The following is a 142045-nucleotide window of genomic DNA, read 5'->3' on the forward strand; positions in this document are numbered from 1 at the left end:
CATTTACAGATTCTTAATATTAATACAAAATATTTTCAACAAATAAAATAGGATATATTAGTAAACAGCTTATATAAAAAAAAACTACACAGCAATGTATACAGTAATTAAAATTAGCCCCACCTGTACCTAGTTATGAGAAAATGAATTATTAATTATTCAAGATATCAATCCAATGAGATAAAATACATTATTACTTTCACTAGTAGCTACGTATTGCTACAATGTACACTACAACACTTACCTAAGGAAATGATATGAGGACTTCTTCAACCACTGGCCGGCTCCTTGTGTTGAGAAAAAAAGATGGATGATCAGCAGCACTCTCTACTGGCCACTGCACAAATAAATACTGTGTTAGAAGACCATGTGTGATTTCACTGAAAGATGATATTGGATCACAAAACAATCTTCAAAATTCTGTCAATTTTGCCACAATCCCAGACATTCTGAGCAATGGTATCCTAATAGTTTGTGTCAAATCACACGGTGTATGTGTGTGCAAAGGCAGGGTCTGATTTGCATGAGTAAACCACTGTTTTGCTGATAACATTACAGGCTAGTTCGGCATAACTGTCTTTATATCCCTGTGTCTGTCCCTCTGTTTATTTCCATCGGTGTGTGTAACAAGCTTGAACTTCCCATCATTTTAAAACTAAAATGTTGCTTGACAACATAAAAAGGCAGCAGCAGCCTCACCGTCATCATTGGCGTCACACACACACACACACACCTACAAGACATATGAACGGCGGTATTGTTTGTGCTACAGTTCCAGGAATACATTGATTTGCATTGGTATCGGTGTTTATGATCAGCTGCTCCGTTCCTTTTCCCATGCAAAGAACATTAGGTTAGGCAAAGTAGAGCAGGTCATCATTCAACTCGGTGTGCGAGGACACAACAGAAGCACAGGTAAGAAAATCAATAATTTAAGCATTATAATGTAAATATATATTATAGATTCCTAGCTCATGTACAGAATGATACATGTGTCAGTGCTTTGATCATTTCTACACCTCATTTGTTCACGTCAAATCGATAGTCTAATTTTACTTATAACTTATTCCTTTTTGGTAACAGAGAATGGTAGTGACTGAGATATCCCTCTTTCTTTTGCTTATGGATCTCCTCATAGGTAGGTCACCACGTTGACTTTTGCCGTTTACATACTTTATATATATATATATATATATATATATATATATATATATATATATATATATATATATATATTCCTATTATCTAGGAACATGTACAGTATGACTGTCTAGGTTGTCTCATCTATATCATATTTATTTTGCATATAAATTATTTTCTTTATTTCAGCTGGCGTTTGCTCCACCAGTGTCCCTTACGAGTGTCTGAAATGTAACGCTAAAGCAGAATCTGCGGTGGCAGGTAAAAAAAAGAAACATACATATAGTTGCATAAGAAAAATATTCCTAACAATTTTCTTTCCATCTCTTGTGTTCCCTACAGATAATTTTACCCTCTGCGCAAACATTACAGCACCAAATTGCAGCAGTGGTAAGTGCCATCTTTCTTTACATTTGTTTACTTGAACATTTACATTTATGGGACATTAGAGTAATTAATGATGAGGTGTGGTCATAGGGTGTGCTAGTACAATGTGCATTTTTGTTTTCTAAAAAGGAACTTTATGAATAGCTTGGATGTTGCATTCATGCTCTGCTCTCAATTGAAAGTGGACTCATTATATTCATTCCTTTCCATTTTTTACTTTTTTCTCTCTAGTACCTCCAGCTATTCTATCAAACTGCACAACAGGTATCCTGTAGCAGCTATGTCTATGGCAGTGCACTTAAACTCATAAAGTGACAACTATCTGATGACCTTTTAAAAATAAAATACATGTCTTGAGTAAAAAATATTATATTTACTCTGCCTATCAGACTTTCAGGTTTCTGTCAACAGCACAGGATCTACAGACGCTGGTGAAAACTTCACTCTAAGCTGTGTCCATGACCTTCCTGTTAAAAACCTGACCTTTTGGTGGGAAAAGGATGGGGAGGAATTCCAAGGGGACCAACCACATGGAAGCCAGCTGTTTTTCGAAAGCGCGTCAGTGAGTGATGCAGGCCTGTACACCTGCCATGTGAATAGCTCATGTGGCGGGTTTGACTCTCTGTCACACAAAGTCACTGTTCAGGGTAAGTAGACATCCCCCTGCTTATTTCACATAGCCACTAATTGCTTTTGCCTTTGTAATGTAATATGTGCATTTGAACTCATTTACCTTAGTGCATTTTACAATTAATTAATTTAAATTAATAGAGCACAAACATTTAATGACTTTTAAAATATGAATAATGATGTCTTCATAGCCTGTGTCTAAACTGTGTCTGTGTTTTTGCCTTTTTGACTGTGTGTCCTCATCCAGACAACTCTGAGGTGCTCCTGATCATCTGTGGTGTTGCCGCTTTAGTCCTGGTTGTGGTCATGGGGCTGGCTATGAAGTTCAAGCTGCAAAGAGACAACAGTAAGTTGTTTGTGGTATTATAGGTGACACAACAAAATATAAACAGTACATAATGGGGAAATATTTAATATATATTTCCGATGCTTAAATATGTAATAGTTCAGTCTTTTCATGCAAAGTTTTCTTGCAAAGAGCCATGTGAGAAGATTGATTACACTCATATCTGTCTTTAAAAAAATAAGGCTTCAGCCAGTTAGCTTCGGTTAGCAGAAAGATTGGAAATGCAATCAGCTTGCCAGGCTTCTTCCAGAGTTTACGGAAATCCCTCCATCAGAGCTCACTAACTAAAATGTTATATCTGATTAAAATGACAAGTTGCAGTTCACAGGGAATGTTATTGTGCCACACTGTTTCTTGATGAGTTAGCGAGGGAGTGATATTGGATACAGCCATCGACAAAATGGCAAATTGTTGGTTTTACTCTTTTGTTTATGTACGGGTTAAACAAACAAGTTGTGACATGTTTATGAGTGAGCTTAAGAGATGTTTGGAGTTGGAACCTGTCATCTTCAGAGCCTGGCTAGCTGTTTCCAGTCTGGTCTGGTCTACGCAGACCTGCTGCTTACACCAGCTACATATTCATCATCACACAGACATGAGAGTGGTTTCAATCTTCTCATCTAGCGTTCTAGAATAGAACTAGACACATTTTCCAAATTGACAAACTACTCCTTTAATTGTTGCACCCCCATCGCTCTTTCTCTCTCTGCAGAAAAACACAAAGAGAGAAGGGAGCAGAGGACACAAGCCGGACAGAGTGGCGGTCCAGCTCCTTTTACACCAAGATCGTCCTAAATAAGAAAATAAGAACCTATCTATGTCTATCAATTTTTTAAAAATGAATACGTATATTCTTTGCTTATTTGCTGTTGTAGTACTGCTATAAAAATAAAACCTCTTTAATCTCCAGCTTTAAAGGTTGAGTGTCTCAGTGTGTGTGTGTTCAGTGTGTGTGGGTTTGGTGTGTGTGTGTGTGTGTGTTGTGTGTGTCATCAAGTGAGGTTACCAGCTTATTTATAGACATTTCCAGGACCTGGGTGGATCGCCGTTCAAAACAGCAATCATGTTTAACCACGCCCACTGACCATAAAGCCTGTTCAGTTGTGGAAAAGAGCCTAGAAATGTTTTAATCCAGACACAGGACAGGCACGCTCAAACTAATCCCGCTCAATGCTCCACGCAATAAGAACGCACATTACAGACAAGCCACACAGAGTTGCTTTATAGCGACTGAATGTAATGGATATAAGGGATGATAATGCCATCCAGTCATTTCCAAGAGAGGGATATGAGAGTTGACCTTTGAGCACACAATATAATTAAGTCCCTTGTTCTGTAACATTATATAATCCTTAGAAATGTATGTGTTAATCTCTTTTTTATATTGTCAGCATCATGCTGCCCTAAGTGTCTTTGATTTTCTGCGGTAAAATAATCCCACACCCATTAGCCATATGTCAAAATGTCTAAACTTTTTTTCTGTCTTCTCCTCATAACATCCATGTGTGTGAGTGTGCCAGAAAGGACTGTTTATTCCGTTTCCTCCCATAGCAGGTGGCTAAAGGATAATCCAGGTAAAGCCACCGCAAAGTGGAGATGGAGGGTGGATGGGCTGGCCTTTACATGGATGACTAGAGCTAATTCTGGCCTCCTAATCCCCCAGTTCCATCCACCCTTCCCCCCCTCTTCCTGCTTGCTAACTCCACTGCGACAGTGAGGAGCAATTGATTACCAGGTAGACATTACTATTGCGTACACACATATAGCCACCCAAGTTTACGGTAGAGGAAAAGGGGGGAAAAACAGAAATCTGCTGGGACCATTTTTCTGCTAATAGCTAAACTTGGATGGCTGACACACCTGTGTGAGCTTCACTGGATAATGTAGCTACAGCCCTCCAGCCAAGCAACAGGAAACAAGCCACCATGGGAGAAGCTCCAAAGGTAAGTGACCTTATAATCTGGAGGAATTTCCATATTAGCTTTATACAAATAACTATTTGGATGTGGTTATGACTAAGTGTATCACATTAACTCCGTTTAGATGAAGCAGCTCTGCTATCATGGTTGGTTCATGTAGTTTGCTTGGCTGGTCAAATAGTGTTGATTATACATCTGAATTGCACCTCTAATGCCCTTTGATGCATACGTACCATTGTAGTAATGTTCACCTTGAATCAAATACTGTAAGCTATATTTTGTCTCTTTTGTTGGCAGTGTGGTGGTCTGTGGTTGTGAAACCTTGCCTCAGACTCAGACTAATCACATTAAACAGTGTGCCCTATGTGAATGCTCTATTCAACATTGGTGCTTTTGGGATTTTGGGGGGGTTTTAAATGAAGTAACAGATTAATTGTGACTGAATTGGGAGGGGGAAGCTATTCAGTAGCTCCAAAGGAAGAGGGCTGGGGCTAGGTGGGCACCCATGTTCGCTCAACAGTGCTGTAGGCCAATGTAGGGGCAGCTTTGACCTCAAATCGGATGTCTGAAAAACCGTCTTTGGGACATCCATGATAATACCCGGAGAACAATTGGAAGACAGTGTATAAAAAAACGAAAATAAAGATGTTCAATATTGTTGTGGTTTTCCAAGAATAATCCAAAAAAATATGGATTAAACTTCCATATGTTCAATTTCCGCAGTGTAGAAGTGTATTCTACAAAAACTAAAGGATGTTGTGAATGTCGCAGATAGTTTACGGTCTGCTGTCCCCCCACCACACCCCGCCACCCTCCCTACACGCAGGGCTTACTCTCTGTCATTGAGAAACTGAAGGGATCTACTGAGCGAGAGGTCAGGATAGTGCTACTGGGGTTGGACAATGCCGGCAAGACCACCCTGCTCAAGAGCCTCGCCTCTGAGGATGTCAACATGATCACACCCACACAGGTGAGAGGGGGGATGGATATGTTAAAACTCTCTCACACACAAACACTCTATCATACACTAAGACAAAGTCACTTCATTGTGTATAAAACAGCATAATCAATGGAGAAATGTCTTTGTGTCCTGCAGTTTAATGAAATCATCATACCTTGAACAGCACTTTATATCATTACCCGATGTTTGTCGTTTTGTCTTTTTTTAGATAATATGGGTGTATCTGCTAAAAATATCCCATCAATAGTGTATTAGCCAACAAGTCACCACTCCTTACAGACCAGTGTAGTTTGTCTGCTGTCAAGGAATCCTCTCTTCCGAGTAATGAGATTCAGCTGACCTTTGTTTTTCTGACACGTTGTCAAAAGAAAATATAGCTCCTGCGATGTACACACGATTCGATTGCCAATTAGTCAAACAAATTAGATTTGAGCATGTCCGATCATCCCGGTATAGCACAGTTAAATAACCTGTCAGCGGGAGATCAACAGTGGCCTCACATGACCTCCCTGGTTCGTGTGCTCTGAACACATTTTCTCAGAAGATCTTACACGCTGTTCCTAAGGTCTTTTTTTTATCAGCCTCTTTAGATGTGATTACACTAACCTCGAAATATGATTATACGCATAATAACATCCTCTATATTACTCTCACGAGACAAGACCTAGAGCAGATTGTACTGCCAGGTCAGGCTCATCAGACACCGGGTGGAGTGGATGCAGTCTGGTTCACCACGGCAATAGTCACCACAGAGCTAAATTAGGCCTGACAAACACACACACACACACACGCTGCACTTGATCCTTCCAGTCTTATCTTCAGATTTTCTCCTCAGCTGGCCCTTTGGGATAAAGTTGTTACACAACGTCGCCGCATCAGAAACCAAAAGGAGCTTGGTCATGAAAAACATTAGGGAATTAACACAGTGACTGTTTCCTTATAAAGACACATGATCGCACACATAACAAGTTCACATTACAGAATTTAATTCACACGCTGGTGCATCGGAACATTGTGGCTTAATGAATGGCCATATAACCATTTCCGTGGCTTTCCAGGTGCTGTGTTACTGGGAACTGTGTATACTTAATGAAGTCGGTGGTGTGCAGTGCAGTGACTCAAGCCTTGTGTTTCACTACAGGGTTTCAACATAAAGAGTGTCGCCTCACATGGCATGAAACTCAATGTCTGGGACATTGGAGGACAAAGGAAGATCAGGCCATTCTGGAAAAAGTACCTGGAAAACACGGACCTGTTGGTGAGTGACATAACTTCAATACAAACCAAATTAAACAAGTTTTCCCTCTGGTTGATGTTGGCTTTATTCTCTATATGGAACCCCATTGGCGTTTGCAAGGTGGTTCCACACAGGTCGTTAGTGGGAATACACCACAAAAAGGAGATGAAAACGACATAAGAGTGTTATCAAATGTATGAATTGTCATACACTCACAAGGAGTTGTTAATATGTTGACACTCTGGATATCACGCCACACATACATGTATTCACAAATTACTGACAGTCACTGACACTTTTGTTTACACTAGGACAGGAAAATGTCACGGCAAAAAGGAAACTGTGAATATTCTTTTTTTGTTGCTTTCAGAAAAATGTAATTCTTACATATTTGTCCTTTCAGATCTACGTTATTGACAGTTCAGACAAGAAGCGGTTTGAGGAGACAGGACTGGTGAGCTCTGTGTACATTTCTCAATTTTGGCACGCAAATACACTTCAACAAGATCTAACAATACCCTACATTTAAGTCAATTAACGTACATATTTGTTATGTGTTTGTGTGTGTGCAGGAGCTGTCCGAGCTGATTGAGGAGGAGAATCTAGCGGGCGTTCCAGTGCTCATCTTTGCCAATAAGCAGGATCTGGCCACGTCCTCACCGGCCAGTGAGATCGCTGAGGGACTCAACCTGCACACGTACCGGGACCGGGAGTGGCAGATTCAGGCCTGCTCCGCTGTGTCCGGGGAGGGAGTTCAGGTCAGACCCACAGTCCCAAGTTCTACTCATTGATTTCTTCCACAGATGGAACCTAATGAACCATATACAAGTGCTCCCTGCCCCCCCAGCTGTACAATATTGTACTTTAAGAAAATCAATCTCTTTTAATAATAGAGACTGAAGACCTCTTTGACATTGCTTAGTTTGATGGTTTTGACGGGTGTATGAAACTGATTTAGGCCGTTTTATTCTCATTTCCCCGGCAGGATGGCATGAACTGGATTTGCAACAACATTTTGAAAAAGAAGAAGAAGAAGGATTGAACCAGCGTCCAAAAGCAACAGTGACAGTGAGTCACATGAGGGATTATAAGAGATAATTCATACTATTTAACATCAATACAACTCACTGCTCCCCTCGCCGATTTAAAGGATAATTGTGAAATTGTTTCTACAATTTGTGACATTTTTATGAAAATTTTGCAAATTTAGCTTATTTTAGAGAAAGATTTTAGGCACTCATTAATCACTGTTCTTTCCTGAAAAATGTATGTTTTTTGTTGTGTTCCCTCTTATCCCAATGGTCCTTGTCTGGTTTATCGGTGTGCTTTCTGAGAGTGTGTAGCCATGTAAAATTGTCACATAGACACCAGTTCAGAATGATTGTAACGTATGTGTTTTGAGGGTTTTTAATAAAATAGTTAGTCATTTCTGCCATTTTGCCTTTATTTGCTTTCAAATCGCACCAAATAACAACTGTCAGTGATTGACAGGGAACATGTGAATGTGTCTGTAAATGCCAACGCTTCTATGAGTGACGGGAGTAACCATAACACGGGGATCCACTCCTGCTCAGCTGTCGTCTTACTTTATTTCTGATGACAAGCACTTGCACTGTACAGAGAGAGAGAGAGAGAAACTAATTGAAAAGCGAGAGAAGAGAGCATTATATACATGCTTGGCAAGAGCAAGATATCAAATCTTCAAGGCAGAGTAGAGCAAACAGTGCGGGAAATTACACGCAGAGAGGCTGACTAATTTTGCAGCGGGGAGACTTTTCTTGTCTCACAACGGTTATTTTCCATGTTTATTGTGGGACAATCTCGCAACGCTGTGTACGCCTGTTAGAGCACTGTCAGGATCCCTTTTCACAGTTGCCCATATGACACGTCTAATGTCCAGCTGTGAACGCTGTGTGATCTCCCAGCAGAAATACAAATAGACTATTCTGTAGGAATAAAATCTTTCTTTGCCTTCTGTTCTGAGATCCATAAAAAAGATTGTACGGGCCCCTCAGATTTCCTCGGTCTTTACCTACATATGGTCCATCTCTTTGGACGTGACAAAGGTCAGAAACCCCCCTGCAGGCTTGAAGGCCCACACGGCCCTGTGGTCCGTTCTTCACATACTTGTCCTTCAGACCGACCTTGGCACATGTTACCTTCTCTATTCGGCCATTTTGGCTCTACTCGCAGTTTGGATTTAATTGATATGTTGTATCTATTCTCTCGGGCTGTAATTAAGCATCTGAAAGTCCTTCAAAATCACATCAGCTGGCAGGCTTTGCTATGTATCCTCTTCTACATGAAATTATGCTAATGGATATTTTTTTATTTTCTTTTGTTTGGTATTTATGAGGGGGTTTGAAAAAAAGCCCTTCGGTGCACTTGCTGCAAGTCTGTGACAAAATGAATGAATATTGAGTCATCTCCATGGGAACAAAAATTTGGTGCACGTCCTAAAATATAGAAATATCTTTTAGGCATCGACTCCTGTTGAGAGAGCCCAGCAGGGGGTGCGGAACCAATTACAGCTTGTAATAAAGGATGGTTTTGGCTGTATGAAAGAGAGCAGACAGCACAGGAGATGTGCTCCTGGTGGCAAGATGAGTTTTGCCTTTTTTCCTTTTGCAGTGTGTCGCCAAATGCTGCTTCTTTGACCAACAGGTGGCAGCATTAGAGAGCCTGTCATCCTAGCTCTGATGAGGAGACTTTGGGTTTGCTCTTTACAAAAAGGCCTATCTGACTTGACACATACTGATTCCACTAATTGCTATTCCATAGCTCATGTTTGATTGAGTATATACCTTTTTTTATTTAGAAGAATGCTACTAAATCATAAGCTACAGGCGATTTGGGTGTAAATATTATAGCTTTATTAGTATGTCATCAGTCAACACCTCCAAACATCCCCATATGCAGTCCTCAAAACACATTCTTCATATTAAATTGATATGATGTCACTTCCAGTGTCCAATCAGTAAGTGTTGCCACGGCAACCTCCCAGTTTCACAACATTCACCAGCCACTTCTCTTCATCAGTCCTCCCTCTCTTGGCCTCTATATCTTTCATTTTTACAAAGCCTTGCTCATCAAAAGACAAGCCCTGCTCTGACGAACAACGCATTTCAGGTGAGAGGAAAATGACACGGTCTGGGTTTGGTTTTCTGTGCGGAAGATGAACAACCTGTTGCTTTCAAATATATGGAAGTGATGTCGCTAAAATTATAATGTTGCCTTTTTGTAATACGGCTTATGATTGCATAAAAATGCATTGCGTTAAGAATGTAAAAATAATACAAAGTCATTATTTATTAATGTGCTTATCTATAGTTTTATACATATTGATTGGCCATACATAAAAACCTTTAACTCCAATTGAATTAATGATTAATGATTGAATTGAAATATTACTTCTGCATCAGCTCATTAAAGGTACAGTCAGCAAATCTGGAGAATGATTGTAAATCAGTGAATGCTCTTGATCGACTACCCGTTGGTACTGTGTTTGCGCTGAAAAGAAATCCTGTGTTAACAGCCTAAACTGGTATGTAAACAAAGGGCATGTAAACAAAAGGGGCCCACTGTAGCTAGCAACATGCCCGTTTACAGAGCTTAGGTTATTCAGACTGGATTTATCTGTTCCGCGTACACACAGTACGGACAGGTAAGCGGATTGTATTCACTTTTGACAACAAGCATTATTCAGAATCGCTGACTCCACCTTTAATCTGACATTTCTCGGTGCATGTGGGAAACCAAACTTAAAAACATGTATTTTCTCCTTTTAAGCTGTAACAAAAGACGTCTGAGTGCCCGTGTCCTTCCATCATGCCGGAGCTCATCCACCTGCCCTCCTTGAAGCCCCAGTTATCCACAGTGTTTGGCTTCACAGCTCCACCGACAGCCTCCAGCCTCCTAACCACCACCACCACCACACTGCTGCCGCTGGTGGACGTGCACACCATCTTGATTGTGGTCATCTTCTGCCTTGTCTGCTTCCTGCTCTTGATCGCCTTCTTCTCCGCCTTCTGCTTCCACTGCTCCATCAGTTCATCACCCCCTAAAGGCCCCCACAAAGCCAGCGGATGCAGCCTGGACCGCGAGGACACCACCTACAAGCTTAGCTTCTCTGATAATCAGTCAGTGGGCAACATTGTCTGACTGTGAATAATGGATATTTGTGTCTATCAATGTATTTATGTTAAGAGTACACGATTCTTGTTTTAGTGGCAAGTATGAATGTGTCTCAGCACTGTTAGGCGGGTAGTAGGCTGAATTACACCTTACTTAAAGATGTAGTCAGCCATTCTGGAGAACGCTTGTTGTCGAAATCAGTCAATCTTTTACCTTTCCATACTGTATGTGCGCTGAAAGAAAACTGGTGTTAATACACAACCTAGGATCTGTAACGGTTATGTAAGTAAAGCGGCTCAGACCCTTCCAACATAGCTAGCATCAATGCTATTGATATAAGCTATCCTCAATATCTTATACTTTCCTCTTTTAATAAATCGCCGTCAGCTTCACATTATGGTAAAGTGTTGTTTTTTCCCATGTTTATTGAAAAATAGACAAGCCCAATAAATAGGCCTACAGTTATGTTGAAAGCCACATAAGCACACATAGACACCATGAAAAATGTATCCATAGACATGGAGAATTGTGTGCAATAAAAGTGTAAAACAAATGTGAGTCTGAATCTGAAAATGCCTTTCAGTGACAAGACACGCAGTAACAAACTGATCCAAGCTCAGCTCGGCATGGTGTCATCTCACTTTATTTTCACTGGGCTGACAGGTGTTTACATTGTGCCGTGGCTGTGTGTTTGACGAGACTGATATAGAACAATGAATTCAGGCGTGTAAGAAGAACAAGGGAGGAGGGATGGGGACGGAGATGAAACAAGACTACACAATCTCTACAAGTTGCAGCAGAACAGACAGAATAGGAAAATACACAACTCGTGTCCAGCTGAGCCACGTGGCAGTGAACACTGTTTGGAATTGAAACGTAATGGGCTCACAGAAGAGTCTAAGTGGCGTTTGCTGATGTGAGGTATTGTTTAGAGAGTGGACGTGTTTGCTCAGAGGGATGGTAGAGCTTTGAGGCAGCTGTTCAAACTGATATAAATGGTCAAGTTAATATCTGTATTGTCGGAGAGAGGTTTTATCAAGCAAGGCCACTAGAAAATTTGCGCAATACAGATTAGTCCGCATACAAACAACACGCCATAAGAGATTGTCATGGCATCGCCACAAGATTTTTAAAAAACTGCACTCCTATCTGGCCTAATATCCAGTGCTTTGAGTGAGTTCTACAACACTATATAAAACTGTACTATAAAACTAATACTATAAAACACTATATAAACACTATTAACTGGCTATAGCAGCAGCATGGGTTCACGACACAGAGCACATGGCACTCTTGGAGGCGGAGTCACAGGAGCCAGTAGGGGATTCCATGATGGAGTCCCTGACGTCCGACTCCGGTGAGACCAGATCCAGGTGAGCGTGATGGAGGCCGCTCTGCAAAAACTCCTTATGGTGGGACTGTGGGGGGAAAGGCAGAATTAAAGCCCCTGTAGACTATGTAGGCCTATTGGGGAGTTGGTCTTTATAAATCCAAATTGAAGATAATATCATTCATGTCTGATAAACATTACAGAAATTCAATATAGATGAGGCGGGCTATGATCTGGATCTAATGACACAGTAAGTATTTTGAACTAACTAAAACTAAGTTTTTTAATATTTATGAACATTTATTTTCAATCAGATTTTTGACATCATAGATTGAGTTTTGCTATTTTTGACCAGGTTTTCAGAGGCTTTAAAAATCTTTAATAACCCGGGAAAGGAAAGCTGGGATGAGAAGAAAATAAAATCATAGTAGCCATCAAATAAATCTCTGCACCAGATAGTGCTTCTCACCTTAAGACCCGACATCTCCTCCACCCGGTCAACCAGTGAATGGCCCGAAATTTCCATCTTGATTCGATGTGAGTGAATAGACTTTACGTCGTCGTCATCCTCCCCCGCTACCAGTGGGAAAACCTGGGGAGGGGCAAAGACAGAACCAGACTCAGGGAATCAGAGATAGTGGTGCCTATGTACGCCATTCAAGCGACTGTCTTTAAATAGTTTTTTTGGTTTTTACCAGTCCCTCCAGTTTGGCTGTGGTCTCTTGACCTGAGATGGTGGCCTTACTGATGGTCTGAATCTCAAACTGAGGACATGCTGCCTGAGCATTGCCGTCTTTGTCTCTTTTTCCTTTCAGCCAGTAGGTCTCGATTTCAACATTGCTCTTAAACATGGACAAAGAGAAGACCATAGTAAAAGAGAGATTTTAGGGATTAGATATAAAGGTAGCTGACAAATGCGCTCATAGGAACTATTTATGTTATGAAAGGGGGTAAAAAATAAGGACAGATGTCAGATTTTGTCGTGAAAGTTGCCTGATAAAAAATGAGTCACTACTGCGTTCTTGACGTTTCCACCTGTAATCAGCAGCACGTTATCACTGAGTGCACAGCCAAAAAGCCCCAGTAATACAGGCAGGCAAATCAACAAGCAAGCTGAAATGATCCACTCTGAATATTAAGTGCGTTCCCCCCCCCCCCCCCTTCCCCAGAGCCAAGGCATTGTGAGTTGCCATTATTTAATGTATTTTTCAGATTCAGAAACGCTTATCAAGTCTGATTGCTTCCATTAAGATACATTACAGCTTCAATGTTAAGTTGTTGGTAGGTTGAGTTGATGTGCAGATAAAGGCAGATTTTGCCTTCTGCTGTGTTGTATGTAATATGAATTGCAAGTTATAACAGTGGCTGAGGGAATGCGAGTAATGCGGAGCGTGCAGTTGCTTTGGTAACAGTTTTGATCCCTAACCTTGATGGTGATGGTGCCCCTTCTTTCGAAAATAAAGTTACTGCCTTTCAGGTGCTCGTAGGTGGCGCTGCTGAGCTGAATGTGCATCTCCTGCATGAGACAAAGAATAGGCAGGCAGTTAAAACATCAGTTCAGTTCTTTTATGTTTATACTTCTAAGCATCATGTCTCTTACACGTAAGTTGATATTGTCCTTTCAATTAATTTTGATATAAAGTTTTGCAGAATGTCTACATTAAGCATCAGACTATATGAGTATATTAGTATAGTATTTTTCCAACTCAATGGTGACATACACAGTGATTATACAAGACAATGCAATCTGTACATTTTCTTAATTACTCACACATGGGTTCAGCTATTTAACAGCTATATTGAAATTGATGGCTCAGAACCTGTCTGACTGAAGTTGAAACCCCAAATGACTATAGTCCCATCTGATATTTCTGTCTATTATTTGTAAGTGTTTTTTCAATGATGCCCACTTTGTTTGATCCTCTGTTTACCTCTGTGGATTGAATTACCTTTTATTTCCTTACATTTAACGACCTTTGAGGTGAGATTTCTTTAAGACGCCTCCAGGGGTTTTAATTAATCTTACCTGCAAAATGTATTTATGTCGCTCTGTTTTTATTGTGCACATAGGGGGGAGAAAAAGATTCCCCCTCTCACCTTTCCACTGCTCTCCATGGCGGATGCAGTGTGGACCGTGTCACCGTGCAGACCGTAACGTGGCATCTTATGTCCCACCACTCCCGCCACAACCATCCCAGAGTGGATGCCTGCAACCCCATCAAAAGGTGACTTAACAACAAAGCCATTAACACGCAAATAAATAGGTCCGACAAGCCATCAACCCACCGACGCGTATCTGTATGTTGTTCCCATTAGAGGGGTCTTTCAGGTGATCTATAGAGCGCACCATATCCAGGGCCATGTCACAGATGTTATGAGCGTGATACTTTGTCTTCTCTGGTGCCCCGGCTACCACCATGTAGGCATCTCCTATAGTCTCAACCTAGTAAATCAAAAACAAATACAAAAAAAAAAGACAGGCATGGCAGCTTCTACACGGCAGTACTGCTACAGGATAAAATTGATCAGACACAGTTCAAATGCACATAGACCTTGAAGACGCGGTGCTTCTCGCTGAGCGTGTCAAACAGCGTGTACATGGTGTTGAGCATGGACACAACCTGCAAGGGGGTGATGTGGCTGCAAATGCGAGTGAACCCCACCACGTCGCTGAAGAGGATGGTGACATCTGGGAACACCTGGGAGGACACAGATAAGGGAGTTGATGAGCAGGCAGGCAGATGGAGGCGACGGAGACAGGCATTCTTTGGTACATTTGTTGTGACAGTGTTGTTATGCACCGCTGGAAGCAACACTCAACCTGCATTTAAATGTAGCAAGCAGTCTCCAATAGTGGGACTACACATGTATGATTTATATGGATGTGTGCCTGTTTAGATTTGTTTACCCAGCCACCATCTACCAAAGGTGCAGTGTGTAAAGGGAATTGGCAATTTTCAGAACAGACTTGGATGAAATGGAATATAATAATCATAAGTAAGTTTAGTCTCTATAATCCGTTTTTTTTATTACCTTAGTGGTGGTTTTATATCTACATAGGAGCAGGGAGCCAAAGGAGGGCACCTTGTTTCTACAGTAGCAGAGAACGGATACAGCCTAACTTGTTTTTATATGGGTGTCCACCAGAAATACACTTGTTGGCGATGAAGAAGAACTTCTATAGAATAAGTAACTAAATACATGTTCACCTTGTCACCTGATATTGTGGGAAGACTTGAGGCAGTGGTGGATGATGCCATCTTTAGTAACTAGCTTTTTGTTCTTGAAGGCCACCGTAGCTTTTGTAAATTATATGAATGGCCTTAGACAGAGCGGGCCTGCTAGCTGTTTCCCAGTGTTTCCAGTCTTTGTGCTAAGCTAAACTTAGCAGCTCCTGTGCATGCAGCTTCATAGTTATCATATAGTAAGTGGCATCCATCTTCACATCTAACTCTCTGAATGAGTGTATTTCCGGATAATGTTTAACTGTTGCTTTTGGTAAAAAAAAAAAATTGTGTACATCAGTGTCTAATACAGAATGGTGCACCATATCTACAATCCTGACCTCACAGGTGTTCACAGCCGGCTCTCCTTTGCGCAGCCTCTTGGCCACCGGCTTGGGAATCATTCTGTACAGGAGGTCGTCTGTCTTCTTCATCTCGTAGTCCAACATCTTCATGCTCTCCTCCAGCTTACTGGACTTCTTCTGCTCCTGCACTCACAGTGGGGCATGAAATGAAATGAATAACCATGAGTTTTTTTTTTATAATCAGTGGCTTTTATCTCGGGTGTGTGGGAGGAAGGTGGCCTGTGGGGGGGTGGGGGAGGGGGGGTTGCTAGGCTGAAATAAGGGCACACATCACACATATCTAAAAATGCAAAGTGAACCTGTATGAGAGCTCTCTTCAGCTCCTCAGACTGCTGTGTGCCAGCCAGTACCAGGTCTCTGCTGGAGTCGTGCATGCTCAGGTCATTGATGTACAGGCCGGTCCTGAACATGGCACTCAGACTCTCCATCCTGGACACACACACATACAGACAAATTAAAACAAGGATAATATTAATGATACGTGCCACAACAACCACAGCATCCGTATCTACAATAATTGGGGTATTACAGACAGTGATTGCAAGAGACATGTTATTTTTTAGTTAATACAGCTAATGTAAGCAGTGTGGTGTGACATTTAGCAATTCGGTAGTTTTGTCAATACAGGCATAAGAGCATTTGCTCGCGAAACCAAATAGTTTGAGCATTGGAGAGGAGGAGGGAGATGTTTGGTTAATGTACTCTGTTGAAAACACTCTCCATTGCAAATGGGTTCCCATTAAGCTCACAAGAGCTGCACTGTCTGATTACGAGCTAATTAGCAGCTCATTTCACGCATGGTAAGTGCTGTTAGAATGGGCCCCTCATTTGATTCACTGCCCAGGCTTTTATTTCCAGCACCGTAATTCAGTTTATCCCTCTTGCTGTTTTATTTTTTTAGAATGTTTTACATTTCAACTGCAGCGTTTTAATAAAGATCTCGGCCCATTGGTGTGTATAGGGATGTGTGTGTGTGTGTGTGTGTGTGTGTGTGTGTGTGTGTGTGTGTGCGTGCGTGCGTGCGTGCGTGCGTGCGTGCGTGCGTGCGTCCATGCGTTTGTGTGTGTGTGTGTGTGTGCGCATGGGCCTTACACAGGGGTTCCCAGAAAGAGCATGGACTCCCACTCTGGCATGTATCTCATTTGGCCTTTCAGTTTTAGGCAGCGGCTGCCGTCACCCCAGCTCTCCATGGCATTAGCGCTGTTACCGTCTGAGAGAGGAGGAGGAGGTGAAATGTCAAAATACAAACATTTAGAGAGGGGCTTTTTTTGTTGTTTTTTGGTTCACTTTCAGCATCAGAAAGTAGTGTCAACAATATCATCCTAATGAAGTTAGCAGTTTAGCGTTTTTAAATAGATGGCTTGACCAATTGGGGAGAATTATTTTTGCTTTATTTTAATGTTTGGCTCAGCTAACTCAATGCTGGCAGAAGCTTCATATTGAATGTTAAGGAGAATGGTCCTGATCCCTGAGTACATTTTAAATCTATAATTCCGAATGAAAAATGTATCAAGGATTTTCTTTTTGTGTTAGTATTCTCTATCCATCTATCTATCTATCTATCTATCTATCTATCTATCTATCTATCTATCTATCTATCTATCTATCTATCTATCTATCTATCTATCTATCTATCTATCTATCTATCTATCTATCTATCTATCTATCTATCTATCTATCCATCCATCCATCCATCCATCCATCCATCCATCCATCCATCCATCCATCCATCCATCCATCCATCCATCCATCCATCCATCCATCCATCCATCCATCCATCCATCCATCCATCCATCCATCCATCCATCCATCCATCCATCCATCCATCCATCCATCCATCCATCCATCCATCTATCTATCTATCTATCTATTTATCTATCTATCCATCTAAATCCCCAAATGTCAAACCATTCCTATACAGTGAGATTACTTGTATTTTGAATGTGTATTTACATGTAAATAGGCTTTTTATGTTGTCACTGTCACACAGACTATAGCTCAGGTGTTGCTACGTGTCTTTTTTTAACTAACAGAAAGTTAACAAAAGTTGTGACCTTTGTAATCGTCTCCGATGATGGACTGGAAAGCCATGAGCTCCACATCTACATCAGCAGTGCGATTGGCGTTTTCATAGTCAGAATCTGTGGGAAAGAAAGGGTTTTCAACAATTTTCAAGATGATTTTTTCTGTGCAAGAACATACATTCTTTATTTATTTTTTTTATTAATGCAACCTAAATTGAGCATGGTATTCGCAACTGCAGTAAAATTGATCCGACCACAAGCCGGCGAGTCCAAACCCCACCAGACATACACCCACAAAATAAATGTTTACCTACGCGTCTCTCTCTCTATCTCTCTATCTCTCTCTTTCTTACTCTGTATTCGGTTGTGGAGGTTCCTCTCTCGCTTCACGGGCGTGACAGACATGATCTCAAACAGGTTGTTGGGGTGCGAAATGATCTGTGTGGAGAGGATTCATTCAATATTCTCTGCAATCATTATACAACCACATCTTAAATCCCATATTGCAAGATACATGTGTTGTTAGGTTTGACCCTGAATTGGCTGGAAGCATTACATTCAACTCTTTTGAGCAATGGTCTCACTCTCACCATGTTCCAGGTGAACTCCACAAGGGGGCGAGCCAGCAGAAAGGCATCATTGATCTTCTTCCCATCCAGGTCGGGGAAGACTGTGGACAGGCCTGAGCCAACATTATGCACCACCATGTCCTGAATAGGCCAACAATTGCAGTGACTGTGAATGCTTCTTCATTTGGTTAATGTACTGCCCCTGGTGGGTTTAGGAAATGTATAAACTCAACAAAGGGATTACCTGTCTGAACACGATGTTAAAGGGGAAGACTTCAAAGAAGAAGTCTGAAGTAATGGGTAGAATCTCCTGCTCCTCCTCGTCCTCCTTCATGATGTAGCGGTAGGCTGAGTTGTCAAAGTTCAGCCTGCACGCACAGACACACACACACACACACAGAGCAATACGTTTTCCAATTCAGTTTTAAGGCTTAGAATGAACTGTGGTGAAATAAGTACTCAACTACACTATATATATCGACTGCTGCATTCAGAAATGTATTGTCACTCAATTATTATTAGTACAAGTATTCACTCTTATATATACAGTAGCCTACCTTGTGACTCTCTCTCTCTCTCTATATATATATATATATATATATATATATATATATATATATATATATATATATATATATATATATATTTATTATTATTATTGTTGTTGTTGTTGTTGTTGTTATTGATGGAACTGACAAGTCAAGACAGTAATGTTTTTAATGTAGATAGATAGATACATGTATATTATTTATGTATTTATCCCCATAGGGACATCACTGTATCCACCAGCTCATACACATAAGCAGATCAGAAGTAGCATATTCTGAAGGCTACTCGAGTAAATGTACATTCAACCGGGAATTAAAAAGTTATTCGCGTGCGTGCGTGTGTGCGTGCGTGGGCATGTATACCTCATGGTGACATGGGAGTAGTCTCCGACCGACTGCTCAGAGAGCACCTCCACATGGATGTCGCAGTCATAAAACTGTTTGCCCATCTGTCTGAGCTGGCCCATGGCGTAGTGCAGATAACCTTTGCGCTTGCTCCTGAGGGTCACACAGAGAAGGAAGAAAAAAAAAGTCAATATCGGCCTGAAGGATTTCCTCACACAGCTGTCTGTCCATTTGCCCTGCTGCTCTTCTACTTTATTATATATCTGAGGCTTGATAGTTTATCAGTCTCCCCTCCTCCTGACCTGTAGTGGAGGGTGACCCCAGTGGCTGACTCCTCCTGGCAGAAGAAGGTGGGAGGCTGCACCTTGGGGTAGCTGAAGCGCAGGTACTCGTGGAGGTTATCCAGGCCATTGACAAAGTCACGTACATGGCGGCCAAGCACCTGGAGACAGAGGCAGAGGGTAAAAAGTCATGTCTGAGAAAGCTTTTTATTATAGTACTTTCAAAGGGACACGCTGATTTAAGGACAGAAAGGTCAGTTTATAGAGTTGTTATGGCTTGTGCTCGAGGACGAACAATGAAGACAAAAAAGTTAGGACCAAACAACTCTGGAGCTGGACCCACACAAGTTACTAATAAGGATATCCTGCCGTCTGCTGGTGTCATTCTGACCAGCATTGTTTTTGTTTATAAATGGTCTTTTGCGAGGCACACAACTTCATGAAAGTGCAATACTAAATTGCTGACACAATCCTTAAAAAGAAATCCAATAATTGTTGTTGTTGTTGTTGTTGTTGTTGTTGTTGTATTATGTCTTTTGTATGTGCATCTTTTTCTGTGTATTGTTAAAAAAAATTGTTTTGGAAAATTTGTATGAATAAAATATATATTAAAAAAAAAAATCCACCGTATTTTGCTTAAAGTCAGCATGATGATTATTTTATGATATTTGAGCAATGAGTGCAATGTGGTCAATTCTTAATTTGGAGTTACATAGTCATTCTTTACAATAAGGTACACAAAAAATAGTAGTTACTCTTCCAAAAAAGAGTAGTTACCCTTTTAAAAAGAGTAGTTACTCTGGTAACACTTTACAATATGGTACAAAAAAAAACAGTAGTTAAGGACTAAAAGAGGAAAACCTAAGATGTAGATTGCATAACCTTGCACCAGCACAATAATAGCATTAAGGATACAACTGTCGCTGGGTACTTCATCATTTTCTCACACATTTACCAGAAGATAACAAGAGTTATAACAGTTTCAAGTTTGTTTTTCTCACCTTGAGGATCCTATCATAGCCGTACTTCCCGACGAAACCCAGAAAGTAGACCCCCCAGGAGTTCATCAGCTCATTGTAGGGCGTGCCTGTCACTCCGCTGGCTGCCTTTGCAATGCGAGGAATCACACTCTCGCTATACACCTGCAGACACACACACACACACATCCATAATAATTATACAGACCTTATCATCAGTTCCAAAAAAGATAAGTTTTGACTTCACACAAGACAGAGTGACAAACGCTATAGGTGCAAACAGACAGCAAGCAAATACATTGGCATTTATTTTTTAGGAAACACAGGACCACTTTACCTGGTGGGTGACAAAGGAGTGTAATCTAACATCTGCTCTTTCTCGGACCAGCTTCCAAACGTCGTCTCCATACGATTCCTTAATGAAGTCGTGAAGGCTTTCACACAGCAGCCCGTACATTATGCCCCCCCCTGGACTGACGCTTAAACTAAATGTTACTGCTTTTTGACTCTCAACCCTACACCTGTGGAGTTTTTTTTTCTTTCCGTTGAACGTCCTCGGACTAGGCCAGCCAAATGGGGTTTCATCTGAAAGCCAACAGGGCTAAAGGTTTTAAAGGGTTGCGTTATCACACACAGGGCCCTTGAGTGTGAAGGAGGGCTCTATTGTTTCTTGTGTCAGCTGTCAGCGCCGGGTGGCTGTGGCCCCTCTCTCTATGTGACATAAACACACTGCACAGGGCCACCTCTCAAACGCAGATGACACCAGTCACAAGAAGTTGTCCCATTTCATTATCTTGTTATTGGCCCGTTTAAAGTGAGTGACTTTTTTTTTGATTCACTGAATTAACAAAAGACACTTGTGGATAAGCAATAGGAATACACTAGAAATCACAGATCGGTTTGAGTCAGTAGTGTGATGCATCCCCACACTCACAAAAATCGAAAGTCGACGGCAGGGAACTGTTAAATCGCCTATACGCTCCTTTGACCAGATATCAATCAAGGGAGCTAAGGCATAAGATGAGGTGCCCACTGAGCTAAAAGCAATACAAAATCAACAGCTTTTTAAAATCAAACTGACAATATGTTTGATAGTCACATATAGGGGTGGGGTGACATAAAGGTGTGTGTGTGTGTGCCTTGTATGATTTTGAATGTGTCTGTGCCTGCCTGTATGTTTTTAAGGTGGCTATGTTATGTATTTGTTATGACTGTTTAAATAAAAGCCCTTCTAGGGACTGTCATTGGAAAATTAGCATTAGCTATAAATGCTGTAAGCCTGTTCATTGGATATTTGTTGTTCAAGTGCCTATGAATAAACATGAAAACATGAAAATCTGTTTATTCAAATGAGGCTACTGACCTCCATTGCTGTCTTTTAATGAAGCAAAATAGCTTTTTCCACTAAACCCACATTCTTAAACTAACCCATATAAGGTGCAGCAACTGATCAGCCTCCATTGTGTGTCTGCAGATGACTTTGAGTGACTCAGGGTGACTCCACATTTCCTTTCAGAGCCTGGGAGGTTTCCCACTGGGGGGGACATTGTGGAGCAGGGCAGGAGCCAAATCAATATCCAATCTCAACAGGGATAAGGAAAATGTTTTTTTCTTCCCCCTCCCGGCCCCTGCTGAGCTCAATGTATCAATGTGTGTGTGGGCCACTCGGCTAAGACTTGAGTTCAAAACGAAAGCCGCCTTTTATCAAGTTAAAGGCCAGCATCACTTCTAGACAGACCCACAGATTGTGAGGTTTATAAGGAATTCACAACTGGAGTTTTTTTCTCAGCGGTTGGTAAGCCGGCGAATAAATGGGAAAGCGAGAAAGTATCTGAAAAAGGCACGTGGAATGCCCATAACTCACAGCACCGTGAGAGAAAAGAGAATGTCAAAGGTCTTACACCGTCAAAAGAGGGGAAGAGCAAAGCTGCTACACAGTTTAACCTTTGACACCGAAACTGCAAAACTTAATGGCAACTTCTGATCGCTGTGGCCTCGCCAATTTTAACGACCGCTCCTCCTGTAAAAACCGTCTGTCTCTGGGAAACACTGGTTGGGTTTGTTTGAAATAGACCATGTATAAATGGCTGAGCTGTTGCAAGGTGATTCATAGAAGTGAGAAGAAAAAGGAGGAGGCAAAATAGAAATGGTGCTTGTGTGTGTGTGTGTGTGTGTGTGTGTGTGTGTGTGTGTGTGTGTGTGTGTGTGTGTGTGTGTGTGTGTGTGTGTGTGTGTGTGTGTGTGTGTTTACAGTGGAGGGGTTGGATGCTTGGCCTCACTGACAGCTCAGTGTCCCTCTCTGGACAGCAGCTGTTATCATGCACACACACACACATACACATACACACAGAAGCACACACATACACACACACACAAACCCACACACGTACACACACACGTACACAGAGATAGGGTATCGGATTTTTATTATCAAAGAGGATCGCAGAGGTCAGGATGGGAATCTTTATACTTGCCCCTTTCCCTTAAACGCCCTTTATTACCCCCCTACCCCACACAAACCCTCCCCTCCCTTGCAAAACACCCCTTCCATCCATCCCCATGCACTCTCTTGTCCCTATGCTAAAATAGCCTAGTGAGGTAAGCTCCCGAGGCATCCCCCGGGATGAGTTTTATACAGGCCGTTCCTTCTCGCCCGAGGAGTGTCATAGCTGTGTGTGGAAGCATCTCATCTCCAGAGAGGAATAAAGCGCACAGCCCTCCAGACCAGCTCCCACGGCTGACACACAGACAGGCAGGTAAGGTAAACTGAGGTGAGGGGAGCGTAAAGGCCTTTCAAAATAAGGTTGTTAGGTGTGGTGTCCTATACAAGTGTATCCTTAAATGCATTTGTTCCAATGGTGCTGGAGGGAAATAATTCAAAATGTAAAGAAGCATTGTGGTTTTGTTGCAAAGGGATTTTTTCAAAACTTTTTTTTTTAATGAAATTAACAGTGTTAACATTTCTGTAAAAGCATTGCCTGTTAATTAGTCACGTCTAAATGCAGGTCTCCCTTCAGAAGCTTTTTGTCAATGTACAGGTGCTCTATTGGTGTTTTTGTCTTGCTCTCCAAGGCTGAATGATATCAAGAAAACATGCAATATGTGATAACATTGTTGAATATTACAATGAAGATATCACTTGCGATAAAAATACAAATGCTTAAATATACAGTCTTTACGTTTTTATGCTCTGACTTCACTGCCACAAAAGACCCCGGACAGTAAGAAGCCAATGCAGACAGTGAATAAAATAAAAAATATATATTATTGTTTATTTGTTCATTGATCCCTTAAGCAAAACATCTTCATGCCAACCTTTGTAACATTATCTGGTAGGCCTAATCTGATTGGCTAAAAATATTGGCATGCAGCGTAAATGCATGGCACATGGAATAGGCTACCATGTATTGCAGTTGAAGCTGTCTTTGAGATACATATACCTCAACTGTTGATCTCACGGTAAGGGTGCATTTTGTGCAGCGATATATGGTGCAGCCCTACTTTTGACACTAAATAACGTCATTAAAAAAACAGATTTGAAGTGGCAAAAAAGTAGTAGATGTATCATAAATCATGCTATAATTGATAAAGATCCTCCTAATGCTTCACGTCTGTACTTCATAGGAAGATGATGATGATGCAGTCCGGTCCGACTTACACGTCAAACCAGAGCATGCCGCATGCTAAGACTGTGTCCAGGGTGGCCAGTACAGGTAAGTCTGGATGGAGAGATTGTATTTTGTTGCAGTCTATGGCAGCCCATTGTAAGACAGAACTCTCATGCCTGTACATAATAATTTTCTGGAAGTAAACTAAGCTGTCTATTAGTTCACATTAACACTGGTCAGATATTACACACATAAGATTACAAACTGGTTTACATATTGCGTCAAAAACTTGGTTTGCATTAACGCCTGTATCCAAACTGCCATGTACTGTCTGATCATGGCTGGGGGATTTCATATGTAATTGAGTTAAACATCCTGGTGTGTTAGCCCACAGCCTGAAGAGGAAGCATGCCGTGTGGTACACCCAGATCCCACGAGTGCCAGTGTGCTGTTGATATTCTCCAAACATTTTAGCAAGGGACCAGTTGTCCCAGTTGTGCTGTTTGTTTTTGTTTTTTTCCACCTCTGTCAGCGAGCCAGTCTTTGAAACCAAGTCCCCCTAAACTCAGCAAAATGTGACTCCCACCACTGAATTCAACTCAGCCCGATCAAAGGCAGGCAGCTCCTCCAGGGGTGGCACATGCCCAGACCTCTCCTCCCAACATTCTTGATGTGTGAAAAAAGAAAAGAAAAACAGGGCCATCCGCTCATACACCAGTCTTTCATCCAGAGATCCTATTTATATGGTTACCCGTGCAACCCTGGACCACAACAAACATTACGCACCCCCTTGACATCATCTCAAGGCTATTTCAGACCCTCTGCTGTGCCATGATACAACAGGAGCAGAGGCCTTGGGCAGAAAAGCTGTGCGGATACCAACTTAGTGATGCTTTTTTATATCGGTGCCCTTCAGCTGTTGAAAGTCGACAGAAACAAGAAGATGAGAGGAGACAGGGATTTGCCAAAGGTCCTTATTAGTCTATCTTTCCACATGTAAAGTTATGCTATCATCACCATAGCACTAACAACTTCTATCAAATCAAATTCATTTATGTAGCCCAATATGATAATCAGCCATTTGGCTTAGTGGGCTTTACAATCTGTACAGCAGTACTACACCCTGTGTCCTTAGGTCTTTATTTCACTGGAGGATAGCATATTCAATTAGCATAAGATGAAATGTCTAAATGAAGTGCCCCCGTTTGTCTGCGATTTTGTCCCAGGGGGTCTGAACCTGGGGAAGAAGATCAGCGTTCCCAGGGACTTGATGATGGAGGAGCTCAACCTGACGTCTAACCGAGGCTCTCGCATGTTCCAGGAGAGGCTGAAGAGAGCAGAGAGGTTCACGCTGGAGAACATCAGCAATGGAGCCTACGATGCCAACAATGTAAGGACCAGAGTAACAGAGAGAGGACCCAACACAACACACACAGTGACACCTATCCACTGATCTCAATGCAACCTTCACACACAACATCACCTTATTGTGTTTATGACATCCGGCTAATGCTTAGTAACAGCTTGTTAGTGTGGCAAATTGATCATTTGAGTGCTATAATTAATTGCCAATTAAGTCTGAGTCGTCTCTGACCTTTCTCTGCACCTGTCCCACTGCTCTGGGGTACAGCAGCAGGCATTTCACATATTACCACAATAGTTTCATGTGTAAAATGGGGATGTTTTCACCTTGATAAATAGGGGACATGTTTATGTAAACTAGAAATACCAGTTGGCGGTTATATGCCTCCACGAGGCATACAATAGCTGATTGGTGAAAGTACAGAGGTGGTGGGCAATACTTAAAAGAAGGGGAAGCTCCTAAGAATAGAATATGGTAAAAGGCCCCTAAAATCTATTCAGTTTATCTTTGTGTAAGAGTTGAAGAAAAACCCTCAAAGCATTCATGATATATCAATGCAAAAGGTTGCAGTGACCTTGGCCTTAGACCTCCAAATTGCAAGTAATTCATCTTCTAATCAAAGTGTAAGTTTTAGTCAAATTAGACACAAATCGCTCAATGCATTCATGTGATAATGCGTTCAAAAAACAGCCCCGGGCGGACGAACGGACAACCAAACATAAAGTCTCAGGCTCAGAGCATACAGAGACATTAAAATACTCATACTCAATACGCTTCCTGTTAAAAGATTCAAACCCAGGCTGAATTAACACCGATGACAGATATTACATACTGTACATTTACATTTTTCATCTTCATCTTTGAATTTGTTTATATATTTTGACACTTCTAACTCTCAACTTTGAGCACATCCTCTAGAGTCTAGAGTATGCTATCCCCGCACGTCACTGCAAACTTTGTAACTATGCGTATTTGCCTAACACACGCATGAATATACAGACTCACCTGACTCTGTCTTACTCCCAGGTCCATATGGAAGCCAGTGCACCCATGCACATCCTGCCGGAGCCACAGGGGGGTCCAGAGAACCAGGCTTTCCCCGTCCCTGGTAAGCATAGCCTGGTGATGAGCCTTCAGAAGACTGTGGCTAAGAAGGGCAGTCCTGACATCCTGGCTCCAGGTAAATGGTAATAATACACGGTGGAGGAAGGATGGCCACAGAACTGCCACTTATCATATGGAGAGGTATTGGTTTGATTAAAGGTGGAGTGAGCAAGTCTGGAGAATGTTGATGTCAAAAAAACTCATGATCCACTACCTGTCCGTACTGTGTGCGCTGAAAAAGGTCTAGTGTTAATACGCTCCGTAAACTTGCATGTGGTGTACCCCTTTGTTTACATGCCCTTTGTTTACACACCAGTTTACAGAGCCTAGGCTGTGTATCAACACCAGATTTTTTTTCCAGCACACACAGTACGTAGGACTACAGATCGTGAGGAGACAATCCCCTATTTTGTACAAAACGTGATTTTGACAACAAGTGTTCTCCAGGATTTCTGACTGCACCTTTATCACCAGAGTTGGCAGTTTTCAGGAAGCATTTATGTGTAGCAGTCTTTGTGGATGGCCTGACAGAAGGCACTGCTTACAGTCTGACTGACAGTGAGCTAAGCTCTATTTCTAATTGAGGATTCACACTGAGATCTAATTACTCTAGCTCCTATTGTTGACAGAACTGACGGCACTGTATATTAAATAAGTTTGTGCTTGCTTTTTTAATGTAATGGGTTTCAACTGCTTTCAGAACCCAGTGAATATCCATTGTTCTCAACACAGGGGGGCTTATTCTGCTTCCTTTGAATTTAAATAACATAAACTGATCGAGTTTGGAAGCATAGAAATGACATACAGATCACATTGATCCCTGTTGAAATATGTATGAATTGCAGGGTGGAGGATTTTGACACACAGGTTTAAAAACAGGTAAAAAATGACTGACATACATGTATTGTTCTTGTCAGGATATGCTGGCCCTGTGAAGGAAATCCCGCATGAGAAGTTCAACGCAACAGTAATCCCCAAAGGCTGGTGTTCCCCATGGACGGAAGCTTTGCAGGGCAACCAGGACCTTCTTGACTTGCAGAATACCCAGCTGCCCCAGCTCCCACAAAGACTAGAGCCTGCCAACTACAGATGCTTCAACAGGTAAAACCAAAACAAAAACTGCCTTTACAGTGACTACTCAGTTCACCCAGAAAAACAATGAATTCTTTAAATGTCATTCATTTGCAAGAACAAGTTGAGATCCTTCTGCCCAACCCACCATCTTCAAATAGACCCAGAGATGACCCTACCACATCACAATCATCTCTTCCCTCGGCTGCACTCCATGTTTCCACAGTTTGAAAATGAATCCAGTTCTTTGGCTCGCACCTCCTTGAATTTATGGCTATTTTGAAGCCTGGCTCTTGAAAGCTGAGCCACTGGGTGGGTGGGGGTGCTGCAAGCTAATAATGCCCCCACAAGACATATTACGCACGCAAAGGAATCACCTTTCTCGTGGCACACAAGGAATTGCATCACACTAGCGAGAGTAAGAAGGTTAACCTTGGGCCATCAGGGAATATATGAAAGACAAACTCAGCCTTTACTCAATTAATGCTGTCAATCACTCGCTTCCTGCCAGCTGGTCTGGAACTGTAACTCCCCCTGGAGGGATCTCTTACACCCTTAAGATTACTTTAAAATGTGGATGCCCTAATTAAATATGAACCAATGGTCAGCGTAGCTACACGTGAAGAAATGATTTAGTTCAGAACAAACTTAGTTTGAGTTTCCTCCTGTTCACAGAACCAGTGTATATCAGAGATGACCTGACTCCCTCTGTCCATTGTGTACATACTACTTTATTTGTATTCTTTATGTAGGTTGTGAATTATCTGTAACCAATAACGGTAATGCTATGTTGATGTGAAGTTTGAAATCTTTAATGTGTCCAAGAAGGGGAAGAGCGATTGTGTAAGAGACTGAAATATTATTTTGTAGCTTAAATGACTTCACTTATCTGTACTAAGGTACTTTATTTCATGTGTCAATTTATTGCAACGATTGATGAGAACTGGGACCTATGTATGCATACCATACTTGGGTACATTCTATCATCTAAATGTTTCCTACCCTGCTCTATCTTTATAGGAAAGAGCCAGCCCACGTTCTACCAGGAACATGAAACACAATGCACTGAGCCAGCTTTATATAGACCCTCTTTCTTTTATTTTTTGTCTCTCAGATCAGCCAGGCCATTCGGTGGAGCAATGTCCAGCAAGAGGGTGGTCCCACTGATCAGCTACGAGGCAGTGGAGTCCCAGCCCCTGCCCAGTGCCGCTCCGACCAGAGTATGGACACGGCCCAACTTCAACAGAGCACCCAAGGGATGGGCAATGGATTTCTGCCCTGAATCTAATGAACTATGAAAACGGGTGCTGGCCAGCTAAAGACTTAAGCCACTGACCTATGGCTCGCTTCTCATCCCCTACTATGATGATACCCCTGTTAATCAGTGGGCGCTGCAGGAGGGAGAGAGAGAGAGAGAGAGAACACACTTGTGCATGATTTATTAAGTGGTTTGCTACTGCTGAGTAGTTTGACCAGCTTAGTGCAGCTGCAGTGTGCTGGAATCAGTTATTTACCACAGCAGTCCCGGATAATGGGCCAGGCTGAACGGGTGTGCATAGCCATTTTCACCCTTAACTATATCTGACTCCGCCCCCTTTCTTGTGTCTGATACTTTTAACACTGCTGCTTTACATCTTTATCCCTCCAGTGACCTCATTAGTTATCTATGCATTTACACACAACAGTTAAAACAGCACAATTATGAATGAAAAATATGCTCTTGATAAAATTGCATCATTTTTGTTTAATGACAAGTGAAAACAACATTTAAACAAAAGCCTTACAATAAACTAAGTCATTAAGCTGTGGAATATTAAGATTGTGTCAAATAAGAATAAACATAAGAAAAAAAGACAATGGAAATGAAAATTGCTTTAAAATGTTCCTCCGAAGGCTACTCCACTGGATACTTTGCACGATGTGACACATACAGGTTTAACTCACAGTATACATTTGTATATGTACAAATGGCTCCAACCATAGGAGCATGTATAAAAAAAAAACATATAAGCCCTCATTGGTCAGAATTCTCATGTTGGAAATGTGTAACTGTTTGAATTCCCTAATGCTCCCGTACTTTTTAAACTGCGAGTAGTGACAAAGTCATTCTGCAAGATCCTGGTTGTGGTCTCTTCAGACACAGTTGGCGCTCCCTCAGTTAATTCACTGCACTGCAGGTGGCCAAATAAATCAAATGTTATCTTGTAAGAAGGAACTGCGCTTCACTCAGAAGTAGTCTTCAGGTTTCCCGCCCACTGACGCCATCTGAGACCAAAAGCCCCTCACTGGGTTTGAGGCGAGGAAAAGAATGAGCATTACATCACTGCGGTTTTGTCACCATAGCATCTAATCGCCGTGACGTGAGCCGTGTGCGGCGTGGGCGCCCATGCGCTGAGGATCCTGGGAGGGGTAGTGGATATGACCTGGAGGTCTCATGCCCATGGGAGGGGGCATAGGGGGCATATGACCCATAGGATGGTGGAACATTGGAGGCCCAAAACCTGATGGAGCCGGTTACAAGACAGAGAATACAGCATTAGCAATATATTCTCACTGCGTTTCAATCATTTACACCCTTGTTATGATAATGAATAAAATAGTATAAAGTTATAAACAACGATTTTATATGTATGTATTTATATAAGCTGCCTCTCTGAAATGAAGGTTGTGATTTTACCTGGAGGAGGTGGGTTGATGCCTGGTGGCAGGGGCAGACCAATGTTCATGACAGCAGGAGAGGTGCCGGGGTCCAGGTTGAAGTAGTTTGCTGGAGCCTCCTCGTCTAAGGCTGGTGGTGGAGGAAGAGCTGCAGCACAAAGAGGAATACAATGAAACCATTACCGTGACAATACCCCAATCATTTTCTAGTATATGACCAAACACAGAAGAGAAAGTCAACAGCTAATGACACAATCTAGGCATTAACTACTATTATAAATTACACTGGCAAGACATCACTTTGCGCACACACACACACACACACACACACACACACACACACACACACACACACACACACACACACACACACACACACACACACACACACACACACACACACACACACACACACACACACACACACACACTCTCTGTTTGCAGACTCACCTCCAGGCAGACCAGGTACAGGATCAAGTCTGGTGCCCATCTCACTCACACCCTCTTTGATGCCCTCCTTCCCTCTTGCTGCCTGAGACCTAAAGAGACAAACAATATGAGTTATACATACTGATCACATCACTTACTTTGTTAATAAGCATTGAATGGTGCAGCAGCAGAATTGTCGTCGAGAAACTATTGAGTGTGTAATAACATTTTAAAAAGCACTGTCAGTAATTTACTTTCAACTGTGGCTGTGATGGTAGCATTACTTGAGGCTGTTCATTTCAAAACAGTTATGCTCTATAAACATGGCGTTTAATAGGAAAATCAAATCACCTCTATAAACCATCTAGCACGATTTTAGTCTGTATGGAAGATAAGAACTTTTTTTTAAATCAGCAGAGTGAGCTTATGTGGGTTGCACACGATGCACAACAATACATTAGCACGGATTCAGTGCCCGGGGGTGTAGTTGGTGGTGGACCGCCTTTATGTTTAACCTGATCAGATTTTTACCTTCCCCACTTAACAGTGAGCCTGCGTCCATTGATGATGAGTTTGTTGAAGGACTTCTCTGCAGCACTCTCGGCTGCCTGCCGCGTGGCAAACTGGATGAAAGCACACTGCTGCCTCTGGACTATGGTAATGGTGCGGATCTCACCAAACTGGTAGAAGTGACTCCTGCAATACAACAGATAAATGACCAACAGACCCAAAACATTGGAGGTAAACATTTTCGATTGTAACAAAAGACATTCTATTATATTAACAAAAGAGGTTAAAACCCGCTCTCCATAGTCATGGGAAGTTGTAAAAGAGCTCTCAATAAAAACAAAAACAAATCCTTACTTGAGATCCCCATCTGTGACGGTATCTCCCAACCCCCCTATGTAGAGGGTGCTGATGGACTTGTCCTCAGGGGGGTCCAGTCGAGGCATGGTTGAGGCCCGCTTCAGCAGCTTGTCAGCCACGGGGTCATTGATGCCGTAGTATCGGTCCTTGATGTTTTGGTCAGCCAGAGGATCATCAGGATCGGTGGGCTTCTCGTGCCTGTGTGAAAAGGAGAAGCAGAGTGAGAAAAAAAAAGCTTGCAGTACAACAAGTGTAACAAACAGGGAAATGACGGTCAAATGAGAATCAAGAAGAAATTATTTTGCATATGGTAGTAAATGCTCAAAAATATATACAAGCTAAGTTGGACCACTGTTTTTATGAAATGTCACTTCACCTGTATGGACACTCCTCCCCTCTCTTACACTCTCCCTTCACCCAGAAGGAGCAGATGTGCGGCCTGTTCCTCTTGTAATACGGCGTGGTCCGGGCCAGTTTCAGCAGCATGTCACTGGAGCTGGGTGCTTTCCCGAGCTGGCCCACCGGACGTGTGCCATCGGTATTGGCTATCTAAGAACACAAGACGTGCAAAATGACGTGAGGGAACAATAACATAAAATCTTAGAAAAAAAACTATCTTGGGCCTATTTCAGTGAAATGATATAGGGCAACCAAACATCTAAAGCGCTACTGATGTTTAAAATTCACATTCATTCTGTTTTAATTCATTGTGAAAACTAAGACAGGCTAAATCCTCGGGCTTGAAACTGGCATTGATAAAGAAAGATGGACAAGATATTTACAAGATAGTTTTTGCTATTTGAGAATATTACAGACAAACACATTTTTTCAGCATGGAAAAGCATTCCTACCTCTCTCTCCATGTTCTGTGTGTAGTACTCTTTGTTCACATCTGACTTGGGAACCTCATCTTTAACAGACAGCCCAGTGTCTCGGACCTGGATAGGCAATCCTGTAAAACAAAGTGCGTAAAGAGGGTTACTTAGCTATATGCTTCAGTGAACGATAACAAAGTTTTTTCTTTTTTTAACCCAAGGAGACTCACCATACTCCAGGTCCAGCAGACATGTCTGGCAAACATTCTTCATTTTACTGCAGGTCTGACAGACCTCTGTCTTCTTGAAACGCATTCGTGTTCCTGGACACCATCGGAACACCGTAAAGGGTCGAGCGCAGATCTGAAGAGCAAAGAATGAAACATTGGGTATAAATACTCCTACATGGAACATAATAGTTACAAGTTTAAGCTACACTGTGTTGTGTGTGCTGTATAGTCAAAAAATGACCCAAAAGTATTAATGCAAAACATACCTTGCATTCTTTCCCATGCTTCTCCTTTGTCTGTAAAATATGAACAAATGTAAATGCACATGCCTATTGGTAACCAACCCTACAAGAAAATAAAGTCAATTTCACTATGAAGACACAGTAATGCTCACTCACCATGCGGATGTAAGGGTTTTCTCCTAAACATGTCTGACACAGAATCGGAAAATCCTAAAAGACAAAAGGAAAACAGTTTACAATTTAGTTCAAAAACAAAGCAACATATCTGATATTCACCCAACAGTCCTCTTTGTGAAGCAGTAACTTGGCCTACGTCCCGTTTCACTTCCTGCTGTGGGCACCTTGGCAAAGTAGCATGCGTGACTACAGGGAGAGAAATGAGACTAGCTCACTCCTACTTCACCATCTGTTAAAGGATGCTGTTTCAATCCAAGTGCATGCTGCTGAATAGGACATCCTCTTAATCCACCCCACTTACAGCATCAGCCTAAATATAAGCAGCTCCTGTTGCTCAAACGTCAACTACATAGTCTAGGGGTTGCAAAATGTTTAATCTGGTGGCCTAATAAAACCATGGACATATAAAACCAACAATGGCCCCGATGTCATGACTCAAGGGAGGAAACCGATTTTCTGCTTTATATAGTAGTAGGACTATGGATGATTCAAAAATATGAGTCTGTGATAGTTTCACATTGCGATCATGGTAAATATAACGGCTTTAACCCGGCTCAAATGCAATTACCTACTTCTCCTGTGTTTCCAGGTTTTAACACTTACATTTAAAACATGTTAATACATTTGAGACTATGCTCAATGCAATGTTAAGCACTAATTTGCATCCATACTGCCAACATAGGTGTAAGGATGTCTACAAATATGTGAGTGCTAGAATTGGTTCGCAAAGTGAATGAGTACATTCACATTCAACATATTCCGTACATTCTTAGCTGGTTTTAAAGTTTGGTTGCAGCATGATCCATTCACATTTCTCCTAAAAAATGACCACTCAACGACCAACACATTTACATTGGACGCCTGCTAGGCTAACGTCACGATTACACATTTTTCCAGTTGTAAGGGTAAACATTGCCAAGGACCTAATCGAAAGCAGCAGAGACGACATTGGTTTGGTTCAGGATAAGCAAGTTACGAAAGAACCTCCTCAATGGCGTTAAATTCGTTGTTATATTGTTCCGGCTGCTGGTGCTAACCTGGATTAGCCTAGCTGGACAGCTAACTTCAACACAAAACATATCACGCTCAAATTATCCGAAATAGTTTGTTTTAAGTGATCTCGGATGTAATCACACATCCACCGTAGCTCAATAGCGCTAGGTAAGGATGAAATTGTGTAGTTTTATGACTTAACGTTAAATATGTAGCTAACGTTAGAAGGCAGATACGTGTTATGGTTGCCACGCTGCTACAAGCTAACGGGAGGCTAACTAGCCACAAAGCAAAGTCGCCTTGTTATTAGTGGTAACATGGCACATATTATCATCGTGTTAATGCCACGACTAAAACAACAGTTTATAGTTGTAAATAATATTTTAAAACTTAAAACGTACCGCATCTTCCCAGTTTTGTCTATTATAAGTGTTGGATCCCAGGGACATCGCCATTTTGCAACTCGCGAGCCAAACAGGCCAGACCACAATGCACCGCGCGATAGAGCTACGTCTCACCCTTAGGTGTCGCCCTTTCTCAACAAACTATTATAATAATCATTGTTATAGACATGTATTTGTTGTTGGTAGGGTTATTTGATAGCCTACATTTTATCGGATGTTTGCTTCATATATATTATATTTTTATTTGTAAAGTGTTTGTAAATTTTGTTTTGTTGTAAACACGTTGTTTGTTCCTATTTGGTTTTGTATGGTATTTTATTTTATTTTATTTTATTTTATTTTGTTTTGTTTTGTTTTGCTTTGTTTGTAGCCTATAAGGTAGGCTATATGCGGGTATAGGACCAGCATGCACCTGGGTGGTCTTATGTGGTGTTTATCAGATCCAGAGGCAGCACGAAGAATTATGTTTTTTCTGTTCTTTTGTTTCCTTGTTTGGTTAAGAAATAAATCATAGCCAGATAAACCAAATACAAAAGAATGTTTCAAAGAAACACCATAAATGGAAGCCTGTGTACAGCTGGTAGGTTTTAAACGCTTTATAAAATGTGGCACTGCATCAGCTGCATTTAAAGTTTGTTCCACACACACTAGTTGTGTCCGAGCTGAAAAAATCTATAAAAGCATGCTCCAACTTTTGTTTTTAAGCCTGGATCTATAGGGACATTTAAAAGCTTCGGTCTTCATGTCCGGAGGGATTTCAGAGCAGTATGGAGAAGTCAGATCATTTAAGAATAAGCAAATGTCAGAAGAAAATAGGCTAAACAAAGGGGAGGAAGCAAGATTATGAGTACTTTAAGTGATTGGCATCTGTGACTGAGGTGGAAAACTGTCTATGTTGAAGAATTACATTGTATACTCTTTGCACACATTGTGCTAACTGTACTCAATTTAAGCATTTCAATGTGATACTACTGTACATTTATACTGCACAATATTTCAAATATTTCGTTTGCTATACACTTATCTGGCAGTTATAGTCACTAAATAAAAATGATATAACACTGACATTGCAATAGTATAGTGCTGCACAAATGTACACTGCTTCAAGTTCATTCTGCTGATAACACCTCTGTACTTTACTTCAGTATTTTGAGGACTTGAGTAACTCATTTTTATATTCCGGTTGTAGGTCTGTTACTTTTAATTAACTAGAAGGGATGTTAGTGCTCATGCCACTGTGTGTGTGTGTGTGTGTGTGTGTGTGTGTGTGTGTGTGTGTGTGTGTGTGTGTGTGTGTGTGTGTGTGTGTGTGTGTGTGTGTGTGTGTGTGTGTGTGCGTGCGTGTGTGTGTGCATGTAAGTGAGACAGACAGATTGACACACAAATTGATTGGCTGCGTGTGTGAGAGCCTGTCTAAGCCAATTGTATAGTCTACTTACAGTTCATCCACCTGTTCCAATCCAGGTCAGGGTGTCGTTGTTGTGAGAAACTCCAATTAGCCGTGGGGCAATGGATGTTTGTGATTACGGATTGGGCATTAGGCCACTCATGTTTATTTAAGGCTAGAGTGAGGTTGCGGACTCCAAGCACAGGGATTAGATACACGGGTTTAAAAATCTGGCAACTGTTTCATGTTGTATCGGCCTGTATGCAGATCAGAAAGGCAGTCTGATGCACTATTAGACTTCTTCCAAAATGACAATTATATTTAGCCCCCTCTGTTGCTTTTGGGTGTATGACTCTGATTCAATTACATCATAAGTAGTTGCAGTGTGCTACTTTGCTCAATTAAGTTGCTGTACTTGTCAATTGACAATAAACTACATGGAAATGTGTCTTTTCGCACAAGTGATTACTTATCAACAACTGCTTTCCATATTCACATGAGAAAGTTCTTGTCAAAACTATTCTAGACTCCTCCGCCTGTTTCCTCTTTCTGCAGCCAGGTGCACAAGACTGTGTCTCGCCTCGCAGTGTTTAAGTGGGACACCAGAGTAAACCTTCTTTGTCTTCAGGATTCGTGTGACCCTATCTCCCCCTCTGTCATGTGAGGTGGATGAGACAGCCAAAGATCTTTTGAAGGAGGGCTTTGTGTTGGATTTAGCCTCTCCGTAATCAAAATCACCAACCGCATGAGTCACAAGGTCAAAGGACGTGTAGGCTATGTGCAGCCTATACTGCTATACCTCACGGCTGATGTGTTGGAACTCCATTCTCAGAGTATAGAGTCCATTTTTCTGTTGATCTTATATGATCGTATGTGGTATATTGTGAAATAAGTTCTCTTTTATACGTAACAATATGAATATTTCATTTATAGACCATTTGCTGTCCTGAAACTGTGTTTGACAAAAGACAGCTTTCAATTTTCCATGTTATTAAACATTGATGGCGTTTGTTGTCCATTGTTTGCAGCTATAAAAGTTTAGTTTCTGTGACTATAATAGCAGTGTGCTCCGAGGGCACTATGCCTGAGTAGCCTACCAGTGAGTTACATTACTTGTATAAATATTACATGCGTTTATTTTATTTATAAGAGATTTATCGACATTTGTTTGTTTGTTTTAACAAAGCCTCCTGTTTTGCTGTGCAGCTTGTTGTGTAATCTGAAAGGTGCAGTGACTAGGCCTAATCAAAATCATCCCGAATGACCAGAGCTCCTCATGTTATGAAAAACATGACTCATTAAAATAAAAAATTAAAACGTTCAGGTTAATCCCCCAGTAGCTCTGCACAATTAAATCCAAAGAATAGCAACACACACCGCACAACTTGAAGGCCCGTATAACCTCAATTCCAAAGATGTATAGTATAGCCTAGATAAGATAAGCCCCTGCAGGAATATGAACCTCACAGTGATTTTCTTGTGACTAGTTGTAGCCTAATAGAAGCCTTTATGCATGTATGTATCAGAGATAATGTGCTGTGCTGGCGCCTCCTGTCGACAGTTATGGGCCACTGCCGTCCGTGTGCACACAGAGCTGCAGAGAGAGAGAGAGAGAGCATTCTCAGATTTCCCGATTTCTCCCAGCCTGAGTCGAGTCCACTGTGCTGTGCTGTGTGTGCCGCTACCACATCAACGGCCGACAGCAAAACCAAGACGACGACGGCGGCGGTTACGACACGCGCTCACTGTGCCTGCTCCAACCGAACCCAAACCCCCAGCATTCATTCCAGCCGCCCGGCGTCGTCCAGAACCCACTAGAAACCCCCCAGACAAGGTGAGTACAACGACACAACACTAGTCTCGTCGCGGTGTTTTCCGCACGTTTTGACGGTGCCATATAGCTTACACACACACCGAGAGCCCCGCCGCTTACTCGCTCCCTCTCCCAGGCCAGGCTAGTGAACGCTGTCTGGCGCAGGCGGGATAATGAGGCCAGTTTTTCGGCCTCCTCATTCCTCCTTGGCTGGGAAAATAGGCTAAAGCTCCGGAGATACATGCTAGTGGTGGGGGGCTCCTCGGTGTAGCTTTCGGCTCGTGCGTGTGGCCGCCAGAGAGAGAGAGAAAAGAAGAGGCTAACGTTATTTTTTCGAAGCGGGTCAGGTCGAAGTTTGCACTCGGGATAGAGCTGTGTCCGGGCTGCTCTTCTCTTTCTGTGATTTAATATCCGAATTCCTTCATCCAGCTGGATACCGTAGACTAGAGCCTATTGCAGCCACCGGCACAAGTTGTTTTTGCAACTTTGTAGCAGCTGCTGCTATAGTGTGTGTGGACTTGAAGCGAATGCTTCAACAATTTGGCAACAATGCAGCAGTCTATACCCTCACAGTCTAACGTGTCTCGTAGCCTATGGGGAGGCCAAATGATTTTGAGAGCAAATTCTAATTTAAGGTCGATACAACTTGCATCCTAATCTTACATCACTGCAAATGACAGGGGCGGATAAAGGATGGGAATGCAACGACCGCTTTTAACGTGACACATTTGTCAAAATGAGTGTTTAGGGAACTTGGGTCATCTATATGTGGACTATGTGTGGTGATGGAAGGAATAATGTTCTGACAGAAGATGCATTAGGCTATTGTGCAGCTACCTTTAGGAATCATATGCAGGCTGATTATTACAACCATTGCCCCTCAAAACTACTTGGTTCTAACCTTTAACCCTTATCTGTGGGTGTGAGAAAACGAGAAGCATAATGCTGACTGTAAGCCATTTACTTCTGTAATTTGAGTTTTTTGAAGAGGATAGTTTGGGAGGCACCATTGCAAGATAAACATCTATAGCTTTAAGTGTTTGAATAGGTTGTTTACATGAGGTATTCAGTGGCACAATGCACTAGTGATGCATCCTCCCTATACAGACATGTCTTGTTATGCTGCTGTACCAGGCTTGCTTTGTTACCGTTTGTTGTGCGAGATGGGAGCAAAATGTCTGTGTCAACCCAGATAGCTTGCGTCTATTAAATACTATAAACACTTGACTCGGCTCTGTAGAAAAAAAAATTGAAAAAGGGGCAGTCCAGACCTGCCTGAAATCTGTTGCCTTGGGGTGTGTGCGCGTGCAAGCAAGACGGCGTGCACCTATGTCAGTAAGAGAAGATTACTAAAAGGAGAATGACTCACGCTCAGAAAGCATTTGGCAAAGTCGTAAGGACTTTCCCTGCATTTTCGCCTCGGCTGCAGAAGACATTCTTCTTTGCGACTGACTGTCTGGGGCTGTAAAATAAATAAAAAAAGCTGTCCCCCTGGCTTCATTTCTCGTGAGATTTGTTTGAGCGATGCTTCAAACTTTTGCTGTTCCCCAGGCCATGTGTTGTTTATCACATGTTTCCCCTTCATTTGTAAAAAAAATTAAATATAGAGGGTTTATCCCATTAGCAGATTAGATTTTTTTTTTAGTGTGGATGCTGTCATTTGTTTGTCAAATGTGTGCCGAGCTGAATCTTAAATTGCGTTCTGTTAATCTGCGCCAACTGTTTGTCTGGTTGTTCTAACCTGCCATCTGACTGCTCACACTGGGTGCCAAACATGCTGTGATCTAGCACTTAAGCTTGATGAAGGCTGCCACTATTGCCGCAGCCATTTGATCATATATCAGCATCTCTCCTCACTTAGATATGCCTGTGAAAACGCTGCAACCGGGTTACAATGCCTGTGTGCACATAGAGCTTCTGATTAAAATACTATGGGCACAACATTATGTGACACATCGCGTCACTAAAGCAGTGTTTAGCCGTTTATCAGAACGAGACATGATCACGGACCATTTTTCATTTTAGATTGAAGCCTTGGGCCTTGAGCTGGGAACACTTTAAAAAAAAGACCGTTGTTATCAATCAGAGCTTTGACTGCTTTATCGCCACTTTTCTTTCGCTCGGAGCAGGATGTGCATTTAATTGTACCGCAGTGACAATTCCATCGCCTTCAATGCCACACAAGGTAACTGCTGGGAACTGTGGTGCCCAATCAACATGCCAACTCTTGTATTTTTCCATGTCAGTGCCCCTTGTATCCACACTCAGTGAGTGGGGGGCAGACCCCTCTTTAGAGTGGGGCTGAAGCCAGGCATCTTTCCAAAGCTCAAGTCCCCCCCCCAGACCCTCTCTCTGCTGCTGTAAAAAGCTTTGCTTTGTGCCACAGTACTGCTCCCTATGGTTCTTATTCATACACTACTACTACAACACTACTGGCGCCGCTAGATACTGGAATCTACAATTGGAAGTGGATCCAAAATTGCCTGCTGTTTGAAGACAAACTCAGATGCTTTTTGCATTAAAGGTGGAGTCAGTGATTCAGGAGAATGTTTGTTGTCAAAATCAGTTTGTCATAATCAGTGAAAATCTACTCAGGATTCTCTACTTGTCCGTACTGTGTGCACTGAAAAAAAGATCCAGTGTTCATACTCAGCCTAGGCTGAGTAAACTGGCATATTTCTAGCTACGGTGGGCCCCCTTTGTTTACACACCTTTTGTTTACATACCACTAGGGCTTAGGCTGGATTCTTTTTTAGCGCACACACAGTACGGACAGGTGACAGATCGTGAGGAGATAATCACTGATTTTGAAAACAAGAATTCTCCAGAATAGCTGACTCCACCTATTTAAATATGCCAGAATGCAAGAGGCAGACTGTAGTAGCCTGTACATTAGTTTGTATTCCTTCTTTTTGTTTGCCTGGAATGTGGCTGTAGCATTTTTCTTCTTTTTTCCCCCTTTGGCTTATGTTGTGCCATGCTGTCGTGAGGGGTATTGGAGATCAGGAGCAGAGTAAATACATTTCAAACAGCACAGCAAAACCGAGCATTAGCAAATGATCCGATAGCATCTATAATCCGCGGGGAAACCTGGAGAGTGGTGGTTATTCTGAATAGTGCTAACCTCCCATCAGATATAGTTGGCAGGCCCCGGGGGTGTCCACATGTGTGACTGGCTGGCTGAGGCTAGCGGCGCGGCTGACTACAGTATGCAGGCAGATCAGATTACTGAACGATTAGCCATGGCCTCCTATCCCCCGGCCCAGGGAAATTATTTTCCACTGTCATAATTCCCTAGACTGAATTACGCAGGCCAGTGACTCAGAGATACTCAATACTACAGTTCTGCAGAGGACATTAACTACACACACACGGCCCAATACAACTGTTGCTCTCCGGAGAGGGGAGATAGGTTGACAGCGGGTTGTACCCTTCTTGCTCTGTCGGGAGGATAACATTGTTTTTCAGTTTTTTGACTTTTCTGGTCGGTGCTTTGGTGCTGCTGGCAAGCACGGAAGGAAGGAAGTCTGACCCAGCAGCATCCACTGGGTCAAAGGGGGAACGTTCACTGGGACGTTTACCCTTTTGCTTGGGATGTCACATTATAGGATTAAAGTCTTTCCTCCTACTACTATCAGCCTGATGCTATAAAGTCCTCTTGGCCAAGAACAACACTTATAAAAACTCCTTCATTCCCACTGCTATAAACATATAAAATAAAAGGCAATGACCCCCACATCAAACAAACAAACACTCTGCTGCCCACTTTGCAAACATAAATTCTCTAAAACATTTTTTATTAGGTATTCTATTCTTCTTTTTTTTTAGGAACACATGCTGTATGTGTATTGTTTGCATTGTAGGATGAGCCAAGTCTGAGACAATTTTCTGTCATGAACGACAACGTTTTCTGAATGTGAATGTGAAGGATGCAGCAGAGAGCAGGAAAAGCAGTCCCCAAGCTGTAGACTGTCCCTCACATGTCCTTCTATTGTGAGAGGCGCACGTCAAAAAATGTGTGCACCTGTCAGATGGGCAATGAGGCGGGGTAAATCAAGCAGGCCTCTAGTGGAATTCTGCTGAATGGAAAGAGACACAGATAGGGACAGACAGACAGACAGAGGGAGAAAGAAAAAAGTAGGAGAGGCTATATAGCAGCCGGTGGAGGTAGGACCATGTTTCCAAGGTGCTCAGCCCCCGAGGCAGGAATCCGATACATTCCAGAGGCTCCTGTATCCAGACGAATAATGGTGACTGGGGGTGTAGCGTTTCATCAGGTGACACCCGATTGGAGCGTTAAGTGCTGGGAAAAAGTTAAGCGCTATGTCATAAGGCTCAGAGGAGGTAGCCAGCTCCGGTTGCCTCCAGGGTTTTTTGGGGAAGCGCGCCAGAAGAGCCGGACAGGTTTTGTGAGATACATGGATTTATCCCGAGCAAAAGGTTACGGCAAATGTTTTTATAGCAACTCTCCTCCCTTATCACGCCACAGTTTAGACACAGACATTCAACATCATTTGAGGCTTTTACATGACACCCCCCCCCCCCCCCCCCCCCGAGCGAGAGAAAGTTACAATGAATGACACAGTGTGGGAAAATCTCAATTGTCTTTTTGGTATATGTTATACTCTGATTGTTTTTTTTTATTTGGCCCCTAGTGGCAGTTAAACTGAATAAGGCTTTGCGCTGAAACAACATCTGACAAATGATCACTCAAGTGAATAAATCCTGCTCGGCTACTCCTATTAGACAAGTTATGGCATGAAGAAGAAGCTGTTTTCTAGGTCCACGAGTTTTCTGCGTGAACTATGTGACACTGCTGTTTACGCGGGACCTTATAAATCAACCCGGGCTATATAGAGACACCTACAACGGTGCATAAGCATTTAGCAGCAACCCAATCTATTCTACTTGCTTAATTTTCCTTTTGTTAGAGCAAACATTTCAACCCAAGAAATGCGTACTCCGTCAGCAGCAGCCTCCTAAGCTGAAGGCTATTTATACCGCAGACACAGAAAAATGCCCTGTTTTATTTAGTGGTCAAAAAACAAGCTGTGTGGAGTGTTAATGGACTTCACCTCAGCCATCCCGTGCGGACCCTCGGGGTATGGTGCGTGCGCTGGCTGGCTGGCTCGGCGAAGGAGCTCTCGGCACTGGCCTGTTAATGAAGCCTTTTTACAGAGACGAGGAGATACAGTAATGGGAACGCACCACTTCACTGCGGGATATTCTAACCCCATCCTCATCATAAGTGCTATCAGTCATCGGATACCATTAGATCTTCTTCTTTCTTTCCTCTCTCCTTTGTCCATTTAGCCATTCCGAAGGCTCTTTTTCCAGATGTAGTAAGAGGAGCGTGTGCATATACGTGTGTGTTTTGTCCAATATCTTAATATTGAGAGACTTTGAGCATGGTGTATTGCGGTCAAGGTTTTGTACTACCACAGGTACAACAGGAAGTCTGTGATTAATGACTGCTCTGCCAGTGTATGTTTCCGTCAGTCCGTGTTTTAAGCCAAACACGGCTGGACCTATGGCTTGGTGCTAAAAGCTCACCGATGTGAGAGCATGGACAGACAGGTGGAGGGGGAGGTGTGTGTGTGTGTGTGGGGGGGGGGGGGTTACTCTGTTTACCCAGTTGTCTGGTGGCCTCATTTGGGTCTGGCTGCACCACTGATACCACACACACATACCGTCACCTTACTGTAGGGGTGACGTGTGTACTCACACACTCAAGCATGCCTCAAGCTGTTTACCATGTTGTCATGCATATAAGTTATGTATGGGTGGAAAGTGTAAACTGTTTAGTGTTAACATGCTTTTGCATCACAGTGATTAGAACTGGAAGGTTTCTGTTTAGTGAAATATTTAAACAGATATTTAATTACAAAAACAATTTAGAAAAACACTAATACGTTTTTGGGGTATTTGTTGCTTAAAATATATTTTACTAGCATGCCGAATACATAATGTGAAATATTCTAAATTGTTACTGTGCAGTGTTTATATAATTAATCATATCAATATACTGATCAAAAATATACTCTCAGCTGACAAATTGTCATGGAGGTTATAATGTTTTCTTGATGAAACACAGTGAAGTGTTGGTGCCGTTGTACAGCGCATGCACCGCTCAAATGGCATTAATGCATTGTATTCCATTCTACCAAGAAGTGATTTCAGCATTTACAGAAGCCTACGCTCATTTATATCAATGGGTTAGACAGAATACTAGATAATCACCTTTCCAGTAGCCTATTCAATATCACCAAAAACTGCGGCCTCTTAAATGACCATAAAGATAAAAATCTCTATCCCTCTAGAACGGCTATAGAGAAAAACCGAGCATTCTATCCTTCATGGCGATGGGCGTCATTTCCAAGCTGATGTGTTAGACGATAACTGACAACTGAGTGTGTATTCTGTGTCCTTATCTTCTTAACAATTGTAGCTGTCTTTGACTGTCCATTCCAAAGCTTAAACAAGAGATCACAGTTGTGACCCAAAGCTGTTAGGAAGACCATGTTTGGCACTGCTTACCACCTACAGTTTGTGTTCACAGCGTTCTTATGATAAGTAGGGATATTGTAGGAAAGTGAGGGGTGAACACAAGGGCTCTAAGAAAAGGTCAGCTTTGTATACTATATGATCAGGCCAAAAAAGTCTGGAAATTTTAATACCCGAGGGGGTTTATCTCATCTACGTCAGTGAATTAATAGCCATGCTGTATGTCTGATGTGCTTGGATGTAAAAGTGCTGGTGATCGGTTGTGTCGAGGCATCTAGGACAAACACGTTGGGTTACAATATGGGTTACACAGTATGCATCATGAGCCTTACATACTGAGGTGCACCTTTTCATTTTGCACTGAAAACTATTTGCACTGATTGATCGTATTGATTCAATTTTCTTCCTTTTTGCTGAAAACAGATTTCATAAAATTGCTATTTAAAAAAAGTATAGTCCAGGAGCTGGTATCGATTAAAAAGGTATTGATATCTAAAAATGTTAAAAAAAAAAAAAACCAACCCTAACCTTGATGATAAACTGTCAGCCGGGTTACCAGTACAACATAAAGGTGGGCAGGTCTGTGACTGAGCTCACTGTCTTCATGCTTGTGATCAGACCAGGCTGGAGCATCATGGCGTCTCATCAGGACAGCAGGACTGGGTAAACTTTAGCAGGGCATCTGTTGCCCAGTGCCTCCTGTCCTCTTCTCTTCTTCCCTCTCTCCCCTGCCTCCTTGCCCCTAATGCAGACCACAGCAGCCCCACACCAAGTCATCTGGTGTCCACTCTGCTCCCATCTGTGAGTGCATTTGGCCTTCGCTGCTAAACAACAAAGCACTGCGGCATGTGAACGGCATCCGCTTGCATCTAAACAGCTCAGCCCCGACTATCTAGCTTAATCTCTGCGTGGAAACTATGAGTGCTTTGCCCTGGTTATGGGTCATCTCCATTTCATTCCTTTAAATTGCCTGGAGGCCCTGAGAATCCACCGTAAACGGGCCGAGGCACAGCTGATGGCATACCTCTTCTCCATTTTGAATTGCTGAGGTGGAAAGAATTGTAGTGGTGCACACCCCGAGGTTTAGCTGCTGGCAGCTCCGAGTGTTACCCCTCCACTGATCCGAGGCGGTGCCCAGCCTGCTGTGTCTCATCCATCCTGGGTGGTAGGGAGGTGTGTATGTGTGTGTGTGTGTGTGTGTGCCTGTGCGTCTGTGTGTGTGTGTTTGTGTGTGTTCTCGTCTGTGCTGGACAGGTGTTGTCAAACCCGAGGTCAGTCCAGATGCAGCTGAGGCACCTAGACAGAAGGCTGGACGGCTGGAGGCTGCAAATGACAGCGGGATGAATGAGCTTTGTTTTGGCCAGTTATATTCAGAGGACACAGCTTTGAAGCGGGTCAGTTGTGGCGGTAAGGTGGTGTAACGGCTGGCTGCTCTCAGCAGGACTTCTTGCTGCAGCCTGCGAGCATTTGGCCCTACCAGAGAGACTCAGGGGGGGCTGTTTGGGTAGAAGTAGCAAGTCTAAAGGAGCCATAGTGGGGTGTGTGAGTCTGCAAACACAAACAGCACCCTAGCCCTTCTGTGAAGTGTTAAGTGGCCGGATATGTTTGGTGAATGGGACACAGGTGCCTAGGCCTGGGCTGTGTGTGCCTGACCAGAGGTCTGTGTTTGTTTTCTCTCTGTAACGGCCCCCAACTCTTGTGCTCCGGAGCTCACTGGCTCTCAATGGGCCAGCATGGACAGAGCCCCCCCCTTTCTGTTTTCCCCTCCCTTCTACTGTGGGACTGAGCAGTGGATGAACTTGAGTCAGGAATCTGGTAATGAAATGCAAGACATCCCACAACACAATGTTGAGGCTACACATTGAGCAGGCCTGCTGTTTTTTTAGATTCCTTTTTTCTCCCCCTTTATTCTTCTCTTTATCCCCCCGTTGCCTCTGATCTCTCCCCCAGCAAAGCAGGCGTTTGAAGTTGTCAAGACTCTGGCATTACTGTTGAGTCCTCAAAGTGCTTATGTGACAGGTAGAGAGGAGCTGGAGGGGAGTAATGTGACTCCCACATAGTCCAGAGCCTCCACAGCCTCCTTTCCCACTTCCCGCACACGGGCTTGGTCTCTGTGGTGACGTCACTCGTCTCCCTGAGCTCCCCTTTGTTGAGTAATGCCTTGTTTCCACTGAGCAGCACAGTTCGGTTTGATACGGTATGGTTTGGGACAGAATGTTAACTCTAGATCCTGCTTGCCTTTCCACTGAAGACAGTACCCTTACTTGGTATGTGCCGTATGGCGACATCTACATAAATATTGTGACACCATAGCAGCGAGACACATTGTAGCCCGCCAACATTTTCCTCAAAACCCGAGACTCTTCACTCTTGCCGAGATGATTATGGCGGTTTATCTCTCGCGCAAAATTGACTATTCTATCGTCCAATCAACAGACTGTAGTGTGTAGCTCCCCCTTTTTGGGACAGCTTGGTACCCCTACGAAAGGGTGAAAAAAAAAAAATAGGTACGGTACGGTTCGCTAATTTTGGTACCTTTCACAACTGTTGACTGTGGAAACGCAGATAAGCTTGCTGCACTGCACTGTACTGCTCAGTGGAAACGAGGCTTAACATCCCAAAGGTGTGGCACACATATACAAAAAGCGTCACCACAGCCCCACACACTGTTTCTCCCCAGGGAGTGCAGTAGGGTGAGGTAATGGGTAGTTAACCCCTCAGCCACCTCTATGTTTGGACGTCGCAACGTCCCACTCAGTAGCTGCTATCACCATTCTGATCTGATTGTTTGAGTAACCCTGTGGCCTCCACAGATGGCCAGGCCTCTTGAGCCGGTCTATGATAAACCATATAGTTAATATCTGTCCCACATAATGCTCTCCCTCCCCACCCCTATGCCTCCCTCAAACTCTGCCTCCCTCAAACTCTGCTCTCATTTCTCCACGCTGCCACCCTCTGTGCTATTGTCTGCGATGCCTTCTCTTGAGTGCCCCTACGTTTTTCTTTCTTTATTTCACTCATCTTTTTAAATTTGAGAATCCATTTCTTGTGTCCCCAGGCACAAATGGGGGGCGGCTAGAGTCGGTGTCGCAAATTAAATTTGCTCCCCTTGGACGTGTGCACGATGGAACAGTAGAAGAGGGTGAACTGGAGGAAAAAGCCCATTTTCCAATGCATTACCGTCTCTTTCCTCGGGGTCTATGGTGGAGTTACACTGACACCTCTATATAGCTTTCTTTCTCCCCCACTCCTTTAATTTCCTTTTTCTCGCTCTCACCACTTGTCACGCAGCCCTAACCTGAAGGTCTCTGTGCTCTTGCTACCACCACCACCGCTAACACAACCTGACCCACTTCATTAGTTTGGCTCTAGTGAATCATTAATTGAGGTTATCTAACTATTCCTGGAATGATCCTGCTTTGACTGTGTGTGTCAGAGCCTTTCTCTGTGTTGGTAACCGATCAAGCTGTACCATCGTTCTGCCTCCATTTGTATTCCATCATAACCATCTTCCATTGAAATTTAAAAAGAAAGCACCTTCATCCCTCAAGCTAGACTATATGTTTAATAGGTGTGCTGTGCACTGTAATATGTCATTGTGTCGGAGCACAATACGAGGACTAAGTGCACTGAATGCAAATTAATCTTGTGGGGATGGCAGCAGCTGAATAGAGTGTGGTTTTGGGTGGAAGGAGGGGAGCAAAGGGAGGGACAGAAGGAGGGCTAATAGTGGCGACAGAGAGGAAGAGAAAAGAGCATGTGAGGAGGAGGAGGAGGAGGGCTGTGTGGGATGTAGTCATCGCCAGGCCCATTCATCATGCAATGCCTGCTGGGATGCGCCGGGGTCAGTCCCGCACAACACAATTACAGCCTGTTCTGGTGTGTTGTGCTCGTCTCCGCTGTGTTCCGACTATGTTCCGTTGTCTTTTGTTACATTTCCTCTGTTCTAGCTCTCTTGTTTTCCTCTCCGCTCTGTAAGCTCTTGTTCAGTGGCAACGCAAACTATCACTAAAAGATCTGCTGCATCTCTCAGAGCAAAGCCTCTCAATTAACTGAGCATTTGTTGTGTTTTTGTACGTTTCTTTGAGTCTTCGGCGCTCCACTTTAATTAGTCGTCGTATTTTGTTCGCTCACGTGGTGTTGCCAGTTTATAGGGCCGTCGTACCATGAGTTTGCAAAGCTTCCTTTCATCCATGTCTGAATGGCAGCCCCTCGCCTGATTCATATGATTGACAGGGCCTGGTTAGCATGGGGGTGTGAGATGCTAGTGAGCAACTTGTTTACCCTGCCTGCCTGACAGTGCTCTTTGAGCCTACAGATGTTTCCAGAAAAGCTGTACATTCCAGCTCTGTGCTCTAATGTCAGTTGACAGCACACATCCAATCATAAGGATATCTCTGTCTTCCCGTCTCCGTCTGTGCTTCATATGGGGAAAAATAGATTTCCCTGCAAAGACATTTTTTTCAGTCAAGGCCCCGAATAAAAACATCAAGCTAGAAAGCAGCAGCATGGACATTCAGGCTTATTCAGATATTTTTGAGAACGTCATGATACATGGCAGGACTTTATGTTGCCAAGGTGACATATGTTTCTGTCACCTTGCTGATAAGGCTAAACGATACATGAGAGACGGCACAGATGCCAACTTTAGATGGATAGCTGTTCTGATTTGATTTTTGAGCGTCTTACATGCTATATATTTAGATTCAACTATTTGGTCTATTAAGGGAACCAACTTTATATAAGGTCTGCCATTCTCTTAAAGACTGAGTATTTTATTTTGAAAACTATACATAACACTTATCTCAATGTACACAAATAGAATGTTTTAACATTTGGGTGAAAAACAAGCGTTAAAGCATAAAAGGATCAGGAATGTACTTAGGGACTTATTACCCCAATCTTTAAACGAAGACGGCTAGTCTAAAAGCAAGACAAGCCTTCCACAAAAATGAGTGGCAGCTTATCACTGCCAGTCATTTCCGTGATGAAATGCGTTATCTCTTCTGACTGGTTGGCATCACAGTGTCTTTGTGCTGCATTGGCAAATATTGTAAAAGCCTACTTGTGTGCAGAGTGTTGCTAGCTTGCTCTCCTTGTAGGTTTATGTCTAAACTGCCCAAGTTTAACTTTCCATGTGTTGGCCATTTCATTACTAATCAACATTCTAGTGCAGACTAGTGAGGCTGAGGCAGTGAGCCTTTAAACGTCTAACGGACCAGTCATTTACATCTCTTTTTAAAGGATAAAACATAATAATATGCCTGCAATAGACATTTTATTTTCATTATGGGTTAATCTGATCATCATTTTCTAAATTAATCGAACATAAATTTGGTTTATGCAATGTTATGGTACAAAATGTCTGTCACATGATCACATCATGTTCCACAATCCCAAGTTCATGTCTTCAATGTTGTCCAATGTATTGTTCAAAATCTCTAAATGTTCAATTAACTATCATATGTGACAAAGAAAAGCAGGAAATATTCATACAAGAAGCCTATGTTGTAAAGGTTTTCTAGAAAAATGTCTAACAATATAGCAATTATTACAATAGTTGACCTTATTAACTAACTGTCTGTATAGCTTAATACAAAACACTCTATGTAGCCTAGTAAACTCAATCATACAAACACAATTACATCAGCATAATAATAGGTCTGTTTGAGTGGCTGTCTAGTTGTATGGACGTCTTAATTAATGAGTTATAGTAGGTTCAAGTTCTGTGCTATGATGGGGCTGTTTCTCTTTGGTTTACATTTACATGACAAATGATGCCTTTTTAATTAATGACATCATTAGGACCACTGGCCATATTTTGTAATATATCATGGTGATTATTGTGGAATATTATGCCACTAAAAGATTTGACGAATAACCAGCCAAAGAAATGAATAAAAAAAAATCTTGAAATTACAAATACTCCATGTTCTTTAAAAAATGTATTCTTGGCATAAACAGGCTGTTTATTAAACAGCATGTGGACCGTGGGGAATTGTGAATTTTTCTTGGGTTATATCAGAGCAATAATTGCCAGTAGTCGTTAAAACATTCCTCATGTAACAGAGCAGAAGACAAACGCACCCAAAGGTCCCAGAAGTTGACTTGCTGCTCACTGAGGAAGCATTGGGTGGTGGCTTGGCTGACGGTCGGGAACTAATAGGAAGCCCCAAAGACTGACTCAAGGAATGGGAAACCGTGGCCAGAAAATGCAACAGTCTGAAGTGCTGAGCATCTGGAAACCATTTGAAACAATGGATTGTCTTCAGCCTGTATGGATGCTTCTCTTTCCTGACTTTCTTGAGTTCCGGCCCCCAGGGACAACTGTGGAAGGAGTTGGTTGACATGGAGAGACTGTCTTAGCATACTTTGATTTGACACCTTAAAACTCCGAATTGAACCTTGTGTACTCAAAAACCTTTGGTGGATCGGCCGTAGTTTGAACAGGGTGAGGAAATTTTATTTTTTAAAGTATTTTACTAAGTATTTTATAGGCTCTTAACCTTAAATCTGACTGACTAAAAATAATATCCCCATTCCAGTCATGTCAGCTGCCAGTAGCGTTGCCCTAATGATATTGGATTTCTACCGAGTGATCTCATCTAATCACTTGCATACAGCATAAAGCCCTGACCCTGATCTGAAAGATACACATACTCTGAACTTTTTAAATTAAAAATATGTATTAGTAAAATTAAATGCAACAAAGAAGAGTTATTAACGCCTAAGTAATCCCTTTTATAAGCCCAAAAGTCGATTTTTATAATCAGTAGAGGTTTTCGGTGCTCGCTGCTCGGCTCTAATCAACAGATAAGCCTCCTGAAAACTACAGCAGTCTTTTCTATTAATTTGAATTGGGCTCTGAGGTCTTCTTTTTTATTTTTTTTACAACCTCTGCTTCCAAAAAATAAACCTGGCCATGCTGTTTTATGTAGGACACGTTTTAAAAACATCCCAAGGCAACATTCTGGGTTGCTAAGTACACCTGCTCAATGGTTCCCCAAAATGCAGACGCAGCATGGCCTGTCTGTCGTCAAGTTGTGTTTTTTTTTCTTCTTCTCTGTGCCCTAATGAAGCTGGGGAGATGTGACGACATGCCTCGCATTTCACTCTTCACCTAATTGTGTTGATGTGGAGGGCGATATTAGTGTTGTGGCGGTTAATCTTCCCGGTGAGAGGGAAATGGCGGAGTCATCAGGGGGATACGACACAGCTAATTAGACTTGTGTATGCTTCCATGTGTGAGGGGAGAAGTGGCAGGTGAAGTGGGAAGGAGAGAGACTTGAAGCAACACAAAAATAATGACTATAGTACCTTGATTGAATGGGCGCTGACAAACTGCAAAAACCTGTCTTCATTATATGGTATCTTCTTTGAACGTCTTTGCCGCCTCATAACGACAGCTTCCACGTTCTGACAAGGGACAACTTCCACGTTCATTACAGCCTGACATTTTTTTTATTTGCCCGCTACGCAAATCGCCAATCTCGTAGAGAGTCCGAATGACTTCAAAGTAATTTAAATTTGCACACGAAGCAAATGACCTACTGGTACAATAATGCTGTTTTGACTTCATCTGTACCCTCGAGGAAAAGCTGTTAGTTGGTGTTTGAGTGATTAGGGCCTGAAGCCACTGGTTCTCAATTAGACAGAAGACAAAGCTTCAACCCCTCGCTGCTGGAAAATAAGAAGTACTGAATTAGTGATAAAGGTTTTAAAGACAACACCATTAGCGGGGCTGTCGGGAGGAGGCGGACTCCTTTCTTTTTTCCTTGGCCTTTGCCTGAGTAGGTAACTTAGGAGTCTAAAGGAATACAATCAAAATGCTTTAGATTCCTTTTTCTTTCTCTCCCCTTGTACACCGATTGCTTCTCAAGTCTTTCTCGCTCTATCTTTGTGCTCTAACGTTGCCCAGTCATTTTAACCTCATCTCCGCCGTGCTGTCCTCATGTGACCTGGAAGTCATTTTCTTGTGAGGAGTGGTCAACTCGAGCCTCACTGGAGCTCCAAAAGCATTATGGGGTCCCATCGCTCAGGGGGTGGGCGGATCAAATAATATATTGAGATTATGTTTCGAGCTGTCACACTTCACTTGGCTTGAGAAGTACTCTGCCAGGAAACCATTTTGCCAAGTCATACTTTAAAGGTCCAGTGTGTAAAAGGGGTTGGAATAGTATTGTAGAAATGGAATATAATAATCACATGTATATTTTAATTAGTGTGTTATCGCTTGAAAATAAAAGTTTGTTTCTTTTATTACCTTAGAATGAGAGTTTTTTTTATCTACATAGGAGTGGGGTGCGCTGCAATGTTGCCCCGCCATGTTTCTATAGCAGCAAAGAGCGAACAAACGAATTGGCCTAACGCGTGTTTATATAGTGTGTCAGCCAGAAATTGGAAGACGAAGAAGAAGTACTATAGAAGAAATACCTAAATAAATATTCACCTCGTCACTTGATATTGTGGAAAGACTTGAGGCAGTGGTGGATAATGTCATCTTTAGTAAATAGCTTCTTGTTCTTGAAAGCCACCATATGTTCTGTACATTCTCTTTAACAGGAGGGGTACTACTGCCAATCACTGCTCATCCCCCATAGCACACACAACAGAGTCCCATATTGGTCAGGCCGACGCGGTGTCCCTTTTTTGCACCATTGCATGTCCCACCACCCGGCCGGCACCGCCTGTGTCCATTTTTGCCAGACGCGGAGCTCAGTGCTGTCACCTGAGGGATAAAGTGTATGGTGGAAACTTGTATCCTCTGAGGAATGTGGCGGGGCAGATGCATGGGGCTCCGTTGGTTCAGCTGTTGAGCCCTGTGCCGACGGTCTCTGTTATTGGAGGAGTTAAAGAGCCCGGGCGAGATATTTACTGTTTCACACTGAGCTTTTTAATGCCTCTTTTAAATCTGCATGTAGTCATGGTGGTCCATTTGCCGTGAGGGATTTTATTTAACTATGTATTAATTCATTTGCATCGCTTATTGGTAATATCCCATTTCAACCTTTGGGGTTTGTTGCATGGTCTCATCAACACAGCAAGATACAATATTCCTGAGCAGACCATCTAGACTTCTTTGTGAAACATTGGTCAGTGGTTTTGGGTTTTTTGTTGTGGATGTGGATGTGGTGGCTTGAGGTCAGCCCACTTGTGTTGCCGACAGCACGCGGACAGTTTTTTTTTTCTTACTGCCTTCGGCTCTACACTGTTTTCTGACCAAAAACGAATAAAAAAATCTAGGAACTTCCCTGATATTTCGGCTGCTTTTAAGGACAATTCTTCCCGTGCCCCTGTTCATTTCTGACCCTTTTATAGAAAAGCAAAAGGTTAAAGTTGTAGTAATGACTAGAAATGCTTGCCTTCACTTTTCTCACATTACAGCAAAGCCGGTATATAATGTCTCTAGCTGCTTGCCCTTGTCACAGAGGTCATTTAATCTCATCATGCGGTACGGTAGCAGAGGCTTAGTGCTTCTTCTCCAGTCAGAGCCAACATCTCCATGACCTGGGCCCGATGTTCACAACAACCTCTGCACCTTCCCTAACGTGTCTCCATTATAGGATGGCGAGCAAAGTGATTGGACATTACAAGTCCCTGCTGGCGTGACTGTGAGAGAGATCCATCTGTGTCAGCTGGGAAATGGACATCTCCACCTCTTTCTCTCTCTGTGTGTCAGAGCCATCGCTTTACCTTGCCGTCGCTTCACTTGATACGCCGATGACATCACCCTCTGCGTAATGGAATTCCACCCTTCCTCTTCTCGTCCCTCTCTGCTCTCATCAGCTGCTTTTTGCTCTAATTAGATGAGGGTGATTTCAATAAAGTTACTGTCGTCCTCACTCCATTAGTTATATTAACACTCAGATTCCTGCCCCAGGAGTCATCCATCTATCCTGCGCCTTTCACCGGGGAGGGTGGGTACCCAATCCTCTTCTTTTCATGGATCCATGTAACCTAGTTACTGGGGCCCGGCAGGGGAGGCCAATCAATTAATGAACAAAGGAGCCTGCTCACTGAGCAGCGGCGCGAGTCTGCAACTATAAACAGGGCCGCTCCCAAAACATGCTGGCTGTCAATTCAATGCTCATCTGATGGATGTTGTTTTGCTTTGGTGTTGTTTTTTTCTTTCTTCGAGATTACTATTTCAGATGAATCTAAGGCTGGTGGATTCTTTAGAGTGTGACGTGCTTGAACGATACCAGGCAATATTCAGGTGTTTCTTATTGAGACCAATACATGTATTGTGAGTTTTTACACTAAATGCTTCATCCTAGCGAGAAATAAGTTAAATGGACTGTTGCATTTTCCGTCGTTGTGTTGTGAGGTGGCTGGAAACATTTTAGGTAAAAGCTCTACCTTTCTCAAAAATACATGTTAGGAGCTTTGCTAAGAAATGATGCATGAGGTTAAATGTGCACTCTGCGGTTTCAGGGTAGGGGGATTTGTTTACATTTGCAGAGCCTGCAGTTGATCTACATATACATTTAAGGAACATCTAATTCTTAGTATTGAATAATTACATCATAAATAAGAATTAAATAGTTTTGAGGCACCTGGAACTAAACTAGACTAGAATATGTTTGTAAACAAAATTGTGGGCCCTGCTGCTGTAAACCACAATACTGAAACACTTTTCAGGTAGCTTTCTAACTTGTCCCAAGGATCTCATTTTCCTGTGAGGACAGTTTGTTCATTCAGTCATGAGAATGTACTTTAGGAAATGTTCACTTCTCTGACACACCCAAAGTTTCATAGTGCACCTCTTTTTAAACATCCACATTCAGTGATTCTTTCTGATCAATCTCCCGTGGCAACAGGCGGATTTGGACGGACAGCCCCTCCTCTTCTCGTCCACCTGTTCTCCCTCACCATCTTTCACCACTTTCTCATCCTCCCTCTTTTCATCCTATTAAATCCCCTCACCTTTTTTTCTTTTTTCCTTCTCCCCCACATCCCTCAGGTCCGCCCCCTTCATTCTATGCTATCTTTCTTCTCTCCAGCCTCCCGCTCTCTCTCTCTCTGTCATCCCCTCTTTCTTAATCCGGCTCTTGGTCCCCCCAGTGTTCCTCTCCCTGGAGTTTGCAGCTCTACTGTCTGTCTGCCCGTGTGTGAGATCAGGGAGCGGGCTGTTGTAACAAGCTGTTGAATAATGTAGGCACGGGGAGAGCTACAGGCCACAGTTTCAGTTAACCCTTTTTGATCTCTGATCACACGGCCGGGCGAGGCGGTCACATCATGAACGACAGCTCGACAGCAGGGCAAAGCGGCCCGAAGGCCTTCTTAGCTTCCGCCGTTCTCCAACTGCCACCTAAAGGCTAAGGTTCCCCCACCCCATCCGGTCTCATTGTCATGGCCTTTGTAAGCGGCGAATGTTCCGACCCTTTGTTATTCTATCATTGATGTATAATTAAAGGGTTAGAAAAGGCATTGGTGAATAATTGATATCTGGGCGAAGATGTCATGGCATCCTGAAGCATATCATACTCTGAGTTTGTTGCTCACAGTGCGGATTAAAGATTTACCAGGTTGCTTTCTTTCTTTCTGGTCATCTACTTCACTCTGCACTGATTTCTTGTGGCACCGTGCTCTCCTCCTCCTCCTCCTCCTCCGACTGACCGACCGAGGAGCTATTACCATTATTTCATTCAGCTTTATATTCCACCCTTTTGTGTACTGCTAACTGAGAAAAACACAAGGCCAGGGATTGTAGAATGGTCGTATTAAATCCCCTGCAGCAGTCAAGTTTGTGTGTGTGTGTGTGTGTGTGTGTGTGTGTGTGTGTGTGTGTGTGTGTGTGTGCGTGTGTGTTACCAGTTTGTATCAATTAACCGACCGAGTCACGCATTTCCAATCTTAAAAAAAGCGTAGCCAGCACACAGGGTCCCATTAACCCTTTGTAATCGATACAGATTCCCCTCTCCTTAAGTGCTTCTAGTTAGCTGTAGAGCCTTATATCCTGAGGCTAGGGTGTATTGATCTGCCCCACTGATTGGAAGTTCCCCTCCAGGAGGTGAAAGATAGCAGATTGGGGATGTTTTGGCAAGAGAGGGGAAGGAGAGTGGATCTTCTTGGGCAGATCAGCTTACTACTATACTTCCTTCAACCCCCCACCCCACACACCTGTTACAGCCAGCGGGTGGGACATCACGCCACAAATCTGTGTGTATCCCTGTGTGCAAAATGATTGTGTGTGTGTGTGTGTGTGTGTGTCTGAGAGAGTCCAAACTGCTGTTTCTGTGCTCAGGAGGGCAAATGACTGAGAGGCGTAACAAATTAGCAATGTGTTACACAGGGTTTATGGTGACGCGTCGTGTGCCTGAACCGCAATGACTCTGCCAGCTGCCGGCCTTTTATGGATGGGGCGGCAGGAGACGGGTTTTTAGATTTTAACTGTACATGTCTAAGGCACTACGTGACAGTCGCACAGGCTTTTCAGATTCGCTGTGTTAAGACCCACAGCCGAGCGAAATAAAACGCACACGGCGGCAACACTTAAAAGTAAACGCATGAGTAAACGCATATATGACAGGCTCAAAGTGTGAGACCACATTGACAATCTCTAATATTTTCTTGCTAACCTTGAAATAATCAGAAAGCTTGAGCACTAGGAAACATTTAGTAATACACTACATGTAAAGTAAAAAAAAGAAATGTGTGAGATTCTACATTTGTTCAATGTGTGCAATCAAATGTGTGGTTTTGACCAGTTGAAGTAATTTTTTTGTACAAAATAAACTTCTAAGGAGGGGCACAAGGCCAAATGCTGGGGTCCTATTCAGTGATAAATCAGAGTTAGTGATTCATGGCTGTAACCGAAGGGTGTTTGTGAGGAGACACAACTAGAGAGAGAGTAGAGAGAGAGAGAGAAACATGGTGGTTTTATATAAATATAGCATTATTTTCACTAGAGATGCAACGATTAATCGACGAATCGATTATTAATCGATTATTAAAATAATCGCCAACTATTTTGATAATCGATTAATCGTTTCAAGTAATTTTTTAATCAAAAATGTCCAAATTCTCTGATTTCAGCTTCCCAAATGTGAATATTTTCTGGTTTCTTTAATCCTATTATGACAGTAAACTTAAATATCTGTGTGTTTTGGACATAACAATACATTTGAGGACGTCAACATGGGCTTTGGAAAATTTATCAAAATTTTTCACCATTTTCTGACATTTTACGGACCAAAACACTAATCGATTCATCGAGAAAAGAATCGACAGATTAATCGATTATCAAAATAATCGTTAGTTTCAGCCCTAATTTTCACCGATGGTCTCATTTTCTGTTACAGGTGAATTATGATCATCAGAGAAAAAATTTGACTGTTTCATAAACATTTAAAAGTTTCTCATATTCTCCTTAAGTCTGTGGGTGTTTTGCTTACTCTGGAGTTGGATACACACAAAATACAAGTAACTCAACATTGGTCTGTGACTTTTGGACCCCAGCATACATATGCACAACTGTGTGTGTGCGTGTCTGTGTGTGTGTAAGAAGCATCACAGCGGCATATAATCCATATCTCTGACAGGCTTTCCTTGAACTGACAACGAAAAGCGGAGCTCTTTTCCCACATAAATACATACACACCTCTGTCTGTCTCCCTTTCTCCTTCCTGCACTCATTTTACTCATCCTGCCCTCCTTTAGAAAATAATGAAATATAGTTTGGATTTAAAAGGGTAGTGTTTCAGGATGTACACCATGCACGCAGCCCGGTGGACCCTTGACCCCTGTGCACAAGCAGCAGCTACCCCCTTCTGTAAACTGATATATATCTGTGTGTGTGTGTGTGTCCGTGCGCTCGCTCGCTCGCTGTCACGGTAGGATACACAGCAGCTGTAGAGGCGGCAGTGAAGAGGGGAAATGGGAAGCGCCAGCACAGTAGACAGAGCCCAGATAGACCTGTCAACTCCATGACACCCACACATGCCTCACCCTCCTCTGGTCCAGGGCTAGAGCAGAGGAAAGCAGCCAGGCCGGGGGGACAGGTGGAGTGAATGAGACAGACTCTCTACCAGCGGTTGAGTTAAGGCTAAAGCTGTGAGAGAGGGATAACAGTGAGCGCAGGCACAGTCTATTTTAAGGAATGAGGGGATAGCAGACCCAGCAGGTACAAAGCCTAACAAGTATCCACCATCCTTTTGACAACTGTTATAATTAAGCTTTTTTTTAAACACCAACTGCTGATTTAAGAAAAAAACTTTTCATGTCCAAGTGAAAAAAACCTAATTAAGATTTATCTCCAAATAAGCCCAGAGGTCAGTACAAATAGAAAAGACACATAGTGATTGCATAAGTATCTTTCCAGCTCAAGTTAATAATCAGCAGTAATTTAGGTCTTAGGTCTATCTGCGCTGATACAGACCTAACGACAAGTTGTACATGTTGCTCTGTCAAGTCCCAACAACTGCAAATTTAAATTCTTGCAAGTCATTTCTGGACTGGATCCTGGCTTTCCACTTCAGCACATTAACATTGTTATGTAAAAGCCATTTCCTGTGTAGCTTTTGGCCTTTGTTGGGGATTGATGTCGTGCCGAAACATAAATCGTCTCCCAAGTCACAGTTTTGTCTAGGGTTACAAGTTACTCTTTCTACATTTCTTTAACCATTGTACCGCCAGAATTCTACCAGGTTCTGCTTCCCAGAGGCATCTATCTCAAAAGCAAGCTCCTTCAACCAACACACTTCATGGTGGGGGTGATGAGTTTTTGTTGACTTGCATTAAGTAAGATGATGGCCAAAAAAGATCAGTTTTCTGTCTCTTAACACTTTTGCATCACACATTCTCTCACATGCCTTCTGGCAAACAGTAGCTGAGAAGTCATGTGAGTCATGTGTTTTTTCTCTTTAACAGTGTGCTAAAAACGAGTTCTTATGAGTGACCTTACTGTACTATAACAGATACTTCTGTATTTTCATTGTATGTTCCTCTTCTACTAGCTGCACCAGTTATGTGTCATCTACACATTAATTCACTCAATCATTAAGATTCTTTTTTATTTTGTGGTTTTTCTGACATTTCTATGAACATACCACATACAATTCTGATACACACTTACTTAGTGCCTGCCCAACATTAATCCTATCCTTCCCATTACTGAGTGTCTTTTGCTCATGTCACATACTCACTGTGGGCTCATCTACAAGTCTTCTCTAAGTAACAAGAACAACCAGGAATAGCTCAATCAATATATATATTTAGAGTGGCCCAACCACTGGGCCTGATTGCAGTCTGAAGTCTCGGATTGGATGCATTTTTTCCATGTGGCGATACATCGCAACACATGGCTGCCCAGTATTGCTTAGGACTGCAGAATCTTTATTTTTTATTTTTTATACAGCATTCTTATCCAGCCAATGGTTGGTATTTGGCTAATATTTGTTAAAAGGACATGTTGTATTCAAGATGTTGATGAAATTGTGCTTTTTTTTTGGCTTAACTTTGGAGCTTCATTAGTTAATGCCGCCAAGGGCTATTTTTGGGCATGCATGGACAGAATGAATGTCAGAAATGTGAGAATCCGACGAATATGACTGTTTAAAGCTTCTAGCCAGGGTAAGTGTTTTTGTTTTTACAAAACATGCTTTTTCAAACCTGCATAAGGCTTTTCTAGTGTTGGTGCTAGCTAGCAGGGTTAAACCATAGGCCTAAACCATTAAACTTGTCATGGTATAACATCTTTATTGAGCCATCTTATATATGTTGTAATAATGTCATTAAACGGCAGAGACACAGTCAGGCCATGTACTTTGGAAAACTGGCAAGTCTAGCAGAGATTGATTGTGGTTGTTATTAATAAAAACGTGACTAAGGCAGAAATTGAAATTGAGCTGAGCTGCAAAAATACAGGCATACTGTATTTGTAATAGGATTCATGACTGTGGCTAGCATCGGGAGTGTAATTAGATAGAGTTTTCGCACATTTAGTGGCTGAAATCAAATCTACACAGCGAGGGGGGGGGGGGGGGGGGGCACATGTCAAGTGTGCACTGTTTGTTTATGTAAGGTAGACAGTAGTATACAGCCCTCCTAGACAAATTTCCTCTTCCATCCATTTATCTGTAGTTCTCGATTGTGCTTTGAAAGCAAGCCGGTGATTAGGCGCGCGTTTTCATGCAGGAGGAAAAAATCCTATCCGTTTGATCTCGCAGGCAAAAATATGGGCAGCACAACAGAATCTCATCTCATCGTGTCAGCTATTCTTCCGCACTGTGTTATTCCCATGGGAACGCATTTTCTGCTGCGCGAATCACAGTCAGATCATGCAGGCCCCTTTTCTTATCTGGACTTGAAAGAGGGGAAGTAGGAAGAGGAAGGTGTAAAAAAAGAGGAGGGGGGGGGGTAGAGTGAGAGAAAGGGCTCCCCTGGGAATAATAACGCCTAAAATTCACTAGGCGGCCCCTGCTGGAATCTAGCTCATCATCATTTCATGAGCAGGTATTTTACTCCTCCCTTTTACACCAAACGGTTTACATCCTCCGCTCTGCAGTTTTTTCCCCCTCTTAGTCTCTCCCATATTGATTGAGTAGATTACACTGTTTATATTGTTTATGTGTGTGCCACAGCCCTTGTTACGGCATGCCCAGGGATTTTTACTGTTTTTCCCTTTTTATTCACCTTCCGTCATCGTGAGTTTGATAGCATCTCTCTGGTTCGCGTCAGGTCAGCACATCTTGTTATTGCTGTTCGGCTGCAGTTGTAGAAGTCTTTAATAACAACATGTTGTGCTTTAGTCAGGAGGTTCCTCCTCCTAGCTCCGGGATGACTTCTCTCTCGGCTGAATAGGCAGTTGATTTGATCGGCAGACCCTGCAGCATTATGAAACCACACCGACGAGTGCTGTTATCTCTACTTGGCCCTTCCTCTTAGAACCACTCCCCCCCCCCCCCCCCTTCAACTCCCACGCTCGCTTCCACACTCACATGAACACACAAACGTGCCTTATCCACGAGCAGTTTGACTTTCACCTCTGGTGTGATATCCATTGTCGGCATAAGGAGGGGAAGCCATTACGAACGGCCAGCTCCCAATGGAGACATTGTGAGGCCCGCCATGCTCCCATCGTCCTTCAGCGGCGTCCAGAGATGACAGTAGATAAACAATGGGAACAAACAGTCACTCCCACCAGCATTGATCCTACTCCCGCGCTCACCCCCGCCCCTTCCTCTAAGCAACAACGCCACATTGATTCCACCTACACTCAATTTATATGAAAGCCCTCCTGCCTCCACCTCCCCTTTTCTACCAGGACTGACAAAAATGATAAATGACCGACCCCGTCCTCCCTTCTGTGCCGCCGTGTTGGCTATCCAGGGCACTACAAGCCTATTTCGTCCCTGAGAAATCCAATAGAGTGTGTTCCCTCTTGGAAGTCTACATATTGTAGTGGGTAGTTTTTCCGCAAGGGTTATTCATTGTTTAATTTCCTTCCCACAATTTCCTCGCATGAACATGTCACTGATGCCATTTCCACCCTGCAGGACATCCATATGCATAATGTCAAAACCGTCAAAAAAAAGACCAATAAAGGAAATGATATGCATTTTAATGGCGCACGCCATAGGATTCTCATCTCCTGTGGTGGCTGCCGGCGGCGTCACTCAAAAGTGGAAATCATATGCAGAGCCTCCAAAGAAGAGTCAATTATTTCTCATTTTCAACGGCTTAATCAGTCATTTTTCTCATGTATCTGCCCACCATGTAATCCTTATTAGAATTAGAATTCACTTAATTTAGACATGACACCTCGGCAGTTTTACATCTTCAGTTCGACGGTTCATCTTAAAGGTGGATTGTTGTTGTCAATCACTTGTTTTTGTCTAAATCAGTGAATATCACAATCTGCTGCCTGTCCATACTGTGGGTGTCTGCTGGAAAAAAATCCCTGTGTTAAAACACAGCCAAGGCTCTGTAAATGGGTATGTAAACAAAAGCGACCCTGCGTAGCTCACAACATGCCTGTTTACAGATCCTAGGCTGTTTATGAACACTATTTTTTTTATAGCTACCCACAGTAGGGACAGTTAGTGTTAGATATTCACTGATTTTGACAAAGACAACAAACATTGTCCAGAATCGTTGACTCCACCTTTTAACTGCAGTACTTTTCAATACATCTGTATCTGTACTTTCTTAGCTGCTAATAGGTCTGCAGTTTACAAATGACGTCTTCTTCCATGGCCTCTTATTCCATGTGTTTTTTTATTTATTGTGCAGATCCAGTGTCCCCATGCTTGTAAAATGGGGCACAGCGTGTCTATAAATAGATATAGTGTGGTAGCGGCAGGGTGTATGTGTGTACTGTGTAAATATCACATATGTGTACGTACGGCGTACGCTGTACTTTTTATGTGTTGCGTGGATGGTGATCCAGGCTTTTGATGATGAACGTGTCGGTTCCACTCTCGCCACCTTACCCCGCCCACCCACCACCCCCAGGGGAGTGATATAGCGCCGAGGGAAAGTCTCCATTTCACATCTCAGCACCACGGTTTCATAATGACCCCTTTCCAGCTCTGTCTCCACAGCCCACCGCACAGTTTTCCCATGGCTCCCACCAGCTCATCCGCACTGCTTCTTCTCACACCGTAATCCATCTTAGCCCACTCTCACATCCCTCCTGCCAGAGATTCCAGATCTTAAAGAATACAGGAGGTTGGGGAACCTAGCGTAAGAAGGATGAAAAAGACTCTGAGAGTGCCATGTATATTTTATCCTCCTACCCTCTCTGTTTTAATTCACATTGGTTCTAATTATGGCCACATAATATGAATGTGTAATCACGCCATTGCGCCTGAGTCTTCTCAAGTTATCTTCACAAATGCTGATGCCTGTGTTGATGGAATCTGCTGTGATCCCTCTAATGGCAGTCTAAAGGGTGGACATCATGCTCTATCTGGGGGACTACACAGTACAGTGGTGGGTATAAAAATTCCCCCTATTATCTCCCATTGTCATTGAGCACACTTTAGCTGTCTTCCCATTCTCTTTATAATCGCTCTTATAGGAAAAAGATTGCGCTCCCTTGTGTGGACGAGCCTCTGTGTCTTTCCCATTACTGTGTCAACGAATAACGTCGCAATCATTTCAATTATGAGCACGGCGCTGAGGCCGAGGTCTTCGAGTAGGGCCTTGAGATGTAATTGGAGGGGCACGGGCAAATTGAGGAAAGGCATTTTTTTCTTTTTCTCTGGTGAAATTGCCTCAGTCTTGGGGACAGTAAATTGAGGTGCTGAAAAATGATGTGATAATTCAGCCGCACCGGCCTGAAAGTCACTTTGTGGAGAATTAGAAGGCAAAGCTACATTTCCCTTCCCCGCCCGAGTCCTCCGTCCTTCACGCGATGCCATGAAATGAATTGATGAGACAGAGGGAGAGGAGAGTGTCGATGTAAATGTGTGCAGCTCAAATGAAGCCTCCTGCTTGTGCATTCAAATTGGCTGAAGGGGTGGGAGGCTGGGAAGCTGAAGACGGGATTCAGCGCGGCTGCGGCGTTCCACGCTATTTCACGGCCTAAGCCTCTAATCGCGGCAGCCACAATGGGAAAACATGCAATTCAAATTTCAGATTGATTGATTCTGTATTGATGAATGCCAAGGCTGGCTTAAGGGAGAGAAAAGGAGAAAAAACCTGCCGCGTCTGTAACCTCTTTGAGCAGGCAAGTGCTTGCTCCTCTTCATGTGCATGTTTGTTGCTTTTTAGATGTGCTTCAAAAGAAATATGAAAATTCTTGCTTTTTTGAAGTTTAATCTCTCGCAAGAATGGGAAGGGAGGCTCAATGCAAATGCAGAAATTAGATTTTGCTTTGCTTTGCTTGCTGGTGGAGAATTCCAACGCAGTGGATTTGTAGCCGTCGACAGCGGTCACACATCTGTAAAACTGGAAGTGTGATGCCCCTGGATTTAGGTAAATCCCTACTATGAGTAACACATGCCCCATCATATAATAAAACTGGGAGTAAAGACACATAGCAGTTTGACCACTCAGTACAATGGTCAATCCTCCTCTAGTTTGCCACTCTATTGTGTCTCGTTAGGTAATCCTTACAAGGCATCTCGCACAGTAAGAGAGCTGGTTTAAGCACACATTTGGTACTGTTTGCAGTGTCGAGATTAACAGGATTACAGATTAGGGGATTACATTGCCCTTGTCATTCTTACCCGTTTAACCTTGACCCACGGCAGGCCCTGCTGCTGGTGTACAATCCAGACGGTCCGACTCAACTCGTTTGTTGTCTTTTTGTAAGGGCCTTGTAAGAGTGTTTGCACAAAAGCTCAGTAGCATTTGCTCGGGAATTAGTAAATAAAAACAAAAGCCTGCTTGCTTTGTAGTGAGTTAGATCACTTTTGGTTTGTAGATCTTTCTAATGAGTCTCTCGGGGTTTCGGTCGTCTCTACTGTGATCCAGACACTTTTTGTACATGGCACATCAATACACAGAAAGAAAGGAAAGAGCAAAACAGTGACAACAACAGTAGCCTTTTGATGAGATGAGCGTCGAATGGACTACTGCCCTCCCTTTTTACTTCCGCCTGCACTGTGTCCGTGCCTCGTAACTCTGGCGTTTCCATGGAGGACGTGCGGTTGCCAAGGGCCCTGCCGTTGATTGAAGACAGAGGGGTGATCCTTTCTTCCTGTCAGTCAGTCGGTGTGTTGAGGGGATGGATCCTGCTAGACGGCCGGGACACTGTTTGGTCCTGAGGGGCCCAGAGGTTCCTGCCCTACTTCCCTTTCTAAAAGTTTATTTGTCTAAAGGGATCACCTTCTGGTCGACAGTGTTAATGTACTGACTGCCCCACGAGCCCTCTGGACGCTCACTCTCATTCACACTTTAAAAGAAGCGCAGCAGCACAGTTGGGGGGGGGGGGGAGGGAGGGGGGGAAGAGCAAAGTGTGAGGCTGTACATATGGCCGACCCAAGCGCTGTTTATCCAGGGAGTTGTTACAGCTGAGGACCAGCCCCCCCACCCCCCCTCCCCTCCTGATCCTCAACGTCTCTCATTAATCTAGCAGTATGGTGGTCTGGCCTGCTTCCCATGATGCAGCGGGAGCAGGTTTGAGTGACCACCCACCCCGAGGAGAGAAAAACATTAGCGTGTGCTCTGGGGCATCACCTGCTTTTGTTTATGCCTCCAATTCATCCTGTCACCATCTTTCAGCTGCTATAAAACAACTCTGGGACTATCTGAATTGGTTGGTCTGCCTTAGGGGGGAGGGGGGGAGGGGGCGATTCTCTCACTCTGTTCTTCCAGTAATCAGTTTTTTTTTGGTTTAGTAGTTGATCATCTTGTCTTTTCTTTGCTTGTGTTTCCCTTTCCACTCAAGTTCAGCTCTCCCTTGTGCTATTCTTGTTCTTGCTCTCATCGGGCGGTCTGCTACAGAAGAGCCTTAGGGCCGCAGGAGTGAAATAAAATCAGGAGGAAGTTTTTTTTACATTAGGCATTCCGAGAATCAAGTTGAAATGTCAAGAATAAAAGTAAAATAAAATGTTGTGCATAATGTCAAAATGTGGAGAATAAACTCGACAGATAAGACTGCAGTCAAGTGGGAAAAATGTTGACAGATTCAACCTTCTCGGATCAAAAAGTGAAGTAAGCAAAAGCACAAAACACAAATGATGCCTCTTTGTTATCGCTATATGGCGGACAATGAGCTACCTCATCTTTACCAAAACCAGACATCCTCTAAGCTTGATTAATTGTTATCTATGTTCAGCGGGCTGTGAGACAGGAGCGCAAAGACAGTCATATAAGGGCAACACTGGAGCGTACAAATAGTCAATCTTATACAGTGCTGTGCAATTATAAGGTGGGCGTCCACTTTCTGTTAAGTGGTTAGGTGCTCCGAGGAACTTTCAGTTTTTGTTCATGCACCCCTTTGTACAAAAGCGGTAGTGTTTTTACCACACCAGCTGTTGTTCCGGGGTGAGCTTACCCATGACAAAGGCATTAATAAAAACTATATGAAAAGGCATTCTTTACACTGATGGTCTCGTTTGCTGTTACATGTAATGAGGAAAAATTTGACTGTTTCAGAAATATTTCAAAGTTCCTTTTAGCACCTTTTTAAAATGAGGTTGTACCCCATTGTCTGCCTTATGACGATAGCAAAGATGCATCGTTTGTGTTTCGAAAAGTTTTTATTTCGTTATGAATTTTAGTTTCCGGAAGTTCCAATCGGTTAACATCTTTCCAACTTCACTGCAGTCTTGAGCTATCGAGATTATTCTCGACATTTACAATTTATTCACACTATTGTTTTTCAACTTTATTCTTGACATTTCAAAAAAAATTCTTCCAAGTGCATAAGGAAAAATAAACTTCCTCTGCATTTTATTTTCTCTCTCTCTCTCTCCTGTGGCCCTTAGACTCTTCCGTGCTCTGCCACCTCCACTTAAGGAGACTTTATGGCCTAGTGTGCAATTACACAGCTCATATTCAGCACGAGCTCTTCCCATCACCGAGAATGAAAAGTTTGGCTATCGGATACGCATTAGTCTCCATCTAGCCCTCCCTCCCTCCTTATGCATGAGTAAAGACACTCTTTGGCACGCTGAAAACACTCCGGGTCCCTGCACACCTTTTTTTTTGGCTGCTCTTCACCGTACGGATATTGTCCGCTGGCTATACTCCTCATCAGCATCCGCTCAACCTGAAATATTCATGTTCTCCCTATTCTTTCCTCCTCTGCATTTTTTCCCCCCTCATCTGTTATTTTGTGAGGAAGGAGGTGGGGAGATGTTTGCGGTCGCGCCTTGGCTTCTTCTAAAGGTGTACATGGCCCAGTCAGTGAGTGGGTAGAGACACATTAGGTGAGATGGGCCTGCAGCGGAGACATTTGAGATGCATTAGCCATTTCGACCAGTGCTACATCCTCAGCTCCATTATAGTCTAATGTATTGTACTCTCTATTTAGCGCGCCTGGTCTCCTAGCTTGAGCTGCTTCACACCCTAGGCCTTGAGATTTTCTTCCATTTGTGTTTGCTGCTTCCCTACTCCCCCAGACATTCTTCTCTCTTTCTTTTTCTCTCTCTCTCTCTCAAATTCAAAATTCAAATTCAGAAAGCTTTATTTCCAAGACTATTGTAGTAAACAGTATTGCAAAAGCATTAAAGATAGCCTATTACAAATATATCAAATAATAACTACTGAGAACAATCAGAACCCCCCCCCCCCCCCCGCCCCCCATATCGCAGGATTAGGAAACAATATGTACATATAATATATATACAATAATGCATACAATATCTATCTCTATCTCTGTCTCTCTCTCTATGTATCTCTGTCTCTCTCTCTCTCTCTCTCTCACCCCCCCTCCCTCCTGCTTGTAGCTCTTTGTATGCGAGTCTGAAGGTCAGCGTTGGGAGGCGGTCATCACTGCTGTGAATTGGGCCAGAAAGCGTGTGTTTCCGTGCCCTCGCTCTGTTTGTGCCGTGCTGCCATTTAATCTGTTCTCATGCCGTGTCAATAGTGTCACTGGTGTCATGGCCACGGCTCATTGTATCTCTGCAGACCAAGACAGCCTATCTGCATTCTGATGAATCATTAATAGAAGATGGCTTTAAGATGACCTCTTTCACTGCAGGTGAATAGAGTATAATGTTTAACTTTTAGATATCAGCAAGTGACTTTTCCAGTTGATTACTAACAGTGAATCAATTGTTTTTGTGTTGCAATTTTTTCAGAAATATTTGAATAAATATGCTTACTAGGCCATATCTAAATAACTATGCATACATTTGCATCTTTAAAAAAACAAAAAATATAGATGTTGGATGAATATTTTTATTTAGTTTTATTAATAAAAGATTGTTGCAATATGCATTTTGCAAATGAATACCTAAATGTACATTTTGGACCTTTTATTTATACTAGTAATGAAATAATACACTTGTTACCATATGAATGCACAACTGGATAGAGGAAGTGTGTGATAATCCTGTGTAAGCTTGTTAAAACAATGTTTAAGAATTCCATTCTTAATCATTTTTGTTTCTCGTAATTAGGCTATTACTTCAACATCACAATAGGATTCTGCTGTAGCTTAACCCGTAAATCAATTATTGCTCCCCAACTCCCCTACGGCGTTTAGTAGTGTTATATAGCTGTGTTTTTATGAGCGTTCTGCTAAAAAAGGCAATAAGGCAATAAAGAAGCCTGCTACAAACATTGCCGAAATCACAATTTTAAATAATCAGCAGTAGCAGCCCTGCATTAACCTGAATAAGTCACTGAATTAGAATCATGGCGCAGAACGTCTAACCCTAATTTGGTGATGAGAAACCTGACTGTCGGAAGTTGGTGACCTGAAATAAGTGTTATGCACTTTGTCGTGTTAAAAGTTCTCTGGCCCGTCTTCTGTTCTGCTTTATCGTTCCCAGCAGCAGTCACTTCCTGTGGCTAATCATACTTTGATATGCTGTGGCACGGACCATGGCTTCCTCAGAAATGAACAAACAAGGTTCCTTTCTGGGGGGGGGGGGGGCAGGGGGGTGTCTTTTAAGCGACAAGGGCTGTTTGGATTTTGTCTGCACCGCTGCGATACATTCTCTGAACGCCCACTGTGTCTTTTGTTTTTTTCCACGGCCTCTCTTTACATTAGCCTGTGCCTCGTTGTGGAGAAGGAATTTGGACAAGACTCAGAGGGGGAAAAAAAAGAAGTATGATTTCTTCCGCTGCGCTTGCACAGAGATTTAAGGCACAGTGTTGAGTTTAGCTGGAAGGCTAGTGGCTGCAGAGAGCTTCCCACCAGAATGCTGACCTTGTTTAAAGGGACACACTACATACAGGCTTGAGCCCCCCTCCCAATGTAATACTGTGTGCATGATTTATAACTTCAATTATCAAATCATTATCTTCATGGAATTCTTAAACTGAGGTTTATCTCCTATCAGACCGTGAAAAATCAATAAAAAATAGATTGTAATGCTATCAAACTGATGATTGTAGCCCATAGAATCCATGGTGCTGAGCACTCATGTATTTTAATGTTACCCACCTTTTTTTAATTAAGCCTCTGGTTTATAGTACGACTGATAAACTCTTTGACGGCCTTATCAAATCCATTTTTATGTCTGATTTGTGTCTGATGAGTTTTGATGGGTTTGGTGGTCACTGTTTAATGTATTCTGTGTTGAGAGGGTTGTGACTCTCCTTTTAATGGCTATCTATCTAGGGTTTTATAAAGGGGTTGTGTGCGCACGTGCACCTGTGTAGCTCTACGACTTAATGGATGGAGCGTTTCCATGCAAAGCTATTGATGCCCCGTCTCATTTCTCCTCTAAATGGAGAAATGTTGTTTTCTTGCCTGACTAGCTCGCACTGCTCTCATGCAGCATCTTGTACTTTTCACACTTGGCCTGATGGAGATTGACTTAAGAAGCGGCGTCTTATGATAGGTGTGCAGACGGTATGTGGATGTATATTGAGTGTGATGAAGGGGGGGGGGGGGGTTGTCTGGCAGAGTTAAAGGATCCCACTGTTGCCAGGTCTGTCCATCACTGTCATCCACTCCTCTGCTCTTGGATCGCTTCCCCTCTCCTATCAGCTTGTTTTTCTTCCTCTCTCGTGCACACACTCCATTTTGGACCTGATACTGTTGAGGGAAATAGAAGGCGAGTGTCCCCGCGGGTGATGGCTTCACTTGTATGCAGTCACACACAGTCTAGCTGGACCGAATCTGGGAATTGGCTCGCCCCGAGGCTTCGATGTCACTCACATTCTGCGTATTGATTATGTGGAGGCTGTGTGAGCAAGTGTTTTTTTTGTGTGTTTGTGTGCGCTTATGTTTGTGCCCACAGTGGTTAGTTGTGTGTGTGTGTGTGTGTGTGTGTGTGTGTGTGTGTGTGTGTCTAATAGAGAGAGAGAGAGAGAGAGAGAGAGGGTGGTGGAGGGGAATTGGCAGCTCTTACTTTGTGTAGGTGAATGCAAGGACTACTTTGGAGAGAACTTTTGGAGCGTTGGCACTGGCAGCATACACACACCTCCCACACACAGCTAAGAAACCCACACAACAAAAGAATATGTCCTTTGTTCTATAGGAGCTGAGCTGCGCTCTAACATCATTTTCTTTCTGTCCCTGCTGTTGTTCTAGGGGATTGGAGAGTCCCTCCTGAGGGAATGGTGGCGCTGAGATGACCTGCGAGACCTTACCTTCCTCCAGAGATCATTCTCCAATCAAAAAAGCTGAGCCGAATCTAACGGGGACACGGTTGGTGGATTGGCATGACGGACAGGTGATGGAGTCCTCCATCATCTTTCTACAGCAGTGACTGGGCCCAGCTATCCAGCCAGCCAGCCAGCCAGCCAGCCAGCCAGCCCTCCCTCTGAGGCATTAAGTGTGTTACCGGCAGTCCAAGGCCCCCTATTTCTCTGCCATGGTGACATAAGCCGCACTGCAACATGAGGGAGAGCCAACGTGAAACCGTCTCATTTCTTTCTCCGGGAGCTGCCGCAGCTGCTACCACCTTGACGCCAGTTGTATTTAGCTCCGTGACAAAACTGACCTTGTTGTGTGAATAATCTGTCGCTCGCTGTTTTTATCTACCCACATCGGGAAAGAGAGAGAGACTGTGTCCCCAAGGCTTTGCTGGGCCGGTGGGGCGGGGCCTGAGACCATGCTGGGATGTGTGACGCGAGTCCGTCGGCTGGTCCGTCTCCTTCCCCTGCAGACCTCCCTCCTGCTGCTCTTCCTCTTCTGCACCGTCAGCGTCTTCATCTCCGCCTACTTCCTGTATGGAGTCAAGAGGGAGCTGGAGCCGTCGGGAGGGGGCGTGTCCGGCGCCGAGGGGGCGTCGGCCGACTCTGAGGACCGGGTCACTCCCTCCAGGCTGCTGCCTCTGCGGGGTGGGGTCTCCGGGGGCCCCGGGGTGGACCCAGGAGCAGCCAGGACTGACCCTGTGGTGTTGGTGTTTGTGGAGAGCCAGTACTCTCAGCTGGGCCAGGAGATAGTAGCCATCTTGGAGTCGGGCCGCTTCAAGTACCGGACGGAGATCTCTCCCGGCAAAGGGGACATGCCCACGCTGACGGACAAAGAGCGGGGGCGCTTCACCCTGGTGATTTACGAGAACATTCTCAAGTACGTTAACTTGGACGCCTGGAACCGAGAGCTGCTGGACAAATACTGCGTGGAATATGGAGTGGGCATCATTGGCTTCTTCAAGGTTAGGACAACACCACCACACACACACACACTCCCTCTCTCTCTGCATCCCTCCCTACCTCCCTCCCTCCCTCCCTCCCTCTCCCTCCTCTCACTCACACCTTCTGCCCTGTCCATCTGGCTCCTGCGTCTCTAAGGAGACGGGGAATCGCAGGGTTGGAAAGACCTGCTTGTTTCAGTATCACTCAGTCCCACACTGCACTGTTTTTAACTTGTGTTCTATTCTATCTATTTCTTGTTTTTTATTCATCCTGCAATCTGGCCTCTTAAAGTCTTGTTACACAGGCACTTGTTTCTCCTTTCTTGTTTTATCTGTGTTCAAGTCTCTCTCTCTCTCTCTCTCACTCCCCCTTCTCTCTCTCTCTCTCTCGCTCTCTCTCTCTCTCTGTGTAATCCCTAGCTGCTGAGCCTGTTTGCCCAAGGCCTGTTTTCAGGTCTTATGGTTTTAATCACCATCTCTGGGCCATGGAAGGAATATAGAAGTATGTGGAGGCATGTGTATGGTGGTGCAGTGACGTAGGTGAAGGTTAGAAGAAAGAACCTGGTGGGATTGACTTGTCCGTTGGGAGAGGCAGAAGTAGGGCGAGGGGGCGTGCATCCCAGTGACCTGGAAGAGCAACTCTGCTGCTGTTGACTTCAGATTATTACAGATATTTGCACCAGCATGTACATACGTTGGCCAACAAGTAACGAAAAACTACAGAAAGGTATTTTTGAGGCTAATAAAGGTGTAGTTAGCAATTCTGGAAAATACTTGTTTTCAAAATCCCATTTTGTCAAAATCTGTGAATATCTCCTCACAATCCACAACCAATCCAGTGTTAACAGCCTAGGCTCTGTAAACGGGCATGTTGTTGGCTATGGTGGGCCCCCTTTTGTCTACATACCCTTTGTTTACATACACGTTTACAGAGCCTTGGAGGTGTAAAAACAGGATTTTGATGGCAAGCGTTCCCCAGAATTGCTGACTCCAACATCAAGAAGCCGTCTAGTAATTAACTTACGCTATATCACAAATGGTCTTCAAATAAAATGTGCTTTCATAGTTAAAATATATAAATAATAAATTTATTAAAGGAATTTGGATTAAATAATTTGTCTCGTGTACAGAATTGACTAATTGTCTCCTTTTTTATGTTGCTGCTCAAACAACATACTTATCTTTTTTTTTATAAGCTTGGTACTTCATGACTTTTTCCTAAGTTGAAGAGAATTGCTTCTTAACATGGTTTGAAACTTATTACAGGTTTCAATTGTCTGCCACATAAAATAACTCATTGCTGTTGTGTGTGGGCTCTCGGGGACCTCAGCCGTAAACTGTGGTTTAATATTGATTGGCTATCTGTGATTGGTGTTGATGACACTAGCTCTACCCTCCCAATGCCCCGACTAAGTCCATTTGGATTTGTGTTATTGGGGGTTTTATAACATTGACGCCAGGCAGCGGTAACACCACTCTGTAGCATTACAGTCTATAGATTTATTTTTCTGTTTGGCCAGCAAAAAGGATCTATATTTTTCAATGCAAAGCCTATAAAATACTGTATACTTTTTAAATCCCTTATTTGGTGGATTGTCACACACGCGCACACACACACACACACACACACACACACACACGCACGCACTGGTGACATTTCAAGTAAATGCAGGAAGAAGAAGGGCTTTTGTATTTGTGGCATTCGAGATGAGAAAGAATCGGAGGAAGGACAAATTTAGGATGGGAAATTTAACTGCATCTTTTGAATGTTGGAGGACACAGCAGGTGGTGCCTCAAATGACGGCAATCTCGGAGCATAGCAGATTGAGCATAGCAGGTAGAAGCTGCCTAATGCCTTCACGTTTGAGTAGGCCTGACATTCCTTATTTCACACCCCATTGGAGAAATGGGGGGGGGGGTCAAATTATACCCAATACATGTCTGTCTTCATCAGTCTGTCGCGTGATGAATCCTGTGTGATTTCTTCCCCTCTTGTCTGTGTCCATCAGGCCAATGAAAACAGTCTGCTCAGCGCACAGCTCAAAGGCTTCCCCCTCTTCCTCCACTCCAACCTGGGTCTGAAGGACTGCACCGTCAACCCCAAGTCCCCGCTGCTCTTCATCACTCGCTCTGGACAGCCCCTGCCCGGTCCTCTCCCGGGGGACGACTGGACCGTCTTCCAGTCCAACCATTCCACGTATGAGCCTGTGTTACTGGCCAAGACCCAATCAGCTGACAGCGTGGCCTCCATAGGACAGAACGCCGCTCTGCTCCCCTCTGTGGTGCAGGACCTGGGGCTTCACGACGGCATCCAGAGGGTCCTGTTTGGTAACAACCTGGCCTTCTGGCTGCACAAGCTGGTGTTTGTGGACGCCGTGGCCTTTCTGACGGGCAAGAGGCTCTCCCTCAACCTGGAGCGCTACATCCTGGTGGACATAGACGACATCTTTGTGGGCAAGGAGGGCACGCGCATGAAGGTGCCCGACGTCAAGGTGAGTCCGTGTGCATGTGTTTCAAGGAGAATGAAAAAAGTTATTGGAATAGAAAGTGAGCCCACTCATGCATTCGTCAACCAGTGTTTTCAACAGCCCTTTGCCAAAAAAAAAATCCAAAGCTTGCCTCCCACATGGCATGTGCCATCTTTGTGCCAGTCATTCAGAAACCCCCATATTCCCGCTCCTCTTCTCCCCTTCTCAATGCGTTCGTCCCACTAGTCCGCTCAGAGCTTGACAGGCCCCACCGCTCCTAACTGTCACAGAAGCTCCACTGCGATGAATATTTCAGGGGCCCAGAGACGTACAGAGAATGTTGAAAAGCTCCTTGCCTCGCGTTTCGTCCCCTCAGAGCAGAACAGACCCCCCTCACATGTGGAGGCACACGGGATAAGAAAAGAAAAAAAGGATTATGGAAGAAACATCAAGGCCAACAGCGCAACAGCAAGCTTTTAGGAACAAATCACACACCCTGACAAGACGGTGAAATCTGAGAGAGAGAGAGTAGGGCGGGCGGGCGTGCGTGTGTGTGTGCGTGTGTGTGCTGGGAGTCTCATCCATCGTGCAGATCAAATGAAACAAACACCCGAATCAGAGGAGAGAGAAACTATCAAACAGAATGACGGAGAAGAGAGTGAGGCAACTGGGAGTGGATGTTGGATGTTTACCGAAAGAAACTTGGAGGATAAAATATGTATGTGGGCACGCTGCCTCATTAATGCGCTTGTGCACCAGCATAAACCATATAAATGCAATGTGTATTGACTCACTCTCCTTTTTTTCCGCCCACTGTTTCAGGCCCTGCTGGAGACACAAAAGGAGCTGCGCACCCAAGTGCCCAACTTCACTTTCAATCTGGGCTTCTCAGGGAAATTCTTTCATGCTGGTAAGATGCAGCCCGGCCAGCGAATCCTTTTGTGACTGTTAAAGGTGGAATCAGCAATTCTGGAGAACGCTTGTTGTCAAAATCACTTAGTGAATATCTCCTCACAATCCACTACCTGTACAAAACACAAACCTAGGCTCTGTAAACTGGTATGTAAACAACAGGGTCCCACCGTAGCTAGCAATATGGCCGCTTACAGAGCGTAGGCTGTGTATTAAGACATGATAATTTCTTTTCCAGAGCGCACACACTGTAAGGAGAGATAGCGGAACGCAAGGAGATATTCACTGATTTTGACAAAAAGCGATTTTGAAAAAAAAGCATTCTCCAGAATCGCTGACTCCACCTTTAACTCAAGCTGTAATAAGAACACTCGCTGAAAGTCATAACACTTCTAAGATTGTCAGGTTTCTATTGTCATTCATTAAACTTCTCCTTTTATGTCCTGACTTATATTCCTTCTGCTGTTCATCTCCCACATGCTTCACTCTAATATTTGAACTATTTTCTCCCCCCCCTGCCTCCCTGCCTTTTCATTTCCTCCCTTCCTTATCTCTGCCCTCCTTTCACCCCTGTCTCCTCTTTGTCTTTGTCCAATTTTATCTCCTCAATTTCCTCTTTCGCTCGGCGCCCATTTTATTTGTCCATCTCCTCCCCCCTCCCTCCCCTCTCCTCTATAATCTCATGTCCAGGGTCTGATGAGGAGGACCTGGGAGACGACCTGCTGCTCTCCTACGTCAAGGAGTTCTGGTGGTTCCCTCACATGTGGAGCCACATGCAGCCCCATCTCTTCCACAACCAGTCTGTGCTGGCCGAACAAATGTTGCTCAACAAGAAGTTTGCCATGGTGAGTCACACGGGGGGTTCACAGGTCAGATACAAGCCCTGGGTTAGCATTGTGATCAAGAGCTTTACTTCCTTGCCCCATCTTCTTTGTTCAAACAGCCAAGGTGTTGTTCAGTTGTAATCCTTTAAAAGATTTCAGCCCATGTTGATTTGGCGACACTTTGGTAACCCAGGAAACAGCAAGTGTGGGTTAATAACTTCAGCAAACACTCCTTAAACAGCTACTTTGTCGGGATTACAGAAGAAGACCAACTGGTGTGTCAGTTTATACAGTGCAGCTTAACAAACCTGTGTTGTTTTAATGAAGAAGTCAGCCTCAACTGATTTGCAACTGCAGTCTGAGACACTTTCCAAACAAGGACCTGCTTGAGTTTGTTAGCTCGCCTAAGATGTGTGCAGCCCGTCGCCTGCAGCTCCTCATCTAACAGCCCGCCGTGGCAATTAAAAATGACAGAAAATGACATATTTGACACATTTCTGATAAACAATCACTGTCGACGCCATTCCTGGTGACGGACATATTGAATCTCCTGTCGCTCATTCACAATGAGATCCAGCCTGCGTTTTCAACAGTTTTCACACTTTTAATGTGAACCAGCGGCCAGTAGGGATTTTCAGTTTGCCTCAGCAGCATCTTTAAAACGGCTCTGATTCAGGTGTAAAGAAGGCGAAAAGTAAACAGTGAGAAAACTGTGCTGGAATGCATTCATGCATCGTGTTTCCTCTAAATCCCTGAACGCCTGTGTAAGCAATCTGAATCCAGCGTGGAAATGGTTTCCTCCACCACCAATAACAAGTACTTCATGGAGAGATACTGGATTTACTGGATTTAAATACATCAAATGGTTACCAAAAAAATGCCAACCATAAATATTATCAAAGATTTCTACTTAAAGAGACGACGAGGAACGAAATGTTAATAAAACTGTCTAATTTTTCCTCTAATGATCATAAATGACCTGTAACAGCAAAAAACAACACTGTACACTGTTGCAACAATACTATTTTTATGTATTTGATATAAATGGCTTTGCTCGCATCTGTGTCCCCGCCAACTCAGACAAAACAGTTTATGACATATAACATTTATGATAATATTTGAACGGTACTACTAAATCAAAGTATACTTTGCCTCACTATCGTATAATACCATTATTAATCATACATAGTTACATATGATGCACCCTGCTGTCTCTCTCTCACTCGCTTCCTAAACAAATGCACGCACCGCTGGCATGTGTTAGCAAAGATCTTAAGGACAGCAGGCGCTGGCGTCGTAGAAACACTACCGCTTTTGTCCAAAGATTCCCTTAGAATCACAAACAGAAAAACAGAAGAGAGGATAATGTTAAAGCTTCAATATCTCACAAACCTGACAGGTGTTGATCAACCTTATCTTTTTACTTTGACACCTTTTCCTTCTCTCTTCTCCCCGTCTCCCAAGTCTCACACACATATTTTTTCAACCATTTTAGGAGCACGGGATCCCCACCAACATGGGCTATGCCGTGGCGCCGCACCACTCGGGCGTCTACCCTGTGCACATCCAGCTGTACGACGCCTGGAAGAAGGTGTGGGGCATCAAGGTGACCAGCACAGAGGAATACCCACACCTGAAGCCTGCACGCTTCCGCCGAGGCTTCATCCACAGCGGCATCAGCGTAAGGGCACTGCTCATGACGAGGCCTCGTTATTTTGATACCTCTGGCTGCTTGCTTTCCCTCTGCATGGTGTCTCAACATTCTACCATATCAGCCAATACTCCCTTTAAGGTGTCCTCTTTATCTTTTCTGCATCTACCTATGCTATCCTCAACTCATTAATTATCTCTCCGTCAACATCTCGTCCAGTTCTCTTCTCTATATTTCTTCTAATAGCCAGCGGTTACTCTCTCCATCCAGCCTCATCCTTCTCTCCTCTCTCCACCACCCACTTGTCTTATAGCCCTGTCCCCAAAGATGCTGAGTAAAACTTCATTTGCATTTAACCGTATATCAACGAGCCAACACCAGTCCTGAGAAAGCCAATGGTTTCATTAGACTGTGCTGGTCCGTAGTGTTGCTCTATACAGCGGGAGATGAAAACATAGTCCAATGAACCTGTCGTTGCGTGAGACACCTGTCTGCGCAGTAACGAAGACTGGCATCTCTGCCAACTGCCTAGCAAGTTGTCTGCACATAACCAATCGCTGAAATGTCAACACCTAGAATTCCGGCACTATATTCAGCTTCCCCGGCGCTTTATAATAAAGTCATGAGAGCAGAATTAAATTTGAAATAGATTACATTCAAAGGATTCAAAAGAAAGAAAATTGCATCTATTTCTTTGCCGCGGTTTGACCTTCAAGCGCTGATAGCAAACAGTGCCTGCCTCAGTCCGGTTGCCTTTGTAGTGTTGGCATTCAGGCGGCCTGTGTGGTCCTTGAGATAGTAGCGCTCTGAATGGACAGTATCCACTGCTTACTGATGATTGATATTCAGTTCCCCAGACACTCCAAAACTGTAAACGCATTTCCATGAATTTCCATATAGACTCGGGAGTGAATAAGAGGTTTGCTTTGGCTAGATGAGGCTGCATAATATGAACGTTACTGAAAGCAAACAATGCGTGGGGTAACTGCCTTGGAGTAGTGACGACTCTGTTCTCAGTGGAGGGCTGATGATGTGTGTGTATGTTTTTATTTATTTGTGTGGTGGATGCATTTCTTTCTTTCGTTCTTTTTGTATGTGTATGTTTGATATTTTTCTTTGTTGATTTTGCCCTTTCAGTCCAGGTGACTCTGCGTTTGTTTTCATCACAGGTGCTGCCCAGACAGACGTGTGGGCTTTTCACACACACCATCTTCTATAAAGACTACCCCGGCAGTCCCAATGAACTGGACAAGCTCATCAATGGAGGGGAGCTCTTCCAAACGGTCCTGCTCAACCCCGTGAGTCAAATACACATCCGCGCCGCACAGCGTTTTGTTCTTGGAACAATTTGAAAGCCATTCAGCCGGCGGCGCAAATGGAAATTTAAACGAGCGACCGGGACAATGGCGGTGACTCACGCGGCCATGTCTGCATCATGAATTCTCTCTTTAACCGCACTGCCGTGAAAGCTTCTTTTATTGGAGCCGAAATGCAAAATTGCTCGTATTTCATAAACATGTTTTGTTTTTGAGATGATACAAAAAGGTTATTATCTAGGTTAGCTTTTATTATTTCACCCTGCATAGTCCGCAGATCATTGTATTCCCTTCAATGACAAACCTTTTAAAAGCCAAAACTTTTTTTGTCCAAACTTTGAAATAAGCTACCCATGATCAAGCAATTTCATAAGTTTGGTCTCCCCATATATACATTTTTCATTCATATTCACTGAAGTTGTTTTAGTGGCTTATCAGGGACTCAGTTAATAGACAGGATTCACAATGTTTCAAGGTGTCCATACGAAGACTGCAACAGGTTTCGCTTGCTGCTATCAGTCCCTCTGTTCAAACAGGCCCCAAAGAGCTGTTTGTTTTAATACAGATTTGGTTGGTCTGATTTACAGTTGTGCTACCCTAATGCTGATCAGGCAACTCAAATTATATTGTCAAGCAGGGCTGCAGCTAACAATAATTTTTTTATTATTGATTCATCTGCTTATCATCTTCTTAAATAATCAATTCCTTGATATATCAGATTGTAGCGAGGAAAAATTCATTATAATTTCCTAGCGTTCAAATTGACATCCAATTACTGTAGAATGTCTGGAGAATGCTTGTTGACAAAATCACTCTTTGTCATAATCAGTGAGAATCTCTTCACGGTCCATTACCTGTCCATACTGTGTATGTGCAAAAAAAATAAAAAACGTGTTAATACGCAGCCTGGGCCGTGTAAAAGGGCATGCTGTTAGCTGCGGTAGGCCCCAGATATTTTTTGCATAGTACACACAGTATTGACAGTATGGATCATGAGAATGCTTGAGTTTTTTGTCGGTTGACCAATCAAGTAATCGACTAATTGTTTCAGCCCTAGCAAAATTCATCACACACACACACACACACAGAGACCATATTGAATTTACCTTCATCCTCTCTAATAAAATCTCGTTGTGCTTCCTTCCCATTAACAGATAAGTATCTTCATGACCCACCTGTCCAACTATGGTAACGACCGCCTTGGCCTGTACACCTTTAAGAGCCTGATGATGTTCGTCCAGACCTGGACCAACCTGAAGGTGCAGACGCTGCCACCTATTCAGCTGGCCCAGAAATACTTCAGCCTCTTCCCCTCTGAGAGGGACCCCCTCTGGCAGGTAAGAACATTAGGAAGATTTATTACATTTTCATTCAGTAGTAAATGTTGTGACGGCTCATATTCCAGTAATGGAATGCTGCAATAACCACACGGCATACTACTGTTAAAAAGACATTGTATCCTTTTTAAAATATGACCTTATGCAGTAATAGCTTGCATAGCTTTGGTATTGAGTAATTGTATGAGTAATGGGCAGAGAGCAATACTGTGTTACCCATCCCAACATATTTTATGAAATGCAACTGCTTTGTTCACTGTATTTCTCAACGAACATTTGGGTCAAGTGTTAACCTGCTTTTTTTCTGGTATTTAAAAAATGTATATATTTGGATTTTGTAGACTAAAAAAAGAAAGGAATTTTTTTCTCTCTTTTTTTTTGTGGCTACAGGATCCTTGTGAGGACAAAAGGCACAAGGACATCTGGTCCAAAGAGAAAACATGTGACCGCTTCCCCAAACTGCTTGTCATCGGGCCTCAGAAGACAGGTGAGAGGCAGCGCTTCAGCACCCCCTACAGGAGGGACTTAGGCATTATCAAATCACAAGTTTATCATTCAGATGAAAGCAGACGTGTCGCGTTCTAAGTGGTTTGAATGAGGTTTGCATTATTTATTTGAAAATCAGAGTCGGTAGAGTAAATGTTTTTTTTTGCCTTGAAGGTGATACCGTGTTGCCTTTTCCATTGTGTGTTACTCATCACTGGTCTCATAATGGGACATTAACCTCTTGCACCTTTTTATCCTCGTTTTATCTCTTTGGTCTTCGCTACACCACTGCCATTCTTTCTTTCCTCTCTCAGGGACGACAGCGCTCTACCTGTTTCTTGGCATGCACCCTGACATGACCAGTAACTACCCCAGCAAGGAGACCTTTGAGGAGATCCAGTTCTTCAATGGGCACAACTATCACAGAGGCATCGACTGGTAGGAGACCTTGTGGATATACTGTCTGTTGTAACATACCTGAATGTGCTGGTCACCAGTTGGTGACTAGACACTTTTTAGTTGCTATATATTTTCAAAAATATCACAAGCATTCATAACATGCATATTAACATAAAACAAATGGTTTACATTTCAAATGATGTCTGTTTTTCTCGTTCTAAATGTAGACATGCAGGTGAAATATTGTGCAAAAAACATTTAGAGTTGAGAGTACCAAGAAATAACTGTTAAAAACATGACAGATAATTCAACTTTCACACTGAATTCCCAAACCCAAAGATAGAAGAAAAGTGTTTGAGATTAATGCAAATGAAATAAATCATTAAAATGCAAATGATGCCAAGAACGCACACAACAGCAAAAAAATTACCAAACTAATTGGTTTAATTCCTAAGGGCAACACCGGTAGAACAAATGAACACCTATTTGGTTGGAAAATCACTATTTTGACTGTCATGTTATGTTTAATTGATTCGGGACCTGCATTAATGAGATGTGTCACACATCGCAGCATAACAGTCCCGACACAAAATTTACTTGGCAGGCTCAAAATAGATGTTAGACGCCTGCCCAAATATTAACATTGTACTGTGCTGCTAGATCTAGTGTGTGAGTTGACACACTGTTGCACATGGTCGATCACCCACACCGCTCACACAGAGACCGTCCTTATCTGCTGAGTGCAAACTAGAGCAGATCAGCTCCGGCTGTCTGTAACACTTTGTTTAACACTGTGTGTTAACACTGTGTGTTTGTGTTTGTCATGTGTTAGGTATATGGAGTACTTCCCCCTGCCCTCCAACACCAGTTCAGACTACTACTTTGAGAAGAGTGCCAACTACTTTGACTCTGAAGTGGCTGCTCAGAGGGCTGCAGCTCTCCTGCCCAAAGCCAAGATCATCACCATCCTCATCAACCCAGCGGACAGAGCGTACTCCTGGTACCAGGTCAGTCACAGGCATCCCTTAACCAGAGGAAATAACTCGTAATGTAACGTGTGTTGGAGGTGGAGTCAGCCATTCCGGAGAATAAATATCTGGAGATATTCACTGATTTTGACAACAATCGTCCCCAGAATCATTGACCCCACCTTTAACCCTTTAAAAACACCCACTGTTCTGTTAATCTCTGCACAGACTTCTCTTTAAATGACTCTCTCCTCACACCTCTGTCTGCCCACAGCACCAGAGAGCCCACGATGACCCAGTGGCGTTGAAATACTCCTTCCATGACGTCATCACTGCCGGCCACGACGCCCCGGTCAGACTACGGATCCTCCAGAACCGCTGTCTGGTGCCAGGCTGGTACGCTGTACACCTGGAGCGCTGGCTCAACCACTACCACTCCAGCCAGGTAACAAGGGGTGGAGCTTAGATCAGGCCCAACAAAAATCCAGCCCAAACCCTACCCAGGCCTGTACATGTTCTGTCTTGAGCCTGGTCCGGGCTGTCCCATTAACTGGATTTATTGACCAGAGTCCGATAATAATCCAACATTGGCTGTCACAATTAAAGTTTTAAACTACTACAATTCTGAGTCTTTTAATTGACAGACATCTGTTAAGATGAGATCTTAATGAGCTTAAAACTACAAGTCAGGAGGTGACGCGCTGTGTGCACAGTGTTGCAATTTAGTTTCATTTAAGTAACTTTTTTGTAGCCTCATGATCATCAGAGACTCAGCTTGCATTGCCTCATAGCTGAGTCTCAGCTACAGTGGGCATATCTGTCGTGGACTCCTACTCCAGGCTCATACTCTTTCCTACTTGTAGCAATCCCAAAAAAAAACAGTACTTTCTGGGACGCCAAGGTTGCTATCTGTATAGGCCTGTTATTTAATATTGCATAGTTTTGTGTGTTATTGCTCTTTTCTAAGCTGTCTTTGGTGGGTTGTATTGATGCACACAGTGGTGGGCAGCACGCAGCCAAGTTGGCTTAAGTCAGGATCCAAAAACTTTCCCCCATGTGTAAGTCATGCTTTATGGGTGGCCAGCAGGGGTTTTTTCCAGCAAGGTTTGGAGGCTTGTTTACTCTTTTGCACATTCCTTGCTGGCAGTGTTCAAATCTACCTGACCATAAGGGAACGGAACAGCCCTCGAGGGACACTCTCTCAGTAGAAAAACGAGCTCTTGTTCCCCCAAAATGACCAAAATCTGTCAACTGCACACGTATGCAATATACAGTAAGGTGTGGTCAGCATTCCTGTTACAAGAAAAAAATCTTAGTTGTAATAGCCTGTCAAATTTAAAGGTGCAGTGTGTAGAGTGTATTGGCATTTTTCAAAACAGACTTGGTAGAATTGGAATATGTTACTTCAAGTATACTTGAAATTAGAAGTTTTTTGTATTTCCTTATAATGAGCCTTCGATATCTACATAGGAGCAGCCATGTTTCTACAGTAGCACAGAATGGACAAACGTATTGGCCTTTATTTATTGTCGATGTCCTGGGGAAATGCACCTGTTGGAATAAAGAAGAAGTACAGAAGAAGTGCTACTGAATAAAAAACTTTAAAAAATCTTCACCTCGACACTTGATATTGTGGAAATACTTTTTATTAACAGATCATTTCATTCAGACCTGAGGTTTTTGCAGAAAATAGAAAGAGAATTTGTATTGTGAAGCAAGTTTGTCAAGTTATCATGTCAAGTTATCATGATTTATGATGAGAGGTAGTTTCACAGCCATTGAATACCAGGCTGTGTTGTTCATGTTGTGACATTTTGCACCGTTTGTGTGTCTTCTCCAGTTGTTAGTCTTGGATGGACAGATGCTGAAGACTGAGCCCGCTTCCATCATGGATAAAATCCAGAAGTATTTGAGCCTGGTCAACGTCATCAACTACCACAAGATCCTAGCGTGAGTATCGTCCCTCGCAATGTTATTTCTTCAACTGCGTGTGTATGCAACGATACCTGTTAAGGTCAGGTGTTTGCGAAAAGCGAGGACAAGATATTTTTAGTTTATTCTCTGTTTTGTTTCAAAGCTTTCCTTTCATAACTGTTTGAGATTTAGGGGCACCGACCATGAACCGAAACATTCACTGCTGTGTGTCTTTCTCTCCCTTTATTTCCTATCATCTCTCTACTGGCACAATTTAATAAAGGCATACAGTGTTTTCAGAAGTAGCTTGTAATTTGAAATGAAGTGAGGACTCTGTTTATAACATTCTACATCTACAATTTCCAGGTTTGACCCCAAGAAAGGCTTCTGGTGTCAGCTGCTGGAGGGGGGGAAGACCAAGTGCTTGGGAAAGAGTAAAGGGCGCCGGTACCCTGACATGACCCCTGAGGTATAATACATTCCCTTTTATAACCCATCTCTAAATAGTTAACCTCATACATTGTTCACTATTTTCCATCATATTGCATTAGACATCTTCTCATCTCACCTTCCTCTGTCTCTTTCAGTCTGTGGGCTTCCTCAGGGACTACTATAGGGATCACAACATTGAGCTGTCCAAGCTTCTCTACCGGATGGGTCAGCCTCTGCCCAGTTGGCTCCGAGAAGAGCTGGTCCACACCAGGTAGCATCACCGCAGGGGGAGATGAACAACGCTCCACACACACACACACACACACTGAATCACTACTCCACCCCCCTGCGCGGTGCTGAAAACCCCACATAGACTTTAATATATAGAGATATGAGGAACGGGATGCACGACTTAGAACTACGGGAGCGTGAATTGTTGATCTTCCCAATTGAACAGGACAACAGTGGATGGATGGTGGTAGCTCTTCCTTAGCTGCAAGATGCTAACCCGCCCCTGCAGGACAAAGCAGGAGCAAGGGAAACCCCCCTAGTGATGTGTCACTGTGTCCTGAAGAGGAAGGGAACGTCTCACAGATTGACAGCAGGGAGACCTTCAGTGTTTGATAATCACACATCCCTTGCTCTCCTTAATCCAACCTTCTCTTCTTCGCATGAACTTCATCTGGAAAACTAGAGCAAGGAAAGAAAAAAAAGTGACGAAAGCTTGAGCTTGTGATGTTTGGAGAAAGAGAGAGAGAGCGTGTTAGGCAGCGCGACATGACATTGACGAGGTGGACGACAGCCTGATTGACAGAGAGACATTGGACGCAGATGCCTTTGATATATAAGTGAAGAAGTGTTTGTATGAGAGGAGAATGGGACCTCTGGAGTCATGACTCAGGCTGCATGTTGTAGCCTTTACTTGATAGGCCTTGGTAGAATCTAGTTATCGTTATTTACAAGTGCCAGGACAGGAAAACAAATCTTCATTCAACTATTACCACATGGACTTTTTGAGTATTTTTTTATGTATTGTTTTTTTTTTGTTTTTAACAGTTCTATAATGCTCATGGCAATGCATTATTTTAGAATGTACCAAAACTAAAACGTAATTAGCTCAGTTTTTTCCCCCTCCCTCGTTATAGGCCAGATGTACAGTAGACTGGTATGTTAAACTGTTTCAGCTCCGCCTCCTCCTCCTCCGTAGTCAGTTCCATGACCATTTAAAAGAAATGTTTTTCGCTAAAGCAGGATCAGTAGGATAGATGTTTGAAAGCACAATATTTAAGGCACTCAAGTGATTCTGAACATTGCAGGTTACTGGAAAGCACACTAAACAAAATGGATCCTGCTACATAATCTGTGAAGTCAAGATCATAAGCTATAGCTACTGTATGTTTGGTGAAAAAAAACCTCTCTGCTCCGAGAGGTTCAGACAATGTACAGGACAAGATTGTGCATTTAAAATCTGTTTCCAGCATTTTTTTTTTTTTTATATTTTTTTTTATAATTTGTCAACTGTATATTTTGTCTTTTATATTTCATTTTAATTTCTAGATAAGCTTAAGTTTGGGAAGAAAAAGCTGTCTCTGGGAAAGAAAAATGAAAAAAACTAAAGCGTTTAAAGTTGCCAGGAAAACCAACAGTATGCCCAGTGAGACCATTATAGATGCTTGGTTGTCAGTTTGAGGTGTTACTAGATGTCAAGCATAGATAACAAAAAGCTGCTCTTATTGCAATAGTTTTGTACAATGTTCTGATGTAATAACAATGCACATGGTTGGTCCTTTTTAATTTCCTGACTTTTTAATGTACATAATGCGCAGCCCGCTCGGTAGACCTAAATTATTGAATGTGTTTGGGTTTACACTCTCCATCAGCCCCATTCCCATAGTGTGAAATGTTAGTGCTGTACTGAGGGGAACTGTTGGTCCATTTCATTGTGCGGAGGCGTGTTGCTAAGATTGTTTTTTCCCTCTCATGTCCTCTCACTGCCAACTGTTGTACACAGGTACTGAGTCTCTCCATATAAAAAGTATTACGTGATAACACATAACAGCAATGATGGTACTAATCTCCTGGACTGTATGATAAAGATTTGTAATTGTTGTCAATAATTTTTACAGTGTAACTAATATTGTCGGTGCTTTTTAATTTGCAAATAAAACACCACTGTATTTTTCAATAGCTGGATTTTTTTGTACTCGTTTATTATCAGAACAAACCTAACCTCTTGTGTCATGTCTTTTTGGTTTCACTTCATGGTAACCCGAATCTCTGTCAATATCGCGCAGAACACTAGCCTGGTGCTACCAGACCATCGTACTTCATTTCATTTGTACAGAAGGTCTGGCAGTGCTGTAATTGGCAAACGTTCACTCATGGAGGCGGGTGTCTGTTAAAGTTTAAAACTATTGGATCTGCCCAGTGCCACTCTGGATTAGCCAACCAATCGCATAACGTTTGGTCGTCACGTGTGTCATGAGCCGGCTTCTGGCAACTGAAACTGGAGCGCGACTTCGACGTCATCGTTCTCAGCCACTCGCTCTGTTCGCTGATTGGACCGGCTGTCGAATCTCCGGCAAAACTGGGAAATGGGCTGTATACCCAGACTGACTACTGAAGGGAAAATAAAATTTGGCCGGAAGTAGGCGGGCGGGCGGAGCCAGGCTAGCAGAACACAGGTGTTAAGCAACAAAATAAAGATATATATACATCTGTATATCTTTCATTTATTGTCTAACCGACCTGTGTGTTGTGAGAGCGATTCAGGTCATTTGCTTATCAAAACCATAAAGTGAAAGCAAAAGAAAAAAGCAATCCAAGTTTTCTAGAAATCTCTCCACAAGAGCAGGCACTATTTTCCTTCTTGCTTTAAAATGAATATAACATGTATATTTATCCTTCTGATGTTTAACATAGCACAAAGTAGATTTACATGTGGCTCGTGTTCTCTTCCTTTTTAAATTCATGTTTGGGGAAACACAAAGCAAACCCAAAGATGCCGCCCTCCTCTTTTGTTTCAGGAAGTTCACTGTGAACAACATATTTCAGATGGATTGAAGCATTTCAAAATAATAATAGCCTAAATAGAAGTTAACTCTACATACGTCCCAACATTTAAATATGTCTCATGTTTACTAACACATATTTTCAAATAAATGTAGGTTACATGTTTAAAGTAGACTATGAACATTGAGCTGCTTAAACATTGTTAGTATTAGAGGTTATAGGCCTAGTAGTAATGGGTGACTTGTCTTAAGTATTTTCACTATAAAGCACTTTGTAATTTTGCTGAAAGTGTAATAGCCTACTATAAAAAATAAAGCTTATATGTATTCACAAGTACAATATTTTTCAGTAAAGCTGAGTAGCATTATAAAATGGTAATATTATTAACGTACATACATTGTTAAAATTATTTGCAGTAGCAAGCGACATGATTAAGTCTTAAGTCGTTTCACTATAAATAACTTTGTAGTTTTGCAATAAGATAAGTACAATATAAATAAAGCTTATAAGCATTCACTGGTAGGCCTACAATATATTTCAGTAATATAGCCTAGCATTATAAATACCTATTAACCTTCATGCATTCGGTTGACCATGTTAAAATGAGCACTAACGGTACAAAATACTATTAAATTAAACCAGTTAAGGAGACATTCATGTCGTAAGTATAGTCCCACAATCATTCTTTCGCTATTGTCTGCCTCTATCAACAAGTGATGGTGGTAAGATCTGACCAATCACAGCTCGCTGCGCCACTCAGCCGTCCCAACGACGCTTTTTAACACAGGGACTTTCCAAAAACCCTTCACCTTTCTGAGGAACCTGCCGGGCTGTCCTTCCTCATTCTCAAGACCGTTTATTACACTTGACCAGTCGGACTCTCTTCAGTTTTGTTGCTTTGAAGAAGCTGAGACGAACCTCTGAGAAAGATGGAGAACGCTCAAGAGAATGCTCCCCTGGCCAGAGCAGGCAGTATGACCGGCAGCGAGGACGCTTTAATTCTCCCTGCAGCTCCAGCAGGGTGAGATGAAGTTATCACAAAAAACTTCGAACTAATGCTTCAACTTTTGTCGTTTACAAATAGGCTAAAGTTCTTGTTTATCTATGTAGGCAATAACTAAATTCAAATGAGCTACTAATCACTATATTGGATTATTCAATTTATTTCAATTTTACTTCGATCTTGTACCTATTTTACATACAGTAATATATTATAATCTCCCTTGTTTTTTTATAGCATAGCATTTGTTTTGGGTGTGTGGATATATTCTGTTATCATTAATGGAATGATAACAGATTTTGGTTAAAAGTATCGATCAACTTTTCAAATTAGCTTATGAAATAGTTTTATAAGTTATTTTAGTTGTTACTTTATGATGTGATTTTTTTTACTACATTATAAAGCATCTTTAGTGACCTCCAATCGGACATCAGACGTTTTACTTTGCACCGACAGAAAGCGTCTACCTAGCAACTGGTGACGCTGTCATAGTCCTATTGGTTCATAATTAACCACAAATGAAAACATTGGCCAATGATCTACTTTTCAACTTAAAAATACATATGATTATCATGTTACAATTTAACAATGTCTCTAATGTATGAAACGTGTATGCCTTTAAATTATGTTTAACGCTTCCTTATTTCACTGAAAAAATATTTTATTTATTTTTTATACAAGTAGCCTGATGAGATATGATTAGATTGTTGACATACAGCTCGTGGAAATACACGTTTGTCCAGTTTCTGGGTTGAAGTTTTACTTTAGTTGTGTGTCGGTCCTTACATGTGGAAAAGTCGTCTGCCTAGTAACAAGTGAGGCTCACTTTCGATTGGCTGATTATTAGCAGCAAGAGAAAGGGGCGTTTTTTAAGGACTTTCTGCAAATAAAATGATCATTTAAAGTGATTGATGAAGTTTGTTTTACTTTCATTTTAGAATAGAGACAAAAGCCAAATATGGTGCTTTTTTTGTACGTGTCGGACAGTCCAAACTCAGTATAGCAAACCGCAAGTGCTTTGAAAATGCTGGGTAAAGCGCTTTTGGAAATCCCCTGAGTCATTTTAATACACTGACATATTTTGTAAACTGTAACATACCAATTTTAGTGTCAAATCGTGTGTATCCTTTCTCCCCTACACTTGTTATTGTCACTCCCTTAAGACACCTGTATTTATATTTATATCTCTCTCTCCCAGGGGCTCCAACAGACGTGCCTTTAAGATCGCCGGCCTGACGACCCTGGCATGTCTGCTGCTGGCAAGCCAGGTCTTCACTGCCTACACTGTGTTCAACCAGAAGCAGCAGATCCACTCACTGCAGAGTAACACAGAGAAAATGAGTAAACAGCTGACCCGCTCCTCCATGGGTAAAAAAAAACAAAAAAAAAACAGAGAGGCATTCAAGTTCTAACTATTAGACAAGATGATCCCAAATAGAATGTTCTTTTAATTCAATGAATAACAGTCTTCATCAGACAGAAGGAGGAAGATGACAAGGAAGTGAAAGTTTGCTTTTGAGGAAGTTTTTCTAAAGCTGAATAGAGAAATGAAAGATTCACTGGTGATTCATGGGGCAAGGGAGGGTGGGGGGGTTTTAGCGTTATCCTTTTTTGTTGATCTTATCATCTCAAGCAGTGTCTAATGCAGGTACAATGATTCACTATCTAGCATTCAACACATCTGGTGGTGTAGGAGAGATGCTGTGATGAAAAGCCTGAGCTAGGTTTGATTGTGTGTCACCTGCATTTAGTTCAGTTTATTTTTATATTCATCTGGAGTTGTTTATCGAATGTATATTATTAATAATATTTTTTCATGCATATATAAATATTTTGGATTGGCTCTTCAAAGCTGTGGCTCCGATGAGGATGAGCCTGCCCATGAACAGCCTTCCTCTACTGATGGACGTCACATTGGATGGAGACGACAAGGCAACCAAGACACCCTTGACTGTAGGTTTACCCTTTGTAGCAACACATTATGTAATAACAACGCAGTATGTAATAATACGTCAAAAAGCTTTTCATTTTCACTTGTTTATGTTATAACACCTACATTAATATTCTTCCACTTTTTTCATTTAGACACTTTACTACATACTGCGTTGTTCCATGCCCTCCTACTGAAATTTCTACTACCTAGGTGGCAATATACACAATATTGTCCCGGTCCGGATAATGTAAAACAAATGATAACATTTCAACATGAATACAAACACACCCTGAATTATTTGACTCCTCTCTTCCCTCCCTTTCAGAAACTGCAGGACACTGTTGTAACTCTGGAGAAACAGGTGAAGGATCTCGTGCAGGTATGTTGCAGTCCTCTGTATCCTGCTGGTACTCACATTGCGCTCATGTTGAGTTGACACTGAACCATGGTCATTGTTTCTGAGCAGGAGTTCACTCTGCCCCAGTTCAACGAGACCTTCCTGGCCAACATGCACAGCATGAAGCAGCAGATCAATGAGAGCGAGTGGAAGGTAAAGCCATACACACATTCACATAGGAAATGATAAAAACACAAATTGAAATAGATCAAATGAATTGATCCTGTCAGTCTAGTTATGTTATGCCTTCATTCGTGTTTTCTTTATTTTGTTTTATTTTCCCTTCCTGCAGAGCTTTGAGTCCTGGATGCGTTACTGGTTGATCTTCCAGATGGCCCAGCAGAAGCCTGCACCCCCGACATCTGAGCCAGGTTACTGGGACTTTCTTCACTTTGATTAGGAGTCACCCCAAATAGTCTACTATACGACGATTCGATCTAAGAAGCTCGATTTGACTGCCACCATCACAGTCCAATATTTTTACAAAATTTGGTTACGAAACAAGAATAATTGTATTCCGGCTAAATGGGGGGCTCGGAGCTGAATGTCTCATTTTACATGCAATTGCTTATAATTGCAATAATTCAACCATAGGTAGGATTCAAGCAATCGGATTCCACTAGGGTAAGTCTTAGTCAAAACACCCGTACATTTGAGCATTTCCAGTCATCCAGCTCAAGGACCATGGCTGTAATTTCTTACTGTGGCAAAACTGATGTTGACGAGATGTGCTGACATCAGGAGTTTACAAGATGCAAACCAGTGGCTCGGTTCAGATTACATTTGCTATCATTTTCATGACACACATTGTATACCTGATATTGTTTTAGCTACTTGAGTTTTTCGGAGCAATAACAGGAGAAGATGAGAGCGCCTTTCTTATCTCAAGTGTTATTTAATACACTTCTCTTTGTGCAAACATCAAATAAAGATTGATCTTTGCCTTACAGTAAGAGTTTTACATTTTGAGAAATACGAGTTATACAAGTAGATCAATAAAATATTCTCATGTGTGTTGGATTTGACATTGGACACTTTGATTTAGTAACAAATTAATAAGAGAGCTTTCGAGGTACTGGTTTGTGGAAATTGTTACCTTTAGTCAGCTTCATCAATCATCTTATCTAATTCTCGACAAGAAAACTAATAAGCACACCCCAAACGGGCAGCGCTATTAGCTTGACGTTTGCTTAAGTCACTATCAATTAAAGGTGCACTATGCAATTTCAGGGGAGGGGGGTTTGTTTACATTTTCAGAGCCTAAAACTAGTTCACAGAACATAAATATTCTACATGCAATTCTTAGTATTGATTAATTCTATCATCATAAATAAAATTAAAAAATATTTTGAAACACCTGAAACCACACGCAAAACAGAATATGTTTGTATACAAAATTGTGGGCCCTTCGGCAACAGTGAAACAGTTACTTTTAAGGTAGCTTTATAACTTTAAACAGTGTTCTAGGGATCCAATTTTTCCTGTGAGGAAAGTTTGTTTATTCAAGTTACCTTAGAAAACATTTACTTGACACACCCAAAGTCACATAGTTCATCTTTAACACCAAACAGGCCTTTATTAACAACCCAATGTTCTCCTCTCTCTCTAACTCTCAGCCTCCTCGCTCAAGACCAAATGCCAGATGGACTCAGCCCCCGGTGCGGGCAAGCTCGGCTCCTACCTTCCCCAGTGTGACGAGCAGGGCCGCTACAAGCCCATGCAGTGCTGGCACGCCACAGGCTTCTGCTGGTGTGTGGATGAGAGCGGCAAGGCGATCGAGGGCACCTCCATGCGCGGCCACCCCCAATGTCAGGGAGGCAGAGGTAACATATTCAATGACTTTTGATTCAGTGCTGTATCTATAGCTTTTCTTTGGAGACTGTCATGAATGGTGAAAGTAACTGAGTCGCTGTCCATTTTAGCGCCCGCTCCTTACCGCAAGATGCTTGCTCCCAGGCTCATGCAGAGGACCATCAGCATCGATAGTGGTGAGTGTCTCAAATACATTTTTTAAATTTTATTATTAGATGTTTATTCACATTAATGTGTTGATTGCTACACATAATCACTTGTGTTTTTTTTTCTTTGTTTTTTTGCAGATTCAAAAGAGTCAAAATAAGCAAGTGCTGAGTGATCCTTTCCATCAAGCAATCTTCGCAGACCTGAGTATTTGCTTAATTGAAGCTGGATGATGTAACGATTTGAAATCCCTGATCAGTTATCCTTCCATGCGACCTTTTTGATTCTATCCATTTTGCTGGCTGCTTGAATTTCCAATCAATAAACAGGCCTGTTACAGTATATCACTTTCAATGTTTTACAATGTTTGCCTTTTACAACAGAGTAATTATGGGGTGTTCTCATTGACATTTTAACCTACAGTAGATATTGGTATTGACATAACCAAAGACTATTAAAGTCTGTGTGATAAATGTGTTTTTAAAGAATGATTTAAAAGGTCGGTTCAGCCAAATAAAACAACCGAGGTAGTTTAGGTTTTATTTGTCCAGGCTTTATAATATCATCTTGCTTCCACCCCAATACAGTGGAGGTGATTGGACGTTTGTTTATGTTGCATACAGCATTGAAATATTACATTTAAAAGACTCCAAAGACAGCAAAGACTATTTTCATAGAATATAGTTCCAATAACAAAAAACAGCTACATTTTTCAATGCTGTGAGCACCACGAACAAATGCCTACACTAAATAACACCGAAACTATCTGCACGGTTAGATATATAACAGGTTAGCGAGGAAATGGGATTGTTTGGTTGTCGTAATTTGGGTGAACTGACCCTTTAACGAGTGTGAGTAAATCACTTTTTCTATGAAGCTGTTAAGGAGACTAAATAAAGTTCTCCTTACAACACAGTTTGCATTACTATTCATATATTCAACCTCTGTCGTGTTCTAAGATCCAGTGATTGTTGACGCTATTGACAAACGCCTGAATAAACTTTCACCTGATAGGATGCAGTGTCACTTCTTTCTTCTTCTTCTGGAAGACTTTCACTTTTTTCTTTGAAGCATTCAAGACTTTCCCTTTAAACATGAAGCAGATCAGTACATTATCCCGTATTTCTTAATCTCCCATATACTGTATATGATTTCGCAGTCACCTATCTCACCCTCTTTCCCTATTTATGTTTTAAAAAAAGTCCTCTTTAGAGGAGGAGAGACAAACAAGCTTATCCAGTTTAAATGAAGCCATGCTTATCAAATGAAGTGAATGTGAATGTAGCACCGGCTGCCATACTCTGCAAAAAGGGCCAGTTTAAATGAACCATCCTCTCTCAGCTATATAGCCAAAGACCACCTCACTGAAAATGTTTAAGCAGCCGGAGTACACCATGACCTGCTTATAGAGTCAGTGGAGGAATGGAAATCTAGAGCACCTGGAGTTTACCCTGTGGGCGGCTTCACAATATGTATAAAATATGTATTTTTAAACAACTCCAACCCCAGCTTCGATAAAAAATTAAAGGGTAGTGTAGCTTTTGGTCCAGTCCATTCTAACCATACTGAATGGGCCAGGCAGGACATTAATAAAAGGTTGACTTCATTGTTCTACATTAATAGTTCTGTTTATTGACAAGTTAAGACTTTGAATTAAAGCTATAGTACTTAACTTCTGTTGCCCCCATGAGGAATTCTGAGTAATTACAACAGTACAGCTTGGCTCATCTACATGAGGTAAGCCTTAGGTGATTATGGATTTTATACCTCCTGCTGTACGTCAAGGTTTTTTCTTAGCAGTAGAATCAACAACTGAAACATTTCTAGGGCGCATGAAACAAAATTATTTCAAAATGATAAACGCTCATCAATAACCTCAGTCGTGTGACCTTTCTGACATGTCATGGTAATTGTACCCAGGACACCTAGACCAGGGAAAGTAGATTCTGGCTCATAAATGATTTAGCATGGTGTCATTTAAAACCAAGTGACCCAGTGGCTAAGGTAGGCTACACATATGCACGGGATGGCGACTACTGTGAACACAAACGCACCTGTAAGTAGCCTACCCTCTTTTCTAACACCTTTCTTGTGTTTTAAGCTTGGGAGACAAATATGATTTAGGGGAATTTAAACAGGCAGGTTTTATTGACCAATGTTCATGCTTCTCCAGTTGTGTGAGGGAGATGGAACTGTCAAAGTGGGAGTTGTACTCGATACAATCCCAGGTAAAGCAAGGAGAATTTTTTTTTTCAATCGATCAACATGCTATGCTGTAGCTGTGGATTTGTGTGAGAATTGTTTTGCTATGCACAGAAGGAATCGACTGCGCGGTTATCGGTGAAGGAGGCCATTGTGTGGACTACACACCGGGAAAGGATGAGGTAAAACAATCCCAGAAGCTCCTTCAATGAACACTCAGCAGCAATTTGCTTTCTCAAGATCCTCACCTGTTGTAATGTGTTTTACCATCAGGAGGCAAATTCCTTCTCCTTTGACCAAGTTGTGACTGTTGACAACATACAGGTACAAAAGAGCCTCTGGCATCTGTTTTAAACTGAATGTGCTCTGGTCTGTTTGAGCTATACTACTCCGCTAAGCCTATGAGGATTTTCATCACCAAATACTGGCGTGTTTGGGAACTGAAAGTCTGATAATTATCTCTGCAGAGTTTGCACCTTGAGCTCCTGCAGCCCCTAACTGAATCCATATCTTGTGGTTACAATGGAGCGCTGCTGATATGTGGAGCCTCCACCGAGAAGATAAGCTCTCTGATCGACCACGTTATTGTCAAACAGGTGGAGCTAATGCAACAAAACTATACACCTGGCATTGGGTGATAGGGTGTTTTTCTCACTATACTAATGTAAATCTTGTCTCTGTTTTAGGTCCTGGTAAATCTGTTTAGTCGTATGTCGTCACAAGTAAAAGAGGAGTTGTTCTTCACTGTGTCATCTCTTCAGGTCTGGTCTTCCGAATTAAAAGGTGGAGTCAGTCATTCTGGAAAACGCTTGTTGTCAAAATCACTTTTCGTCAAAATCAATGAATATCCATGCTGTGTTTTTTGCTGAAAAAAAGGCTGGTGTTAATACACTGCAAAGGCTATGTAAAATGGCATGTAAACAAAGGTTATGTGAACAAAGGGGGCTCACTGTGACTAGCAACATGCCCATTTACAGAGCCTAGGATGTCTATTAACACTGGATTTTTTGTTTTACACACAAGTAGCGGATCGTGAGGAGATATATTCCCTGATTTTGACAAATAGCGATTTTGACAGCAATCATTCTGCAGAATCACTGACTCCACCTTAGATAGCACACCAATACCTTTTATTTATTACACATAATATGGCACAGGATAACTAATGTTGTTCAACATCAGTTTTATCCAGATGGCAGTGCTGTAGATCTCCTGAGCCCCAACAGACAGACTCTAAAGCTTGTGACACACCCTGTCTTAGGAAGGTCAGTCCAGATGATAAGCAATGATATATATTTATAAAATACATTTGCAATAAACAACATTATGAATGGTGCAAGAGATGCAACACTTGCATCCACGTGTGCATTTCTGTGTAAGTTTGTCTTTTTTTCCTCAGTCTTGTAGGAGCTTTGTGTGAGGTGTGTGTGAGTTCGGCAGAAGAAGCCTACACCCTGTATGAAACATGCAAGGAGACACTGAAGGCCAATGCTGGCACCATTTCCAGAAGGTAGTTCGAATAAACCCATGTTGAGTAAACATAGGCCAAGTAATCTGTTAAGTGAATAACTTTGAATGGATTAATTACAGTAGAGCAGTGGATCACAATAGAGCTAAGTGTCTTACACGAGTGATTTGAGTGTTACGTATAGCTTTAGATGTATCTGTGTTGTTGTTGTTGTTGTTGTTACAGTGTCAACCAAGCTTTCCCTTCTTTTTAACTGCACTTCATGAATAAATGGACTTATTGTTAACTACATGTTGATGGTGTGTGCCTCCCCTCAGATGTAGTTCCCTTTTCTCATTGGCTGTCGAGTGGAAACCTCATCCAGAGGAGGCGGAGTCAGAGGTCTGCTGCAGCCGACTGCAGCTGTTCAGCCTGGCAGGAGGAGCCAGCAGCACTGACCTCAGAGGGTCAGTCACATTCTCATATACCGTCAGCTCAGCTATCTAAAAATGACATCCATGATCCTAATGGCTAGCTTAGCATGGATTAAAACACTATTCTCACCATTATCTGGATTTGAACCAATGTCATTTATTTAGCACTCAACAGTCATGTACTATGAGACCTATTCAGGACTTGTGAACACAGTCTTTGGAGTCCTCATACAAGGCATATAGAAGAGGTATTTATTGGAGTTCAGACTAAAATCTATATTTGTACTGTATGAACCGTAAAGAATGTTTATTTTCTGATTCACTAGCACAGAAATAGTATACTTTAAAGACATATGTAACACATACTGATACAATTAGTATGTGGTGTTAGGCAGTGGTAATAGTTGAATACTTCCCAGAGTCAATCCACTGGTGAAAGTTGTGGACCGAAGCCAATGTGAAGCCTCAGCAAGCGACAGCAAGTTCCTCCCTTTCCTCCTAAATGAGGCCTTAACAGGAAACAGCAGGACCGCCCTCATCTACTGCATCCAACCTCAAGGTATGAGTGATCCATCCATCTGGGCCCAGCACCACCTACTCAACTATAGTGCTTCTGGCAAAGACATGACTCTATTTCTCCTTTAGGTCTCCTGGATGACGAGACCCCCTCTGCTTTAGCTCTGGCCCAGAGAGCAAAAAGTTTGTTCACCAAGGCCACTGTTAATCGCTGGTGCCCAAGGGCAACCGAGCAACAGATCAGAGATACCATCACAGAGCTGAGAACCGTGATGATGTCACAGGGGGGAAATGAGGTTCACCACACCTACAGGCTAGCAGAGCTGATCCGCAACCTGCAGGTAATGCATTATTAGATAAGTATCACCGTCTTTACCTGTGCCAGGGCTAATTGAGTTCATAGCTGAAATAGACCTTCCTGCGATCTCGCCGGCAGATTGTGAAAAATCAGTCGTGGGAGAAGAGGAGGGAAGAGTCAAAGAAGATAAAAGGCGAAACACAGGTTTCTACCAGTTTACTTTTCCACACCCAAGCTTTGACAACAGTGAAAAAATTATGTGTGATCCCAACTAAATGAAATTGTAATGAAATTGTGTGTTTTTCTCCATGTTTTTTAGCAGAGTTGTCTGATGCCAAAAAGCGACTGGCCCAGCAGTGATTCCAGAGAGAGTACACACACAGTGAAATATTTACAACAGCAGCTGCAACATGAAATGGAGGAACATATTAGAGGTAATTTGTTATAATTATGAAAAATGTGTCAACTTTTAAATAAATAGGGACATCTGTGATAGTGTGTGTGTGTGTGTGTGTGTGTGTGTGTGTGTGTGTGTGTGTGTGTGTGTGTGTGTGTGTGTTTCTCATGTGCACAGAGGGTCAAGGGAATGTAGAGAAAGTACAGGAGAGAGTTTCGAGAATCCAGCAACTGAGGGAGGCTCTTAAAGAGGAGATACTGAAGAATGAGCCCGCTGCAGAGAAATCTGACCTCTGTCAACAGGTAACACGCTCTGTTTAAGTCCTGCCAATGTTAACACAAGACACTGCAGGTAAACAGAGTAAAAATGGTCACAATAGATATCATGAAATTATCACATATTATCCATAGAATCCAATGTTTGCATTGAACATATTTTGGCTACAGCCCTTTTTTCGTTTTTTACAAATCAAGAAATACTATGTAGAGGTCTTATTGTATTGAAAAATAATGACAATGGCAGTTAAAGGATATAGGAGACATATAAAGACACAAACAGACAAGGTTTAGTCAAATAGACACCTTAATGTAAAATTGTAACCTTTTATTTATACTAGTAGTATGAAATAATAGTTGTTCGGGAAGCAAAATACTGCTAAAAATCTCATAATTGACCAGTGCTAAAAAAAAACATTATTTTTTTTGCCTGCGGTGTCTCGCCTTAAATATAATATTGTACAGATCTAGATCTGATAGGAGAATGTGTTTACAGGGCTTTGTGAATCCCCAATTAGACATATAAACAATATATTTTTTCCTGTGCGAGTGCGGGCGAGCCACACTAACACATTTATTTTCGCCAATTTAATGCTCAGTCTCAGTGGGAATACAGCAAAGCACAAGAGCGGAGGAAGCAACTACATGAGGACCAAAAGAGATTAATTCAGGAGGAGGTGGAGAAGATGGAGAGAGACTTGGCACAGGAACAGCTACCGGTGAGATAATGAGATACACTGTTGTTTAACGTTATTCACTTTACGATCTATCTTAGCCCGGTATGCTGCTGAGTCAGTTTAAATTAAAGCAGAGGTGGATTTATGGTGGGCAGAAGGAAAAACCTCTGCACTTGCAAGTTAATTCTGTTATTTTCTTGCATTACATTGGTGGTATAGGGTGGGGGGTTTAATTTCATCCCTTCCCCTGGCAGACAGAGGGTCCCCAGAGAGAGCTGTTGGTGCTGGGCAGAGAGCGGCAGGTCCTGGTGCTACAGATGGAGGCTATGCGCTCTGAGGCCCAGCAGGCTGAGACAGACCTGAACCATCAATATGACACACACCAAAGAGAACTGCACTGTTTAAGGGAAGAGAGTCTGCAGGTAGGCTATACTGTAGGGCTTTGGTGGATCACTGAGAGAACAACCGATTCATATTTTATTATCACTTTTACGTATTCTCTTAGATGAGTTAGTGATTTAGGTGGCCTGCTGAAAGAAAATGGCTGTGTTTTGCTTGAGTAAAAAGCCAATCAATCAGAGTATAATTTTGGTCCGAGTTTCTAAGAACAATGCCATTTGTATTACATGTATTATTAGAATTAAGTACCATATGCCTTAACATATCAGCTCCCAAATTAAAGCTCCACGGGTCTCCTACATTTAAATTGATTAGGAGTAACCAGCAGGGGCAGCAGCTGCAAAAATAGTAATCCCTTTAGAATAAATAAATAAATCTTTCCCAAATAAACTATATACCAAAAATGTAAACAGTACTTAATGTAATAAAAAAAGGGACTGGATTTTGCATAATTACACTGCACATCAGGGACAACGATTCTACGTGAAAAAAGAATAAGTATTATTTAACAGATGCCTGATACAGAAGGGGGAATAAAATCATACAAAAAATGAAAGAAAACAATATACTTATTACATAAAAATGTGTTTTGTTTAGTGAAAGCTGCAGCGGGTTGATAAGGTGTTTACATGTTGAGTCAGGCCTCTGTTGTGCTGTGTTGTACTGTTCCCCAGGTGTTCAGAGTGTTCCGTCAGGTGAGTGAGGAGCAGAGGAAGATGTCAGAGGGCAGGTACAGAGGCGTGCTGCTGGAGGCTGTGCAGGACGCAGTCTACCTGTCTGCACGCAACCAAGAGCTGCAGGCTGACAACAAACAACTCTGCAAAGGTGAGTGTTGTTTAGGCCAGCTGTTTCATTTCAGATAAAAGCTTCCCGTAAACCTTAGTAACCTGTGAATCAATATAGCAGCAATGACCAAGAGCGAATTCTTCCTCCCACCAGCATTCAAATATTTTTTTTTTCTTTTACAGCACTAGGAGAGTTGAAGGACATGTTAGCTGTGCGCAGGGATCCTAAGGCTGAATAACAATGAACAAATGACTAAAAGATGTTTATGAATCAGTGTGCTTGATGTAAATCATGACAAATAAAACTTTTTATTTTTTTTTCTTCAATTTATTTTTTTTTTATTTACACACTGTATAACACTTTTTATTATATTATCTTTGACATTGTTCTTGGCAGAGAATGCAATATAAAACAAAATCACCAAGAAGACAATAGCAGCACTCCTCAGAAATGTAGAAGATATGATAATCTTGACCTGCATTATTGTTTGAATGTACTTGCAACAGTGAAACAGAATTCTAAATTAAAACAAAACAAAAATACGATTTAACTTGTCAAATTAGGCATGAGCTGACGTGACTGGTCACACATAATAGGGTAACAAATCTAAAACATGCGTTGGAAGGCAGATAGATAAAAAGGCAGAAATCGAAAATCACATTTGAAAATCAAAAACAAGGGACCAGAATTATATTTGGGGTTCAGGGGGGCCCTTGGTGCAGACTTAACTACCTGTAATAAAGATAAGCTGCCAGTCCAATCATAGCCACGGGCAGGAGGAAGAAAGGTGTGAGCTGTAGCCCTAAGACGGCCCAGGACAACAGAGCGTTAACCAGCATGGAACAGGAAATGACAAACAGTCTGGTGATGCCGCTGCCATGCTTGAGCACCACGGACATTAGCAGCCCGTTAGCCGCCTGCCCTGCTATAATGGCCCAAACTAGCCCTGAATATCCCTCCAGAAAGCTCTTTGTGCCCTCTACAAAGAAGGAAGAGAAGGAGGAGAGCATGTTGATGACCACTCCAAACACATAGAGGTAGAGATTCTGCAGGCTAAGGGGCAGCCTCTGGCTCTTCAACACCCTCTCAGTGTAAACCGCTGCGAGCCCTGAAACACAGCAGTACACCAGCACAAGGAAAAGCCCCCAAGCTGTTACATAGAGCCTGGAACCTTCTTTTTCTTCCTCAGCTCCTTCTTGGGCCTTCTCTGGGTCTCCTTCTAGATCCAGGCTGCTGTATGTGTGGCACACGCCCGCGCACATGAGGAGCCCCACAGCCAGCCACTGAGCTGGCCGCAGCCTCTTGCCCAGGCAGAAGGAGTACAGCAGGGCGGTGGAGGCTATCTTCAGGTTAGAGAGGACTTGGTAGGAGCTGGGGTCCATGTAAGCCTGCATGACCACCACCAGGTTGTTGTTGAAGGCGTACAGCAAGGCAGGGATTGCATAGGGCGCGACGAGGGCTAGAGGTGGGGGAGAACGTAAGGCGGATGTAGCCCCAGTTAGAACCAGAGTCGCCAGAGAGATGAAGAGTTTGGTTAACTCGATCATGACCACACACGATGAAGGGTTGAAAGGGACTTGACCAGCCACCTTGGTGAGAGTGATGAGCGGCGCATGAGAGCCGTAGATGAGGACCATGAGGCCAAAGAGGACTGCCCACTGAATCTTTTTAACCCACTGTTTCCTAATCTTGGCCGGGGAACCGTGACCCACATTAGGGATCACAATCATCCTGGATGTCAAATGAAACGTTTAATTTCTAACAAATGTGAATGCCAGCTGCAGTGCAACAAAAAATACTTTTTTGTGTTTTTTTTTAAATAAACAACTATAAATCTAGACCCTTTAAATATCAATTAATAAATACTAATCTCTGTATAGCTCTGTTTGTATGTATGAGATGGAAAATTCGATTCTAAAACCTGACCGGCTTAAATAACTGCTCCAGGCAGCAAAACTAAGAAAACCTATGAAATGTGATGGACCAAACATTAAAACCTTGTAGGCACAATGTTTCACATTTTGTGTTCACATTACATCGAACAGATATAAACGGAAATTAAACAGTGCAGTATTTAACCAAACCTGAACCAAAAAATTCAAATAAAAGCCAGTCTTTGACGTTGAGTCCCCAATGAAATTCCAGTTACATTATTATATCCATACTCCATTCACAACAGGAACCTTGAGGGCTGTTCCGCCAAGAGCCACTGACGAGCCAGCAGCTATGTCTTGATTTCTTCCCCTTGTGCCTGTTGTGTGAGGCAGGACTAGTGGTCACTCCGCACCAAATTACTTTGGTCCTTTTTTCAAGCTGTTCATGTAGTCTTTGACGGTCCTTTCGATGTTGGGCACTGGATAGTTCTGTGCGGCGTACAAGCCCGTGAGTGTTCCCAGCACCACTCCCAGGACGGCAGAGGAGCGCAGCTTGGCCACCACATAGCCGGCCAGGAAGCCCTTCAGGAACGGAGATCCCAATACTGAACTGCCCTAAGAAAACAAAATAGTGCCATGACTTTTTAGCACAGTTTGACAACGTATAGATGGGTAAATAAATGTGTTCCTACCGCTTAAGTCAAGTTAGATTTAAGACTTTTTTACTGCCACTTGAAAGGAAATTAAAGAGCAATTTTAGAATTATAACCAAAATGGTTAAGAAAAACAACATCATATTCATTCATGTGTTTTTTTCTGGTATGAGAGTTTTATTCACCATCAAAAATATACTTAAAGATAGATTTCTGCGACAAGAGACATGTTTTGTAACAGGAAAAACTGTCTGCCTTCTCTTTTCACATTGCCTCAGACACCTGCATCAGACTGTAAAACTGTATGATCAATAATTGTCTTTTTTTCTCCCTCATGTGCCTCTCAAAATATGCATATGAATATCTAAATTCTTGATTACTGATGGATCATACGAAACAGTTAGACTAAAAATGTATTAAGAAATACAGTTTGTGCAGGGTCTATGTGCATAGAGGCGTAAACGCCTTTTCACAACAGTTGATAACAACGGTGAAATTACTCTGCTCTTATGTCGTTGATCAGAGAAAGCTGGAACAACTTACCTGAGGGATTCCCACAGAAACCTCGCTCTCTATTCGCCTCTGGATTTCCTCCAGTTGATTTTTGAGCTGCGTCAAATCCTTCAACTCTTTCAGTGGATCCTAGAAATGAAAAGCAACGTGTTAGACATTACACCGGTAATTTGACGTTAGCTAAATATAGTTCAAGTTAATGTTAATGTAGGGACTAGGGATAGCCTAGGTTGCTTTAGGCTACAAATTGACCATACGATAGTTTCTGTCACGAATTTCGCACAAAGAGCTTTTCTCTCGCAATACAGCGATAGTGTCGTCGGAGTTTTGCTGCTTAGTTTACAGCAACATAACTTATCTAGACAGCTAATTTGATAATAAAGCGACCAAGGAGGCCTAACCTAATTTCACAGCCAGCTGCTGCTGAGAGGAAGCATTTTTTTTACTCAGTGGGCCCCACTCATTTAGCAGATACTGTCATCAGACGAAACGTGTGAAATTAATACATTAAAATCCAGAGCACACTAAACTCACTCACCTTGTCATCCGCCATCTTTGCTCGGTGAAGGCGATCAGTGCTCGACGCATAAGCCTGAGACAATTTTTCTTTCCCCCTTCAGCTCGATTTGTTTGGTCTGGATGTTATAGTTGTGTTTAGGTATGGTTTTATTAACCAAATTTTTAGTCTATGTCTAAATACGTGGTCCCGATAGTTAAATTTTGTTCTCGTTTATCTTCCCCTGCACAATGCACTACGTGAAGCCTACAAAAAGTCCCTTATCCTACTGATATGGCATATACTTTTTTTCTTAGAATCATATATTTATCTATTTAAATAAGGTGGGCAGTATTCAATGTGTATTTGTATAAGCTTTTTCTGAAAGATGCATACCTATTGATCTTCCTTGTAACGTTACACCACTTCTGTAGTCATTACCGACTTGACAGTGAACTGCGCCTGTCAGGTCGATTCATGTACCTATAAAGAAAGGGTCGATTGGGTCTGTGGCTGTGGACACACTCTGCACTCTGAAGGTCTATGGGACGCACGCGACGCTTTCACGTGTCAAAAACGTCTTCTCTGATTGACCCAAACGTGTTTATTCCGCAATTTGATTGGTTGGGAGACCATAGCAACAACCGCCATCTTTTTTTTACAGGCTGACAAGAAACGAAGCTAGTTTTACAGATATTATGCGTCTAAAATCCTTGGTTTCTCATGAAGTATAAACACATTACAGCATATTCTACCGTCGGCGCAATGCTGGAATGTTTCAGTGACCTGTGAAGGTTGTTCCGAGCAGTTTGTAGAGCCTCGAGCCGTCGTAGGTAAGGCTTCAATAAGAAGGCATTTCATTGGATAACTGGCTGGCTGTGCAGGCAGTATGAAGACACGCCATTAAACGTACTTTTAGAGCAGGGAAGGACCAATGTTTTTAACGTGTTAGTGCTTTAGTAGTCTCTCTTTAAGAGCCCTCTGCATGACAAGTTTTATTTTCACTATGACACTGTGGGTTTATTATCCCTGCATGAAGTATCAACCCGTTACACATTTTTCTACACTCTGTTTATTTTATTAGACAAAGTATATTTCATCAGCTGAGATAAAGCTAAGGTTACGAACTGACAGAGCTATAATAAACTTCAGTGCTTACGGAAAAGTGACGCTGCATAATAATCATCGTACTGTTAAGACACATCGTTTACAAATGAAGCTCTCAGAAGCACAGTATTGCAATATGCAACTCAATACACATGTAATGTTATCTCCCTTGTTTCAAAATTGTCTTAACTTCCCTGCTTTACGTTCTGCCTGTATGAAGGACCAACCAACTAATCTCATACTATTTTTGGCGCTAGATCTTTGGAAATCATGGAGAAAGTGGAGGTGATAGAGGTTATGAAAGTGACTGAGGAGGTGGAGAGTTGCTACAGCCAAATGGAGGTGACGACCCCAAAGAAGAGGAAGAGCAAAGCCCATGAAGACAGTGTGGAGAAACCAAAAAAGCCTAGGTAAAGTACATAGCCCAAATTACTTTTCCTTTGCAGAAAAGAAAATCCAACTTAATGTGTCCCCCACTTATACATACTTATCTACATATCTCTTTTAGGTCTGCCTACCTGCTATACTACTTTGATGTTCACCAGATTATGCAACAGGAAATCCCAAATCTGCCACAATCAGAGATCAACAAGCGCATCAGCGAGAGCTGGAGAAGGCTCAGTGTGGCTGAGAAAGCCTTCTATTTGGAGAAGGCCAAGTCCGAGAAGGAGGGCATAGACACAGTAAGATACAGAGATACTGCTTCATTGTTGTTATGTAAGCATTCCAGTGTATCTGAATATCTGTGGAGCCTTTTAGCTCAGAATAAAACATTTTCATGTCATGTGAATTATAACGTTTTGCCAGTATTGAAGAAAAATGTAGAGGTCATGATTGAAATTACTACGTTGATCTTGTAAATGATCAAAAAGTAGAGAACGATGTACAGAGAAGTCTGTGAAAACCAAAAAACAAAGTCAGAGTTTCTTTGACCTAACCGTGACTGTTTTCCTGTTTAATACATTCTAATAACTGCTGGGATAGTAATGTATATTCAGAAAAAACTAGTGTGTCAATAAACCCGGCCCGTAATAGTAAGTATAATAGTTTATGACAGTGCCAAGCCAATGTTGTTAAAAGGTTTGCCCATGATGGAGAGCTTGTTTTGAAATAGTCTGTTAAGTATATAAGGGCCCTTCTTTATACATATGCACATCAGAATATTCATGTTCTTATCTAGATTGATTTAATTTGTTATGACTATATTTGCCTCATGTCACTACTACTACAGATAAAGTCAGAATGAAGTGACCCATTAGTATGAAGAATCACAGCAGATATTCACTGGTGTTTAGTATCACGTCAAAATGATTATTTGGATAGTCATAAACAATTTCTCTCTATTGCGCTCTTCCCTCAGTCTCCCAGCCCCTCCAAAGAGCTGCCAGGCTTCCGCAAAATCCTCCCCAGAGCCAGTTACTTTGTCATGCCTAAAGGCTGCACTTCCAATACCCAGCCGGGAGACACTCAGCCGGAGGTGAGCGCAGAGTCTTTTGACTGTCCTATGGAGGGAGGCCTGTCTTCAGTGTCTCTGCCCCACGAGCCCCAGTATACAGCCCTGGGGTTGGCCAGTGAGGTGGAGCTGTCCGAGCAGCCCATCGTTGTTGAGGACATAGCAGAGGAAATGACAGTGGCTTCTCAACCACCCTCTTCCTTCACTGTCTCATCCAAACCTCTGGTCTGCACTGACGCCCATGTCTCGCACATCTCTGCTGCTGACCTCATGGCCAATGGGCTCACGCTGAAGGGAAACAAGGCTGGTGGTGGCTACAGTCGGGCGATGGTACAGCAGATACAGGGGGGAACTACACAGGTTGTTGCCGTCATACCCAACCAGGTGAGACTTTATTGTCCTTCTACCAGTCAGCAGAATGTAATTAATACATTTAAAGGTGCAGTGTGTAAAGGGACTAGGTAGAAATGGAATATAACATTCATAAGTATGTTTTAATTAGTGTATAATCGCTTAAGAAAAAAAGAAAACAAAGCTTTTTATATCTACAGAGGAACGAGGGCCGCCGCCATGTTGCCCTGCCATGTTTCTACAGTAGCACAGAATGGACTGATTTAACAGCCTTATACATTTTTATATTCAAAACAATAGGTGCGCCGGCAATGCAACTATTGAAAGACGAAGAAGAAGTACTATCAGCCTCATCACTCGATTTTTGGAAAGACTTGAGTCAGTGGTGGATGATGCCATCTTTAGTAACTACCTTCTTGTCCTTGATAGTCACCGTAGCTTCTGTACATTTTCGGAATCAGAGGGGTAGAGATGGAGCGTTGAAATCTAGAACATTCACCACTAGCTGATGCCAAAGTACACCCTTATTACACATGGCACATTTAAGGATGTATTGGGGCAAGTTACGTAAAAATAAATGTAGCTCACCATTTTAATAACAAAAAAAGCTATTATAGTGAAGTGATGTGTCCCTTGCTTCAGAATTTGCTGGAGCCCAAGTCTATGGCTGCCGTACGCCCTGTAGGCCCAGTGATGATGGTCTCTGTTGGAGCCAACATAGACCGAAGTGCCAAACCTTCATATATGATGGTAAGCACCCACATTATACACCCATCTCCATCTTAATACATCCCAATACTGAAACTGGGAAGTGTAGTGTCTGCACATGGCATCAGTACATCTGAAACATCATTCTTGAGATGGTTGGGGTGGTAAAAGCAGTTGAGAGACCAACTTTCATGTTTCTTTTTTTTTTCGCAGCCTGCAAAGACGTACACCAGGAGAGGTCGAGGGAGGTGTCTAAATCCTGGATGTGCATTTGTGTACGTCACCCGCCACAAGCCACCAACGTGCCCTGAATGTGGGAGCCACCTGGGCGGAAAATGGATACCTGCTGTAAGTGTCACTACACAGGAAGTGTAGTCTTATCTGAAGATCCCACCGCAGTACATTGATCCAGTGTCCAGTTTTGACATCCTGTTCAAACAGACTTACTTTTTTTTAGGCAAAGAAAGAAGCTGCGTCCAAGCAATCGCCACGGAACGCTGAAACCAAGCATAATGAAAGCGGCCAACCCACTCCTCCCACTTCTCTGGAGGGGAATGCTGATCTTAGTAAAACCAACACTACGGGGAGCAGAAAAGAAGGGCAGGTTCAACGGTCCCCTAGAAAGCAGCCTGTAGTTCATGTCGGAGAGCCACCAGAGGGCAGCACCACCAAGGAGCAGGACCAAACAAAGTGAGCTTCCATCAAGTTTTAACGCCACAGTGCATGACTGGTAGGCAGTCAGCTTCTATTAGAATATCAAGCACATTATGTTTGCCAAGTTGACCACAACTGCATGTGTGCTCTCATGGCTTACTTTACACCATTTACAGAATTGCGCTATAATACGCAATTTCTGTTTATTTGAAAGACCGGACTATGTAAATTTGTGGGATGAAAACCTTTTGTTAACATGAAAATATGGCCACAAAAGGATTATAATATGTGTGTTGTTATGGCAGTGTTTTTAATCTAATTCAAAATGTGTATTACTATGTACCTTGACGTACTTTCCCTCTGTCATTGAATAGACAGTTGAATGACAGCCTTAAAGTCACGGCAGTTCAAGTTCAAGACATAAGCAACGCCGCTGTCCAAAAAAGGCCTGTGAGACCCATCCTCCCCGCCTACTACAGCACAGGTGAGATAGGAAGTGTGCAGCACGCAGGCAATGTCTGCTGTCAGCGATAGAAATCACATATTGGCTTTCCTTTTTCTGTTACTAGGCCGCGCTTTGTTCCAGATCATAACTGTCCCGTCTGACAAAGGAAAATGTCAGAGTGCCAACGACAATAAATCATCCACTGGTACTGTACATCCTTTGATTTTTATTCATAATTCTACTTTATTTCATGTATTTGTTTAGTTTAGTGCAGTTAGAACACTGTTTATTGAATGTTCATCCAGTGCTTTTCACCACTTTTTTAACACTACTACATTTTCCCACTACTACTACTTTTGTTATACAGAGAGGAAGTGATATGTCTGCATAGGTGACTGTATTTTCTGAGGTTTCTGCTCTCATATGATGTGGTCTTTTTTCTTTAACCACAGTACCTCAAGAGAGTTTCACAGGTCTGAAACCCAGCACTTTGAAGCAGCTCGGGCAGGTTGTCCCCACGACCGCAATCAAACAGGTTAAACTCACACACACAAACTCCTAGCAGTGTTGCACTAAATCGAAATGTGAAAGATGCAGATTTGGTTCAATGTTTTTGCTTTCTGCAGGTCTTTCCACAGGACTCTTCTGTGTCAGTACATGGAAGCCAGCCTGCGTCTTCATTGGCCGATAAGAGAGTGAATATCTTGTCGGTCGTGCCTTTCAAACAACAAGCAGTTTCCAGCTTTGTGAGTAAACTGATAGTCTCTCTGAGATCTAGCCTGCTCTCAATTTGTATTATTTTTGTTAAATCACACTCAATGTTCTTTTTCAAAGAGATATCTGTCTGTGGATATACCTTCTGTATTCATTTGTGGACTTTTCTTTTAGGATTTGGGACTGTCTACAGCGCGGGGAAGGGGTCGGTGTAAGAATCCCTCTTGTGACTATATGTATAAAAACAGACACAAACCAGCAGTGTGCCCTAAGTGTGGCTTTGAGCTGCCCCAAAGGAACGCCAAGGGAGCAAAGGTGAGAGCTTGCGTCCTCTGGATTCTTCTCAGGCATACGATTAGCTTCCAGCTCAATCGCTTCCCCCTTAATGAGTCACAGCACAACCTGGGATCCCTATGCAGTTGCTTCTAAGCATTCATAAATCTGGCACTGATGATGATTCGTTTAACCTTGTAAAATGTATTTAGGAATGCAGCGCTGATTGGTAGCAACCTCCAAATGACTGTATCTCAATGTTGATTGATGAGGGAAACCTCAGTGTCCTTCGAGTATGAATAAAGGCTGATTTTGTTTTCCCTCTCTCAGTCTGGGACTCTGCTGGACCCGTACCAGGCTCTTACTCCTGCCCAGAAGGACCTCCAGAGGCAGAACACCCTTCAGTTACTGCATCGCTTTGTTCAGATCCCAGAGAGTGAGACAGAGCTGCAGGAGACACTGAGTCTCATCCAGGAGCTCAACAGCCTCCAGATAGTCCTGGTTCAACCAGGAGACCAGGAGCATGAGGACGGAGTGGAGACAGAGACACTGGTCCAGTCAGGCTGGCCTCAGTTCTATGAATCAGCGGCTACGCACTGTGGCCTGTGTAACTACCCTCTCTTCAAAGGAGGGCAAAGGTGAGAAGATGGGTTAGTTGGAAGGCCAGGTGGAGCACAAGTGGTTTATTTCTATTCTAGTTTTGGACCATAATTACTGGCATGTTGTTGATGTCGTGTGCCCTAATGTATGCTCTTGTGTGTGTTCTTGTACAGTGCCGGTACTGTTGCTGGACAAGAGGACTGCTGGCTCCTGACAGAGACACTGATCCAGACAGCCTCTCTCCAGCTCAAGGTGTGCCTCAACCTTCAGTGTCTGGCTCTGCACAGCTTCACTGACCTGCATTCAGGTAAAGGGCAACACTCACAACAACAACAACAACAACAACACATCCTGTGTTTCCCGAACGCTACTTAATCATGTTTACTTGGCTTCACCCTTGTCATATTACCATTACTAATCTTAGTCACATATTAATAGATTACTTCAATGTGATGCATCTTGCGGTCTCTCTTTCACTCGCATCCTAAACAAATGCACGCGCCGCCAGCATGCGCTAGCAAAGATCTCTAGGACAGCAGGCACTGGTTGGAAATACACTGCAACTTTTGTCCAAAGGGGCTGCTAGAATCAACATAAACTGAAAGTTCCTCATAGTAACTTTAAAATGTCTGGCTTATTCAGCTATTTATTTATTTATATTTATGTATAGTCATATACTGTAGTCTCCAGTGTTTTAGTGGACACTCTCAGTAGTTTAGTATAGGAAAGGGCTACGTAGATATTGGCAGCAGTGTTTCATACGGTTTTGTTTTGCCAGCGTCCTCTGTGAATTATTAAAAGTATTCCTTTTTTGACAGGTTTGTTCAACATCGGGAACAGACTGCTGGTTAGTATCGACCTGTTCCTGAAGATCAGGTCCAGTATCAAACTGGGACAAACCCCCTCTCAGGCAGCGAGGACCATACTAGACCACAACCCCAATCACCCTGGTGAGCACTGGCTTCAACTCTACACACACACATTCTGAAACTTTGCTGGCTTCAATTTGCCCAACATCTTTGTCTCCTTCTTTGTCATTAGTTCAGACTCTGAGTCCAGAGGAGTTTTCTCAGATTCAGGAGCTTCTCCTGAGCGGCTACTGGGCCTTTGAATGTCTGACCGTGCGCGATTACAACGATATGATCTGCGGCATTTGCGGCGTCGCTCCAAAACTGGAGATTGCACAGCGATACCCAAACAACGTACTGGAGCTTAAGAATGTGCAGGTAAAAGATCAATGGTGATACAGTATGGAAGCCCAAAATAGTCATCTTGACCACATACTTAGACCACAAACATCTGTTTAGCAGGGAAGGTGTTAGGTGTATGTTGGCCTATATGCTCCATACTGTGGTGACCAAAACATTTGGTTCTCTCCACAGTTCACCTGGCCTGAGTTTTCCGTCTCAGACGAGGTGCACGTGGATGACTTCTGGCTGACCATGGAAAGTGAGGCCATAGAGCAAGCGGCTTTCCCCACAGACATCCCTATCACACGGGTGGACGCTTCCATAATCGCCCCCTTCATCCCTGCACTGATGAGGAGTAACACTGTCATCAACACAGAGAAAGACAAGGTCCTGTCACAGACACAGCAGCCCTCAGGTACAGTCAGTACTGTTGATTAGTGAATGACGTATGTGCCAGAAAATGTAATGATCCTACCCATGATATGATGTCCTTTACACAGATGTGATAAAAAACATTCCAGATGATAACATGCTCCGTTTGGTTATGGGTACGTCTAGCAAGGATACAGTCCCCTACAAAAGTATTGGAACGGTGAGGCCAATTCCTAAATTTTTGCTGTAGACTGAAAACATTTGGGTTTGACACCAAAATATGAATAAGAGACAATAGATCAACATTTCAGCTTTCATTTCCATGTATTTACATCTGGATCGTATAGACAACACATAAGATAGCATTATTTTTAAAGGAACACCACATTTTTAGGTGAGCAAAAGTATTGGAACAGATAGACATAAAATAAATTAAAGTGAATAAAACTTAATATTTTGTTGCAAATTCTTCTCTTGTATAACTGCATCAAGCGTGTGACCCATTGACATCACAAAACTTTTGCATTCTTCTTTTGTGATGCTTTTCCAGGCTTTCACCGCAGCCTTTTTCAGTTGCTGTTTGTTTAGGGGGGTTACTCCTCTTTAGCAGGTAAAATGCATGCTCTATAGGGTTTAACTCTGGAGATAGACTTGGCCAGTCTAAAACCTTCCATTTCTTGACCCTGATTAACTCCTTTGTTGTTTTTACAGTGTGTTCTGGGTCATTATCTTGCTGCACGATGAAGGATCTTCCAATCAGTTTGGTTGCATATTTATTTAAATTGGCAGACAAAATGTTTGTGTAAACTTCTGAGTTCACTTTGCTGTTGCCATCATGTGTTACATCATCAATGAAGATAATGAGCCCGTCCCAGAAGAAGCCATGCAAGCCCAAGCCATGACATTGCCTCCACCGTGTTTCATAGATGAGCTTGTATGTTTGGGATCATGAGCAGATCCTTTCTTTCTCCAAACTTTAGCCTTTCCATCACTTTGGTAAAGGTTCATCTTGACAGCAACACAGTAACACATGATGGCAACAGCAAAATGAACTCAGAAGTCTACAGGAACATTTTGTCTGCCAATTTAAAGAAAGATGCAACCAAACTGATTGGAAGATCCTCCATCATGCAGCAATGTAATGACCCAAAAAAACTGCAAAAACAACAAAGGAGTTCATCAGGGGCAAGAAATGGAAGGTTTTAGACTGGCCAAGTCAATCTCCAGACTTAAACGCTATAGAGCATGCATTTTACCTGCTAAAGAGGAGACTGAAGAGAGTAACCCTCCTAAACAAACAGCAACTGAATGAGGCTGCGTTGAAAGCCTGGAAAAGCATCACAAAAGAAGAATGCAAAAGTTTTGTGATGTCAATGGGTCACAGGCTTCATGCAGTTATTGCAAGCAAAGGATTTGTGACAAAATATTACGTCTTATTCATTTTAATTTATTTAAAGTCTATCGGTTCCAATACTTTTGCTTGCCTAAAAATGTGGTGTTCCTTTAAAAATAATGCTATATTATGTGTTGTGTATCAGATCCAGATGTAAATACATGGAAATGAAAGCTGAAATGTTGATCTATTGTCTCATATTCATATTGTGGTGTCAAACCCAAATGTTTCCAGTCTACAGCAAAAATAAAGGAATTGGCCTCACCGTTCCAATACTTTTGTAGGGGACTGTATATGGTATATAATACATGTTTTTAAGTATGTGGATTTTCATCATCTGTTTAAGGCGATCCATCCGTTTTGGTGCGTCTCATTCATGATGGTCAGCTGAGACTCGACAAGATTGAAGATCACAGCGAGGAAGAGCTGAGGACAATACTGGAGCGCTGCGGGGCCACCATCAACCCAGGCTCCACCAAGGTGTGTGTGTGTGTGTGTGTGTGTGTGTGTGTGTGTGTGTGTGTGTGTGTGTGTGTGTGTGTGTGTGTGTGTGTGTGTGTGTGTGTGTGTGTGTGTGTGTGTGTGTGTGTGTGTGTGTGTGTGTGTGTGTGTGTGTGTGTGTGTGTGTGTGTGTGTGTGTGTGTGTGTGTGTGTGTGTGTGTTTTTTACGCAGAGAGACACAAACTTCACCATTTGCTTGTTCCCACATGTTTTTTTTTCTGTTCTATGTTAATAACTGGACATAGAGGTGTCATGGAAAATACAAGCTAGCCTGAGTGTTACTGTTTGAGTATGCAGTAATCATGGGATAACTCCTTGGTATGGGGGAGAGTGAATCTTCTGCACCCTGGGACTGGTATGACTTTAGTGTCTTGTTCAAGGGTATTTCAGCTAGTTTAAGATTTGTTTGCTATAATGGCAGTATGAATTGAGTTGAAAGGTTGTTTCTTTATTCACCACAATTAAGTACATGTTTGTCCTCTTTCTGGTGTGCTTGTATCTGTGTGGAAGTGTGCTGGAATCAAAGCCTCCTTCTCCATCTCCCTCTGTGCTTAGAATGAGCTGCTGGCCTCCCTGATCTCCTTGTACACACTTGTCCATAGTGGCCTCTCCACAGCCCCTCAGCCCCCTCCACACCTCACCGCTGGCAAGCTGTCCATGGTCTGCCCCCACAAGGTAGAAAAAGAAGCCCTCTCATTCTTTTAATTTAACGCCTAGTCACATATTAAAAACATCCTCACACAAAATGTAGCGCTTGAAAAAATCCAAATCCGAAATGTGTTCATAGTAGAGGTGGGCATAGATTAATTTTTTTAATCTAGATTAATCTAGATTAATTTTGGAATTAATCTAGATTAATCTAGATTAAAATGTCTCATTTGAATTCATTCATAATATGTGTGTGCTCCTAAATAATGACTCAAAGTAAGTCTTTGAGAACGTGTTTCTCAAGCCAGGTGGCGCATCAGACCAGGGGCTCATCTCCTGTTTCCAACATGCATCACAAACTGCTTGAGGAAGCTGTTCTACTATGATAATTGGTGATGAAAATAAATAATGTTCAACAAGATGTTACATAGTAACGCGTTACCGGCATCGGACCTCTTTTTTCAGTAACGAGTAATCTAACGCGTTACTATCTCCAAACCAGTAATCAGATTAAAGTTACTCATCAAAGTCACTGTGCGTTACTTTTTCTGTCATTTTCCTTAGTGAAACATTTTACATAACTGCACAAGTGACTGCGATTGCGATTTTATGTAAATAAATGTGCGCGCATGTGTCTCTAAACTCTCCAACTGCTCCAACCGCTCCTCTCGTCTTTTTGGTAGCGCCCCTCGTCTCTGCCATGCAGCGTGTGTGTGTGCCTGTGCCTGTGTCTGTGTGTGTGTGTGTGCAGCAGCATTACGGCCGAGTCGAACTGTGGCGCAAAACAAAGTTTTCCCCCCGATGAAATATTGCGTCTGCTATGGGGATATTTAGGATTCGGGTACGGTGACGTTGACGTTGAAGAGATAGAAGTGTTTAAAACTTGGAAATTTATAGTCACGTGGCGACCGGTGGCCACACACACCCACCCTGCGTTCCAATACCCGATTGTGTCGTGGGCAAGTGATGGAGAGAGAGAGAGCGGCGGGTGTGTGAGAGACGCTTCGCCCCTCGTCTCTGACATGCAGTGTGTGTGTGTGTGTGTGTGTGTGTGTGTGTGTGTGTGTGTGTGTGTGTGTGTGTGTGTGTGTGTGTGTGTGTGTGTGTGTGCGCAGCAGCATTACGGCCGAGTCTAAGCTGAACTGTACAAATGACTGGCTCCCTGAGCCGAACAGGAGGTGGAATAAGAGATTAACGGCAATATTTTTTTTATCGCCGATAAGAGTCTGGCGTTAACGCAGCACGTTAACGCCGATAACGGCCCACCACTAGTTCATAGTCTATAGAAAACCAATATAATAAATGTAGTTTGGAATGGTTTTTCAGCGTTTCCTTGTCTCTCCTGTACCTGTGTTCAGGTGGTGTGTGGCTCTAAGTGCTTGGTGAGAGGAGAGACGGCTCGGGACCATGTGGACCTGCTGCTCTCCTCTCGCTTCTGGCCCCCAGTCTATGTTAGTGACTGTGCCCGTCAGGTGGCGCTCTGCACTGACACACAGTATCCAGAACCAGCAACCCAGATGTGGGGCAGGAACCAAGGCTGCTTCTCTGACCCTTTTGAAAAGCCAGAGGTGAGCCATTCAAATTCATTTTAAAGATGGAGTCAGTGATTACGGAGAATGGCCTAGCTTTTCATTTACAGTATCCTGAAACACAGACTTAGCTTGTAATACAATACATTTGTTTGTATGTGAAAAAAAAAAATGGACGTGTCATATATTTGTTTCTATCATGACGACTCAAAGTAGGTTGCTATCTCACACAACTTCTTCCCTTTCTTCTTTAGTTTGTGTCGTGTGCTGAGCTCCAGGAGCAGCCGTACAGCGCTGACCTGTCCATGGTAGCAGAGAACCAGCAGGTCCACCCCATCACCAAATCATCTAGCTGCTGGCTGGTTCATCCTCCTGGGGCAGCCAATGAGACTCCTGCCCTGGCAGAGCACCACTCCATGGCCCTCTGCAGAGATCTAGAACCTTACATTAACCTTATGGCTGAGAAGGAAGAGGAGGATGACGAGGGTGAAAAATGCAAAGAACAGACGGACAAAGCTGAGAATGACTCCACAGAGAAATCTGAGGAGAGTTACTCAGTTAGCCGCGCGCGGCGGCAACCTGTGTCTTTCAACAACACGGCTTACTACTACCTCTACAACCGTCTGGTAGACTTCCTCACCAGCAGAGACATCGTGAGCCAGCAGATCAACCAGGTGGTGAAGGCCTGCCAGCCTGGAGAGGTGGTGATCAGAGACGCTCTGTACAGACTGGGAGTGGCACAGATCAACACAGAGAAAGAGGAGGAGGAGGAAGGAGGAGGGATGGAGGGACAGACGCAAGAGGGAGGGACAGAGACCTATGAGGTTGTGCTTCTTGAATAAGAATTAGGGCTGTCAGCGTTAATCCGTTTAGCACCTTGTGTAAAACAGAATTAAAATATCACTGAAGTACTTCAATTATAGGTACCACATACAACCTAAGAATACTGTACTAGTGCAGAGCGCTTTGTATATTTCTTATTGTGGAACAGTGTTATTCTTCCGAAATGTATTTCACAGAATAAGCACTTTGAAGTTCTCAACACCACACTGTTTTTGTAGCATTTATTTTCTATATTATTTTGTAAGTAGACATCGTGTTAGCTCACACTCATTGCAGTCCTGATTTGAAATACATCTAAAAGACAAGTTCAAGTCATTTGTTTTTGCATTCATTTGATTCCCAAACAAGATACACTGGTAAACATATCTTTACATTATTAATATGGAGTTGAAAAATAATAGAATTTTAAACATGCCATACGTTTACGATATTAACTATGGAAATTCTGCGATTAATCGCGATTTTTAAAAGGAATGTAGCGTTTGACAGCCTTAATTAATTCAGGATGGACAATCAACATGGAGGCTGAGGGATGGAGTGAATGTAAAGTGCATGCAAGGTCAGTGGTCCAGATAATAATGGAGGAAAAAGGGGATCCCACGAGAAGAGACGCAAGGGCTACGAAGGATCTAAGAGATAGCTACGGTGCTAACCCCAATAAGTGAAAAAGCAGTTTATAATGTTGGAGAGTACTTAATACTACTTAGTACTATAAAACAGCAAATTTAATCAGCTTTACATTGTTATCAGGTTTTACTGATGTGAGGAATTAGGCTGAATGTACATATATAAATATATTGAAGTGGGTTGAATTTTGCAGAACCTATCATTTTTACTGTGAAGACAGTAAAACAAAATAAAATTTCAGATTGCAGGTTACGAAAAAAAATTTTAACCACCGACTATAGTAACAATGAGAGTAAATACAATGTTGATGGAGACTGAATGTAAAAAATAACCATTTCTAATGACTAAAGGAATGTAAGAATAGTTTTTGTTTGTTGAAAATTGAAAGTGTGCTTGAAGGTTGAGTCCTGAATGAGTTTCAATGCTCTCCTGTGGCTGAACGAATGTAAAAAGTACTTTAATAACTGAGCCTGTTCAACACTATGTGTATATTTAACCACACAATTCTACTTTGTATTTATTTCCCTTGTTATGTCCAGCAACTATTCTGCTTTACCTTTTACCCTTCTACCTCTCGCCTGCAACCTGTTGCCTTTTTGAAACATGATGATAAATTATGAATCAGTTGGACCGAATTGAAGCATGGTGATGGATTGGTGGACCTTTGTTCTCAAAAGAGATCCATTTGAGGACACATGAGAATGGTACATTTATTTCCTGTCAACCAAACAAGTAAGCCTCTGAAACTAAATTGAAGATATGTATTGAACAGATCTCCCTGCCTAAAGTGCTTCAGAAAGATGACTTTGTTTTGTTAGTACTGGTCCCTAACGCTTTGCTTAGCTGCAGCATTGAGACTGTCCCTGCAGTTCTATTGAAAATGGCTTCATTTGCCTGCTGGTCAAAGTATAATTCACTATGGTGTAATGGTTAAACTGTCAAGAAACTTAAAAAAAAGGAGGAGCATTTTTTTTTCATCGCAATGCTTCCATTTTCCAGGAATTGTGTAATTGAGCTAAAGATGTAAATAGAAATACTGTCTTCTAACGTGGCTGTAGGCAATATTCTTTGCAGAGCAATGTTTCACATGCTGAATTAGCCATAGATATGGATGCAGCTGTGCCAAATGCTATCCACCACCTCGACTTGCAAAAACATTACAAAACTGGACATATTCATAATGACTGTTCAGCCTTTATGGTTTTTAAAAAAACGACATGTTGCTGCTATTCATCTTCATTTGTGAGGAAGTATTTACTGGGCTTGAAATACTTTCACAACATCTCACAGGTCTGCTGTGATTTGGCACACAAAATGCCAGCAGTGTGAGGTACTGAGGCAACACCATTGTTCTTCCAATCTTTGCACTTTTTTATGAATTCATTAGTCCATTTTCCAAACCTGACACCTCGCAAACACAATTTTTAAACCCAACATAGAAAAATACGTCCCCTTTCAGTTCATACATGTATTTAGAAGTTTTTGAAGAAATTCTGCCTCAAAGCACCAGTAATTAAGACCTTCAGGTGTCTCATTGACTGCCATGTTATTTTACCTCTCACAGTCTTAAGCAAAAACACAAATATGCTGATTTTAAGAATCGGATTTCTATTGGTATTACCATTAAACTTGTATTGAACTTTTGAAATCTTGCACACTTTTTGCAAGTCTGTTCATGAGTAACTTCGGCCTCAATAACTAAAATACAGAGATGATGTGTTGATTTAAACTGCAAGAAAGCTTATATATTAGCTTAGTGCTGGTAAAATTGGATACACACCAAGCTGCAGACACACTCAAAATTATGCAACACAGACCTTTTAAAAGATACTTTTTCCACTTGTTGAATGGAAATGCAATTGAGAAAAGATCAACACAAAGCACAGTATGTGTGTTTGTGCTGTTGCTAATAAGATCAGCAAAACCGCAAGAGATATTTTTAACATGTCACACGTATGGGAAGAAATTAAATTGTGAGATTTTACACAGAGCAATTAAAAGCAAGGGTACGCAGTCTGGCAACAAAATAACTTATTACGCTTTGACTCGAACTCAGTAAAACTCACTTCCAACAGAACAAAGACTTGAGTCGTTCGAAATGTGTTTCAGAAAGTCTGGCACCTCATTAAGCAAAAAAGAAAAGTCTGAAAGTGTAGAAAAGAAAAAAATATGATTATAGCTGAAACTACAAATGTAACAAAAAGCATTTAGGGTGTATTTTGTCTCAGTGTGCTGGGGTGTACACTTCCCTACAAGATTTCAGAGTTGTGCAATGTTGACTGATACTGTGGGAAATGTTCCAGAGGAAATGTAGATTGGACGTTTTCCAATTTAAAATAGGAAGTGAGGAGAGAGCAACTTAAAGGCACCACCATAGCACCACATGCAGAGAGGTGTAGCGAAGAAAAAGGTATCCTAGAAATAGTTGGTGCAGTGCACCACATCATAACCTAGAAGTGGATATAACATAGGACTTCATACAACACCACAGCAGTTTTCATTGATTTAATCGGCAGCTTTTGTCTCATTGGAACAAAAAACAAAACAAATACAAATACACAAAATAGATGTGAAATACTGATCTGCTGTTATCTACTCTACAACATTTCAACATTGTCATAATAATCAGATATATACATTGTAGTCACACAATTGATCAGTCTGTCGCTCACATAGCTTATATGTTGTTCTAAAATTCTTCATACGGTCGGCAGTGTAGGCTGTTACATGTAACACGGAGAGAGAGAAGCAACAAAACGTTCACATTGTCAGACACAAACCCATGTTCATTTTATCCATGATGGATCCATAGATTTGCCCTGCGTAGCTCAGTCATATTCCCAAATCACACTGACAACTGGGTGATCATTTGAAGTGGAACAATCACATGTTGCCACCAACGGACAGCTGCTGTAAGCACGACACAGGGAAAACAGCTATGACCAAAGCACAGAGAGGAAAACAACACGGCCATTATTTGACTTTTGCACGGAGGATTTTGCCTGTTTGAACCAGGGTAACAATACCCGCACTGTTTAGATGTTCAATTAAGGTGATCGGAGCCTGGAATACAACCTAACAAGCTAGAGAACTTAAAGCTATAGTGTGTAACTTCTGCTTCCCCCACGAGGAATTCTGAGTAATTACATCAACACTGTCAACGCGTCTACATGAGGTCAGCCTTTGCTGATCACCCATGGATTTCATAACTTCTGCTGTACGTCCAGGTAGTTTCTTAGCAGAAGAATCAACAACTGAAACATTTCTTGGGCACCAGTTTGTAAACGCTGCCATACTGAGAAATACACAGAGAGTTTTGTGGAGCTGATGGGCTAAATCCTCTTTGTGTCAACTCCTTTGGCTTGAATGTAACCATCCTTTTGCATGAAGAAGTTACGCTCTATTGCTTTAAAGATGGTGGACAAAACATAGTTCGGGATCCAGTGCATGCGACTGTCAGGTTGCTTCCCCTGACAAAAGCTGTACATGCAATAAAACGATGGAAAGGAAGTGAACCTGCTGACGAATGTGACCCAGATCTCAACAAAAAACAAGGCATTCATTAACATGGGGAAGTAATAACAAAAATATAGTAATAAACATAATGTACAATATATTTTGCATTTCAGAACACTCTCAAAAGGAAAGACAAATCCTTATCCTTCGGCAAAAATGCAATCATATTCTTCCTCAAATGCAGTAACAGAAGGAGTGATGAACATGTCTGTGAGGGCGTAACGTTTGTGACTAGACACAGCTTTAGATGCTTGGCTGGTTTGTTGACATGTTTCCTCCTTTCATGTCTGCAGTCTGCGTTAAATGGGCAATTTGTAGTCATGGTCTGCATAGAAGCACTGTCACATGCTTTATGGCAGCTGCTCGTCCGTCTGGCGGGTAGGCACGGCAGACAGACAGGCAAAAGATAGCTGTGAAGGCGACTGTCTGCTACTGTCCAAGCTCTGTCATCAAACTACTAGCTGATCCCATCCTTGTTCTTTGTCATTGTGGCTTGTTGATGAGTGATTGGTTTGCTGATTGAATGGTAAAGGGCTTTCAACAGAACTGGTAGTTGTTGGTCTTCATCAGAGGCTGCTCCTCTTCCTCCTGGTCACAGGACTGGTCACATGGGCTGGCGCAGCACTGCATGGGCTCGTCACACACTTCACCCTCTGTGACCGCCTGCTGCTGTGGCTGCTGCTCCACATTCTGGTAGATTAGCTGTGGAGAGACATCAGTATCGGTTGTCTCATTAAAGGTGGAGTCATACATTATGGAGATTGCTTGTTGTCAAAATCACTTTTTGTCAAAATCTATGAAAATCTCCTCACGATCCACTGCTGTGGGCCCTGTGTTTATACGTTTTTATTTTGTATGGACAAGTCGGGGATCATGAGGAAATATTTGCTTATTTTGACAAAAAGTGATTCTGACAACAAGCGTTCTCTAGGATCACTGACTCCAACTTTAATGTACCAGTGCATGTGAGCATTTTTTTATGTTAGAAATAGTATCATGGCTTCCAAATAAGATTTTATCACAAATAATCCAATTGATTGAATTGGTGTGACAGCGCAACTAAATGCGTTGTCTTTATGGGGTTTCCTCCAGCCAAGATGTCACATGTTGTTATGTTCCGTGGGTGGTTTTGACAGAGCCAGACTGAAGTCACTCTAGCTCACCTGCTCCTGCTCCGGTTTGTCCCCGAGTAGCCTCTGAATCATCTGAGTGATCTTGCTAAACGTCGGCCGCTCCGTGGGCTCCAGATTCCAGCACATCTTCATGATCGTGTAGCTGAAAACAAAACCAGATTTATTTCAGAGAAGTTCCTTAGACAAAAAAGTGAATTGACATTTTCAGGCATTTCATATACCATGCTGTGCACTCCCAATTGCATGGCTTACAAAATGGAGAGACTGTATGAAGACAAATCAGACAAATAAGGAGAGGCTCATGGAGGCAGTGACGCATTTTGAGAATAGAGGCTTGTTGATAAAGACCCCAACCCCTCCAGTTTTCTTTTCTCTGCTGTGAAATAGCAGTTACATGGCTTCCTAGCTTCCAGATCATGTGGCTAACAGGCAGAACCGAGGCCTGACACAGATGATTGGGCCCTGACTCAGATTCAGTCCCATCCGTGTTCACATGAGAAGTTATTCCGGGTGGTGTGACATCCACTTCAAATTAGCACACACAGATGTGAGTTACTGGGAAAAAAACATGCTCTTTATTTTCTCATTTCGGTAGCTTGTTCAATTTTGAGTTATGTTTTGAGTTTGGTGTAAGGAGATAATCCAAAGCAAGTGGATTCAATAAAGTAATAATGGAAGTACTTAATGAGGTTACCTCGCGTGTCACTTATTTCAGATGATAGAGTGGAAGACTTATGTTACTCATTTCTAATGCATGTTAGCACATGGTCTTACCAGTTAGCAAAAAGCAAACAACATTAATAGACTGTAACAAATAAAAAGTTGCGAAAACCCAACCGTCTTCACTAGTTTTTTAAGTCAACTAAAACTTTATACAAAGGATTCCAGACAAAAACAGTTGTTCCAACTCATTATCTTTCATACAGATTGATAACACACTGAACCAGGTCAAAATGTTGATTCAAAGATTAACACTATCTGAAAAACGTTTTGAACAAAAATATTAAGTTGCTATAACTTTTACTTCTTGGAAGTCTTAGTATGTAGAACTCAAAACTTGAACTTACATTAAATACAATTGTTAATTTTTCTCAACAAGATAATTAGTTTGGCTCAACTGTATCCTTAAAACTTAGGAGTTTTAGTTTGCCTCCAACCTCAACAATCTAGTGAATCTGTTGCCTAACCTTTACATTTTTACAGAGTAGGGGAGAACGGGGGAATCTGAGACATCGGGTTATGTGAGACACCCCCTGTATCGGCAACGGAACACATTTTTGGTCATGTGAAATATATGTCTTCAAGCCCCTCTCATTTCCCTTTGGCCATGAAGGAGAGGACCTCATGGTGATGTTGTAAGCATGTCTTTTTCACAAAAAAAAATGTTTGCACGTAAAAGTAAATTTTCCTGCTGTCAACTGAATCAACTGTTGTGCCAAAGCAAATTGATTGATTGGAAGACTAGCTCTCACTCCGGTGTGTTGCTAATGGGGATCCTAATAAATCAAATCAAATCAAAAGATTCAGGTAGAAAAACTTCTATCATACATGTTGATGAACTACCAACATATGAAACCATGTGATAATGAAAACTGAAGATTAGCCTGAATTGCTGAGAGATGTAGTTTTTTTCTCAAATTGTGGCAGTGGGGTAAAGTGAGACAAATGCTGTAGGGTAAAGTGACAGTGTTTGTACCCTCTTTTAATGAATCCTCTATATTTGAGGTAGCAAGGAGACTAGTTTGAATAGGACAAAAGACAATGCGGGCCAGAGGTGGGGGTTGAATGGTTATAGGGGTGTCAGCAAGGGCATGGTTTGGCAGGTATGTATCTGGGGGACAGAAAAGTGACCTTTAACTTCAATGGACTCTAAGTAATATATATTAATCAAAAACTAACTTACCCCCAGACACTAGCTGGCTCTGAGGGTCTTGTGTTCTGACCCCAAGACTGTTTTTTAAACTAACTGGTTATATCTTTCATTTGAATGATACTTATTGAATATGAATTATATGTTGTATTTGATCAGAGTTACTTTCAAGTGTTTAGAATTTTTTTTTGCTCAAACCCCATGATTCTGTTACTCTTCCGACATTAGTTTTTGAATATTTGATTTTCAAGCTAGCTATCAGGTTTCTAACTGTTACAACAAATGTTGTTATAGTAGTTTCAGAGTAGAAAAAGCAAGTGGTTCAGTTTGTCCCCTTGATTTTTTTGGTCTGTCTCAGTTTACCTCGAAGCTGGGGTAAAGTGAGACACAAGACAACTTTTTTGAAACAATCATATTTTCACTGCCGTTCGTCCTGAATAAATTCTGATAGCGTACATTGCTAGGAAACGTCCTGAATTAAATTCAGATGTAAAAAGTGCCTCACATTACCCCGTTCTCCCCTACCACTCTTCCTCAGAGTCTGATAAATGTAATGCAAACATGTATTACTATGGACTCACTTGATCCTAAAAGCAAACCTCAGCTGATTATCAGGTTTCACCAAGAAAAGCACTAACAGTGGCTCGACAAAAAAAAAGTATTCCAAAAGGAGGAGAAGCAGCGGTGATCAATCATTGTCTGAACATTGTGTCACTTACATCTCAGGTGGGGCGAAGTCTGGTTGGGACATCTGATACCCACGCTTCACCATCTTGTAGAACCTGGAGTCCACAGCCATGCTGGGGTAAGGGCTTTTACCTAATAGAGAATGATACACAGTTACTACAGCAAGCAAATCATAATGAAGAATCAATTAGTGTAGATGTAGGGTATGTATGCATGTGCTCTGACCTAAAGAGAATATCTCCCACAGGAGGATGCCGTAGGACCAGACATCACTCTGGACAGTGTAGACACACTCAAAGATGCTCTCTGGTGCCATCCACTTCACTGGCAGACGTGCCTTTAAACACAAAAAGTTGTGTTTTTTTAACTTGGTTAATGTAGAGTCAGTGATGATCCTAATCTGTTGAAGGACTTACATTGCCCTTCACCACGTAGTTGGAGTCATTCATGATGTCACGTGCCAGTCCAAAGTCACAAATCTTAGCCTCCCTGCGATTGGTCAAGAGGACATTTCTAGCAGCCACATCTCTGTGAATACACTGCACACACACACACACACACACACACACACACACACACACACACACACACACACACACACACACACAAACACAATTTGACACAGGTCAATAAAAGAAAATAAGATCAGTAGAAAGAGCGTATCTGATTGTTAATGTAGACGATCAAAACATGTTGTCAAACCATGACTATACTTAAAAATTAAGAATGTAATGGGAAATACCCCTCTGAACCCCCCTTAGATGATATTACACCCTTCATTTATCATAATCTATTAAAAGCCATAGTTTTCATGCTAATTTCATTGCATTTTCGCCAGGATCCTGTGTTGATTAGGTGTGTCATCTCAGTAATTCCCGCTTTTTAGGGACACACACACGCCAGCTGCTGCTGTAAATTACCCCTTTGCACATGGTGATCTTTTCAGTGGTAAAAATCACTCACATTTTGGTCTGCCAGGAAGTCGAGACCTTGAGCCACTTGGAAGGAAAACCTTAGCAAGTCGTCAATGTCCAGGGGCCAGTCACCAGTCTCCTCACATACAGGGTCTTAGCAAGAATCAGACAGAGGTAATGTTAGTGACAGCCAGGGTCAGGAAGGTGATGCTTTTAATTCTTTTGATGTTGCATAATGACAGAATGTGAGTTCATTTTAACTTGGACAAGGGGCCAACGCTTTTACCTTGAGGTGATTCTGTATTCGGAAGCTGGCTGGGTCTCATCTCCAAGTAACTGTCTGAAGATCTACTAGAGATCCCACTGTCACTGTTGTATGAACAAAAACAAGAGGAGAACGACAGAGAGGGATTTCAGAAGGAGTACATGACACAGGAATAGAGATATATTGTTTTTCACAAACCCTGCATCATTAGATAGTCACATGTACCTTCGAATGTATTCTTTCTGACTGCAGATGTTCTTATAGTCAGTTGAGTTCTCCATAAACTCCGGAATGTTCATAACAAAGTTCACAAACGTCTCTGCCTTGTGGCGAAGGAAGTTCAGGAGGTCGCCGAGGCTGCAGTACTCTGTGATCACAAGCACCGGGCCTGGTGAGGAAACACACCATGTTATGGCTACTATTACTTGGTTATAGTACATTTTTAATGGACTGGATGTCCGATAAACCTCACAAACAGAAACAAGGTTTTACTAAATCTAAATATCATCAAACAGCATACAGAGCAAATAGAGGAGAGTAGTCTGACCTCCATAGGTGCAGGCTCCCAGTAGATTGACAATGTTCTTGTGGTGTCCCAGGTGGCTCAGGATCTTCAGTTCAGACATCAGAGCTTCTCTCTCATCTGAATGGGCACTGACTGAACAAACACAGTATGGATTTTATATCATATTATAACACTATCTGAACAATGGAAGATCTTCTCATCGGCTCACCTTTCAGCATTTTCACAGCAACACGCATCTTGTCTTCCTCTCCCATACCGTAGGCCGTGGCCTCAACCACCTTTCCAAAAGCTCCTGCACCCAGGATCTTCCCTGGTCAGACATCAAACACAACAAGAGAGCATTTTAGTATACCCTAAACCTCTCCTGTCATTTACTGTCAAATGTTATATCTATTTCAGGTCATTCTGATTCTAATTGAGCATAGTGCTAGTTCAGTCAAGCTCAGCTCGATTACTTAAGCTGATTCAGCAAATGATTCCCTTCTATGCATCCAAAGGATGGATTGGGTCTTCAAAACTCAAGCATTCAATTGCATTTAAATGGAATTTAAAATAACACCAAGTGCCAACCTAGCTTCAGCTTGTCTCTAGGGAACTCCCACTTCTCATTGTAAGGCAGCTGCGTTGGGTCAATGAAGGTGTAGTTGTTTCCATCTCTGGCCTCAATGATTTTCCAGCGGATCTCGTACCTGGGCTTCTGGAGATGAAAATTGGAGCAAATTGTGATGACAGAGAAACATGAACACTGCAACGAAGTATAGTCCGTGTCCCTCAGAAACATTTGAATATCTGAACAGCATTTTACAACTGAGACTACTGTATGTTTTGATGTTTACACATTGACTATCTAAGTCCACCTTACCTGCTTGTATTTGTACAGTAGGACCACCAGTAGCACAAGGAGGATGGCCAGAATGCCCGATGCTCCAGTTAAAGTGGAAGTGAAGAATTTGTCTGCACAATAAGAGAAAATATCAGTATTAGCAAACAATCTTGCCCATGTGGACATATAATGTGTCCTACAAGCTGTTTAACTTTAATATCACTATATCCACTTTTGTGGATTGTGTGACTTTTCCTGTGCTTTGACTTACGAGACTCCACAAAATGAAAGAGCATAATTATGCGGTTTTATAACGACTGCAAAGGGATCAGCTGACCGTGACAACACAATTTCACCAACCAGCCATTAGATTTGGTTTGCAGCAGCAGTATCCATGTGACTGTAGAGTAACTAATTGTAAAGTGCAGAGACCTGTGATCATACCCTGCAAAGAAAGAAAAAAATGGCGGTTGAGTTCCTTCCAAATAGTACGCACCGGAAACCTCCATGGCAAACGTGTCGCTGCTGACGCCGGCCAGGTTGAAGGCCACACACTCCACCGTCATCCTGCGACTAGAGGGCCCCACGGTGAGGACGCTCTCCACCTCCACCGCCCCGTACTCTTCCCTCTGGATCTCCACTGTGGGAGCCTGGAGAGGGATCGCCATCTGCAGCCCTGAGGTGTTTTCATTGCACCTGTATCATTGCAACACATATATAAAGTCAGACAAAAGCCCCAAAACATAACAGGAATATTGGTATTCTAACTTTACATTCTTGCTTGCATAGCCTACTGTAGGGGAAACTGTTGACCAAATGGTGTGAATTTAAAGGTGGCGTCAGCGATTATGGAGAAGGCTTGTTGTCAAAATCCCTTTTTGTCAAAATCAGTGAATATTTACTCATGATACGTTGCCCGTCTGTACTGTTTGTCCGCTGGAGAAAAAAATCCAAGGGTTCATACCTAGGCACTGTAAGCTGGTATGTGAACAAAGGGTATTTAAACAAAGTTGGCCCACCGTAGCCAGCAACACACCAGTTTACAGAGACTAGGCTTTGTATTAACACTGTCTTTTTTTTCAGCGTGCACACAGAGATATTAACTGATTTTGACAAAAAGTGATTTTGACAACAAGTGTTCTCAAGAATCACTGACTCCACCTTTAAAGTGTAATGCACCAAACCCAATGTAATTCTTCTGACTTATGTTCCCTTCGCATTGATACTTACGTAGAACGTATTCCAAAACACTGGTACCAGATGATTCTGGGTGCAGGGTAGCCAAATGAGGTGCAAGTTAGCGTGGTTATGTTTTCCCATCTCACCACAGCAACAGGCCTCTCTGCCAGTGAAAAATGAAGGAAACTAGTAATCAACAGCAATCATCTGATTTCGGAAAAACTTGCATATCCCAGTCGCCCGATAGAACTTAATCATGCCACTTGAATGCATTTATTGTTTTTTTCTTTGTTTTTTTACTGTCACTTACGATACATTTGGACTTGGAATGTGATGGATGCGTTGGCCAAGTCACTGCTGACATAGAGGGTGTACTGCCCCTGCTCTTGTGCATTCATTCTTGTCAGCTGCAGCGTAGCATGGTATCTGAAAAAAATTCATAAGCCCCCAAAGGATCCTTAAACTAAGAAAAAGAGGAACGTCTACAGAAACATATGACTCATTTTGCAGTTCGTATTCAGACAGTTCCTATGTATCATCGCCGAGGACGACAACATAATAAAACGAGAACACACTCTTCCTACTTTTTTTTAAAGCAGCTTCATGACCCGAAGGAACATAGTGACCTTGTTGTTCCCTATCAAATTCACATACAAAAATGCACCGGCAGCTCATTTCAAATCTGGTGAAGCTTCCCCTTTCTGTAATGACTTTTTTTTTGTCAACTAAATGCAATACAATGGAGTATATGTCATTATGTTTGGCATATCCTCTTATCGGCCACCAGCTTACCTGTTGTTATATCTGATGAGCTTGTGTTCCTGTGTGGATGTGTTAGGAGACGTCGGTGTGTGCCATCTGTGCTCTGTGATGTGTGGGTAGGCTTCTATGAGGACACTGAGCTCTAGATCTTCTCCTTCCTTCACCTCCACAGAAAGACCCTGGTGGGCCAGTTTAGGAGACATCTGGGGCAATAGCCTGATGTAGGGCTTGTCTGGTTATAGCGGGAATCAAAGTGGTTGGTAAATGTATGTCCCAGGTTTTTTCCAATTCAAGACATGAAACAAGAGGGATTGTTTGTGTGGATTGCATACCTACAACCAGAAGGTATGTGGTCGAACTGTTCACCCCCGCTTCATTGGTGCCGATGCAAGAAAGGTTTCCCGTGTCTGCAAGGTCCACAGCAGAGATGGTCAGTATGCTCTGTATGTCCAGACGATTTTCCCCACTGGAGCGAACCTTCTCCTCTATTGTTGGTTTCTGACAACAAAACCAAAAAAAAAATGTTCAAATGATGTTTACTGCCACAATCAAGCCAGCTCCTCAAAATGGCTCCTACTGACCGACTTGGTGGCATAATTCCAGGTGACATTGTAGTTGAAGTTGGGGTTGTGTGTCGTGCATCTGATCTTGAGCTGTTCCCCAACAATGCGCACATATTCTTCCGTGTCCAAGAAGACGTACGGAGGGAAACGAAGCTCTGGAGGAAGACAAAATCATCAATGAGTATCCAGTGTTGGGGAGTAGTGAACTATACAGTACGTACTTAAACTGGTGGTGTAATACATTTGGCAGTAGCTTGCAAGTAGTTTAACTACATTTTATTTGCATAGTTATTCCAGCAGTTAAATGACTTTTTTTGCAATTTTTCTGTTTAGTTACCTACTGAAACTACAAACTAGAAAAAATTTGGCCCATAAAGAAATTCATATTTGATAACAGCTTTTTATAATTTTAATTTTTGTCTATATGTTGTGATTGTATTATTGTGTGAACATGTAACTTGTTGCTGCCTCTTGGCCAGGACTCCCTCGAAAAAGAGGTTTTTAATCTCAATGGGACTTTCCTGGTTAAATAAAGGTTAAATAAAAATAAAAAATACATTTAAATTGGACAATTGCTTTTCTAATTGAACCCAGCACGCAGTCTCACTCTGAATGACGTTGATGGAGAAGGCCTTGGAGGTCCTCTCCACTCCGTTGACCTTAGCTGTGCACACGTAGTCAGCATTGAAGCTGGGGTGGAGGCTCTGGATGAGAATACCGCGGTGCCGATAAATAGTGTAGTTCATCCCTGGTGGTACGTTGGTGCCGTTGTCCATGCGGAGGCCCAGGTCTGTGGCTGCTGGGTTGGTCAGCAGGCAGGGGAGCAGGTAGTCCTCACCCTCCTTCCTCACCACACGAAGAGATGTGCTGCTGGTCCAGAACAAACGGTTTGGATCTAGTAAAGAAAGACAAATGATTACAGGATCGAGGAATCAAATGCAAAAACCTCTGCCTCAAAATTCTGCACAACACCGCTCCTCCTCCTTTCAAATAATTCATAATCCAACGTGACAATAGCAATTACATCACCAGAAGCACCACACGAGGTGATCTTCTAATCCCGTTCAGGAAAAGCAAATTTGGTCAGCTTTCATTTTCTGTTACAGCAATACAAAAATGGAATTCAATACCCACCCATATCAAAGATAAACATATAAGCTAAAGCTGCTCCTATTACTGTACAGTTAATTAAAGGGGACTGTCCACAATAGTATAAACTAATAAACTAATACTAATACATCTAACAACATTCGAAAGCTAGTCCTGGTGTGTACACTCAAACAGAATGGTATTCTCCAAGCTCACCTTTCACATACACATGCACTGCTGAGGTCAGTTCAGCACGCTGTGGCCTAGCAGTGTAGTAACACTTGTATGTTCCAGTGAATTCCGATGAGGGACGATCCACCTTTATGGTGCGGACCTTCCCGTTGTCCTTGGACACAAAGCGTCTGTGTTTGGGTAGCCTGGTCTGCCAGTTGACAGGACCGTCGCCCTCACACCTCAGACCCAGAGGGCTCCCAGGTTCCACCACCACCTCTGAACTCACCACCACATCAGAGTTGAACTTGATGACTGGACGTCTCCATTCTGCTGAGAAGGAGTCAAAATATGTATCCAAGGCAATTGAGCAAACCAATCAAAACAGACTGTGTAGCTGAAGTATTTTTACTCTTCGCTGTGTTTTCTCCTTGATAAGTCAAGACCTTGTTTTCCGTTTTGGTTATTTCAAGATAAATGAGAACCCGGACCTGTCTCATCTACATTGGGATTCTGATTCATTTCGGAAGCAATCTCATGAATTCAGAAAACACATTGAATATTTGGACCCTTATAACATCACCCCCGATCCTTCTCACTTCTGCTTTATTACTGCCCCGCTATACTCAACACAGAAGATATAAAAACTGTAAGTAAGCAAAGCTTCACATCGCATCAGGCCCTCATGTTCAAAACCAATGGGGAGAAGTCACACATTCAAGGATTTTAGACATGGAATTTAGGATTTTAGCAATCTATGAGAGAGAAAGTGCTAAAAACAGACCCTGGCCCTCAGGGAGTGTTGATGGAACTAGCCTATGAGTGACGAAGAACAATGCTCTCTTTTATGACTGTTTAGGATTTGGAAGTTTGTAGAAACTCAGCTTAATTGTTTATTGTAGTAGAGATTTGTTTTGAGTTGGACCCCATGAACTTTCTTTCATTTAGGGTTGAGTGCAAACATTAGGTAAAGGTTATAAAAGTTTCCTTCCAGAGGTTTGGACAGTGTGTTTTGAAGCTGGAAGCAGAACTGAGATTCCGTGATCAGCATTTTTGTTTTCTCTATGCGCCACAGCAACCAAGATAATGAGGAGAGGTGAGAACTGAAAATGCATTTTGAAACCAATCAATCAGCATTCTAATTCTTGACCTGACCTCCTGAAAGTCGGTGCTCCCCCCCCCCCCCTTTCCCTCCCCCCTGAAGATGCTGTTCAACCCAATGAACCATTCATCCAACCTCAACATGACTGCAGTTACACATCAAACTGTAATCCACCAGAAAGCAAAGCTAATCCGCTTCTACCATCATAACCAACCAAACAACAGGCGCTCTTATGTGCTCAAATGCAAATACGTGAAATTGCAATTGGATGCCCCAGCGTGTGATACCTATGTATGGGTTCAGAGTCAAAATGAAAAGATAAAGACAGTATCACAAGAGCAACCCCAAAAAACAACTCATGATGAGGCAGACAATTAGACACAATCGTGTCAGAAGTCAGGTAAAGGGGAGTGCAGTGCATCTCAGCTCCTTTTGAACTGACCAAAAGTTTATGCTCTGAAATGCACATTGACATTTTTAGAACTTAATGCACAAGAAATCATGTTTGACTGTATTTTAGGTTGTATGCAAAAACAACAACAAAAAGTTAGTTTCATTTTAAGAATATGTTATCAAGTTTTTTTTAACATACCTCTACATACTGTCAGACTCTACATCATATAAATCGATAAATTCATTTAAGATACCAAGCAAATTTGTATACATGCTTTGTCATTTTTGGAGCACTTTTCCCTTGCATTGTTCTATTTCAGATTGTGGATTGCACACTTTACTCAACAGTAAGTGTGTGTAAAAATCCCATCCAGAGTGAAAAGAAAGGTGACTAAATAACGTGTAGTTTGAACAGTGAAGTCTTTGTAGGACCTTACCTGAGGCAGCAGAGGCAACCATCCCAAGCAGCAGAGTGAAATACAGCCGCATCCTGGATCAACTCCAAAACTACAGCCTGCGTGTGCCAGGAGACACTCTTATTTTGATCTGTGGCAGTGGACAGAGGAATGAGGAAAAACAAGCTCTGAAGGTTTTGTTGTCACTCATCTCTCCCTCTTTGACTTCTCTTTTTCTCTCTCAGCTTTGCCAGTAAAGACAAATCAGTGAAGCACAACAATGTAATCTGATGCTGTTTTTCTGTGACATTATAAAATAGGGAAACAAGATTGGAATACTTTGAGGAAGTGCTGCAGAATTCAAATAAAGAATAAAATACTTCATTTAAAATCCAAAATGGGGAAATTAACAAGTCACTCCACTTCGAAATACAACTAAATCATGCATCATGGAAGAATCCCTGTTACTTTGAATGTACACTGGAAAAAAATGATCTTCGGAAATAAGAAAGTAGCATTAGGAGGCGTTGTGTATCATAATAAGCCTGCTATGCTTAAAAGCTGTATTCTTCCACCAACTTGTCCTTGTCATGTCATTCTCTTCATTTAAAGTGTAATTGAACTTATTTCAAGTAATACATTAGTGGCGCTGTTCTACATTTAAGAGAATCATCTAATTGAAACAAGATATTAAGTGCATTTTAAGAAGAGATATGTGTTGAAGTTAGCTACACATAGCATGTTTGGTTAATAGAGAGCATGTGTGTCATAAGCCAACCTTGTAATAAATGTTCAATTGAAAAGTATTGAAATGACAAGTCCCTGTATCTCACTAAACTGTTGCTTGTTTGGTGATTGTGTCTTATATTATGTGTCATGAGATATTTTGACTAGAAATAAGACCAATATACCTGGTAAGATTTTGTATTGTTGCAGTGTACTCACCTGCAGATGTCTTCAGCCTAACATAGGGCCACGATAACTTCCCCAGGGTTGGATGTCTCCAGCATCCAGAGGTGACGACACAAGAGTCCCTTCTTCCCTATGAGTTCCTTGTGTGTTTGCCTCTACCCTTCTGCTTGTTTATAGGCTCTTCACACAGTCACACAGCAGACATGAAATCTTTCAGACATCCAGTGGCAGAGGGCGGAGTGAACTTTGTGTGTGTGTGTGTGTGTGTGTGTGTGTGTGTGTGTGTGTGTGTGTGTGTGTGTGTGTGTGTGTGTGTGTGTGTGTGTGTGTGTGTGTGTGTGTGTGTGTTGGGGGGGAGGGTGGGGGGGGGGGGGGTGTGGAGGCGGATCAGCATATCACGCACAACAAATTAATGAGCCAGCACCAATTTGCCTCAGGAAGGCGCGATTCTCCTGAGAAATGTTGCTGCTGAGGTGGGACTAATCAGCTCCATCACTGCTGGACAGTGGCTGCCAGGCTTTACAGGGGGAGGATAAAGGATAACGAGGGGGTGATATACATTTTAACTAGGATTCAAGACATATGAGAGTGAGTGGGAGAAAAGCTTTTTAAAAGTCTTGAAAAAGAAAGTTATGGGAAGCTTTTTCAAATAAAAAAATTCAACTTGGAATTCCCAAAATATGTAGGAGAGAAATGTGGCTTTATATGGGTGAAACCAACATAAAGTATTTCCCCCAGGGTTAATATTTGTAGTTGTTTAGTTTTGAAGTTACAGTGCATAACTTTTTAGTTTGAATGAAATTAATGTTGGTTACATTCAAGCCATTCCCAAATGAGTTGATACAAAGTTCATCAGCTCCAAAAAACTATTTCTGTATTTCTGAGTAGGGCAGTGTTTACAAACTAGTTTCGTCCCCCTGACACTGATGCAAGAGCTCAAGAAATGTTCCAGTTGTTGACTCTACAGCTAAGAAAAAACCTGGACGTACAGCAGAAGGAGTAAATCCATGCTCAAAGCCTTACAGATAAAGATGCGCTGACAGCTTTATGTAATTACCCCAAATTCCTCACAGTGGCGACAGAAGTTACACACAATAGCTTTAACAGAAAAATAGACACAATAGACAGAGTAGGGCAGCTACAGTAGATGAGAGCCATTAAAGTCACATTATTCATAAAAGATTCACACATTCCAGGTTACTACTATGATCATATACATTTATTGTCACATTGACAACATATAAAATGGCACATATAAAAAAATACACTTGTAAACGTTAAGAAGAGCTTTGGTACCATAGCTTGTGATACAGTGATCTTGTGCATTTAAAAAAAAATTGCTACAGAAAATAACAATGTGTCATTTTTAAATGGTGGACTAAGTATTGAAAGTTGATACACTGTGTGAGCGAATGTTATTCTAGACTAAAAGCATAATTGTTTTTTTTTCAGGAACATGTGTGGCTACCTAGGTTTCTTGAGTACAGTAGCCCTTCATGTCAACAAGAAAGAAAAAAATAGCTGCAATATAAACATCTGTCAGACTACATACAAAGGCACTGGTGGGGTCCATCATGTGCTAAGGCAGTGATACGCTGGATTCATTATATTCTCTTGACAGAGTCACCTGTCGTCACAGAAACTGATCTACCAAAACAGTCCCATATTTCATTCATAGTTGATCTCGGTTGCATTATTATATACTTATAGCGTAGTATATCTATATCTTCATCATGATTATCCACGTTTTTACTAGATAAAGTGCAAATCTGGCACAGAATTATGAAATAAACCTACGTCAAACCAGTATTTAAAAATCACAAAATACATACAGATTTCATATAATTCTCACAAAAAGAAAACAGGGAGCTTCTAACACTCGAACATAATGCAACAAAAAAAGTATCTCTCATTGTAAAACAGTGCATTAGAATCTGGATGGGTTTCATGTCCTCAGGATAACATTTTACAAAAATATCATCGCAGTGAATACAGTTGTTGGTTGTACTTAAGGTAATGAAAAAATGCAACATAAAGTTGAGCAATTTTTAATTTATTTGTGGCTTTGTGGTTTAGGACACAACGTTAATAATTTCCACTTAACATTTTTCTTTCATTTGTGTGTATTTTTTTTTAACTGACAATTTTTTTTTTTTTTTTACTTTTAATAATCTACACATCTGTTTGTCAAAATCAAAGTAAAGCAGAAAAGAAATGTCAAAGTGGGACATACTGTGTGTCTAAATGATGGCTAACTAAAACAACAATATCTCATCTGGCCTCATAAGTCTCTGGCCACAATGGAAAAAAATACAGTAAATGCATCTTTACTTACTATAAACAGATTATTTAAAATTGTGAATCGAGTACCATGTTCATATTGTGAAAACATATTTATAATTTCTAACCATTTTGTAGTGTCATAGGTACCTCTGTAAGTGTGATGCAAAAACTCCAAACTCCCCCAAAAAAATTGTTATCGTGTGCTCAGTGGGAAAATACAAAGGATTGCATTCTCGGGTTTAAATTTCACTACATTCTTGTTTAGTCACGTTCGCTATTTATCCCATATTTTCTCATATAATTTTTTTTATAAACCCACATAAAAAGGTCTGTGTTTTTCTCAGGCTTCCTACATGGGTTTAGAGGAAGCTGTCTTCTACCTCGGGCGTTCCAGAGCAGCCCAGTAGAGCATCTCTCTCACTGCTCTCCTCCTCTGGTAGTGTGTCTGCTGTGTCCTGTGACATGGAGTCTGTCTCCTCCTCTAGAGCCAGGGAACTAGAAGGGAAGGAAAAGAAAATATATATACTCAACTGTCTGCTCAGTCACACATGAGTCACACAAAGACACACCATGGCCGGTTTCTATTAATGTCTGTAGTGCTGCTGATCCAGCATCCTTCTTTTATTCATTTCCTATCTAGCAGCCACAACCCAGTTTTAAATCAATCTACTCTTCCATTTTGACAACATGGAGTCTTTGTTTTAAGTGCTATGGAATTGAAAGGCATTTCAAATGCAACTCTTAGTACTGAGGAATGTAGAGTACTCCCTGTGTACCTCTTTAACTCTATTTGTGCCGTAAAGTACTGTTACAAATTGATTTTGCTGCCAAATTGACCTAGTGAATTTCCATTTGTTTTTTGTTTTTTTTCCTAATCAATATTACAAGAGGAAGCACTTTTAACACGTTTTAGGATGTTAGGTAGATGCTGATTAACATCCTAAAGCAAGTGCAAAAAGGAAGCATATCACGCATCCTACGAGATGTTATATAACCAAAATGTTTTATCTTTGGAAAGGCCATAAAAAGGCAGCATCATACTCATTGTTTTTCACTTATATAAGCAATTGTTTGGTTTCAAAAAATGTTTTGACGTCTTTAGATTGCTTGATATGTTCAACTATAAGTCTAAAAACCCAGGCATGCAGTTTGTGATCTGATCTTATGTCACAAGCAAAAGCAGCAAGACCTCATAATTGAGATGATGGAACCAGCAAATGTTTGGCTTTTCACTTAAAAAAAATACTTAAATAACAAGTCATTTTATCAAAGTAATTGCTGATTATTTCTCTGTATATCTACCGGTTTATTAAATTTCAAGGATGACAGTTGGATAATCTCACTGACATCACTCTCTGTGTGACCATCAGTGCCTCTCTGTTCTCTCTCACTAGGGGGCAAACGACCTCAAATTCTAACCCACAATGTTAAAAGTACAACCTATAATCCCAATGTAAGCAAAACAATCCCCTGCGCTGCAAAAAATTCAAAACACAGGGTTGGAATCTGACCATCACTCCCCCAAAACTGACAGACAGGTCTTTCAACGCAGAGACTGATAATAAACAACAACTAAATCCAAGTTATATTATGATTTATGAAAACAAATTTGTGTGAATAGATCTAGACTATAATGGTCAACCATTTATTTTGCCTTCAAAAGCCTACTTTGCTTGGCTGCGTGTGTGTATATACACTATAAAACTTGTTTCCACGTCTGCCTACATAATACAGCTATTGTCTAAGCTCAACATCTGGATGAGGGGGTGTGTGGTTGTGGAAAAAAAGAAAAAGAAAAAAACTAAACTCTTCTTGTTAAGATAAATACATGCTCATCCTGCACACATCTGCAGCATCTCCTGTCTCTCTACCTTGCGGGGCTTTCTGACGGCAGCTCGGTGAAAACGTCGTCCGGTTTGGGGTCGGGGATGGGGATGATGTATTCGTTGTATGGGGCTGTGACGTACTGCGTGTCCGCCTCATGTGTGTATTCTCTGGGGCTGGAGCTCTGGTGGTTGTAGGGGTCCTGGGGGTAGGAGAGGGAGGCCGGGGACGGGGAGCCGAATGCTGGGTTGGCGATGGGGAAGGGTGAGCTCAGGCGGGGTTTGGTGCGGGCCACTGCCGGGTGGTCACTCTTCAGAAAGTTTTCATTGACCTGGTTGTATCTCTGTTGTGAGGACACAGCAGGTTTATTATTTGAGCAACGAGGAATCCATTAATAAACAGTTTGTCAAATTGAGGAGATATGAGATGGTGCGAACCCAAGGTTAACAGCAGAACTGAGGCTTTCACTGAGTGAAATGATCTTCTACTGACTTGCGTGGCTACTACGCATACAAAGAAAACTAAATGTTTTTTAAGTTTTTGGTTTAACTAATTGTACAAATACCGTATGTTATCTTAAAAGCTCATTCAAATCCCTGTATCTACTCAACATTACTTCCTATGCTGTATGATATTGTTCTTATCATATCACTGGATAATTATTATTACTAATGTATTACTGCACAAGAACTTTTATGTTGCAGTTGGTTAAGGTGGACCTAATAACTAGAGGGTTACATAGTGATGTGCTACCTTCTATATATTGTTGGAAAGACTAATCCATGAAAATTGCTCTCTTTACTTTGTTAGCTGATCATATATTTCATATGGAAAATTTGAAAAAGTAACATACAAGTAGCTTAAAAAATGTAGTTGAGTAAATGTTATTTTCCACCACTGGCCTCTTCATAGTACAGTGTCTAATTACCATGCCTACATTCAGTCACTAGGGGGCAGATATGTTGACTGTGAGTGAATCCAATGAGTGAGTAAATAAGTAGATGAAATACAGTAGCCTAATTAATATGTAGATGTAGATAACCTCACTTAGGCATTAAGACTAACATTTAAACATCAGGAATATGAGAAATAGCGTTTTAAGATCGAGCACACAGTTTAACGCAGCGCTGAAGTATAAATAATAAACCTTTTTGTAGCTTTCTGTCAGCAAGTTCCCCATGCTGTGAACCAGAAAGGAGAACTCAGGCCTCTTCTCGTATTTCTCGTCCCAGCACTTCTTCATGATGTCATAACTGCGATACGGACAAGAGAAGAAAAAAAAAGAAAAGAAAAAGATTACATATTTCACTCTGCATTTTCCATCTGTGAGTTAGTGGAGAGGCGATTAGCACAGTGAGACTCACACTTCATCAGAGGCGTGGGCGGGCTTGGTCATCCGGTAGCCTCTCTTCAAAGCGCTGTAGAACAACTCGTTCATAGGCAGATCGGGGTAGGGGGTTCCTCCTGCATGGACGCATTACAAATCATTTATAATGCTATAGAAATCAGAAGTCACGCAAGCAGCTAAACAAGAGCTACATATAAACCATCATCAACAGTCATAGCCCCCTTAAAACCTACATTTCACACATAAGAAATTATTTTCATTAGTTTTTCCGGAAATGAATGGGAACTGACTGACTTTTTATAAATCTGTTGTGTTATTATTATATAATTGTTCTGACCTAGATCCATAAGAAAAAAAAAGTATCTTAGCGGTCCAATAAATATTGACGATTCAGACAAGGGGAGCATAGAACATCTTCGGTTATCACTCACAGAGGCTGGATTGTTTTTCCCACCGCCAGGGCTTATGCTGCAATAAACTATTTACTTTGTTTTGAGTGGTAGTTTTTGAAATAATTGTGGAAAGAGGGTTAAAATAAGTTACAATACCCTGAGCAAGGAGATGCGGATGTGAAAGCTTGACTGTGCCTAATAAGGTTTAGACTTCATATGAGTCTTCAAACAATCTGGTATGCGCTTGCAATCAGACATGGCATTTGAAATTTGCTTTAGTTTCGCCTACAATAATTAACTGCCATTTGAGTAACACAGAAACATATTTTTTCAAAATATACAGTTTAGCAGCAGCTTGGCTCCAAGAATAACAGAGGAGTAGAGACTCCAAGAACGAGCAGCCTATGTAAGCAATTATAGAAGATGTATCACCCACGTGTAAACCAGTATATATTTATTTGTGTGTTTGTTATATGTGCAAATAGTTATGCTTGGACTGACCCAATGTGAAAATCTCCCAAAGCAGAATGCCGTATGACCACACATCGCTCAGGGTGGTGTACAAGTTATGGAAGATACTTTCTGGTGCCATCCACTTCAAGGGCAAGAAGGTCTGAATAGAAGAAAAAGTAAGTCCAGTTTTTAGTATGCTTCAGAACATATCCACTTATTCTTATTGGCAATATATCATTTAGCTACCATTCAATCTCATCCATAACCTTTCATTTCATTTGGCAGTTGCTTTTTTTAATCATTTTTTCTTACACTGCCTTTGGAGATGTAGTTGGAATCGTGCATGATGTCTCTGGCCAGGCCGAAGTCACAGATCTTCACCAGTTTGCCCTCACAGATCAGCACGTTCCTGGCAGCCAGGTCGCGGTGGACACACTGTGGTAGAATAAAAACAACATTTCCGATATAACACTTCGGTTTTTGTATGGATGAAACTAACAACACACCATTAAATAATGAGGATGAGTGAGCTTTAGAGGTGCTGGTATGTGTTTTTGTTTTCCTCAGAAAATAACCAGGTTAGCTGTTAAGCTAAGCTAACTGGACGATCACTATAGCTTCATATCATTATGGGACAGGAATCTTTTTTATTGCAGAATATGGACACACATTCACAATAATCTAGGCTTTCAGTCCAACATCACCAGCTACATATTATGGTGCAATATTCATAACTCCCTACATTCTTGGAGGCGAGGAACTCCATCCCCTTGGCCACTTGGTAGCTGAAGCCCAGGAGATCATCATAGGTGAGGGTGGTGGAGTCACTGATGACCAGGTCCAATCTGCTGCCACCTGAATATGTAGACAAGACAAGACCAGGACAAGAAGAAGAGATGGTGAGGAGCATGTCAGGAATGAAGATATTGCTGGTGGGGAACTCCAGCATGTCTGTATGACTGCATGGGCTGAAATGAAGCTCTCAATTGTTTGGACATTCTCTCCGGTCTGTCATCATCACAACTCAAACTGTTGTTCATTTTATGTATGAAGCCACAACAATTCATCTGTTCATGAATCGCGCCATTTCCAGAGTTCCTCCCTCTTGATGGATTGTTACTGGTCGGCCTCACACTGTACTTGAAGCGAGCTGAATTCTTCATACTTATTTTAATGGACCATTACTGGAAAATTAATTATTGCCAATGCTCCACATAGACAAACACACATACACACACCACCACACACACACACACACACACACACACACACACACACACACACACACACACACACACACACACACACACACACAGGCTAAAATCAAACCTTGTTCCTGGTAGATGTCCTGCTGGTAAGGAGACTCGTAGGGAGAGGGCTGGATGTCTGCATACTTGATGCTGTCTACCTGCTCCTGCATGGGCACGTAGAGCGAGGGCTCGTCTTTACTCATGTCCATGTATCCTCCGTCACTCTCACTTCCAAAAGACACATAGCTGGAAAGGATACGCCAAGTGTGAAAATGTGCCAAACGGACCCAAATCCACATTTATTCACGGTCGTAGGTCATGTCAAACTTTAAAAGACATCAGTGGCCATGTATTGGTATGTGACAGAAGAGATTTCAATTAAGGAAAACCCCCGTCACACACACACACACACACACACACACACACACACACACACACACACACACACACACACACACACACACACACACACACACACACACACACACACACACACACATACACACACACAAACATTATTCAAAATTCCCCCTTATCTCTCTCTCACCCTTTCCTCTGGCTGAGTGGAGTGCTTGCTCTGGAGATGATGCAGCCTTCGTCTTGGTTCTTCTCAGCGTAGTACTGCAGGAGGCTGTGCTTGTTCCTGTGCAGGTAGTCCACCAGGTCACCGTAGCGACAGTACTCGGTCACCAGATACAGAGGACCTGATTGGTGGATAAAGAGAAATCTGAATTTAAGGATTTTAACGGATTTTAACACATGCATTCAACTAGAGGTTATATATTAACTATAGGTTTATTTAATTAGTCATCAAACACTTTACACTTGATATCTGTTCTTTTTCGATTGGACAGAGATGAGCCTCAGTGGGAAAATGTTTTATTTTTCTTCCTTAAAATGGGCAAGTTCCTTTTTTTGAATGGAAAATATATTTCACAGAAAGAGATGAAAAAACATGGAGGATAAAAAACAAGCAACAGATATCTCTGAACCTCTTTCCTTTGCATAGTAGTCACAATAGCCAACTGAATCAAAAGGTCAGTTTTCTCTTGAAGAAAATGTTTCACCACTAATATCAGCTACTGTTGCCTTGACCTCATTGTAATATGTATTAGCACAGTTTAGCATATTGGTGCTCACCATGTTTGGTGCACGCTCCCAGCAAGTTGACTATGTTGAGGTTGGGACCAAGGTGACTCATGATCTTCAGCTCTGACATGAGAGCCTGAGTCTCGCTCCTCCTGGCTGTAGCTGGATGGAGAGAGACAGAGACAGAGAGAGAGAGAAAGAGAGAGAGAGAGGTATGAAAACACAACAGAACTTAACATACTGAGATCAGGAGGACACACTGCATCCTTGCCAAGCTGCTCATTGACCCGTTTGGCTGAAGCTGGAACAGGGCTGGCAACCAAACTAAAGCTCAGCAGGCCTCTGCTCCTGCCTCTGTGCTCGCAGGAACACGGCTCCGGTGTCACAATATTTGACAGCTGCACAGGGGGACTCTACATGGCTTTCTATTGTGTGTTTGTTTTTTTTTGTTTTTTTTTAACATTGTGGGTCTTACATTTCAGCATT

General features: G+C 42.2%; 12 protein-coding genes across 15 annotated transcripts in view; 6 read left to right on the forward strand and 6 right to left on the reverse strand.

Annotated features, from left to right (window-relative positions):
* Positions 1 to 851: 851 nt before the first annotated feature.
* On the forward strand, positions 852 to 3329 carry LOC307256823 (uncharacterized protein). The gene is made up of 8 exons (XM_080035927.1): positions 852 to 915; positions 1084 to 1138; positions 1330 to 1401; positions 1483 to 1530; positions 1759 to 1791; positions 1917 to 2174; positions 2405 to 2503; positions 3216 to 3329. Exons 2-8 carry the CDS (start codon positions 1087 to 1089, stop codon positions 3296 to 3298), a joined length of 645 nt encoding a protein of 214 aa, XP_079892053.1. The 5' UTR covers positions 852 to 915; positions 1084 to 1086; the 3' UTR covers positions 3299 to 3329.
* A 1099-nt stretch (positions 3330 to 4428) lies between these two features.
* Positions 4429 to 7662, forward strand: LOC307256900 (ADP-ribosylation factor-like protein 3; the record flags this gene model as incomplete). The annotated part of the gene is made up of 6 exons (XM_080036016.1): positions 4429 to 4446; positions 5249 to 5392; positions 6525 to 6641; positions 7024 to 7074; positions 7193 to 7378; positions 7606 to 7662. 6 exons carry the CDS (start codon positions 4429 to 4431, stop codon positions 7660 to 7662), a joined length of 573 nt encoding a protein of 190 aa, XP_079892142.1.
* A 4360-nt stretch (positions 7663 to 12022) lies between these two features.
* LOC307256901 (soluble guanylate cyclase 88E-like) lies at positions 12023 to 20874 on the reverse strand (the record flags this gene model as incomplete). The annotated part of the gene is made up of 18 exons (XM_080036017.1): positions 12023 to 12172; positions 12554 to 12676; positions 12780 to 12926; positions 13511 to 13600; positions 14182 to 14291; positions 14371 to 14527; positions 14637 to 14783; positions 15650 to 15796; positions 15973 to 16102; positions 16766 to 16883; positions 17728 to 17814; positions 18051 to 18135; positions 18288 to 18407; positions 18511 to 18634; positions 19178 to 19312; positions 19462 to 19601; positions 20442 to 20582; positions 20755 to 20874. The coding sequence occupies 18 exons, from the start codon at positions 20872 to 20874 to the stop codon at positions 12023 to 12025; spliced, it is 2271 nt and encodes a 756-aa protein (XP_079892143.1).
* Positions 20875 to 23083: 2209 nt separating this feature from the next.
* On the forward strand, positions 23084 to 29150 carry myoz3a (myozenin 3a). 3 transcript variants are annotated; one of them, XM_080035033.1, is made up of 6 exons: positions 23084 to 23173; positions 24042 to 24130; positions 25252 to 25415; positions 26415 to 26568; positions 27410 to 27593; positions 28678 to 29150. In XM_080035033.1, exons 2-6 carry the CDS (start codon positions 24046 to 24048, stop codon positions 28859 to 28861), a joined length of 771 nt encoding a protein of 256 aa, XP_079891159.1. In that variant the 5' UTR covers positions 23084 to 23173; positions 24042 to 24045; the 3' UTR covers positions 28862 to 29150. The 3 variants fall into 3 exon arrangements, with proteins under 3 accessions (XP_079891159.1, XP_079891161.1, XP_079891160.1); XM_080035035.1 differs by having other exon boundaries at positions 26415 to 26496; XM_080035034.1 differs by having other exon boundaries at positions 23139 to 23188.
* A 137-nt stretch (positions 29151 to 29287) lies between these two features.
* Positions 29288 to 34457, reverse strand: rbm22 (RNA binding motif protein 22). Its single transcript, XM_080035032.1, has 11 exons — positions 34376 to 34457; positions 32961 to 33014; positions 32829 to 32858; positions 32563 to 32695; positions 32369 to 32469; positions 31894 to 32066; positions 31515 to 31715; positions 31182 to 31346; positions 30672 to 30760; positions 30241 to 30369; positions 29288 to 30064 (listed from the first exon to the last, which is right to left on the reverse strand). Exons 1-11 carry the CDS (start codon positions 34427 to 34429, stop codon positions 29910 to 29912), a joined length of 1284 nt encoding a protein of 427 aa, XP_079891158.1. The 5' UTR covers positions 34430 to 34457; the 3' UTR covers positions 29288 to 29909.
* A 2993-nt stretch (positions 34458 to 37450) lies between these two features.
* On the forward strand, positions 37451 to 86085 carry ndst1b (N-deacetylase/N-sulfotransferase (heparan glucosaminyl) 1b). The gene is made up of 15 exons (XM_080035551.1): positions 37451 to 37599; positions 70190 to 71258; positions 73247 to 73729; positions 74528 to 74615; positions 75308 to 75462; positions 76937 to 77122; positions 78262 to 78390; positions 79563 to 79745; positions 80136 to 80232; positions 80546 to 80669; positions 81463 to 81637; positions 81873 to 82043; positions 83439 to 83548; positions 83879 to 83981; positions 84100 to 86085. Exons 2-15 carry the CDS (start codon positions 70713 to 70715, stop codon positions 84217 to 84219), a joined length of 2670 nt encoding a protein of 889 aa, XP_079891677.1. The 5' UTR covers positions 37451 to 37599; positions 70190 to 70712; the 3' UTR covers positions 84220 to 86085.
* Positions 86086 to 87758: 1673 nt separating this feature from the next.
* cd74a (CD74 molecule, major histocompatibility complex, class II invariant chain a) lies at positions 87759 to 93261 on the forward strand. Its single transcript, XM_080036138.1, has 9 exons — positions 87759 to 87977; positions 89155 to 89324; positions 89809 to 89909; positions 90215 to 90268; positions 90356 to 90439; positions 90579 to 90657; positions 91903 to 92109; positions 92209 to 92274; positions 92386 to 93261. The coding sequence occupies exons 1-9, from the start codon at positions 87886 to 87888 to the stop codon at positions 92403 to 92405; spliced, it is 873 nt and encodes a 290-aa protein (XP_079892264.1). The 5' UTR covers positions 87759 to 87885; the 3' UTR covers positions 92406 to 93261.
* A 6786-nt stretch (positions 93262 to 100047) lies between these two features.
* Positions 100048 to 101406, reverse strand: LOC307256659 (putative UDP-sugar transporter protein SLC35A4; the record flags this gene model as incomplete). The annotated part of the gene is made up of 1 exon (XM_080035711.1): positions 100048 to 101406. The coding sequence occupies one exon, from the start codon at positions 101404 to 101406 to the stop codon at positions 100405 to 100407; it is 1002 nt and encodes a 333-aa protein (XP_079891837.1). The 3' UTR covers positions 100048 to 100404.
* A 542-nt stretch (positions 101407 to 101948) lies between these two features.
* On the reverse strand, positions 101949 to 103269 carry LOC307256903 (SLC35A4 upstream microprotein-like; the record flags this gene model as incomplete). Its single annotated transcript, XM_080036019.1, has 3 exons — positions 101949 to 102165; positions 102747 to 102845; positions 103255 to 103269. 3 exons carry the CDS (start codon positions 103267 to 103269, stop codon positions 101968 to 101970), a joined length of 312 nt encoding a protein of 103 aa, XP_079892145.1. The 3' UTR covers positions 101949 to 101967.
* Positions 103270 to 103897: 628 nt separating this feature from the next.
* Positions 103898 to 115992, forward strand: hmgxb3 (HMG box domain containing 3; the record flags this gene model as incomplete). The annotated part of the gene is made up of 21 exons (XM_080035953.1): positions 103898 to 104045; positions 104577 to 104729; positions 104828 to 105002; positions 105680 to 106156; positions 106766 to 106873; positions 107045 to 107200; positions 107295 to 107521; positions 107860 to 107969; positions 108055 to 108135; positions 108383 to 108465; positions 108569 to 108676; positions 108819 to 108959; positions 109248 to 109555; positions 109691 to 109824; positions 110336 to 110467; positions 110559 to 110743; positions 110900 to 111122; positions 112819 to 112952; positions 113529 to 113648; positions 114980 to 115189; positions 115405 to 115992. Exons 2-21 carry the CDS (start codon positions 104590 to 104592, stop codon positions 115990 to 115992), a joined length of 3840 nt encoding a protein of 1279 aa, XP_079892079.1. The 5' UTR covers positions 103898 to 104045; positions 104577 to 104589.
* A 3212-nt stretch (positions 115993 to 119204) lies between these two features.
* Positions 119205 to 133043, reverse strand: csf1ra (colony stimulating factor 1 receptor, a). The gene is made up of 22 exons (XM_080035971.1): positions 132954 to 133043; positions 132051 to 132159; positions 130164 to 130451; positions 129466 to 129753; positions 128877 to 129013; positions 128628 to 128793; positions 128326 to 128527; positions 127844 to 127959; positions 127585 to 127696; positions 126851 to 127050; positions 126394 to 126485; positions 126102 to 126228; positions 125740 to 125841; positions 125553 to 125663; positions 125231 to 125393; positions 125027 to 125109; positions 124790 to 124893; positions 124243 to 124365; positions 124052 to 124163; positions 123859 to 123958; positions 121300 to 121411; positions 119205 to 120838 (listed from the first exon to the last, which is right to left on the reverse strand). Exons 2-22 carry the CDS (start codon positions 132100 to 132102, stop codon positions 120674 to 120676), a joined length of 2955 nt encoding a protein of 984 aa, XP_079892097.1. The 5' UTR covers positions 132103 to 132159; positions 132954 to 133043; the 3' UTR covers positions 119205 to 120673.
* A 1078-nt stretch (positions 133044 to 134121) lies between these two features.
* The window catches only part of pdgfrb (platelet-derived growth factor receptor, beta polypeptide), a 28207-nt gene continuing 20283 nt past the window's right edge, over positions 134122 to 142045 (reverse strand). For both annotated transcript variants that reach the window (XM_080035290.1, XM_080035289.1), the window contains exons 13-23: positions 142035 to 142045; positions 141611 to 141721; positions 141018 to 141174; positions 140550 to 140716; positions 139963 to 140075; positions 139533 to 139655; positions 139269 to 139380; positions 138392 to 138491; positions 138175 to 138280; positions 137075 to 137370; positions 134122 to 135698 (exon numbers count right to left, since the gene is read on the reverse strand). The exon at positions 142035 to 142045 is cut by the window's right edge and continues 94 nt beyond it. In XM_080035290.1, coding sequence (XP_079891416.1) covers positions 135563 to 135698; positions 137075 to 137370; positions 138175 to 138280; positions 138392 to 138491; positions 139269 to 139380; positions 139533 to 139655; positions 139963 to 140075; positions 140550 to 140716; positions 141018 to 141174; positions 141611 to 141721; positions 142035 to 142045 — 1432 coding nt within the window. In that variant the 3' untranslated portion in view covers positions 134122 to 135562. The remainder of the gene's footprint in view (positions 135699 to 137074; positions 137371 to 138174; positions 138281 to 138391; positions 138492 to 139268; positions 139381 to 139532; positions 139656 to 139962; positions 140076 to 140549; positions 140717 to 141017; positions 141175 to 141610; positions 141722 to 142034) is intronic.

The sequence above is a fragment of the Ammodytes marinus genome (assembly GCF_949987685.1).
Source record: "Ammodytes marinus genome assembly, chromosome: 10".
NCBI lineage: Eukaryota > Metazoa > Chordata > Actinopteri > Uranoscopiformes > Ammodytidae > Ammodytes > Ammodytes marinus.

Coding starts and splice junctions, on each gene's coding strand:
- LOC307256823 (XM_080035927.1), top strand. CDS start 1,087: ATGGTAGTGACTGAGATATCCCTCTTTCTTTTGCTTATGGATCTCCTC. Junction 1,402..1,482: donor AGCAGAATCTGCGGTGGCAG/GTAAAAAAAAGA, acceptor TGTTCCCTACAG/ATAATTTTACCCTCTGCGCA. Junction 1,531..1,758: donor AGCACCAAATTGCAGCAGTG/GTAAGTGCCATC, acceptor TTTTCTCTCTAG/TACCTCCAGCTATTCTATCA.
- myoz3a (XM_080035033.1), top strand. CDS start 24,046: ATGATGATGATGCAGTCCGGTCCGACTTACACGTCAAACCAGAGCATG. Junction 26,569..27,409: donor TCCTGACATCCTGGCTCCAG/GTAAATGGTAAT, acceptor TGTTCTTGTCAG/GATATGCTGGCCCTGTGAAG. Junction 27,594..28,677: donor AACTACAGATGCTTCAACAG/GTAAAACCAAAA, acceptor TTTGTCTCTCAG/ATCAGCCAGGCCATTCGGTG.
- rbm22 (XM_080035032.1), bottom strand. CDS start 34,429: ATGGCGATGTCCCTGGGATCCAACACTTATAATAGACAAAACTGGGAA. Junction 32,470..32,562: donor TCTGCTGGACCTGGAGTATG/GTGAGTCTCCTT, acceptor TTTGTTTTACAG/GATTGCCTATCCAGGTCCGA. Junction 31,716..31,893: donor GGGGAGGAGTGTCCATACAG/GTGAAGTGACAT, acceptor CTTTTCACACAG/GCACGAGAAGCCCACCGATC.
- ndst1b (XM_080035551.1), top strand. CDS start 70,713: ATGCTGGGATGTGTGACGCGAGTCCGTCGGCTGGTCCGTCTCCTTCCC. Junction 80,233..80,545: donor CATCGGGCCTCAGAAGACAG/GTGAGAGGCAGC, acceptor TTCCTCTCTCAG/GGACGACAGCGCTCTACCTG. Junction 83,549..83,878: donor AACTACCACAAGATCCTAGC/GTGAGTATCGTC, acceptor TACAATTTCCAG/GTTTGACCCCAAGAAAGGCT.
- cd74a (XM_080036138.1), top strand. CDS start 87,886: ATGGAGAACGCTCAAGAGAATGCTCCCCTGGCCAGAGCAGGCAGTATG. Junction 89,910..90,214: donor CAACCAAGACACCCTTGACT/GTAGGTTTACCC, acceptor CCTCCCTTTCAG/AAACTGCAGGACACTGTTGT. Junction 90,269..90,355: donor AGGTGAAGGATCTCGTGCAG/GTATGTTGCAGT, acceptor GTTTCTGAGCAG/GAGTTCACTCTGCCCCAGTT.
- csf1ra (XM_080035971.1), bottom strand. CDS start 132,102: ATGCGGCTGTATTTCACTCTGCTGCTTGGGATGGTTGCCTCTGCTGCC. Junction 130,452..132,050: donor GGTTGCCTCTGCTGCCTCAG/GTAAGGTCCTAC, acceptor ACTCCTTCTCAG/CAGAATGGAGACGTCCAGTC. Junction 127,960..128,325: donor CTCATCAGATATAACAACAG/GTAAGCTGGTGG, acceptor AATTTTTTTCAG/ATACCATGCTACGCTGCAGC.